The sequence below is a fragment of the Diospyros lotus genome, chromosome 12 (assembly GCF_014633365.1).
Source record: "Diospyros lotus cultivar Yz01 chromosome 12, ASM1463336v1, whole genome shotgun sequence".
In the NCBI taxonomy this organism is placed as follows: Eukaryota; Viridiplantae; Streptophyta; class Magnoliopsida; order Ericales; family Ebenaceae; genus Diospyros; species Diospyros lotus.
The window spans coordinates 20,280,372-20,406,736 of NC_068349.1; the positions used below are offsets into that span (position 1 = coordinate 20,280,372).

General features: G+C 38.0%; 2 protein-coding genes across 2 annotated transcripts; one reads left to right on the plus strand and one right to left on the minus strand.

The window, feature by feature from the left end:
- Window positions 1-3,903: 3,903 nt before the first annotated feature.
- Window positions 3,904-96,762, minus strand: LOC127787346 (TATA-binding protein-associated factor BTAF1). The gene is made up of 29 exons (XM_052315340.1): window positions 96,481-96,762; window positions 96,024-96,121; window positions 95,790-95,884; window positions 94,691-94,908; window positions 94,449-94,503; window positions 86,325-86,406; window positions 78,781-79,118; window positions 68,554-68,662; window positions 67,846-68,434; window positions 67,505-67,637; window positions 67,325-67,393; window positions 57,600-57,811; window positions 38,043-38,283; window positions 37,565-37,735; window positions 36,951-37,376; window positions 36,386-36,829; window positions 36,018-36,137; window positions 35,458-35,940; window positions 33,168-33,706; window positions 29,621-30,110; window positions 29,471-29,539; window positions 21,685-21,789; window positions 21,339-21,563; window positions 21,004-21,267; window positions 20,864-20,913; window positions 11,047-11,156; window positions 10,894-10,976; window positions 4,687-4,896; window positions 3,904-4,317 (listed from the first exon to the last, which is right to left on the minus strand). Exons 2-29 carry the CDS (start codon window positions 96,070-96,072, stop codon window positions 4,147-4,149), a joined length of 6,150 nt encoding a protein of 2,049 aa, XP_052171300.1. The 5' UTR covers window positions 96,073-96,121; window positions 96,481-96,762; the 3' UTR covers window positions 3,904-4,146.
- A 25,892-nt stretch (window positions 96,763-122,654) lies between these two features.
- LOC127787553 (uncharacterized) lies at window positions 122,655-123,675 on the plus strand. The gene is made up of 3 exons (XM_052315612.1): window positions 122,655-122,933; window positions 123,050-123,182; window positions 123,266-123,675. The coding sequence occupies exons 1-3, from the start codon at window positions 122,655-122,657 to the stop codon at window positions 123,673-123,675; spliced, it is 822 nt and encodes a 273-aa protein (XP_052171572.1).
- Window positions 123,676-126,365: the final 2,690 nt, after the last annotated feature.

Below are 126,365 nucleotides of genomic sequence, written 5' to 3' on the forward strand. Positions count from 1 at the left end.
TTGCTCTAATAACTCATCCTATTTTTTTAAAGGTTGATTCAAGCATTCAAAGAAAACCCTTCAAGCATTTGAAATCCTTTAGTATCTCATCCTCTATTTTGAAGGTTGATTCCAATGTGTTGTATCATATTTTTTGAAATATAAGAAAAAGGGTTTGATGAAAAATCATGCAAAATTTTTTATGTTAATCTTATATTTCAAAATAAACATTCTTAATTTCGAAACATGCATGACAAGTTTTGGCGCGAATGTTCAAATGCTTGAAAAATCTCAAATTCATGCATTATGTTTCAAAACCTATGTTCTATGTTTCGAAACCTTGGTTATCAATGTATTTATACATGTTTCAAAACACCCCTTTTATAAGGTTTCAAAGTTTTCTAAGTATGCATCATGTATTTTGAAACCTCTATGAGATTTAAGCCTATGTTTCAAAACCTACATGGTATATTTTGAAACCTCTGACATTTTTGTCAGCAGAACATTCAAAAATCAAGATGCATGTGTGTTGTATATTTATTTTATCTAAAAAGCTTCTTAAAACATTTTTTAATGTATTCTCCAATCATTTGAGAATTCAAAATTCAAATTTTGAATGAGTGGTTTTAAAATACTCTTACTGCCCATGAGATTCTATTAGAGTATGTCTCTCACTCAATGCTGTCTCTTAGTGCAAGTCCAGTTATAAAGGTTGGATGTTTCGAAACATGTGATGTATGTTTCGAAACCTTGGTGTAAAATTGTATTGTTTTGAAAGCAATAAGTTATGTTTCAAAACCTTTTTGTAAATCTCGTCTCTAACGGCTATAAGATAGTCAAATTTCTATCTCTTAATATAAATAACAGGTGTTTGAAGATAAGAAGATACACACATCACAAGATACACATACAAGCACAAGTGAAGAAAAGTATTTTCAAGTGAGCTCTCAAATAAGATCCATACATACAATCCTTGTTGTGCTATGAACGTGTAAAGGATAGGCAAGTTGAAAACAAAAAGTATTATATTGTTCAAGCTCTCCTCACCTCAAGTTAAGAGGTTTGTACAACCATTGGTAAGGCATTTCATTGTTGTAATTTCATTTGGCTGTAAAGATAAATTTTATTTATCTTGTTGATCGTTGTAAGGTTTGAGTTGAGTCTTAAAATTAGTGTGTCAAGGTTCGAGTTGAGTCATAAAACTCATTGTGTACAAGGTTTTAGGGTGAACCGTGATAAAACACTTGTTATTGATTACTAGTGAAAGTGATTGGATTTGAAAATCTTTCAAGTGGGAAGACTTGAAGGTAGTGGACTAGGCAGGGTGTCAAACCACTATAAATCTTGTGTGCACTCTATTTATTGGTTTGCTTGTTTACTACTCACTACTTATCGACAGTGAAAATTGGTCGACTGTGATTCGTCTTGCCTTTACTGAGAAAATAAATACGAAAGAGAGGAAGAGAAAGCACACAAGAGGATATTTACGTGGTTCGGCTAGAACGATACCTACTCCACGACTGTTCTCTGGTTATTGCTGTAGAGTCACAGTATATTATTGATTGCTCTTCATACAATGGCTCTTGACCCCTATTTATAGAGTGGGGTGTTTACAATTTGAATGAATTCTAAATATAAAAGGATAATATCTTGAGGATAGTATTTCCTTATCGACTCCACACAATCAGGCACGAATCCCATGTTTTTAAGGATTTGGTTTGTTCTTGATAAGGTGGGTGAATATCGCCTCTGATTATTTCGTGGTCTTTTGTTACACAAGCTGAAAGGTCGGCCAGTGAGCTATAAGCCTCGCTGGGAGCTCGCTTGGATAGCCGGCGAGCTAGGAGGCATTGCTGTGAGCTCGATCTGGGATTTGCCTTGGGCCCGCTAGGCTTCGGGAGTTTGGTCCGGCCTTCTGGTTCGAGTCGAGCTCATTTAATTTTATCCGAAAAATACCCATAACACTACTCAAACTTTCAAAAGAATCGTTTTTCAAAAGCTAAAACAAACTTTCTTTGAAACTTTAGTATATGTAAACCTATCTTTGATCTTAAGCATCCTTGGCAAACCCTTTCTTGAAGAAATTATCTTTGCCAAAATTATTTCTTTGAAATACTAGCTAAAAGTTTTGAAACAAGTTAAAATAAAAAGGTATATTTCGAAACATATATAATAGATTTCAAAACTTAACCCACTTAACAGATGAGTTTATTTTGAAATATACAACCCTATATTTCGAAACATAGTTCTTTGCCATAAATTGGTGTTTAAGTTACCAAAAAATTTATACGAATCCCAATTCACCCCCTTGGGATATATTTGCCTTTATTTGGAACTAACACAATGTCCTAAGAGAAACCCTTAAATGTCTTAAATCCTTTAGTAACTCATCCTCATTTTTAAAGCTGGCTGATTCAAATGCCCAAAGAGAACCCCTAAAATGTCAGAATCCTTATAGTAAAATTAGAGGCACCGAAAGAGTAAAACCCAAACACCACAAGACTAAAATAAGAGCATAGCATGACAAAAAAGGAAGAATCGCAAAAATAAAACAAGAGGATTTGCAAGACTAAAATGGTAGCACTACAATAATAAAATGGGAGCACTACAAGAGTAAAATGGGAGCACCACAAGGATAGAATAGGAGCATTGCAGGACTAAAATGAGAGCACAACATGACTAAAATTACACCATGACCAAATCAAAAATATCGTACGAGTCCTCCAAAATAGAAGCATCACGAGACTAAAATGGAAGCATAACAAAACAAAAGCAAGAACATGGCAAGGCTAACATGGGACCACCACAAATCAAAAACAAGAGCCTTGCAAGGTTAACATAGGATTACCATTAAGTCAAAAATAAAAGCACCGTAAGAGTACGTAAAATGAGATCAACATAAATAAAAAAACAAGAATATTACAAAAGTAAAATGGGAGCACCACAAACTAAAATGGAAGCATTGTAAAATGAAAATGAGCTCATTGCAAGACTAATATGAGAGCACAGCAAAGAAAAAACCAGAATACTGAAGAGTACCAAAAAGGAGTACTAGTACTACAAAATCGTAAAAGATATTATAAAGTATTTTATAAATTCTTTGGTTTAAGGTATCACACGTGCAAACAAAAATCTTTGAGAATTTTTAATGAAATATCATAACTACTTAAGTAATATATAGTATAATAATTTATCCCACAATAGGATTAAACTAGTTATCTTAAAATTGCATTTAGATAATTTTGTTTATTAAAATAGTGATATATCCCTTTCAATAATTTTAATTATTCTAACAGCTTCTAAACTCTTGTTTTACCAAATTCAATGAAAAATTAAAGAAAGCCGGCGATTTGTTGGGGTTGAGAGAGCAGAGAGTTTTCTATGGTTAATTCCTTGAGCTCAAAGATCGAACACCGCGTGACCTTGGTGACCTAGAATAGCTAAAACGACGTCGGTGGCTGATCCAAGTCCATCTCCTTGCAGAAAGCAAAGAGAGTTGTGTGAAATTCATGAAGAACTCCAAAAACACTCGGAAATTTCAAGAAGACCCTGCGAAAATTTACCTGTGGTTGCAACAAATCAAAGGCCGAGATTGATCAAATCTGATCCTACGGTTAATTACCCAAGGGAACCATTATGGTTGTCCCCCCCCCCCCCCCCCCCCCCCCCACCCCCACCCCCAAAAGCAACATAACAAAAACAACCACCTTAACCACAGAATTGCTACCTCAAGATTCACGAACTTTACTCCCAAAAAAGAAAAGAAAAAAAAAAAAAAAAAAAGTTAGGATAAGCGGATAGGTGGGCAACAGTTTGAAATGAAAAGATTGACCTTTACTCAAATAGAAGCTGAATGTATATACACCATTTGAGATTTACAATTTTCTTTTCCTCCCCCCTCCTAACACATTTCTGCTCCCCCCCCCCCCCCCCCCCCCCAGCTCTCTCATGTCCTCTAACCAACTGCGCAAAGTAATCCCTTTTCTGTTACCTCCAAAAATAGAAAAAAAAAAAAAAAAACTTTATATGGAAGAAAAGGTATGGCCGAAATAGAACTAAACTGCTTAGCAAAATCTTAGGCTCTGAGACTCGAAAAAATATACATTTTCTACACACTGCGTAGCAACGTACTGTTATTGGTTGAAATGGCTTTCCCTCCATGGCTGGTCATCCGTTTAGCTTGGCTAAGAACTGGTTCAGATTATATTCTTCAGTGTACTGCGATTGATCCCAAAGCTCCTCCAGTCCACCAAGGATGGCTTTTAAACCCTTCCCAGTACCCACATATTTCGAGTCCACATCATCAGAACCCTTTGACGCAGCAGCAGCTACAGCTCCCTGGAACCAAAGAGTTATAGGATGAAAAGTACAGACGTCAATGATAACGTAACCTTCTGAGTGGAAATATTATATTATGGAAGTTTTAAAAGAAAGCAGATTAATACTAAAACCAAACCTTCAAGTGTGTGCTACAAAGGACTGAAAAGTAAGTTAGGAAAAAGCATTTGCACACATTTGAAATGTACTAAAAGTGAACTTATCAGACCCTAATTATCAGTAAGTCTAGTTTGAATTTAGCGCAATTTTATGTTACTAATATTCGCCTAATTATTTACCAAGTACCAAAAATAACATATCAGAAACATGTTTGATATGTCACATTAAAACTACACGCCATTGCTTCAACAGACAAACTGGAGTCAATACCTTTTTGGTTTCTGCTGATGTGAACAAGTCAAGCAACTGGTCTGTGTTCATTGTTTTCAAGCTTGCATTTTCTGCATTGATGACAGCATTGGCCACTGACAATTTGAACCTCTGGAGGCTCATTACTTTCTCCTCCAAGGTTCCTCGCATAATGAGACGATGTACATTCACTACTTTGCGTTGACCTAGCCTGTGTGCTCTGTCCATTGCCTGCAAACATGTAAGAAACAATGAAAAGATTCTCTTCACCCCCTTTGAAAAGGAAATAAGAATAGCAAGAAGTTTCAACCGTTCATTTGGGCGTATGTACAAGGAAAAAAGTATTTCATTTGTTCCAATAGAATCATCCAAATCATTTCCATTTCTCAAGTACCAATATCAAACAAGTGGAATTAAGAAAACTAAATTGTTTCATTTCATTTTTATTATACTAGAATACATATTACGAATGAAAGTACAACACCAAATGAAACCATATAAATGTATCTACATATATTTAAAATTCCTTCTATATGCTCCCATAAGTTTTTAGGAAAAATAAATAAATAAAACCAACATATTATTGCAGTAAGAAAAAAGCAATAAGACGGCAATGCTATTATTTCCTATTAAGTTAATTTCTACAGCTTATTCTTGGGGATTACACACTTTAAATCCACCTACATAATAATAATTAGGCATTACTAAATCAATTGGGGCAAGTCATAATAGTTGTACAATGTTATGGTATTCCGATAGGCCCCCGATGCAGCGGACATACCAGAGACACACCAGACCTACTAGAGACGCATCAAGCACCAAGGGTAGAATAGTAATACAGCATGTGCTTCTGTAACAATCAGCATGTGCACCAAGGGTAGAATAGTAATATAGCTGTGATTGTGCAACAATCAGCATGTGCACAACTGGATTCTGTTATAGAGAGTAGAAAAGGGATAGGAACAACATATAAATAGGAGGAAGAGGAGAGAGAGAGAGGCAGAAATTGAGAGAATCAAGGAGAGTTCAGGCCTCCCGAATGCCCTTTTTCTTTTGTTCATTTTCATTGAATTTGTAGTTCTCATATCAATACACAAGTAGTGTTCATCTTTACCTATTCAATGGTCTTATCATTTTGGTATCGGAGCCCATTGATCCCAATGGTGAATCTAACGGATAGAGTTGGGGAATTGGAGGGGAAGATGGAGGGTATGCAGAAAGGATTTGAAGCCATAAGATGGAGGGTATGCAGTCTCTCTCTCTCTCTCTCAAACCTGCATCCGCGGACCACTGTCGCCCACCTCACCAACGCCGCTCAGACCACCGTCGCCCCCACCCGACCAGCTACAGACACCCGCCGCCACGAGAGAGAAATCAAAGAGATGATTGGCGGCGACGGCGACAGTGATGAGAAATCGAGGCCAAGAGAAAATACCGAACACAAATCCAAACACACAAATCGGAGCCAAGAGAAAAATCAAGGCCAAGGTAAGTTTGTAAGTCTTCGAAAATCAGGCGACCCAGGCTGCTAGGCATCGATTGGGCCCGATTGATCGCGCTCGACGCCTAGGATGCCGATTTGCCTGTATTCGCGGTGGCCGCCTAGGTCGCCTTTTAGAACACTGCAAAATGTATTAGAGACTGCACAAGGAAGTGTTGTCGGAAGTTTTGTGTAGCCTAAGACTTTGATGAGGAATAGCTTCGCCATGCCTCTATTGTTGAAAGTTATTGTTTGGTCCACCAAGGAAGTTTTGGAATTGTTGAGTCAAGATTGTAAGCATTGCTTCCATATTCTGTAATCTTCCTTCATGTGCATCTACTGATTCCTTTGTCGCAAACCTTTGGTTGATTTCTTCACCTGACATTATTTTTCTCTTTTTCTTTCTCTTATTTTTTTTCTAAGTAAGAAACAAACTCTCCCAAACAATAAGAAAAAAATTGACACTTTTTTTTTTTACTAGGGAAAGGCCAAGAAGACTACAAAGTATATGTATGATTTTGTTTGGGCTTGAGATATGATCTGGTAATGTAGTTGTTGGGCTTGGATAGTAAAGGCTAGAATTGAAATGTTTGTAAAGGTTAGTGGCAGAGAGTTTGGTTTCAAGATGGGAATATTAGATATAGTAGAAGAAAATGGGGGCTTTTTTTTTTCTTTTCTTTTCTTTTTGGAGATAGTGGTGATTTCTAAAGATGTTGAAAATGGAAATAAGGTGATGGGGTTGCTCATGGAAATACCTTGGTGGTGTTGAAGTAGTAACCAGGAAAGCTCCACCTAGTATAGAGGAAGGCTCTGATACCAATTGACGCAACAACTTGCATTCTCACAAAGAGGAAAGCTCCACCTAGATTTTGCTCCAACTTGCATTCTCACAAAGAGAAAAGAAAAATGCTAAGAATACAAATGTATTTTGATTCAAGATTGGATGCCTTACAAGTGCAACCAAATGAGCTATTTATAGCTTACAAAATGTATTAGAGACCACACATTTAAAAAAACTAGGAAATTAGGTACAACTACCCACTCAATACTTAAATAATGGAAGCACTAAACCCACTCAATACTCAAATAATGGAACACACACCTAACTTAAGAAGCTTCCACAAGTTAGGCTTCATTTGGTCTTCTTTGGTTGATGCTAATTGGGACTTGGGCCTTTTTTTGTGTTTTTAAAATATTTGGGCTGCATCATTGTGCTACTTGTTAAGAAGGATGGGGGGTAGCGATTTTATGTGGACTACAAGGCCTTGAACAAGATGACAGTCCCCAACAAATTTCCACTTCCAGTAATCGAGGAGCTACTGGATGAATTACACGAGGCCACGATTTTCTCCGAACTCAATCTTAAATCGGGTCATCATCAGATTTGAGTCAAAGCAGAAGATGTTTCAAAAATGACTTTCAGAACACATGAGGGCTACTACGAATTTCTCATCACGCCCTTCGGATTGACGAACGCACCAACCATTTTCCAATCTCAGATGAATTGACATATTTAGAGAACAATTGAGGCGCTTTGTGTTGGTGTTCTTTGATGACATCTTTGTGTTCAACGGAGATTTTGAACAGCATGCACAACACTTGCGTTGTGTTCTAAAAGTTTTGGCAGAAAATCAGTTGTTCACTAACAGGAAGAAGTGCTTATTTGACCAGTTCAAAGTTGAATATTTGGGCCACATCAAATCCCAGCATGGTGTGTCCGTTGATCGCAACAAATTGCAAGCAATGTTAGATTGGCCAACCCCTACAACATTGAAGGAATTGAGAGAATTTCTAGGGCTCAAGGGGTAATTATCAAATATCTGTGAAGGACTATGGTAAATTGGTATGGCCCCTCACAGAGAGACTACGGAAAAATAACTTCTTCTGGGACGAGGTAGCAGAACAAGCCTTCCAACATCTTACGGTTGCAATGGTGTCTTTACTAGTTTTAACTTTACACGACTTTGGCAAGCCCTTTGTGGTGGAATCAGATGCGTCAGGGCAAGGCTTGGTAGCGGTATTAATGTAGGATCACAAGCCTATTGCATATTTCAGCCATGCTCTAAATCAATTGGGAAGAAGAAAATCCGTTTATGAAAGAGAGCTTATGGCTAACGAATTTGTGGTACAAAAATGGAGGCATTACCTTTTGGGTAGGAAATTTGGTTTCAAACCGATCAAAAGAGTATCAAATTTCTGATGGAGCAACGGTTAGTGAGCCTTAAATATCAAAGATGGATGCTGAAGTTAATGGGGTTTTAATTTGAGATCCAATATCGTCTTGGATTGGAAAATAAAGCGACGGATGGCCTTTCTAGAATCAATCATTTCAAAGCCTTGTTCATCATAACAATTCGTAAAGTAATTCAACTAGACCAACTAGACCGCAAAGTAGAAAAGACAACAATCTACAAAGCGTTATCCAAGACCTCCAACGTGACCCTTCTTCCCGACCAAACTTCCAAATGGTGGACAACCAACTCATTTATAGAGAGTGACTGTTCTTACCAAATGGTTCTTCTCAAATCCCTCTACTACTTCATGATGGCCACGATGGGAATATGGGAGGGCACTCTGGATTTTTGAAAACATGTAAAGAGGATTGCAACTAATGTCTATTGGCCTAGAATGAAACGTGATATTCATCAATATGTGAGTAATTGTGCCATCTGTCAACAAAACAAGTACTTGGCCTTAACACCAGGAGGACTTTTATAGCCCCTTCCTATCCCAAATCAAATTTGGGACGACATTACCATGGATTTCTTCAAGGGCTTACTGAGGTCAGGCAATATGGACTTAATCTTGGTGGTGGTGGACAAACTCGGTAAGTATGAACATTTTATTGGCCTCAAACATCCTTTTACAGCAAGAGGGGTGGGAGGGGTTTTTATCAAAGAAGTTGTGAGGCTTCACGGCATGCCTCGCTCCATTGTCTCAGATAGGGATAAGAATTTCATGAGCAGATTCTGGGAAGAAATGTTTTGCCTCCAAGGCACTAAACTCAATCGCAGCACTGCATACCACCGACAAACAGATGGCCAAACGAAGGTCCTTAATAGAACCTTGGAAACATACCTACGTTGTTTTGCTTCATTCAAACCTAAAGCATGATATATGTGGCTGCCTTGGGCTGAATTGTGGTACAAAACTTCATACCACACAGCTTCGAGGCTAACTCCATTCCAAGCAGTATATGGGTGAGAACCACCAGGTATATTGAGGTTTGAAAGGGGATCTACTCCTGTTTCTGCAATTGAACATCAATTGGTTGAAAGAGATCAAATTCTAGAAGAACTTAAAACACAATTGTTAAGTGCACAAGCTGTTATGAAGAAAGGGGCAAACAAGAAAAGAAGAGATGTGAAGTTCGAGGTTGGGGAGTTTGTCTATCTAAAGTTAAGGCCTTATCGCCGAAAAACATTGGCTACTCGTCCGAACGAGAAATTGGCTCCTAGATTCTATGGACCATTCGCCATTGAACAAAAGATCAAACCAGTAGCCTACAAGTTAACACTACCATCACATTGCAATATCCACCCCGTTTTCCATGTGTCACAGCTACGTGAAGCAAAAAGGGGGTTGAAAGCTAGTGTGGAAATTCCCAGTCAACTTAGTGAAGGCCTGGAGATGCTAGTTGAACCAGTGGTTGTGTTGGGAGTTCGACCGAGAACAGGTAATAACTTGCGTGGTTTGGATGTTTTAATTCAATGGAGAGGTTTACCCCCGTTAGCGACTTGGGAACCCTACAACATGATTCAACAGCAATTTCCCACTTTTCACCTTGAGGACAAGGTGAAAGTTCGGGAGAGGAGTAATGATAGGCCCCTTAGCGCAATGGGCTACCAAAGATGCACCGGACCTACCAAAGACGCATCAAGCACCAAGGGTAGAATAGTAATATAGCATGTGCTTGTGTAACAATCAGCATGTGCACCAAGGGTAGAATAGTAATACAGCTGTGCTTGTGTAACAATCAGCATGTGCACAACCGCATTCTGTTATAGAGAGTAGAAAAGGGATAGGAACAACATATAAATAGGAGGAAGAGGAGAGAGAAAGATAGGTAGAAATTGAGAGATAATCAAGGAGAGTTTAGGGCCTCTTGAATGCCCTTTTTCTTTTGTTCATTTTCATTGAATTTGTAGTTCTCAGATCAATACACAAGCAGTGTTCATCTTTACCTATTCAGTGGTCTTATCATATTCTAATTGTAAGATGAGTTTAGAAAGCAGAATGTGATCAGTCAAAAGGATATAAGGTTGTCATTTAAATACGTCAATAGAATAGGACTAAATTACTAATATATAAAATGAAACAAGAACAGAATACAATAACCAGTTCACAAGCTGGTCAAAACTGGTATACAGAAGCAATTAAATGTCCTTAAAGCCAAACAGCTGGTCCAAACTGGTAGAGAGGCTATTTTAAGAGCACACCAACATAACCTACAACCTTACTGATTTCCAGAAAAGAGCTAAAGCAAATCACTTCCAGTGACACTAGTGAAATCCAGAAGAACTTGGATATTTTCAGTGGCATTCAATCCAGAAATTGATTTAAAAATTTTTAAAAGACCACTTCCTCAAAGCTCCAAGCGAGATCAAGACATGGAAAAAGAATGGTGATACCACAGAAGCTTCTTCAGAGTTAATAAAATGGCACTTCTTAAAACACGGTACAACATTTCTTAGTCACAACATTGCTTGACATAGAGCAAAATAGTGGCATGAGCTTATTGTAAAAACCTGATGATCTCGCATCGGATTCCAATCATGCTCCATAAAAATGAGGGTGTCAGCTGATGTTAGGTTCAGACCAAGACCACCAACTGCAGGAAAAGGTTGCGGATGAATGGAGTTCCTCACACAAGACTGTATCTGTAGACTATGAAAACTTACCATGTGTAGTCAGCAAAAGTGCATCTATAGTAGGGTCTGAATTGAAAGACTTTACAATATCAAAACGCTTATCTGGCTCAACTGATCCATCCAGTCGCAAATAAGTGACACTGCTTTAAGAAATCACAACACTATTAGAATAATGAAACATGTAAAGTTAGAGCATGAGATTTTAGTTTTACAAGAACAGGATTTACAGAAAAACTCTTCTTTTAGATAAAAATAGAAATTCCAATTCTGCATGCAAATTCCTATTTAGTGCTGGTACCACATCTGAATAAAGGAGGGTTAGGTAATCAACAGCCAGTGTAAAACTCATTGGATAAACATGAATTCTAGACTAATATAGAAACTATTCTAGCCACTGGATACAGAAGTTGCAGTAATTCAATAAGGCCCATGGGTATCAATTAGTTAAATACAAAAGGGTAAAATACACTGACCTCCCCTGAGGTTAGGCCAAATTCATGAGACCTCTCAATTGTGAAAATTACACAGAACCCCTGAGTCTAAACCTACAAATTTTTGATCTTATAGTTGTATAAGGATCCATGAATCGGTAACTATATATATATATATATATGTAAATTTAAACATGAATTCATTTTATATTTAAAATTTACATTATATTGAATTAATATTTTTTTAAAAATTATAACAGTTACATATATTCTCATCTAAATTATATAGAGAATATATAATATATTATTTTTTTTATTTAGCCTACTTGCCTTTAAGAGCCCTAAAGAAAAATCCACTATCTTAACAAAAAAGGAGGGCCACTTTGTGAGAAAATAAGAAGTCCTGCCCTCCCACTTATTTCATTTTTATTCCCGTGAGATTAGAATATGGCCTCAGTTAGGGTTTTGACTGTTCAAAAACAGAGTAGAGGTGGCAGTGAGAAGCTTGCCAAGAAGACGTTGCAGACTCGCAAGTCAGAAGTAGTCATTGAGAATTCGTCACAGGCCGTATGTAGTTGCCAACAACATTGTTGAATGTGTTCGTCACAAGTGAAGATCTCGTTGGGAGCAAGACAGTCACACTTTGATCCAACCAGGTATGTTGTTCACACAACCAAATCCAGGTTGTGTGAACCCAGATCCAGATTTTTCTTCGACATTGACAGATGGAGCTGCATCCAATGGCAGATGGTCAGCTCTGATGCAGATTCCATACCAGTATCATGTCATGTCGTGTCGACACTGGTACAGCACCAGCAAGTGCAGTGTCCATGTAACATAGGGTTCTGTTAGAATTATTAATATAATTGTATATATTGTAATTATTGCATGTGTGTGTTTTATTTGTAATTACATTAAGCCCATAAGTTAAACTCGTAGGTGTTTTAAAGCCCGTTATGCCTATTATAAATAATAAGGTAAGAGAGACTAATCTTTTATCTTTTTTTATCATAATTATTTTCTCACAAGGTATCAGAGCCACCGGTGAGAAAAACCCTAGCCGTTGTTGTATATTTTTTTTCCAGTGACCTTCAAACCCTAGTTGTCACCGTCACTGCCCATGCCAGAACACCATTGTTCGGCCACCACTTACTAACACTGCCACCACCCTAGGGTTCGCCGCCATCAGATGGGTCAACCACCAAAGACTCGCCGCCGACGGACCACCCACGCGCCCCAACGTGTCGGCCACCATGCGATGCCTCCGCCTCCATGTGCCGACGCATGATTGTGGGTACGCCGCTCACTTCTCTCCGACTTCTCCAGATCTGATCTCCAACAACCCCTCAAGCTATTTCCGATGTCAAAGTCCTCGCCATGTCTGATCTCAATGATGACGTTTCTGATGGTGCTACTCCCGCTCCGGCATCTATTGCTCTTGCTGCCTCTTAATCCTTCACTGTCTCTAATCTTGGGACAGCAAATATTACCACTGTCAAGTTGATAAGGTCTGTCAATTATCTCTCATGGGCAGCCTTTGTCAAAATGTGGTTCAAAGGGCAAGGTTAAGCAGATCATCTTACCACAAAAGCTGAAAGTGTGCCAAAAGCTAATCGGGCTAGATGGGAACAAGTTGATGCCCAATTATGTAGCCTTCTATGGCAGTCTATTGATCAATCCATCATGCAGCTCTTTCGCCCCTTTGAAACTTGTGTTGATGTGTGGAAGGAAGCTGAAGAGTTTATACAAATGACATCCAACATTTGTACAATGTGGTCTCTAATATCAAAAATCTAAAGCAGGAGTTATCCATGGAATCTTATGGGGTAGGTTCAGGCTCTCATGCAAGAATTTGATGCTCTTCTTCCCCTTACTACGACCCGCACTTAACAGATTGCTCAACGAGAGAAATTTTTTATGGTTATTGCTCTCTCCGGCTTGAAACCATAGTTTGACCCCATCATGCATCAAATAGTGACCAGCTCTGCTAGTCCTACCATGAATGACTCTTTTAAAAGATTGTTGAATGTGACAGGCGCGCATGGTATGTCCTCTTCTTCTCATGTTGTTCCTCTAGACAAATCTTCAGCTCCTGTGTCTCAAGCTTCCATTGTAAGTGCAAATAGAGGATGCAATAATAGTCCCCACGTCTACAGTATACCTTTTGTAAGAAACTAGGTCATCTTAAGGACAAATACTAGAAGAAACATAGTTGGGCAACTGCTCCACCTGCATCATCTACCAGTGCAACTCATGTATTTCAGAGCGATCCTAGTCCTACTCAATTTCCACCAGGTTCGCAATTGGTACCTATGTCTGCAGCTGAGTATGATGCCTTCCTGAAGTTTCAGGCCACGCAACAGTCTCATCTTGGTAAGCCCTTTCCTTGTGTTGCTCAAGGCTCATCAATTGGTTCTTGGATTATAGATTCTAGTGCCACTAACCATATGTGTGGTAATGAACTTCTTTTCTCCTCACTTACCTATTTTGGTAACTTGTCTATTGTTACCCTGGCTGATGGTATCAAAACTGCAGTTAAAGAAATCGGCCAAATTACACCCACCTCGTCTTTCTCATTAATTTTTGTTTTATATGTTCCTGATAGTCCTTTTAATTTGATTTTAATTAGCCAACTCCCTTAACTGTTATGTTATCTTTACTCCTATCTCTATTTGTGTTCAGGACCAGGGTACAGGGTAGACGATTAGCGTTGGGCGTGAGTCACAAGGTCACTATCATCTTGCTATGCCTAGTTTGCCAATAGCTTGCACCAGTGCCACATCCCCAAATCTTCTCCACTATTGTCTCAGTCATCCCAACCTCTTCAAACTGAAGAAATTAGTTGATAGTTTGTCGTCACTGTCCATGTTTAACTGTGAGTCGTGTCAATGTGATAAACACGTTCGTAATTCTTTTTCTCATCGAGTCAATAATAGGGTTGACCCTTTTTCCCTTGTGCACTATGATGTATGGGGTCCCAGTCGCGTCAATTCTACTCTTAGTTTTTCATATTTTATTACTTTCATTGATAACTTTTCTCGTTGCATCTGGTTGTTTTGGGGTTTCTATACTTGCCTTACATAGTAATAATGCCCCCGAGTATTTTTCTTTCCAATTTACTACCTTTATGACTGCTAATGGCATCCTGCATCAATCCTCTTGTCCTTACACACCTTAACAAAATGATGTTACCGAGCGTAAAAATCACCATCTTATTGAGATTGCACGGACGCTCATTTTACATGCCACTTTTCCCACAAAATTCTGGGGAGATGCTGTTCTAACTGCATGTTATCTAATCAATTGCATGCCATCTTCAGTGTTACAAGACCAAATTCCTCATTCCCTTTTGTTCCCTACACAGCCGTTTTATTTCGTTCCTCTTCGAGTTTTTGGATATATCTATTTTTGGATGTATCTATTTTGTGCATTCTTTTTCACCTGGACAGGATAAGCTTGCTATAAAATCTCTAAAGTGTATCTTCCTCGGCTATTCCCGGTTGTAGAAAGGCTATAAGTGTTACTCTCCAGAACTGAACCGCTATCTTTTGTCTGCTAATGTCACATTCTTTGAACAATCTTTGCTTTGGGTTGCTCAACCTGATTCACAGAGCCTTCACCAAGTTTTGCATGTTCCTTTTTCTTTTCTTCTGTTGTCCTCATCGAGTCTGTCTGTCTCATCCTCTGTGGGGCCTACCCTACTTTTCCGATACACCTTCCACGGCTCCACTTCTTACATATGATAATCGTCCTCATCCTGCTACCGATGCCGGCATTCCTCCTGCCCAGGACTCTCTTGACTCGCTCTCTCCGTCTATAGTCCCTCCTGCCCCAGATCTTGAGCTCGACAATCTCCCTGTTGCTCTTTGCAAAGGTACGCGGTTTATTCGTAATCTCCATCCTATTTATAACTTTTTATGCTATGACCGTTTGTCTCCTTATAGTGTCTTTGTTTTGAGTCTTTCCTCTATTTCTATTCCTAAGATCACAAGTGAAGCTCTGTCCCATCCTGGTTGGCACCAAGCTATGTTAGATGAGATTTACGCCTTACATTCGAATGGTACTTGGGATTTTGTGTCGTTACCACCAAGAAAGACTCTCGTTGGTTGCAGGTGGGTATTCACTCCCAAAGTGGGTCCGAATGGACAGGTGGAACGTCTTAAGGGCTACTTAGTTGCCAAAGACTTTACACAGATCTATGGGCTACATTACAGTGATAACTTCTCTCTTGTTGCGAAAATGGCCTCTGTTCGCCTCTTTTTCTCTCTAGCTGTCACGCGTCATTGGCCACTCTATTAGCTCGATATTAAAAAATGTCTTTCTTCATGGCAATTTGCAGGAAGAGGTATATATGGAGCAACCACTTAGTTTTGTTGCTCAGGAGGAATCCAATATAGTCTGCAAACTCAATAAGTCTCTCTATGGTCTGAAACAATCTCCACAAGCGTGGTTTGTCAGGTTCAGCATTATGGTTCAAGTCTTTGGTCTCACTCGAAGTGAAGCTGATCATTCGATTTTCTATCACCATTCTTCTTCCTTATGTATCTACCTTGTTGTTTATGTAGATGACATTGTTATCACAGGAAGTGATCAGGTTGGAATATAGAAGCTTAAGGAACATCTACATCAGCACTTTCAGACCAAAGACCTAAGTTGACTTTGGTATTTCTTAGGTATTGAGGTTACTCAATCAGGAGATGGTATCTCAATTTCTCAGAGGAAGTATGCACTTGACATCTTAGAAAAAAGTGATATGGTGAACTGCAAATCAGTTGACACCCCAATGGATCCGAATGTCCACCTCTTACCAGGAAAGGGGGAGCTTTATTCAAATCCTAGAAGATATAGGAGACTGGTAGGCAAGTTGAACTATCTCACAGTCACTCATCCCAACATTGTTTTTGTTGTGAGTTTAGTTAGTCAGTTCCCCAGTTCTCCATGTGATTCTCACTGGAATGCTATTATCCGAATTCTAAGATATATCAAAAGAGCGCCAGGTAAAGGGTTACTCTATGAGGATAAGGGACACACAGTTATTTGTTATTATGCAGATTGGGCAAGATCTCTTTTTGATCGTCGGTCAACCTCTGGATATTGTGTTCTTATAGGAGAAAATATGGTTTCTTGGAAAAGTAAGAAACACAATGTAGTAGCTAGATCTAGTGCAGAGGCAGAGTATCGAGTTATGGCTAATGCAACTTGTGAGCTCATCTAGTTTAAACAACTTTTGCAGGAACTCAAGTTTTGTGAAGTGTCCCCTATGAAGCTTGTTTGTGATAATCAAGTTGTCTTACATATTGCTTCCAATCCAGTGTCCCATGAGCGAACTAAGCATATTAAAATCGACTGTCACTTTATTAGAGAAAAACTGGTTAAAAGTGTTATTGTTAACTCCAATGATCAACTTGCAGATGTTTTTACCAAGCCTCTAAAGGGTCCTCGAGTGGAATATATTTGTAACAAGTTTGGTACATATGATATCTATGCTCCAGCTCGAAGGAGAGTGTTAGAATTATTAGTATAATTGTATATATTGTAATTATTGTGTGTGTGTGTTTTATTTATAATTAGATTAAGCCCATAAGTGTTTTAAGGCCCATTATGCCTATTATAAATAACAAGTTAAAAGAGACTAATCTCTTAGGTTTTTCTCTCTCATAATTATTTTCTGACAAGTTCAATCAAAATCAGCATCGTTGGGTCCAAAATCCACCTACAATGTTAGATATATATTTTCCTAACTTCTCTATAATTAAAGACATGAGAAGGAGAGGAGGGGGGGGGCGAAAGGAGAGAGAAAATCAGGGGTAGAATGGTTAGTTTACCTCATATTTAATGGCAGGGCAGGTCTTCGTAATTTATCAAAATGGAGAAGATGTTCCCTGAATTTAGTTTTAAATTTTAATGGAGAGGAGGTCATTGTAATTCACCTATTATAAAATATGACCTGAGGTTAAGCAAAGAAGCCTCAACCAATTTTAGTTGCGATTGGAGTAATGTCGTCCTATAACAACACAATTGTCCATACTGGCCAAACCTATGGCATAGGTCACAGCTAGGGATGTAAATGGGGCCCCAATTACCCCCATTTACATTCTTATTTTGATAAATTTTCAAATGAGCCTTATACCTATACCTCATTTTTATACTTGTTTTCACTTTAAATGGGGTTAATTGGACCCATTTACATTCCTAGTCACAACCTCTTAGTTTCAAGCTGAAAATATTGAGATCCAGTTGACAACCAGAACCACATTGGAACACATAAAAAGGGTCCCCAGTGCATGAGGCTCCCCACTTTGTGAGGGTCCGGAGAGGGTTGTCTTTGCCCGCAGCCTTACCCTTGCTTTGCAAAGAGGCTGCTTGCACAACTAAAGCCCAACATCGTCATGGCTTAAAATTCATGTGAGAGAACTGGTTGATACTTAAAAAATAGAGCGAATGGTTAACCATGGTTCTAGTGGAACCGAAGGATCATGGACTTTCATTAGTCAATTGATGACCAGGATTTATTAACCATACCATTTTCTATTTGCATGTGACTCCTGAGAAAATCTGAAGGACCACTCAAAATGTATAGATTCCGGAAAACATTTTATGAATGTCCTCATACACCTTATTATGCACCTATGAGGCATCATTTCAATCCCTCTTGCACCCTCTTAACTTTGGTTTGTTTTCTGCAGCATGACATTCTGTAAAATAAAACTAAAGCCCTACTGCTCCTTCATGGTTAAATAAAAAAACTCCTTGCCCCTTCTGACTTTGGCTAATACTTCATTTAGCAAATTAGATTGTTTAATTTTTTTTCCTTTCCTAAGCTGGACCCTGACAGCTCCTTGTTTCTAAACCAACCCCTATATGGATCTTGATATATTCTCAGTTCCTACCAAAAGCCCAAAGATTCTTCAAAATCCTCACCACAAGCATCCAAGCAGTTATAAGAACCTTTGAAGCTTTACATAGCATATAGAAAATAACTTCTCTCCAAATGACAAACTTGAACCCTCTCCTCCAAGAGGGGGCATCTCAATGTTGTACCCCTACCCTAGAAAAGAGTAACATCAGTAGTCCACAAAACTGCCCATAGCCCACACCATAAATGGGATTCAAAACCCAAAATATTCCCACTAAGGTTTTTACCAGAAATGAAACAATAATGGAAACACCAGGCACATTGAAACTTGCCCCAATCCGATCCTGCACAAACTCCAACATCTCCAGCTCACTCAACATTAAAGCCATCTGGTCACTGGTCAGTCATTCTCAACATTTCTTCTTGGCAGGTAAATTCATTTTCAATGGGTGTACTGAAAAAAGATATCATTTAAATTTTTTTCTCCATTACATATAGACATTGGGGATAGAAATGCCACAAGAAGATGACATTTAAGAGTCGAAAGAGATTGAAGTATGTGCAACACAAAGCAGGTGGCAAGTAGGCATAATCCTTTTCAATTCATCTCCAGGGGAACTTATAAAAAGGAAGCAAACAAAAAGTATTTACCATAGGTCTGCCCAAACATCCTTAAATTTCTGAGCTCCCCCTTCCCCCAAGAATCGAATCATGACAAAACATGGCTCTAGGCTGCTACTGACAATCACCTAGTTGTACCATTCTCTATCACATCTTATATGTGAAGTACCAACTTCATTTCAGAATGACTTAAATTTTTCAATGTGATTTCCATGGGTAATCCTCACAGGGTGAGCAATTAAATTCGAGGTTTAGTGTTCTAAAAGGCACTGGGCGCTAGGCGCTAGTCGGGCGTCAGGCTGGGGCCTGGCGCCTAGGCAAGGCCTAGGAAAACTACTATTTTTTTTTTTTAACTTCCTGATGTAATTTGATGTTATTTTCAATTAAATCAAGGTTGAAAAGCATCAATAATGCAATATAAACCAATAATATAACAATAATGGAATGACAAGTGAAATATAGAATTAAGCATGAGAAAACAATTGTTGTAGATCAATTCTAGGTTCAGACAAAAGCAACAAATATTAAATTTTTTAAAACATTAATAATAATAATTAATAAATATTTGAATAACAAATAATCAAATATTAACATAAATACTAAATTAAATAACAAAAAAACAAAAAGAAAGCAAAAGAGGCAAATGAGGCGGAGGGTGAGTTGCTGCTACTGCTGCTTGCTTAATACTAAATTAATAAGCAAGCGTTACTGCTGCTTGCTTATTGCTGACCGAATGAGGCAGAGGGTGAGTGAGGAATATGAAGCTGCAAGAGACAACCAGAGTGTGGCGGTGTGTGAGCACGAGACGGTGGCGACGGCGACTCTACAACTGCAAGAGACAGTGGCGGTGGCGACTCTGCAACTGCAAGAGATCGAGGCGGCGACAACTCTGCAACTGCAAGAGACCGAGACGATGGCGGCATGTGAGCATGAGAGATGCGACGGCGATGGCGACTCTGCAATAGACTGTCGGTGGCGGTGCGCGCGAGAGAGAAGGGGTAACGAGTAAGGGGAAACAAAACCTTAATAAATTTATACTAAATCGATTCAGGCGGCCCAGGCAGCCGATTAGGCCATAATCGGCCAGGCAGTTCACACGGCTAGGCGTCTACCTTGGCCACCTAGGCGCCGCCCAGTACCGATTAGCTGGGCCGGCGCCTAAGGTGGCCGATTTGGCCATAATCGCGGGCTGGCCGCCGAGGCTGCATTTTAGTTCACTACCGAGGTTACTATAGAAAGATTGACCACAATCTTAACTCCAAATCCATCAGCCGAGCACTTCCATTCTCGAGTATTCTAACATAATCTACACTCAAGCCCAATCTTCATGGCCAGTGCACATGATCTAAGAGATGGGCCCCTAACATCATAATTTCAGATTTCAATCAAGACCATCCACATACCACCCAAATTGCCTAAATGGAGATTGCCCCTCCAATTGCTTGCTATCTAATGCTTAGACATCAGCCCACCCTTGTCTTCTTCAATACTTGATAAGATGTGAAAACCTTCCTGATTGATCACACATATTAATAATTCAATTCATCAATGCCTCGATTGGCATTCTCTATAATGGTATCTTGCATTCCTCAATTATTTTCACATTAGACTTAAGGTAATCAAATAACGCTGAGTATATACAAACAGCTCCAGATATCAAGCATCACCTTTTGTTGCCTACTGAAGAAATGCCAGATTCTGAAGAACATTGGGTTGAGGTTTAGAAAGAGTATATGCTAAATGGATCATGGATTTGACTCTATTAGAAAACCACTGGAAAAGATTACGTTCAGCAAGTTCCAAGCCTAAAATTTTCTTTCTTCCAACTTAACAAAATGGTATGCAAAAATTGAGTTGCGTTACTACAAGTATGATCTTAGGGATCATCTTATGACCCACAATTAGCTGTTCTTCTCTGGAAAATAAAGCTAGGGCTTACCTCTTCATATGGGTATGAAACAGATCCCTTTCAATTATGTCAAGAAAAGCCTGCAATCAATGCCACAGTTAATTTTGGACTACAAGAAAGAACCAAAAATTCACATATAAAGAAGTTTGTCATTGACAAACTAAGATTACCTTATGTTGTGCAAATATCAAAACTCTGTGCTGGCCTACACTAACAGAGCCTTCAGAACTTGAGTTCTCGACACCTATTCCACACTCTTCCAGAATCTCCTGAAGTGCAACTAATTTTGGAGAGTGATGGAGCTTATGAAGTTCTGAAACAATGTCAGAACTCCCAGGGAAAAGTTCCGACAACAGGCATGAGAATGCATTTGAAGCTTTTTCACCAATCACAAGCAAAGGATGACTACAAAGTTTCAACAAGTATTGAAGTGCCTGATAATGAACAAAGGTCAGACATCAATTACTGAAATGGACGAACTGACAAAGGGGAATAGTGTCTTTACCTGAAAAACATGAGAGGATGCTCTGGGTGAAGCACTTCCTTCTCCTGAATCTAGTTCATTTAGCTTTACCATGCCTGAAATCTCTTGTCGAACAGGTGAACCAGAAAATTGTTCATAAAGTTTTAGTTGCACCAGACTCAGGTCACAATATCTATCCTGAATTATTTTCTCTGGCAGATCAGACAGAACCTCATCTTTTGTTCGGCGGAGGAGAAAAGGCATCACCTAACGTTTACAAAATTCTTTCAGCCACATGTGGAATCATGGAACTATTTTGATTTTCTGAAACTCACTCCTTTTTAATTCTTTCGAGTTACCGAGAGAGAGAGAGAGAGAGAGAGAGTACCTGCTTGTGTAATGCTTCCATGGCAAGTGCTCCTGCTTCAGCATCCTTGGCTGAACATTTAGAATCCCTAGCTGCCAATAGTGGCTTACCATATGTGGCTTGGAACTGCCAAAGTGGCCCAGTAAATTGCACTTAGGCTAATTACACAACTTGGAAGTAAAATTTATGGAGCATAAAGATAAAATCACCGTACACATTATTTTCGTACATCTATATCTCAATATACAGCAAAGCCAGTAAAATCAAATATAAATACATAAATACATAGCATGAAGTATGGAAACTTCAAAACAGTCCCACACATCCATTTCCAATAGACTACACGTAAAAATGCCTCATATGCACCACATGTCATGTCAATGGATGACTGTTAGATGCATTAAAATAAAAGAGAATATCAAATAGCTTATCCAATGATGAATAGTAGCTACAGGTGGGTCATCCGTGGATGATGTTATGGTAGAATTGGAAGATCAATTCATACCAAGAAGACCAATTTAGGTATCTTGGAACAATCATCCAAAAACATGGAGAGATTAATGAGGATATTACTCAGAATTAAGGGGGCCCATTACATAAGGCAGCTATAAGACAGCTTTGTTGTACGACATGGAATATTGGGCAGTAAAGTATTAACATGTGCAAATTATGAGCTTCACCAAGAAGAGGATACTAAGATGGATACACGACAATACAAGAAAAGAAAAAATCAGAAATGACGTTATTCATAATAAAGTTGGAGTACTCATTGAAGATAAGATGTAGGAGACATGATTAAGATGGTGGGGTCATGCTCATGCAAGAAGACGACCAATAGGGGCTCTTGTGAGGAGTGTTGATGGTATAGAGAGTAAGCAGTTAGCAAAAGAGGTAAGAGGAAGAGAGAAAAAAAAAGGTTGGAGAGAGTTGTTGTGTCATTTGTATTAGATTAGATTAAATGTATTCATGTAATTTTTGTATTGCTGCATAATCTTTTCTGTTTTAGCGTTAGAATAAATTGCTCTTCTAGAAGGTTTGTTTCTAGAAGGGGGCAGCTATCTCTTGGGTTAGTTAAATCAATTAGGCAGTTGGTCAGTTAGTTAGTTTTGTTTCTTTCTTGTACTCCGCTCCCCTATATCCTATAAATAGGGGCCGTGGGATAGGAGTATTAGGAGAGGGTTTAGTGCGCCTATAGTTGTGAAGTATAGCTTCAGGTTTTCTGTCTTGATTTCAGGATTGAGTGCGAGAGTTAGGGAGTGGCTGGTTTGTAGCCTTGTATTCCCTAGTATCCCCATAGCTTTCAGTGTATATGGGCGGGAGGGGATTCTGGTCTTGCTGTATTTGTCCCAGAGGATTTTCAAGATAGTGGATTATTGTGGCACCTAACAGTCTGGATGTAGGCCTTGGATTTCAAGACCGAACTAGGATAACTCTTGTGTGTTCTTCATGTGTGTATGTTATGCTGTTGTTTCTCTCCTATATGTGTTGCCATTATCGTTGTGATCTTGAGAGATAGAAAGCTAATTGAGTTTGAGAGAATAGAATAGAGAGTAATGCAATTACTCTAACAAGAGTTTTGTATTAAGTATATGGGCTGGACTTTCATAAAGAAAAGGTAATTGATGGAATGAATTGAAATCTAGAAATCATGTAGCAACATAGAGGGAAAAAGGCATGATACAATTGATAATAAAATGTTGATTTGTGCCTAAAATTTCTAATGAGGTAGGCTACGACCTTTTTGACCAGTTTTATCTATTTTAATGTTCAATTAGCAGGAACCTTTTTGATTTTTAGGTATTATCTCTTATAATCATAAATAAAACATATAACATACAAATTCCTTATTATATCTTATCTACCATTTTTCGATCCACCTTCCACAGCTCCACTTCTTACATTTCACCGTTGTCCTCATCCCACTACCAGCACCAACATTCCTGCAACCCAGGACTCTCCCAACTCGCTCTATCAATCTGTGGTGATCTTGAGCCTGACAATCTCCCTATTGCTCTTCGCAAAAGTATACGATCTACCCATAATCCCCATCCTATTTATAACTTTTTATGCTATGATCGTTTGTCTCCTTCTTATAGTGCCTTTGTTTCCAGTCTTTCCCTTGTTTCTATTCCTAAAACCACAGTTGAACCTCAGTCCCATCTTGGTTGGTACCAACCTATGTTAGATGAGATTGACGCTTTACATTTGAATGATACTTGGGATTTGGTGCTTTTACCACCAAGAAAGACTCCCATAGGTTGTCAGTGGGTATTCACTCCCAAAGTGGGTCCTAATGGACAGGTGGAATGTCTTAAGACCCGCTTGGTTGCCAAAGGTTTTACACAGATATATGAACTGAATTACAGTGACACCTTCTCTCATGTTGTGAAAATGGCCTCTATTTGCCTCTTTCTCTCTGGTTGCCACACGTCATTAGCCACTCTATTAGCTCGATATTAAAAATGCCTTTATTCATGATGATTTGCAAGAAGAGATATATATGGAGCAATTACCCGGTTTTGTTGCTTAGGGGGGTCCGTAGTCTCCAAACTCAAGAAGTGTCTCTATGGTCTGAAACAATCTCCACGGGCATGGTTTGACAGGTTCAGCACTATGGTTTAAGCCTTTGGTCTCACTCGAAGTGAAGCTAATCATTCGGTTTTCTATCACCAACCTTCTTCCTTATGTATCTACCTTGTTGTTTATGTAGATGACATTATTATCACAAAGAGTGATCAGGTTGGAATACAAAAGCTGAAGAAACATCTACATCAGAACTTTCAGACCAAAGACCTAGACCGACTTCGATATTTCTTGGGTATTAAAGTTGTTCGATCAGGAGATGGTATCTCAATTTCTCAGAAGAAGTATGCCCTTGGCGTCTTAGAAGAAACTGGTATGGTGAACTGCAAACCAGTTGACACCCCAATGGATCCGAATGTTCGACTCTTGCCGAGACAGGAAGAGCTTTATTCAGATCATGGAAGGTATAAGAGACGCACGCTGAACTATCTCACAGTGACTACTTGTCCCGACATTGCTTTTGTTGTGTGTGTAATTAGTCAATTTCTCAATTCTCCATGTGATTTTCAATGGGATGTTATCCGGATTCTGAGATATATCAAAAGAACACCAAGTAAATGGCTACTCTATGAAGATAAGGGACACACAGATATTTGTGGTTATGCAAATGCAGATGCAGATTGAACATGATCTCGTTCTGATCGTCAGTCAACCTCTAGATATTGCCGAGAGAGGAAATCTGGTTTCTTAGAAAAGTAAGAAACACAATGTAATAGCTAGATCTAGTACAAAAGTAGAGTATCAAGTTATGGCTAATGAAACTTGTGAGCTCATCTGACTTAAACAACTCCTGCAGGAACTCAAGTTTTGTGAAGTGTCCCCTATGAAGCTTGTATGTGATAATCAGGCTACCTTACACATTGCTTCCAATCCAGTGTTCCATGAGCGAACTAAGCATATTGAAATCAACTGTCACTTTATTAGAGAAAAGCTAGTTAAAAGTGTTATTGTTACAGAGTTTCTTAACTCCAATTATCAACTTGTTATGTGTGTGTTTTATTTGTAATTAGATTAAGCTCATAGGTTAAGCTCGTAGGTGTTTAAGGCTCGTTATGCCTATTATAAAAAACAAATTAAGAGAGGTTAATCTCTTAAGTTTTTCTCTCATAATTATTTCCTCACACATACTTGGGATTACCGCCCTTATGTGGTCCCCCGCCGCTCGTGCCCTCAATTTCAATAGAGGAGGTAAATCGCAGGTGGAGGCTTTGTCTCACTGCGTAGGGCAAAGAATCGAACCCACGACCTACTGGTGTGAATCCCAGCTTATCATGACCCAACCACTTGAGCTGTGCCCTGAGAGCTATTTTCTAACACATACTTGTCCCAAGATTATGCAGACATACAATTATAAATATGAACATGCATGTCCTTTAAAGTTTGAGCTATTGCATAAGCAACTCAAACATTCCTATGAGGTGTTGTGATTATGTCACCATGTTAGAAATTGACACTCACCAGACTTCACAACTCATAACACACCATCCAAACATTTGCCATTATGTTGTAATTTTATTTCAATTTATTATTTTTCTTCATAGAATAGGCCACTCATCGTATATTTGGAGGCTAAATGTGTGCATCATTGGAATACATCCATCTATTGCTTGATACACACACATCAAACATAAAAAAAATAGACTTAAATTCACTGGGAGGGTTCAACTTTAATCATTAAGTTTAAAAAAAAAAATAACTTAGAAAATCTTAGTGGAACATCCAACCATATCGTGCAGCCATAGAAGCGCAAATGATTATGAGGATCCTACATGGCAATTGCATGGACCTAGTTCTAGACCATTCTAGATTTGTCCTCTACTTTCTTGAGTATTTATGAGCTAGATATTTTGACATATACAACATTTGTTTTGTACCACCAACACCCATTAAAGAGGTGGAAGGTTTATATATAGAGAACCTCTTCTTTTCATATGAGCAATACAAGTCAGTCTCTCCCACTCCCTCTCCATCTCTCTAGTCTTGTGTATATGCGCATGTGAACTAAAAGGATAACTTAGTCATGACCAAGAAACTGACTTCAATCTAAGTGTTAGCACAATGTCTTAGAAGAGCAAGGTATTGACAAATTGGTATTAGAGCAGGCTTCACGTGGGTGTGACTGCTGAAATACTATGTCAGCATGATAGAGGATGTTTGTGGGGAACTAAATGTGAGAGGAAGCAACCTTCAACCTCTAGTAAAGGGAAACAAGAAGGCTCGTGGCACAAGAAAGTCAAGGTAGAAGTTGACTCCTTAAACGAAATAATGGTGTTGCTAGAGAATATGCTAGAGACATGGGGGGGAAAAGATCGAAACCATAGAACGTGATATGAGCACACTTGAGTCCCATACATTGGGGCAACTAGACAGCTAGACCAAGACAGAGATGAGGACAGGTGCAGTCGTATTGATAATCTGGAGGACAAGTGTAGTGGTATTGATCATCTGGAGGCACGACTTATGAATGCCATTAGTGTTGAGTGTGCAACTCAAAAGCCTCCATGCGGCATATAAGGACAGTTGAGGAAGAGCAACATCTGGTGTAAGCTCAAGATTTTCCGAAGACTGACTTGCCCAAGTAGGAGTTCAAGGATGTGTGGGACACCAACAAGGTGCAAACCTTCCTTTGGCAACTCAAAAAGTACTTCAAAAGTGAGTATATTAGGCTAGGTTGGTGGTCGTGTAGGTGCCCTTAGATCAAGAATTGATTAATGGGTGTGCGGGACACCAATAGGGTGCAAAACTTCCTTTGGCAACTCAAAAAGTACTTCAAGAGTGCGTATATTGGCTAGGTTGGTGTTTGTGTAGGAACCCTTAGATCAAGACTTGATCAATGGCGAAGATATAATCAAGAGAGTGAATAAATAAAACCAAAAACCTAACTATTTCTCATATTTTAGTCTTGAAACTTTGAGAAGAGAGAGAGATCCTCCCACCCTTGGAGACAAAGCAAAAGGAACACACCTACCCTTGGAGGGGATTCAATCGAGGGGATCCTTGAGGAGAGGAGAAATCCTCTAGTTAATTTGTTCAAGTTTTGGTTAATTCTGCAAGGTAGGAGGTATGAGCCAGTTTCTTTGCTTAATGGACATATTTGTAGGGTTGCATGTGTTTATTTTGTTGAGAAATGTTTCAGAAATGGCATGCATGTGCTTGTTTATATTTAGGGGCAAAATTTTCTAGAAGAGATAGCTATGAGTGATACTGTTAGAACTTAGACTCATAGTCATGAATAATAGATTCATGATGTCGTTTGAGTTTTCCCATTGAATAAGCTTTGTGTTGAAAGTTTGAGAAGTTGAAGTTCAAAGCTGTTCAGTGCATTTGAATTGTTGAAATGCTATTACATGTCCAAAAATTTTGTTCAAGGTGTTATAGAGGGGTATAGCTCACCCCAAATGTGTTTTTCTTGTATGAAAATTATATGTAGGTAAAAGATGGAGGCTCCTCAATGGGCAAGGCCAAGGTGATCTCTCAAAAAGATTCCTTGTCGCATTTTTTGAGTTTTGGGATGCTTGAAGAAGCAAAACAATTGTTAAATTTCCCTTAAGTTTCAGCCAAGGGATGATTTTGTATGGTTCATTCTCTTAGGTGTTTCTTGCATAGAGGCTTGTTTATTGATGTGTTTAATTGAACGAAATGCCAAAAAATAACCCATATATGTGAAAACCCTAGGTTGGCAGTAACTTGTGAAGAACTTCGGGCACTTTACCTTGTTTATTTTGATGTTGTAAGCATGTTCAAAGACTTGTTTTTGATGATGTAAACAAGGTTATGAACTTGTATTTGAAGAGTGAACATGAAATTAGGTAACTGTGGAATTGAATAGGCTATGAATAGGCTACTAAACTTTTTGAAAGCTGCAGAAAGCTTATTTTGTAAAGGTTCATGCTCATAGTGCACGAGAAGGTTTATATCCATTTTGCAGATGTCTTATTATGGATATAAATTATGACTTTTAAGTGTGACTCATGAACTTGCAGTGCATGACTTGTCTAGTTTGGGGACCGATGTAGTAATTTGTTCATGATTAAGTTATTAATATTCATTGTTTTTGAAGGACACTCTTAGCATGGTTGGTTCAATTTGAAGGTATTCTAAGTTTGTAAGTAATTACCTTAAGCTTAAGGGTATATTTTGAAATATACCACGGTGGTTGTGTATTTTTATGATAATGACCATGCTTCATAAGATGGACAATATGGATTAACATGCATAGTAACATGTATCAACACATTCCTTCCAAGACTGTACATTAACGTGTATCAATCCATGTCTGGCTTGGCTTCGTGATTTTCTGGTTCTTGCCAATGGCTTTCCTTAACTGCATCATATATAGCACAATCTAGAAAATATGATCCTGCATGAAGGTGGCTATTTATACCCAAAATTACATGCAACAATACTTTGGTTTCAAGTTAGATATTGGCATGTTTTCCAACTGCACATAAGAATGTCAGAGCCAAATAGGACAGTAAGTCAGCAACGCACTGGATATATTTGTATTGAAATGAAACATATGAATCAACCATTTGTAGTAGTAATAGTAGTAGACTAATGGCAATAGGTCCAAGGGCATGCATAAAGGAATGAATTAAGTCAAACAAAATTCCTAATACTTTAATATTAAATAAAATAAATAGCACTTATAAGTATATCAAAGGATGTATAATTGGAAAGCATAGACACGTCAGCTGCAAGTTAATTTAGATACTTCTACCAAAGACATACTCAATCCAAATGAGGGAAACTCCATAGATGATAGCTTATATTCCAACAACCTTGTGGCAGCATTAAAAGATTAGTCATATGAACTATACAACATCCAAAAATCAATGTTGGATGGTTGTCCAGAAAAATAAGTCTTTTCACCATATTTACTGCTGTGCTAATTCGCTTGGATATTTAAAGCTTAGGTGAGATATCATAATGGAGATTTGGTAGTTCACTGTAGGCATAGTCCAAAACCCATGTGTATATAATTGAGGTGAAAATTCACATCATGTCCATTTGGTCCAAATTTTTCTTCCATGAAGACATTAAAACATCTTATTTACATTCTACATATTCCCACATTTTACACATTGCCTTAAAACATCTGGCATTATCTAAAATAATTTCTCAAGCAGCAATGGTAATAAGAAAAACTGCAAAAATGCATCTTCAATAAAAATTTACACCAGGAAAAGGAATTATAAACATAGTTCAGATGGGAAACACATGCCTGCCTCTCAGTTCCAAGAAATCCTGGCATTAGAAAGTCAAAAAGGGACCATAGATCCAAGACATTATTCTGCAACATGAAGGAAATGATGTGTAAGACCAACTGGAGAACTCAAAAACATTCACACAAAACATTTACACTGGTAATAACCTGTATTGGAGTTCCACTCAGTATGAGGCGATGTTGGGCCTTCAACTGTTTCACAGCACTTGTGATTTTAGACTTTGAGTTCTTGATGATGTGACCTTCATCTAAAATACAATAATTCCAGAAAAGCTGTCCGAGGTAATCAACATCCTTACGCACCATATCGTATGATGTTATAACGATATTATGCTTATCAAATTGACATCGAAGAGAAATTCGTTCTTGAGCAGAACCAACATATTGAAGAGTAGTTATTACAGGGATGCCAATAAACTTATCTATCTCATAGACCCAGTGCCCAACAAGTGTTGATGGACAAATAATTAATGATGGTGGAAGTTTACTGTCATCCATTGCACTGTGCTCAGCAACGTCAGAGGCCACAATTGATGATGCTTGAAGTGTTTTACCAAGACCCATATCATCACACAGGATCCCGTGAAGGTTAAAACGCTTCAGAAAAGCCAACCAGTTTATACCTTCCTGCTGGTACCTGAAGGAGCAAAGAAAAAATTATAGATTTCCAACAAGGTACTACATAAAAACTGAAAATGCTGACATCAGCTTTGGGCTGTCTTCAGACAATCTTATTGTTAAAAGAAAACTAAGTACACATAATAGATAAGACAGATACCAACAAAAATCAGGCACTGATACCAAGGAAAACCATTTGGAAAGGGTTAAGAATTGCAAAAAGGACAGTCATAAGAGTAATCCAGCATGGAACTTTCCCAACATATATTTGGCCCAATTCTAACAGAACAAAAAAGATTTTAAAGTAGACACATGAATATATATATACATATTGTATAATTGACACAATTTTCCACTAGAATATTAATTACACTGAATACAAGTGAAGCCTCAACAGATTTAAAGATGGGGAAACCTCAATGGAGCTAAATTAATGAGTGCAATATATAAATTATTGATTATTTTTCTAGACGGATAAGACAAAAGACAACATGAAAACCAGCTTGAATTATGGACAGACGCCTTAGAATCGAAGGTTTAAAGTCAAGCAGGTAATGAATGATATGGAAGTTTAGTACAAATAGAAATGTGGATGACAATGAGACATGAAGACCAAATTATGAATAAAAGATGGGGAGATTAATGAGGATATTACCCATAGAATTAAGATAGGATGATTAAAATGGAAAAGTGCCTGCAGCATTTTGTGACAGTAAGATTCCATTAAAGCTAAAAAATAAAATTTCGTAAGACAACTATAAGATTGCTTTGTTGGATGGCACAAAATGTTGGGCAATAAAGCACCAACTTGTGCAAAATATGAATGTAGTAGAGATGAGGATGCTAAGATGGATGTGTTTCCACACAAGAAAAGATAAAATTAGAAATAAGATTACTCATAAGATTGGAGTAGCTCCTATTAAAGATAAAATATTTCAAACACAATTGAGATAGTTTGATCACGTGAGAAGAAGACCAATAGTGATTCCTGCAAAGAGAGTGGATAGAATGGAACAAGCATCTAGCAAACAAGGTAGAAGAAGACAAAGAAAAATAAGGTGGGAGACACTTAGGCATGATATTAGTTATAAGGGCTATAGACCGAAAAAACTGAAAAGCTAGAATGCATGTAGCCAACGCCACACAGCGGGATAGAGGTTTAATATGTTGCATGCTGTTATCTCTAATCAATTGTTCAAAAAAGAAAAGATTATTAAGGATGTTAATCAGAAAATCAGATCCAACATTTTATCCGATTGTATATTCTCATCAAAACCAAAAGGAAAGTTTCACTGCATAGTTCTAAGACCATTTGTTTGTTGTGAGCATAACTGAGATGAAGCTGTTATGATAGATGTCTAACCTTGAAAGAAATGACTGAAGGTTGGCATTGTGCCTACTGAAAATAAAATGTGTTGAGGAGATTAAAATGGTTTAAACATGAGGGGACAAAAGCAATAGATGCAAATATGTGGTGAGTAGATGGAATACAAGAAGTTTGTAACGAATGAGATAGAGGAAGACCAGAGAGAACTTGGTCAAAAACTTTTAGGCATCACATGGAATAATTGACTACACCTAGCAGAATTAAGGCTTGTGATGATGGTGATGACGATGACTATTATAAATTATGGAAATGATCTCTAGCAGCAACCACTTTCTCTAGTTTATTTTTGCCAAAAAATAATTGAGAATGATAAAATTTAAAAAAAAAATCCTTGTTAAATTTCAAAGACACAATTAAAGGAAATATTTTTTCTAATTGTTTTCTTGGGACTGACTGAACAGAAAATTTGGGAATATAACTGTGCTAGAAAAGGAAAAGAAAGGAAAATGAGAAAGAAAATTAACACCCCCATCTTTTATTTAAAGAAATAGGAATAAAATAACATCCACTTAGTCTCCTTAAGGATTTTTCAGACTTTTGAAAAAAAAAACGGAAAGGAAAAAGAACAAGAAAAGTAAGATTGCGTTTTCTTTGTTGTTTTCAAGTCATTTTTAGTTTTCAATTTTCTAAAACAATGAAAATGCATTTATTTTGTCATTTTCAAAAATGCATTTTCGAAAACAAGAAAAAAATTTGTAAAGGAAATCCAAAACAACAAAATGTTGTTCTGGTTTGTTTTGATTGTTTTTAGCAAAAACAATCTCTAAGAGCAAAACATAGAAAACACAATTCATTTTCCTTGTTTTGGCTCTAAAAAAGAAAAGGAAAAAAAAAAAGAAAAGAAGGAAAAAAAGAAAAAAAAATATTCTTAAATTTAAAAAAATATATATATTTATTTAAAATTTAAAAAATATAGTATATCTATATTATAATTAAAAATATAGGTTAACATATAATATATTATTAAGTATATTACACATATTATGTATAATAATATTTAACACAAATTATCACTCAAGATGTCAGCAATTTATTAATCAAATTTATTATTTTATTTTAATAGTAAAAATTTATTAAAAATAATTAATTTTATTATTTAATAATCAAATTCATTGAATAAAATATCATAAATTATTTTTTTTCAAAATTCCAAAGTAAACGTTTTTTCTAATTTTCTATTTTAAGAAATAATTTTTTAAAATAATAAACAGAACACGTTTTTAATTTTCTAAAAACAAACTATTAAAACAGAAAACTGAAAATAAATTTAAAACTCAAAACTGAAAATTAAAAACACAAAGAGAACACAGCCTAATTTTCCCATCTCTGATTTCAAAGAGGAAGAAAATAATTTCCACTTAGCCTCCCTCATGATCTCTACCCCTTCAAGCCTAGGAAGCAAACAGAGAAATAATGATCATTGTTTTACCTTCCATTTCATTTGTTTCCTAACATTCCAAACAAACAATGATGGTTTTAGGACATGGACTGAGTGTCATGTAGACAATGATTGCGATTATAGAAACAGGAAAAGAAATCCAATGCAGATGCATTTATCGCTCAAACTGGTAGAATTCTTGGTGTACAACTTCAAAACATAAAAGTGCAGCATTTCGGTAAAAGTTAATGAGCAGAATGCATGATTTCTGGAACATGCAGCAAAAAAAAAAAAAAAATTAGGGAAGTTACCTCCTTAGAGAAACTTTTAATTCAATAGAGAGCCTGTAATCATCAATATGAGAGTTGTCAACAAGTTGCTCAAGAAATTTAGCGTCTTCTTTACTTCTGGACAAACCATCACTTAATTCTATAGGGGGAGAAAGACCACGTGCCAATGGAAGAAGAGGCACAAGGGCAGCAAAACTATGAGTCACACTTTGTCTGACTGAGTGGTCACAATCACTCATACACCTCAAAAGTGGAACAACTAGCAAAGGAGCATAAGGGACCAGCACCACACCCAAGCCCTGAACAAGCAGATTAACAAGCATGCCAGCTCCTTGTCTGGCATAAACAGATGTCATGTCACCTAACATAGGAATGACATTTTCAATTAAAGCACCCATCACATTAATTGTCATTGATTTTGCCATTGATGTGACACATCTTGATGCAGCCAACCTAACAGCAATATGGGAATGGCAAATGCATTTGAAAATGCAAGGCAGAAGCGCTAGCAGTTTTGGTCTCAGTTTCTCATCTAGCAAAGGGGCAATAGAACGTACAACCTGCCCATCAAAAATGATACAGAAACATAAATACCAATAAGGAATAAAGGTTAAATTCAAGGGCAATTTAAGCATGCATATGAGAGGATTGCTGTCCTGATTGATTGTTCACTGTAGATTAAAGACAATACATATGTGCCCCTCCTTCCTGAATCAAACTTATTAACAGTAGAACATCATAAATTGTAATATTTCATAGAACATGCGTAAACTTCAGATATGCCTGTGATTCATTATGCAATTCAGGAATTAGATAGCTAACATGTTCAATGCTCTGCAAGCTCAATGTTCAAGAATCAGCTTCAGGCAGCATATAACCTCATCCAAAAGTTCACAGGCCCTATGTTTCAGAGTTGCCCTATTAAGAAAAATACTTTCATAACAGCAATTCAAGGCAAAAGGCAATGTCATTACAAAGTTCATACACCTTATGCTTCACAGTTCCCTTAATCAGAGAGATAGGCCCAGAAAAGCATTAGTGGTAGAAGTAGAATTCAAACCAGACACACAACACAGCTATTCAGTTTTCTTTCTATGTTCTATTCCCTTTCTTTTCTTTCCAACAACAGAAACAAAAACTGATGACATAGAGTGCAAAGAAAAGTAAAATCTGACTTCTTTAACTGTAAGTTATGAAGTTTCAATGGTAGATTCTCGATATTTCATTAATTTCGCTGATTGAACTCCAATCAGATTATTCAGATAGAGCATTTCATAGGATACCAAACACCAGACAGAATAGCTTAACTCATATGGTCACAATACCACTGCTTTGTCAAATAACGAAAGCATCAATGATATAATTCTACCAGATAATGCCCCAGTAACAAATGGGTCAACCTCAATGGCTTCACCATGACAGAATTCAGCAAAATATTATATATAAAAACAAAAAAACAAACAAAGCACACTTTCACATAATGACAAGAATATCCAATTACTGCTAGGCAATCAGTAAAGTAAAATAATCTTTTCCTAGACTAACTGTGAAGCTGACAAAGGTTTCCACTCCCTCATGGGCACACCCCTCCTAAGTTATTAAAATATATTATACAAATTGTGTTAACAGTCTGAATATTAAATTCAAAACATGTCCTAAGGGAATATAGAAAGAGTTCCAAAAAAAAGAAAAATATTTCATGTTACTGAATTAGCAGATTAGCAGCACTTGACCCCATTAAGACTAACCAGAAAATGAGTTGTATACAAACAATCAAACTTCTAATCAACTATGGAATAGATCTATCCAAAGGGAAAATGTCATTTAGAGTTCATCGTCGGGCTGGACTTGCATCAAATAAACAGAACTCTTAAAAACAATAAATGATATGATATAGGGTTAGTCACAATTGAAGTTCATTATCAAAATTCACAAATTTATTTCTCACGTAATTTTATCTGGATAGTAGTTCGCATGTGATGAAAACCTGTGACCTTTGATTCTAAAAAAAGAACAATTTGAAACCAATATCAAGGAAAATTCCAAGGTTCAAAGAGATAAAAAGGGATGCATCCACACACAATTCCCCAGCTGATGCATATAAAGGGAAATACAATAATGCTACATTTCTCATTAAACATGACACTTCAAAAAGATCCAAACTAAAAACAAGCTTCAAGGAAGCAAGAAAACTTTAGGATGATTGCAGAAACAATGACAATTGACACAGTAATATCAATAAAATGTTCAACCACCATGACAAAAACACGGAGATTTTCAAGCATAACAAAAGTGTGTAGATGATGACAACCTGGATATTATTTATCAAGATCTGAGGGTCCTCAATGGATTCAATAGCTAAAGTAATATGCTTTTCATCTTCAAGAGTCAGACCCTTAATATTGCCAGGTTTGAGGACTTCAGTAAGGCAATCCCACAGCTTAGGAAGCATATCGAACAATGAAGCACCAAACTTCTCACAAAGATGTTTCAACGCAAGTTCAGAACCACGTCTGCTAATAAATCCCTCAACCCTTGATCGGTCCTCACCAGAGGGTAGCATATGAACCTTTGACTTCTGCTTACTAGTACCGCTACCAAAGGATAAGAGATTGTGATCTTCAATAATCTCCACAGAACTCAACACTGCAGCTTGAGGAGTCTCACGAGGATCCATGCACAACAAACTACAAAGGTTTTTAATTAGCTTGTCATTTGGACTAGGCTTCCGAGCAATACAATGAGAAATAAGTTCCGCAAGTGCCTCAGCTGCCTTATTTTGCAGAATTTCCTCCTTCACAGAGAATAAAAGATAGTTTAGAAATAAAAGAATGGTTAAGTGATCGAAATAATATACGCTTATAATGCTACCTGCTCTTTTTTAATAGAAGCCATTAAAGGCAATATAACTGGATTAAGCTTTGCAGGAAGCTCTGACATCCAAACAACAGCACCAGCAACTAAAGAAGAGACAGTAATATGCAAATTACTCTGTCAATTGTCAAATAAGAAATAGGAAGTTAATTCAGAGAACTCAAGAGGAATTAAGAAAGGAACCATTTGACCAAAAGTATGATCACATTATAGAATAAAATAAACAAAAATAAGCACATAAAACATTGCAAAAACAAATTTGAATTGAAGTACTGAAAAATAGAAAGAAAAGTTGACGTGCACAAAAACATGCAAGAATTAGAAGAGCATATATCCAAATGCACTATCACATGTCTAAACCATACCTGAACACATTTTAAATAGCCTGCAGTTGTCAAAAGTCTTTGTTTCAATGACTCTAATTCATCAACAACATTTCTTTCTACAGTTTCCTTGGCAGCAGCATCATTACCTAGGAATGGAAGTCTCGATGCAAAACTAATTGCATCATCAGCACTCAAGCTTTCCAGGTTAGTTTCAGGAGATGGCAACTTATTATTAGAGATCCCAGATAACTCAATAACACGAAACAATTGGCTAGCCTCATTTCGCATCTTAGCATATGTCCTAGAAAGTTCAGCATAAGGAAGAAGGGAATCTTTAGTAGGGAATGCAGGATCTGTGCATCCTAACAAATCTAACAACCAATTCTTTAAATTGTTGGAAAACTCAAGGATAAAAGTTGTAGTTCCACTGAGATTTCTGCTTTTGATCTCCTTGAACCAAGAAATAAGAACCATGGAGGCCACCTGGTACAAGGAGCAATTAGTCCAGAATAATCAAAGGGGTAGAAAAATGAAATAGGAGGCGGAGAAGGGGAAGGGGAGTGACTTATGAACTTTCTAATACATTAGAAGGAATAACTAATACCTGCCGCTGAACTCCAGATAAAGAGGTAAGGGCCCTCCACAATGGATCAACTACATACTGCATACAACCCTCATGCAATTTAGATACAAAAAGTCCCAATGCGGTTGCTGTAACAACACGTGTATTTGTAACAGACATTTCCACATCAGCACCAACAATAATCTTGGTAGGGTTGGCGGATGGATCTCCATTACTATCCTGTGAAATAGTAGCTTTTTCCGAGTCCAAGGCAACATTAATGCAAGAATCATTCTCAATTTTCACCACTTTCAACTTGGCTGCGGCTTTAAAATGACTTTTACGAGGAAGGGCTACAGCCCAGAACATTTTTGTTGCATCCAGTGGAGAACCATATGGAGTAGTTGCTAGCTCTATCCAAGAAGAAAAATACAGCTTCGCAGCAGCTTCCAGGTCTTCCACCAAGCACTAATATCAAAGGAGGAGCAAGATTTACAACAAGAATAAAGGAAATCTAAAAGAAACACCATTCAAGCATTAAGCAAATTTAGCTAGAGAGAGCAAAACAAAGCATGTGACTTCACCCCAAAAGGGGGTGGGTTAGTAGGTGAGATTTGATAATTGAATTGTAGCAAAATCATGCATTCCATTCAAACCTGAAGGAGGAGCCTCCAGACCCTCTCTGAACATTGCAATATATCCTCATTTGATTCCAGAAGCAAGTTTTGAAAAACTATCCTAAGTGTATCACCCAAAATGAAAGAAGGCCACAAAGAAGAAGAGGGCTCAGAGATTTTCCTTTTATATCCAGCTTCAAGCAGCCTTTCCTGCAAAATAATTCATGGTGCCGTTAGGAAGGGTAATATATGTATCATCTAGAAAGAGTATGGATGAGACAGAAAAAATTGAACAGCACTATCTAAAAACCAATGGACACTACCATCTAAACTGATAAAAAAGAAATTCCATGTAAACTAGCTATGGACAAATAAAGATGGAAAGAAAACCAATGGACACTACCATCAAGTTGGTCATCGGCAAAGATAAAACAGAGAAATTAACCAATCAACAGCAGGCACAAGCCTCTAGAGCAATGAAAGAGAACACAAAAGAAAAGAAAAAAACAAGGCTTACCAAAGTGCGAATAGCTGAATAACGGACTGAACTGATACTATGCCTCATAAATGGCCACAACCGTGGTGCCAATGATGATAGCATATATGGGTTTTCCTGAACAGCCATTCCTTCCCCAGAATCATCCAGACCAACCATTTCATTTAAATCAAACTGTTGCTTTTCTTTTGACTCGGGTGTTACAGACATCTTAGGAATCATCTCTTCCTGAGAATATATTTCTGCCAACAAATTCATTACACTGCAAAACAATAGATAAACAATTACAAAAAAAAAAAATGCAAAAATGTTCATGATTACAATTGCCAACACAAAACTTTTTACATGCCCATTTCTGAAATGTCTGCCAATAATTCCAAAAATGATCTGATGTTTATCCAAAATTTATAACCGAGCAAACATCAAAAAGTGAGAGCATTATGCCTACTCCCAGAGGTCCTAAACCGTTACACCTTTATCAAACATGTCCAGAGATCAAAAAAACAAACTACTAAGACCTGTAACAGAATGACAATAAAATCATTATGCAACAGGACAAAATATGGGAACTCAAAGGTGTAAGCAAAACAGAGCATGAATATCTTGTGAAGATTAGTTTTTGATTGAAGAAATAGGTTGACTCCACTTGTACAAGAACTCATCCTTCCAGCCAGTAATTCAAATATCTGCAAAGCTAGCTTCTCCTTAGAAGTTTTAGGCAATAAAATATTATGCTATGCATGCTACGTCAATGAATTTAATGCATCTTTAGCCTTGGCCACAAGCTTGAGGACCCTTCAAAATTTTGTTGTAATAGATATAATCATCAATTGTTGGTTTTCAACAAAGAATTCCTAGTAAGCACAAGTCTTAGCTCATAAAACATGTCCATCCCTTTTAACTCATCACATATAGCTCCTACCAATTGAATTGTTTGATTAACCAATAAACAAAATCCAGCGATGGGTGCCCCAAGTGTCCAAACAGTAAGAAAATTAAAAAAAAAAAAACAAACATCTTTATCAGTGCCCAACATGCATCTAGAAATGTCCATCAAGTGTTTGTGTCCAACACGAGGTATAAACCTCATGGACGTATTCATGACTCGTAGGAAGATCCCAACAAACATGACAATAAGCCTTTGCACTATCCAACTTAAACAATTTACACTTGCACCAAAAATGTTAAACCTTAATATGGGAGTCCACATACTCATGGGCCACCAAAACAATACATGGATCTGGCAACCACCCACAAAGGCAATATGAGACCTGCACAATATCATTTGATGGCAATTCTAAATTTTTTACATAACACTGTCCCTAACATCTTGTATAAATACATCCCACAAAACAAATTGGACTAAAATCTTCAAGATCCATGACCCTTCCCTTCTTAGAAATAAAGAATCGACTGCAGCATTCAGGCTTTTTCTAAACTACACGAACAACAAAACTCCTACATGACAACACAAAACTCATTACCAACAAACTCCAAAATGGTTGAAAGGAAAATGTCATAAAACCATTTTGCCCAAGAGATTTATCCCAACCCTTGCTTTTCAAAGCACCTTCAACTTCCTGTTTTAGAAAAAAGCACCAATTGTGTTACCCCAGCATTAGGGTTTTAAAATCTGCCCTGGAATGGATTCCCATCAATTCTCATCTTTAGAGAAAGCGGTTTTGAAAGATCAACCACCCCTACAACCACATCATATACCTTAGCAACATTCATCCATTAATATTCAATTTTTACTGAAACAATTGAATCACTTGACGGTGCTAACACTTTTCACTTCCAACTAAACCTTCTTACATCAATAAATTTTTCACTTCTCTTTCCATCTCAATTATCCTCATCCTCTTTTTTTTTTTTTTTCACTGAGCTCAATTTTGAGATTCTTGTTATTCTTCACCCAAAAATATAATTGTATTTGTAGGATTTACCCCAAAGAAAGTTCTAAGACTATAAGGAATCCTGTTGTGAATTTCAGTGCATCCAACTCATGGACAAACATGTCCTATATATCTCAAAAACAAAAAATCGGGACACGATCATGCCATTAAAATGTAAGACACATCCCACCAACATATGTTCATTACATTATATACATTCTAATACATGCTGCAATGAACTTTTTAGACTACTACGGCACCATGGAAAATAAATATAGACCAGTATTATTAAAGGCCCAAGGCGCACTAAGGCGCACAAGGGTTTTGGAGCCTGAAGCGCAAGCTTGGAGCCTGAGGCGCAAGGCGAGGCGCGAGTCTGATAGAACTAGGCGCAAGTTAAGAAAATAAAATAAAATAAAAATATGTCATTCTTCCCTTTCTTTTTTTGACATATAATCTATAATTCCTCCCTTTCTTTTTTGGGGAGAGCCGAGAAGGGAAGGGCGAAAGGCTGTGTTGTCGCAGTTGTCCGAAGAGGGAGAGGAGAGCCGAGAAGGGTGGTTGTGCTATCTGTTTGAATAGGGAGAGGAGAGCCAAGCAAGAAGGGAAGGGATGTGCCATTGCAGCCGTCCATTTGAAGAGGGAGAGGAGAGCCGAGAAGGGAGAGGAGTCCTAGTCGTCTTGGAGCTGTGCCGTGACTGCCGCCCAAGGGAGAGGATAGCCGAGAATAGCCAAAAAGGGAGAAGAGAGATGCTGAACATGACAACTCTACAAACTTGACTTTTGGGGATTTCTTGTATCTTAAGTCTCTTTGTTTCAGTTTTCCAGAATATCTTGATTTCTTTTATTTAGGTATAATTTGAATTAGGATTAGATTTGATTAAAATATAGCAAGAAATCAATTCCAATTTAGTATTTTCTTAAAATCTGAAAAGTAATACACAAATTAAACTAAAACAAACCAGGCGCAGCCTTGGCATGCCTAAGCCCAAGGTTGTGCCTGAGAGCCTAGGTGCACCTAGGCTCACCATGGCAGATCTTGCCCGCCTGATTTGTTTCTTGGTACCAGGCTTGCACTTGGTATCAAGGCATGCCTTTAATAACACTAATATAAACACACAAGCATTATTTTTTTTAAAGAAATCAAAAAGAACTTACAAATCCTAGTGTCTTCACTCTAGATGAGATGTGATGTGTGTCTTTTAGCCCCATGATACATCCCTTACTACATAGTAAGGAGAGGTGTTAACGTTGTGCAGAAACAAAAGTGGTCTTGATCGGTGTCATAACCCTAGGGTTTGGCTCGAGTTTAGAAAGGGAATTGAGAGAGAGAGAGAGAGAGAGAGAGAGAGAATTGGAGGGAGAGACTAAGCAGAAATAGGGAGAATGGAGGAAAATAGAGGAGAACGAGAGAGAGAATGTAAGAGAGATCTAAATTCAATATATCATTTTCACTTACTTCTCTACATACTATAGCTTATTTATAGGTTGTTTAACTGAAAATAGATTCTAGAACAGCACCATGTGCACTTCAACAAAATTAATAACATCTCCTAATAAACAAATGTAACTAATTACAGTATTGTCCCTCTAATTCCCATTGGGTCGTGATAATTCCCCCTCCTTGAAAGGTTTCTTGTCCCCAAGAAACTTATTACCATGGCAATGAGATAACGCATCCGCAGCCACATTCTCTTTCCCCCTTCTATATTGTATCACGTAATCCAACCCCATCAATCTTGCCATACCCTTCTTTTGGAGATAAGAGTGGAGTTTCAGTTGTGAGAGAAACTTGAGACTCTCATGGTCAGTTTTAATAATGAACCTCCCTCCCTCCCTCCAAATAATGTCTGCACTTCTCCACTGCCATTAAAACCGCTAGGAGCTCCTTGTCATATATACTAAGCCCTTGGTGCCTAGGGCTCAAGGCTTGGCTAAGAAAAGCCAAGAGTCTACCCTCCCGAGAAAGGATTGCCCCTATGCCCACCCCACTGGCATCTGTCTCTAGGGTGAAAAGCTTGTTAAAATCCAGTAGCCCAAGTACTGGAACTTTACTCATGGCCCTCTTAAGTTGTTTAAACGCTTCCTCAGCCCTCCAGTCTCAATTAAACCCATCCTTCCTCAACTGATCAGTGAGTAGTTTACACTAATCAACCCATAGTCCTTCACGAATTTCCAGTAGTACCCTGTAAGCCCTAGAAACCCCCTCAAGGCTCAGATATTACTAGACTTAGGCCAGGCAGTAATGGCCTCAATCTTCTTATGGTCAATCCCAACACCTGCTTTAGATGTAACATGCCCCAAATACTCAATTTGTGCTTGTGCAAAAGCACACTTAGACCTTTTCAGGTACAACTGGTTAAATCGCAAAACCTGAAAAGTAGTTCTAAGATGCTCTAGGTGTTGGTCAAAAGAAGACCAGTATATCGAGATGTCATCAAAGAATACTAAGATAAATTTTTTGAAATAGGGTTCAAAAATTCGGTTCATTAAGGCTAGGAAAGTAGCAAGGGCATTAGTAAGGTAAAATGGCATCACAATAAATTCATAGTGCCCATGATGAGTTTTGAAAGCAATCTTGGGGATATCCGATGGATTCATTCTTATTTGGTGGTAACCTGAGCATAGGTAGAGTTTGGAAAAAGTAGAGGCGTGTTTGAGCTCATCATGTAGGTCATCAATGATGGGAATTAGGAATTTATCTTTGATAGTAATAGCGTTTAGTTGTCTATAATTGACACAAAAACATCATATCCCATCTTTCTTTCAGACCAAGAGGACAGGAGAGGCAAAAGTGGTCTAATAATTGATTGGGAAAGCATGTCCCTAACCAACTTTTCAATTTTTGTTTTCAGTTTGGGAGGGTATCGATAAAATCTTATGTCGACAAGTTCAGCATTTGGCTTTAGGGGAATGGAATGGTCTAGAGGTCGTTTAGGTGGTAGAGACTTAGGCTCTACAAACAAGTCATGACATTTAACCAATAATAACTCAAGTGAGGTCAGATAAGATGCATGCCATATCGCATGTGGCTGATTTGGGCCATTTCCTGAGTGATTTCCCTCTGTCTCCTCATTGTCTTCCCCTTCTTCTTGGGCCTCGATCAAGAACAAATGTGCCACTTGGGACATTTTCTTTTGAATAAGCTGATGCAACTTCTTCCCCCTTTATCATTCTGCAAGACCCGATCTCCACGTTGCCTCAGAGGACCACCCTTCTCCTTTCCTTTTCTAAAGAAACTTACAACTTATTGAAATCGAAACTAATTGGACTCACCCCTTCATCCAATCCAACCTAGAACTATGTGACAAACTCCCAACTTCAACAATCTCAAATCAGCCTCAAATGCTTCACCGTGCATCTACCAGCAAATCCCAAGCAACCTAACATGCGATATGATGTTTTGCTTTTGATATGCTTTTGATGATGAAAAACAATTGTATTTTGATGATGAAATTATTTTATTAATAGTTAGTGCCCCAAATTATTTTTATATATTTTATTAAGTAACAAAATAAAAATTAATTTTATTAAGCAAATCTAATGCCAAAAGGTTGAGCCAACTTCCTCTATTTAATTAGTAATTAATTTTAAAAAATTAAAATAATATTTTGAATAAATATACAAATTGAAATAGCCTTTGTGAATAGTGTTTTGACCGTTATGTACAGTGTTTTTGATCGTTGTAAAATTTGACCGTTAAAATAGTGTCACCAAAAGCCTAAAAATACCCTCAAATTCATTTGGAAGAGAAGCAAGGTGTCCATTGTACATATCTAAAGCATCTACAAGCTCCCAAACACTCTTAAGTGAATTGTCAAGCATTCCAAAGCTCTCAAAGCTTCATCGTCCACTCATCAAAGAGCCACAAGGCAAAGGGAGAAAAGCATTTCAAGTCTATTTCGAATTTCTCCATTGAGGTCACAAATTTATATTTCATTGCCTTGAATATTTGTACTTAATTGTTTTATTTATTTCTCTCTCACAAAGGCTTTACATTCATAGCATATTAAATTGCTTTCAAGCCTCGTAATTATTTTGAGAGATTTTGTATCTCTTAGAATTTAAATTTTTGTATAATCTCTTATATTTCCTAACTTGTTGCTAGAGGGTCTACTTGTCATAGTAGGAGATTTGTAATTCCAAGCGGGTTTATGCTAGAGGGACTATCAGTTGTGATAAGAGGTTTTTAGTAAATTGCGTGAAAAATCCTTAGTGAGGAGTTAAGGTAATGGGTTAGGATTGGTTAAGCCACACCACTATAAATCCTTATGTCTACTTCTTTGCATTTACTTTTACTTCATTTATCTTGTTAACTTTATCACTTGCTTATTTTTCTAAAATCTCATTTATTTGCATCAAAATTTTATTTTCCGACAAAGAGGATTTCAAGTTCAATTAAATTTTTAAAATAACCCAATTCACCCCCCTTCTTAAGTTATAATGCCATTGTTATACAATTATAACACATAACACCTTATTTCCATTGGCCACAATCACAGAGAGTGGTTGGGTGCTGGCCACAGGACACTTCATTTTCTTTGCAGTAGACCCTAATATGTAGAGAAAGACATGGAATGAATGAAGTGGATTCTTATCTCCCCAATTCTTTCTCCCTCTCGTTTCCTCTCTAATCTCTCCCTCTCTTTCTCTTTTGATTTCTCTCTTCCTCTTTTAAGTCTATCATCTAGTTTCTCTCCCTAATTCCAATCACAACCCTAGGTAACAGTAGGGATGTGACACATTGATGCCCTACGAGGTACTTATCTCCACACTTGAAGCATAGCCCAGCCTGCTTACATTGTTCGATAAGTTTGTCCTTGGATTGTAAATTAGGCCTTGGGGGTGGTAATGCCTAATACCAAACCCCTGTTCCTCCCTTCAAGGGTTCCAGCCTTGTTAACTTACCCCCATATTGCATAACACTTGGCATACCACCTCCATTCTGCCCCCTTTGTTTCCTCATCAAAGCCTCAAACGTTGACTCTTGTAAGGAGGCTCCCTCTACTGCCTCTTGTACTATTTTGGGCTTCAATACCTTCATTGTCAATCTCAATTCATCATTCAATCCTCCCACAAAACTAGACACGAAATACTCCTCTATCAAGTAAGCGTTTCTACTCAACACTAGGGACTTCAGCTCTTCAAATTTCATTTGATATTCCATCACTGTTCCTTCCTGCCTTAGGCAATTAAACTCCTCCACTACGTTCATCAGGCCTCTTTCCTCAAACCTCTCACAAAGTCTTTTAGAGAACTCTTCCCAACTATAGGACTCCCTGACCTTGGACCACCCCTGGAACCAAATGTCCCCGTTAAGGCCACCCTCTGGTTCTCGGCCACTTGGAGGATCACAAACATCTTCTCACACCTCCTAATCCACCATTGAGGTTTTTGTCCCTCGAACACTGGCAATTCCAACCTCGGCACTAGAAATCCGAAGTGGTTCGACTGAGTAGTGCTTTCATGTCTACTCTTCCACACATTTTCTTCCTCTGTGGATAGATCCACTTCAACCTTTGATGGCCCAACATTCCGATTACTAGTGCCAATTCCCAATAGAATTGGTTTTGTACGTTCCTTAGGAGGGAAATTAGGTGAAATCCTTACCTAATGTTGGTCGGAGAACATTATCATAAATTGTTGCAGTTGATCACGCAGCACATTGCCTTGCTCGTGCATCCCCCGCATTTCCTCTCGAATTTGGTCTCTCATGTCTCCCTTGAACTTCTCTGCAATCCCCTCAATTTCCGATCCACCACCGAGCCTATCCTATCCTCCATTGTCTCCACCCGAGCTTCAACTTTCGCCATTGAAGCAGTCACCTACTGAAGCTACAACTCCATATGCCTCATCCTCATGCCATCAGCCATCGTTGTATCTGTTGCAAACGCCAACCAGGACAGTGCTCTAATACCAAGATGACAGATCCCTAATCTGACAAAGAGAATTCTCTCTGATTCGAGAGAGAATTCGCGTGAATGTGAGAGGGAATGTAGAATTAGAGGATTGAGGGAGAGAGATGAGAAAGAGAGAGAGAGAGAATTAAGAGGGAAAATTATGATTCCAATTATCAAATCATAGCCTTCACAATGAGTTGGGTCGATCTCTTATACGGCCTCAACATGGGATTGGTGCCAAAATAGTTGCCAACTCCCTTTTGGAATCAATACAAGTTGCCTAACGGTCAACATACAACCTGCATTACTGGAAGCTTCTACCAGCAAGCTAAATCCCTCCAAAATTACAATTATAGCTATGGATAGCAACAAAGTAAAAGAGGTTACAGCCCAGGTACGTGACACTAATCAGCCTCATACTTCTCATCAACTGCATGAACACCATATTTCTCATCCACTGCTACTTCATCAGCTTCCTACACTACTAGATCAGTAGCCTTAGAAGCTCCTTTGATAACATCAGTTTTGGTCCTTTCTCCAAACTAGGTACACAAGTCGCTTACAAACTTTGGCTAACTCCATTCCACCCTCCCTCTACACCAATTCTAGAACCAAGCATCAGCTACATCATTTAAATAGGCTGCAGCCATATTAACCTTATCTCCTTCTGCCACCCGATATTGATAGAGCACCCGCTCGCACCTCCTGATCCACCATCTAAGCCTATCTCTTTCAAATGCAGGAATGTCCATCCGCGGGCTCAAGGGTGTGGAGTGAGTTCCCCCAACTCCTCGTCCCAAGTTTCCTACCTCTGCATCATCCATTCCTAATCTTAGAGACACAACAGCCTTAAGAATACCTCCAATCTGTTGGCTGCTCTTAGTATAACCTTTAGGCTGTAGCCTATGCTTTTCATTGCAACTCTCATATACAATCTGAATTAAGAAAGCAAAATATTCCTTAGAAAAACATTCAGCTAGAATACTAATCTGAAATTTATATAAAAAAAGGATCAAAAAGTCATCAAACTGTCTACTAAGGTCCATGATTCCTTTTCTTGCTGTAGCACATAGTCCTTTAACCATCTCTTCCGTTTAATTCCTTTAAATATCACTGCTATAACAACCTATTGCTCAGCTTCTAAGAATCTCTTCGAAAATTTATTCTAGTTCTAAAATTCAAAAACCTTAAATTCACAGAAGGCTAGATCTAAGTCGACCTTTAGCTCTTGTTTAATGGCCTCCAAACCAATTTCCAAGTCACCCTCAAACAACCTGTTGGCTCTGAACAGTTTCAAAAGATAACTTGTTCTAAGCAGCTTCAAAAACCTACCATGCAACTTCTGAACCCAACACTTCTGCTTTGCAATTACTTCCTTAGCGTAACACTAAAACCAAAAGTTATGTTGCACAATTACTTCTGAAAATTTTTGTGTCACGACCCCAAGGAATCCCCATGAATATAATAGTCATATGAATTATAGGTTTCTTTTTTTGATTGTATTGTTGTTATAGTTGTTAGTATATCCAATTGTAAGCCTATAAATAGGCTTAAGTAGTTAGAGAATGGCAAGTTTACAACAATAACAACAACAAGATATCCAACATTTATCCCACTATGTGGGGTCGACTACATGAATTCTAGACTTCCATGTATTTCTATCTTTTGTCATATCTTCATTTAGACCAATACACTTCATATCAAACTTTAATGTCTCTTTCAAAGTTTTCTTCAGTCTGCCTCTACCTTTTTTTTCACTAATTGTTCTATTTCATCAACCTTCCTCACAAGAGCATCTCTTGGTCTTCTTCTCACATGACCAAACCATCTTAGTTTAGTCTCTCTCATCTTCTCCTCAATTGGCACTTGTTAGAGTAGTTTAGTTTGCATGTTGTGTTCTTCTCTCAGCTTTTACATATGTTGTTGTTTATTCTATTATTGTTTATTCTTTCAATTAGCGCTATGTAACAAGCGGTAGTTGTGTTTGTTATGAGTTGTCTATTTAAGCAACTCATTATTCAGAATCTAATAGAGACTTGATTTGTTTTTCTCTCTGCTAGAATTTCAGCTCGTATTCTTTCTGGTTTCATTTTGTGCCCTAGATTTTTCATTACATGGTATCAGAGCTTCTACTCTAAATCGATGGCCTCCAATCAAACTCTCAATTCTTCCTCGTCTCCTCCTCATTCTTCCTCCTCGTTATCAACTGCATCTCAATCAGATAACTCATCAGTTGCTAAGACGTTAAATTTCGTCCCGATTAAACTCAATTCTGGCAACTATATCTTTTGGAAGGCATAAGTCCTTGCTACGGTGCGTGCCTTTGATCTCGTGTCGTTTCTCAATAAAGTGACACCTCCTATGAAGTTTCTGGCTGCATCCGATGGTGAAGAAATAGAAGTTAATCTAGCATATTTGAGCTAGATTCGATCCGATCAACTTCTGTTGGGATGGTTGTTCTCAACAATCGATAAAGAGGTACTTGCATAGGTGATTCATAGTGAGTCATCGGCTGAGGTATGGAGTACTCTAGAAAATTTGTACTCTCACCAAACTATAGCTAAATCCTTTCAATTAAAACAACAATTGCGATCTATGAAAAAGGATTCTCTGTCTATAAATGATTTCATTCTTAAGATTAAAACAGTTGGACACGCTTTGGCGGCAATAGGTGAACCACTGAATGACAAAGAATAGTTACTTGCAATTTTTAATGGTCTAGATCAAGAGTATGAGACGGTCGTTAGCCTTATTACATATCAAATGGATGAGATATATTTGGAGAAGGTACAATACTTGTTGTTGATGCATAAGCAAAGACTTTCAATCAAAAATTCTGCAATAAATTTTGATTCGGTCTCTACTATGCATGTAAATGTGGCTTCAATACCTTCTGCTCAAAATTCTAATTTTGGTAGTACTCGAGGAGGATCCTCTCAGCGAGGCAATGGATATGGTAATAGAGGAGGAGGAAGAGGACAAGGTAGAAATCTAATAGAAGAATTTACTGTCAATTGTGCGGTAACCAGGCCATTTTGTGGATCGATGTTATCACCGATTTGATAAAAATTTCCAGTGGCCATCAAACGCAAGTTTTGGCAGATCTGATAGTAGTAATCCACCTAAGTTTGTTAATCAGCCTCAATTCATGAATCAGTATCCTTCTAAAGCTTACTTGGCCTCCTTTAGTGATTCTAATGGGGTCTACACTAATGACATGGCTTCAATGCAAGGCGCTCACTATGGTAGTCCTTCTAATTCTTTCACACCTGACAACTTTGCAACCTCTCTTTCTCTTCTAGATTCAAACTGGGTTGTTGACTCTAGAGCAACTAATCATATCACCTTCAACTTAAATAACCTTTCTTTGCATGCTCCCTATACTGGTGGCGACAAAGTTGTTGTTGGTAATGGTAAGCAACTTCCTATTACTCATGTTGGCACTAGTTATTTGCAATCCCAACCACATTTAGTTCTTCCCTTGCCTAATATTCTCCATGTTCCTAGTATGAAGAAGAATTTGATTAGTGTATCTCAGCTTACTCATGACTATAATGTTGTGGCTGAATTTGATTCAAATGTTTATTTGATTAAGGACAAAACTTCCAGACTAGTGCTGCTTCAGGGACACCTTAAGGATGGGTTTTATCAGTTGACTCCAGCCTCTCGTTCCGCTGGTGGCAGCATTCTTGCTTCATCCCTAGAAACTTCCTTTGCTCCTTCTGCGTTTCCTTCAAAAACATGTAATAAACTAGATACATGTACAAGGTCAAACTCATTTTGTCATGAGTCACCACATGTTGTAAATGTTGTTCAGCATACTCAAATTTGCCAACAGTGGCATGATAGATTGGGACATCCTTCTATAAATGTACTTAGGTCTATATTGAATAAAATGGGAATTTCTTGCTCCGTTTCAGATCTGTCATTTTGTGATTCTTATAGGATTGGAAAATTAAGTCAGCTTCCTTTTTCAAGTCATGATATCACTGCTGTTAAACCCTTGAAACTGATTTATTCTGATCTCTGGGGACCTGCCCCTGTTTTGTCTGTAGAAGACTATAGATACTATATTATTTTTGTTGATGCATACACTCGGTATACTTGGATCCACCCCCTAAAGCTTAAATTAGATGCCTTGTCTACCTTTACTATATTTCACAAGTTTGCTGAACTTCAATACAACACTAAGCTTAAGGCTTTGCAAACTGATAATAGGGGGGAATTTCGAGCTTTCCTACCTTACCTTCAAACTCATGGAATCCAATCTCGATGTATTTTCCCACATACTCATCAACAGAATGGTGTAGCCGAGCACAAGCACAGACACATCGCTGAGATGGGTTTAACATTGTTGTCTCATGCTCGTATGCCTCTTCGATTTTGGGTGGACTCTTTTCAAACAGCAATTCATCTTATTAACTTGCTTCCTTCTTCCTCTCAAGTCTTTAACACCATTTGAACTGTTGTATAACAAACAACCTAATTACTTCATTCTCCAACTTTTGGTTGTGCTTGCTTTCCTTTTCTTCGTCCATATAATTGACATAAGTCTGATTTTCACTCTGCCAAGTGTGTTTTTCTTGGCTATAGTCATACTCAAACCGGTTACAAGTGCTTGCATCCATCTGGAAGAGTGTGTGTGTCTCAGCATGTCCAATTTAATCCTAGTGATTTTCCTTGTTCTTCTTTGTTTTCTACTTCTTCAGTGCCTAAGTCATCCATCCCTCAAGGGTATTCTACTGCTCTTCTAGAACCTATTTTCACTCACTCTAATTCTTCATAGTGTTCCTCGGTTGCCCCAGTTCCGTTCTCCACACTGTTTGGTAATCAAAGAAATGTTTCCTCTCCATTTGCATAACACTTACAGGAGTTGCAATCTAATCCAACTTCTTCAGTTGTAGCTGTACCCCGTCCTATATCTAGTTCAGCACCTCAATCTCAACCTAAGCCATCTAAACATGTTCCTACCCCTTCCTTTCATCCTATGATCACAAGATCCAAGTCCAAACAGTTAGTTGCTCCTCCTCATGCCTTAGTGGGTTCCGTTGAGCCTAGTTCAGTTAGTGAGGCCCTTTTAGACTCACGATGGGTTTAGGCCATGAATGAAGAGTATACAGCCTTGCGGAAAAATCACACTTGGGATTTGGTTCCTCTGTCTAAGGATATGAATCTAGTTGGTTGTAAATGGGTGTTTAGGGTGAAATACAATGCTGATGGTTCTGTTCTTAAGTATAAAGCCAGGCTAGTTGCTAAAGGATTTCATCAAACTCCGGGTGTAGATTATGCTGAAACCTTTAGCCCGGTTGTTAAGGCTCCAACAATTCGAATTTTGTTTGCTTTGCCAACTACCTATGGTAGGGACATCCAACAAGTTGATGTAAATAATGTTTTTCTCAATGGAGACTTAACCGAAACAGTTTATATGGTCCAACCTTAGGGTTTTGTTAATACTCAGCTACCTACACATGTTTGCAAGTTAAAGAAGTCTTTGTATGGGCTGAAGCAGTCTCCTAGAGCTTGGTATATGAAGCTTAGAATAGCCTTACAGTCATGGGGTTTTGTTCGTGCTGTATCGGATGCGTCTTTGTTTATTAAGAAGACTACTGATTGTGTGCTTTATGTGTTGATCTATGTTGATGATATTCTACTCACCGGTTCTGATAATGATGCACTTAAGTCATGTATTAAAGCTTTGGACACTCATTTTGCTCTTAAAACTCTGGGTTCGGTAAACTATTTCTTGGGTTTTGAAGCTTACAGAGAGAACAGTGGTATTTACCTCACTCAAACTAAGTATGTACTTGACTTACTGAAAAAGGCTAATATGCACGATAGCAAGCCATGTGATACTCCTACGGCTGTTGGTGTTTCGCTAACAGATGAAGGAGAACTATTTTTCAATCCCTCTTTGTATAGAACACTCATTGGCTCACTGCCATACTTGACATATACCTGTCCGGACATCGCTTTTACAGTTAACAAACTGAGTCAATTTTTGTCTAGTCCCAAGGTGCAGCATTGGTTAGCTTGTAAGCGTCTTTTTCGATACCTAAAGGACCCAGCTAGCTTGGGCTTGATTTTCTCTCCCTCACGTATTGATTTGTCCTTACAAGTCTACACTGATGCAGACCATGCTGGTTGCAAGGTGACTCGTCTCTCTACCAATGGATTTTGTGTTTTTTTTTTGTCAGAATCTTATTGTTTAGGGATCCAAGAAACAGACTGTTGTTGCTAGATCTGTAGGAGAGGTCGAATATCGTGCTATTGCCTTGGGTATGACTGAATTAATGTAGCTGAAAACATTGTTTCAAGAGTTAGGCTATCCCTGTGTTGTCGTTCCTATTGTGTGGAGTGATAATTTAGCTGCCAAAAGCATGTCCGAGAATCTAGTTTTTCATTCTCAAACCAAACATATTGAAGTTGATGTTCATTTTGTTCGAGAGAAAGTGGAGAATGGTGAAGTGGAGGTTCGATATGTTCCTACAGCTAATCAAGTGGCTGATGTTCTTACAAAAGGGTTGCTTAGAGATCGCTTTAAGTTTTTGCGAACAAAACTTGGTTTGACATTATCTCTTGTGCATGTTGGCTTTATGGTTGCTGAAAGATTATCTACATCTGATCACTTAACCTCAATGGAGTCTGATTTGAGGGGAAGTGTTGGAGTAGTTTAGTTTGCATGTTGTGTTCTTCTCTCAGCTTTTACATATGTTGTTGTTTATTCTCAGAACCAGATGAAGCAATTTGCAGATAGGAGAAGGAGTGAAAGAGAATTTCAGGTGGGAGACTAGGTGTATTTGAAGCTTAAACTAGGTCACCTAAGGGCATTACTGCAAAACCCTAGCTCCAAGTTGAATCCAAGATACTATGGCCCATTTCCCATCACTGCAAAGGTGGGAAATGTAGCATACCAGTTGCAACTACCAGAAGGCTCTAACATCCACCTGGTATTCCATGTGGCACTCCTTAAAAAATCGGTAGGGACTCAACCAACAAGTCCTACCCTACCCAACCTTCCTAGTGCCAATGACAATATTAAAGAACCGGTAGTTGTGCTGGATAGGAGGGTGATCTACAAGCACGGGGTCCCTATTCCTCAAGTACTCATCAAGTGGTCTCATGTCCACTCGGATAGCAACACATGGGAATACCTTCCGGACATGCTTTGCCAATTTCCGAGAGTAGCCAGCCTCCTCCACATTTCTTGAGGACAAGAAAATTTTGAAGAGAGGGGTAATTGTCATGATCCACGTAGCAAGGAGGGGGAGATAGAGTAATTAAATGTAATAGGAAGGGAGGAATAGCTATTAGCAGAATAGGCAGTAGAGTATGCTGTAAGGGGGGTACATGTTTGTTGCTGCTTAGGCAGGTTGTACATTCCCTTAGCTGTAAGCGGTTAACCGCACATGGGCAAGGAATCCACCTATATATTCAGCTAATCCTTGCCAGGGATGGGTATGAAATATTCTAACAGAATTCTGACATTCTCTCTCTCATTCTCTCTCTCTCTGTTCTCTCTTCCTCCCTAATTTCTCCCCCTATCTTCATTCCTTCTCCTTTGAACAGTCCACTGGACGAAGGAATTCTAAGTCAGATCCTCGGGAGCTAACACCAGCCTTGAAATCGGAAATTCAAGTAAGAGGTTCATTTTCCCTCACTCCCCATCATGTCCCAATGCCTAGGGAAGGGAAGCCTAGGGGAAATGATCTTGCTGGAAATTTACATGACCGATTTGGGAAGAAGAAGAACATGACTAAGGTGACTGGAGAATTCAACAATTTACAGCAGGAGGGATCGGTGACAGATTATTGGTATAGATTTGAGGAGCAAATGCCCCTAATGTGGAGTGCTCAGCCAACCCTAACAGAACACTATTTTTGTATCAAGATTTGTTAGTGGTTTGAAGGACAAACTAAGGTTAATGGTCAAAATGATGATGCCTGCAACCACGAAAGAGGCGGCCAAGAAAGCAAGGTTGTAGGAACTCGCCTTGGAAACCAATTTTAGGAAGCATGAGCTAGAGCCTAACAATTCTCCTAAAAGCAACCAACTGATTGAAGGAGCTTCTAAAGTCATGCCGAGCATGAATCTGAGAAAAAATTGGAGTTGAACCGGCCAATTATAACGAAAGACTTTGGCAAGGAAGAGAGATCGGACAAGGATATCAATAGGGATCGCTGTTCATATTTGCCGGAGGATTGCGATGGTGATCGCATCCTTGCAGCTGAGGAAGAGTATGAGGCTGATAAGGTCCTCAGTATAAGGATGGTAGGTACAAAGAATGAGGAAAAACTTGAATTGGATCAGGCAACTCAGGCTGCCAAGGAAGTAATGGTAATTGCCAAAAAAGCTATCAAGGTTCCACTAGAGGAAAAATCTGCTGAAAGTGGGCTTTTGGTGTACACTAGCAATTGGGAAATAAAAGATACTCCAATTGAGGATACCTCTACTAAAGATGAGAAAGGAAAAAATGTCAGGAAAAAGGTGGAAGAATTTTTTGTGGAAGGAAACGAGATTCTTGCTGCTTTGCTTGTTCACATTTTCGTTGGAAAGCAACAGCATTGAATCAAGTTTTGGCCTGTAGAGCAGTTGGAATTACTCTCTATTGTTGGAGAGGATGTGGCGAAAGGCGTGATAGGTCAACTGGAATTAATTTTGAGAGCAACAAGGAATGAGTGTATGGCTGAAATAGGTGTTCCAACAAATCATTGTACTGATGTTTTTGAAGAAAAAAACACAGAAAGGCAAAAGAAAAGGAAGATAAGAGATAAGAACAAGAAAAGTCGAAGAAGAAACCAATTTGTTAAGGCTGGAATTGGCTGAAGAATAGGGTGAACAGCTGTCAATTCTTGGGGTCAATTCTTGGGGTCAATAATTGTTTGAAGGGGAGAGGATTGTCACAACCCCAAAGAATCCTCAGGGATATAATAGTCATACGAATTATAGGTTTCTTATTTTGATTGTATTGTTGTTATAACTGTTAGTATATCCAATTGTAAGCCTATAAATAGGCCTAAGTAGTTAGAGAATGGCAGGCTTATGAATGATAATTGAATTCCACTTTCCCTCTCTAAATTTGCCTCCGTTCTCTCTCTCTCTTCTTCTCTGTAAATCTTCTCCAATACTTGTCTCTTCCTCTCTTTCAATCTGATCTCCCTCCATTTCTTCCAAATTCCCTTCCTAAACCCAAGCCAAACCCTAGGGTTGTAACACGCTAATTTGAACAGCTTCGATTAGTTTTCCAGAAATGGCAAGCTTCTACAATTCGTAGAGAATTTGTCACGCTCTCCGTAGCGAGGCCAGAAACCGCCTAACTCTGGTATTTCTGAAATCTAATAGCGACTGCAACGAGCTCCGATCGCCCAGATTCACTTCTCACCAATGTCAAGCTCTTTGCAAAGACTCACCACCTCTTGAGTTTGCTTCAAACTTAGCTCCAAAACATCCAACCTTACCTCAAAAGGGACCGATTGTGACCAGCAATCTCCCGTGGTCGCCTATATCTGAATCACACAATGCAGTAGCCTTGAAAACAGAGGTTCGATTAATAGCCTCCTAAGAAACAGAAAAGCGATTATTACTCTCAATTACAACCGAGAATCAACCGACTTCCTGAATCAATTGGTCTAGTTTGCCTTCAAATTCTAATCGAACTTGGATCTAATTTTCAGTAAACCTAATCCGCTTTTTTAATTGGCTTCCAAGAATTGCTTAGATCTAACTTTAACAATCCTAAATTAGCTACTAAAATTACCAAAATCGCTACCGCAAGTCAGCCGACTCCGTTGAATTCACCAAAATTACAAGAATCATTGCTCGATAAACGTCATCACTTGGTGTGGTTTGACAATCCACAATTCCGAGCTGCAACCTAAGTCACAATGCAGTAGCCGAGAATCGACTACTATGAATCCACCTTCTAAGAATCAGCTTCACCTACTAGATCTGATTCGCCTTCCTCAAAATCAAAATTCAATAGTCCTCAGTTCGCATCACTCAACTGCACATGACCGCCTATGTCTGCAATCACTATCAAAATCACCTTCCAATCAAAACTGCAGCACACAATCGCGTACTGGTCGGAGACTTCACCGGTTTGGGTCGAAATTGCCTTCCGGTCAAGGCAGGTAGCACCCCACGGTGTGCCGGTCGAAATCATCTTCCGCTTTGACCTCCCTGATCTAGGTCAGAATCACCTTCCAATTAGAGTGAAAAGCACATCGTCGAGCACCAGACGTATTCGCCTTCAAATCTAAGCCGCAACAAAAATACAACCGAGGATGGTTCAACTCTGATACCAAATGTCACGACCCTAGGGTTTGGCTTAGGTTTAGAAAGGGAATTGAGAAGAATGAGAGAGAGAGCAGAATTGGAGGGAGAGACTGAGCAAAGATAGGGAGAATGGAGGAAAACAGGGGAGACCGAGAGAGAGAATGTAAGAGAGATCTGAATTCAATATATCATTTCCACCTACTTCTCTACATACTATAGCCTATTTATAGGTTGTTTAACTGAAATAGATTCTAGAACAACACCCATATGCACTTCAAAAGAATTAATACCATCTCCAAACAAACAATTGTAACTAATTATAGTATTGCCCCTCTAATTCCCATTGGATCATGACAATGGGAAGTATCCTTATTCTTGTAATACATTGTTCATGCCAAGGAAGCAACCACACAATGGGAACTTGTAACAACATGAGAGGAGATAAATAGATCTCCATAATTTTTGGAACTACAAAATTACTACTGCACTCCGACTCCATTACAAAGTAGACATATTCTGTTACATTGACATGGCTTTGCATGGTTTCATCTTCCCACGTCTCATGGGCTGAACTAAGACTTACCCTTTATTCTAAGGCTTGTGATGGTAGTGAAGAGTTCTCACTTAATGAATAAAACTTACCCTTTATTTTACTCTTCTTTGTTAAGCAACATCATTGCGCTACAAGGACTGCGCATATTCGATCTTCTCTTTGTGGCCGTCTAATGTACCTATTTTACACTCCTTCAATCATGCTTTTTTTCTATATTATTTTGAATTCTCTATTAGCATTTTCTTTATTTTTGTTTTCCAAAAGATTAAAATTAAAAATTTGTGGGGCTTATGTCCCACCTCCCCCAAAGTAACACGTCTTGCTTTGTGCTATCACCTTTTAAAACACTGACACGAGTAGTGAATTATTTTGTGACAACTTGATTTAGAGTGTATTTTTGGAAGGAAAACAAATGTTATAGGCCTTCAAAAATGAAGCACAACAAATTGAGGTTCTGACCTTTTAAGAAATGAACTACCTTAAATGATTATTAAGTTCCAACCTTTTACATATTCTATTTAATGGTAATTAGTTTGACGCCTAGTCATTGTCTTTGGGAATGGTAAAGAAATAACTGATGCCCATAGAAAGTGGTAGATCGTTATGATTGAAAAAGAGAAGAATATGAGTTTTACCTAGCAAAATAAAATAAACAGAGAAGAATATTTTAAGAAATAGTATGGTGGTATGTGCACCATACACAACTGTATATTTGATAAATAGCCATCCAAATATACTCCTATAGAATGTCAAACTCTTTATGCTTGTGAACAAATACAAAAATATGTACCATATTTTCTTTCATTGCTCAGCTGCATTAACTGTACCATACAACAACAATCACAAGCCTTAATTCCACAAGGATTAATTTTACCACAAATGAAATACATACGGAAACAGGTTAAAATTAAACAAAGCACTGGAAGATTACAATATGGAACTCAACAAGCAAAAATACCTGCTAGTTGATGGACTCAAATCATCCAGGTCAAGCAAGATATCCCACAGTAGCATAATAATAAAGTGCAAAGTTTGACCTTTCAGAGAAACAACAGCAGCAGCAATGGGTATCAGGGCATCTGCAGCAACAGCTCTCACATCATCATCAGGGTCCTCCAGCCCTGCTTTACATGCAGGAAGAATATGGCCAAGCAAATCATGAAGCATCTCCTAGTGTCCAAAAGCATAGCAGAAACAACAAATGAGAATCAGAACCCATGGATTTGAAAAAGGCAAAAAGGAAAATAAAATTACATGCAAAAGAACCACAATAGAGAAACAAGAATTTTTTCAGGCAGTCACAACCAGCCAAAGAGTCAATTAAGTAGTTTAGCCTCCTAGATTCAGGTGGAACTTCCAAGAGTGGAAAATAGACGCTTTGTCAATTCTTTTATGCCCTCATTCATGATTTCTCTACAGCTGGACATGACATCCTTGGGAAGGGAGGGTCTTTGTTGTTCATTCTTCTTATGGAGCCCCTTTTTTGGCACACCAGTTCCCAATGGAAAGCAGTTCAGCATAGAGGTCCAATAATCCTGCCAGGGTGCTTCATTTGTGTGCTCAGTTGTGTGGTTGTGATCCATACTACTGCCAACTTGTGTTAAGGAGAATATTACTTCTATGTATGAAGGATAGAGGAAGTATAGAATAGAATAGAAGGAGGAGAGTTATACTGTTTCTTGGTTTGTAGACAGTTGATCTTCAGTTACATAGCTTATGTGGCATTCAGTTAGTTTGTTACAAACAGAAAACACTACCAATGTTCTGTTTGTTACTTACTGCTGGCATGTCTGTTAGGTTGTTGTACAACAGGGAGAGCAGTATATAAACTCACTGCACTTGCTGTAACAATCATTGATTCAATTAATCTCTACAGTTTGATTTTCTTCCCTACATTTCTTTTCTTTTCAATTGTAAACTGTTAGGACCCTTGTCCTAACTAATGTTTTCTTTGAAGGTAGAACTGGAATTTGAGGGAGAAATAGGAAGAAATAAGGGGGAGACAAACCAAAATGAGGGAGAATGACAGAAAATAGGGGGAAAACCGGGAGAAATGAGGGAGAAATCTGACAAAATTGAGGGGGAAATTAGAGAGAACAATAGGGGGAAATAAGAGACTTTAATAAATTCTTCATAATTCATACATTGACATCCTCGGCCATGAGGGTTATGGTTGTATATATAAACAGCCCACAATTCTATAGAGCAGTTACCACTACTCCACTACTAGTAACTGCTCCTAAATCACTCCACTACCTCCCCACTTTCCATAACTGTAAATTAATTGTAAATAATGCCCAATTACTCCTAGAACATAACTGTAAAAATACTACAACTGCCCCTAATTAACTAGCAGGTCATGACATAAACTTCTCTCTAGCTCTTAAAGTTACAAAGGAAACACAAGCAAGTAGGCCTAGATTGGTGCAAGAACAATTGTCAGTAGGTCGAGCATTGTTTTTATGATTATGGATATTCATTGGGTCATATGATGGAGAATCAGATGGAATGTTGGAACTTTGATAGGAAAATCTATGGAAGTGATGGATGTAATTATTAGGAAAGGAATTCACATTATTTGCCTTCAAGATGAAATGCCTTAGCTAGAAAGTTAAAATGTTAACTGAACCTAGAGTTTACTTTAGTACTTGGGTGGACCTTAAAAAAATGAAGTATGGATTATTAAGGGTAAGACTTTAAAAGATGAGATTGTGGATGTGTGTGAAAAGGTAATAAGATAGGATTATTGTTCAAGGAGAAGTGAGTTGAAGTTGGGAGAACATATAAAGAGAATTTAGAAGGATCGTTGCGAGAAATACCTAGATGATCAACCATTAAAGGGGTGACTTAAACAATGATGTTGGCAGAGAAGCAAATGGGTATAGAAATGTGCATGAAGGTTAGGACATTGGAGAAAGAAATAATGAAATAAAAGCTATTTTGAATTTTTCCACAACATAAGATCCCATCATAACTAATACCATGTTCAATAAGTAGGGTAAACACTTGGTCACATCTAAAATGGGTTATCAACTAATCAAATAAAGTACCAAAACAACAATCCCAAACCTTAATCCCACTAGGTGCGATAGGCTACATAAATTCTAAACCTCCATGCATCTCTATCCATGGCCATACCCTCTATGAGGGTATTATAACCAATGACATATCTAAGAATTTTCCACTATGTTTTCTTAGGACCCATTTGATAGCCACTTTTTTCCTAGGAAAAGAGGTTTTTTCCACCCAATTTTCCATTTGTGCAATGTTTGACAGCCAATTTTTTCCAAGGAATTCATTTTCCCATTTCTTATCACGTGATAGCATTTTCCTTCAAATCAAGGAAACCAATTCCTTGGGGGGGAGGAGCTCCGATTTTCCAAGCAATTGAAACAGCAACCCACTGTGCTCCCATCTTCATCCCTTTCAACTTCCATGGAAGCAAATCTGCAGCGAGAGGGACAGAGAGCGAACGAGAGGGAGGGCGGGCAAGCGAGAGAGAGAGAGGCAGCGAGAGAGAGGGCGAGCGAGCGAGTGGGTCAGCAACGATGAGCGGCAACGGGTGGGTGAGGTAGCAGATCTGTATGTATGTGTGCGTATATATATATATATGTGTGTGTGTGTGTGTATCTATGTGCGTGTGTGTGTATCTGTGTACGAACGAGAGGAAGGGCAAGCGAGCGAGAGAGAGAGGCAGTGAGAGAGGGCCTCTCTGTGTGAGTATATATATACATGTATGTATGTATGTATGTATGTATGTGTGCATATATATATATATGTGTGTGTATCTGTGTGTATATATATATATTTATGTATATATATGTCTGTGTATGTAGAGATGAAGAATTTCCAATGTTGGTTTGGATATATATGTGTGTGTATCTGTGTGTGTGTGTGTGTATATATATGTATCTGTGTGTGTATATATATATTTATGTATATATGTATGTCTGTATAGGGATTCAATATATTTCAATACATTTTCACCATTGAATTCCATAAAAAATGTGTCATTTTCCACAAAAAAATAATACCTATCAAACACGAAATGTCAAGAAAATGATCAAATTCTATGAAAAATATTACCAATCAAACATCAAAAGACGGAAAATAACATCATTTTTCAGGTAAAAAATTATACCAATCAAACAGGTTAAACTTCTAATTTCCAAAAATTCATTTTCCCAGGAATTCAATTCCCTGTAATTCATTTTCTTTCCACCCAAATTCAACCCTTGCAATCAAATGCACCCTTAGGTCTTCCTATCCCTCTTTTCTTTATAATTCCCCCTATTTCATTTACTCATCGCTCAAGAGCTTCTACAGTTTTTCTCACATGCCCAAACCATCTTAGGAGGTGTTTGGCTTATAGCTTTTTTTTCATAACTTTTAAGCTATTTAGCTTTTAAGTTAAAAGTTGAGTAGCATTTAAGCTGATAATGTGTTTGGATAAATGTATTTTTAAGCTATCAATTAATAGTTATGTGTTTGGTTTGAAAGAGCTAATAAGCTATCAAAACTTGACAAAAATACCAAAATAAACATGGTGTGGAATGATGTAAAATTTTACCCTTAGATGATAAATTATACATAATTATTAAAAATATATTAATACAATATTACTATATGTAATATATATGTTATATATAACAATAATATATATTATTAAGTGTTATATATATACATATAATATATTGTTATGTGTATATATATTATGTTGTTTTATATATATATACACATAGCGGGGAGAAGCACAGCGGCCAATGGCTAAGGGTGGCGGCCAAAAGAGCTAGGGCAACAAGCGACGGGAGACAGAGGTTGAAATGGAACCCAACGACAGCTTGCGGCGATAGCGCGACCCACCAACCCGACGACGGCTTGCAGAGGCCCAGCTGGACGACAGCAACGGCCCTAGTTATCAAAGGCGCACCTAGGCACAAGGCGCCAGTTTGGCACCTCGCCTGGGCCGAGGCAAGGCGATTTTAGCGAGGCCCTTGCCTTGAGCGCCTAGGCGCTGGGGTGTGAGGCGCGCCTCATCAAACTTAGGTCTTTTAATTAAAACTGGCAACACAATAACTCCTCACTTCTCCCGAATCCAGCATCAGCATCCAGCCACGCCCTCATCCTCTCCAGCTCGCCCGATCTTCCTCTTCCTCTCCTTCACCTCTCCAACCCCAGCCGCGCCCGCCTCCTCTCTTCCTCACCTCTCCAGCTCGCCCGATCTTCTTCTTCCTCTCATCTCCAGCCACGCCCACATCCTATCTTCCTCGCTAGCTCAGCCAGAACTTCTTCTTCCTCTCCTCTCCAGCCGCGACCCCCTTCTCTCTTCCTCTCCTCTCCAGCTCGGCCCGATCTTCCTCTTCCTATCTTCTCCAGCCACGACTGCCTCCTATCTTCCTCTCCTCTCCAGCCACGCCCACCCCCTATCTTGTTAATTTCCTCTCCAGCCGCGCCCTCTTCCTCTATTGTCTTCTGCTCAAGCTCTTCTCCTCTCTTCCTCACCTCTCTTCTCATCTGCTCTTCAAGTTCAAGCTGTTAAGAAGCAGCTCACTGCCCACCGAAAGTAGCTGCCAATCTCAGTTCCATTCCAACCTCCCATCTTCTTGGCTCCAGCCTGCTCTTGTGAGTTCTTTACTTGTTTTTTATTTGATTATTTCTTGCATTCTTGCTTAATTTCTCTTGTTGGTTGCTGATATTTCTAGTTTAGAGTTTGAGACTTTATTTGATTAGTTTTTCAATTTCTCTTGCTGGTTGAGTTTGAGACTTAAGTTTGAACTTTGATGATATTTCTAGTTTAGAATTTGCATGATGAATGAATCAATTTTGATGTTGTTAGTTTAGAATTTGAAGATAATGAATCATGAATGATATGAATGTGTTATTATTGATAATTTAATAGTTGTTTATGATTTTATAATATTTTGAGTTTTTTTTCTAAAAAGTGCGCCTCGCTTCGCAAAGTCGCGCCTCGCCTCGTGCGCCTCATGCCTCAGGCTCCAGGACTCTTTGCGCTTCGCTGCGCCTCTCGCCTTTCAGAACTATGGCAACAGTAGATCTGGAGGAGGGGTGACGGCGGCAGCAGCGGTAATGGCAGAAGCGAAGGGAAGATGGGAGAAGAAAGCAATGGAGAAGAAGAGGTAGCAGGGACAAGGGGCGTAAATATTGAAAATGTTTTGAGGGCAAAATAATAAATTAGTCGGTCAACGCAATAAGCTGGTGATAGCGTTTTTGCAAAATATGGGGGGCACAAGCTTTTTTCAAAAGCTATTGTAGTAGCCTTTAAGCTATATAACTTTTAAGCTAATTGGTGTTGCCAAACACTTACAAAAAAAAACACTGCATAACTTATAAGCTGCTTATGCAGCTTATAAGCAATCAAACCACTTAGCCAAACACCCTCTGAATCTAGTACATCTTATCTTCAAGATGCATAATTTCATCTTTATCACATATGACCTCATTCATTATTTTATCTTTTCTTGTATGCTTGCATATCCACTGTAAATTTATCATATCAACTATATATATTTTGCACATGTAGCACTTAATTGCCCAACATTATGAGTCATCCAACAAAAAATGGTCTTATAGTCATCCAATAAAACTTTCCATTTATCTTTAAAAGGAATTTTACAATCACATAAAATGTTGAATGTTGTTCTCCACTTTAACCACCCTGCCTTATTACCATGAGTAACTAGTGTAGTAAAGAGTGTGCTCAAGCGCAAAGCACAATTCTAGTGCTTTTTCTTGTCAAGGCAAAGTGCAAATGGTAAAATACGGCTTCAGCACTAAAAGAAAATGTTTTTTTGTTAAGCACAATGCATGCTAAAGAGCGCTAATTTTAATTTTTTTTATCTTTTACCGTTTTACCATTTAAAAAGAAAAAAGTTATATGTACCCTAATACACCAAAACACCCCTATCTATTATATAAATATTTTGGAGTGTTGTAGATGAGAATGACTTAGTATTTGGTCATGATTTTTTGGCATGGCGTGGTGTTCCTATGTACCTAACATTGAAGAATCTGGATTTAATATTAGAAGCAAAGGAAGCAATCCAAAAACTGGAACACCAGTTTCAACTTCTAGTTCACAACCAGTTTTGGTTGACTAAGTCAATTAGATGGCACTAATGAGGAAGATGATGAGAACCATAATGACGAAGATGACCTAACCTCGACTAAATCATTTAAAATTAATGCAATTTAAAATACCCTCTTTTGTTATCTTTTAGCATGAATTTTTGTCTTGGCATTATTATCTAATAATTTAGTCGCAAATATAATATTCGCTCTTTTTTTTCTAACATTTGCACTTTGTTTCAATTGAGCCCAAAGCAATAGGCTTTAGAAGGCCTTTGTGCTTGAGTGCACTTAAAACCTTTAAAAATGTTGTGGGTAACAACCTCCATAATCCCATTCTTTTTGAACAATTGACTCAAGAGATCCAAACTATCATTTTTTGGAATAACTTGATCCCAACTTCCACAATAACATAACACTTCTATTTTTATTGACTCATTCCACATAAGGTGTGTTATAGTTCGAGTTTATCATTAACGCATTCCTCTATCCCAACCATCAAAGCAATATTGTTTGCAAATAAGATACAACAAAGCATTTCTTGGATGTGCTTTGTGAGTTCATCCATCACAAGAGTAAAGAGATAGGGGCACAGTATGGATTGTAGGTGTAATCCAATTATAATTGGGCCTCAATATCTACTCTACAAATCCCAACACATTTTTTTACTAGATGATACATGTTCTCGATAGCTTATATATAAGCAATTGTAACGTTTTTAGGGTTTTCCAAGGATGTAGAATCAAATTATGGAAGAATTTGGGAGTGAGAATAGGGAAGGAGGGAGCAAACAAAAGAAAGAGGGGAAAATTCAAAAGAATGGAGGGGGAAATTCAGAAGAATTAAGAGGGGGAAACATAATTCAAATTCATTCATCAGCTCGCATTCTCTATTTCTTCAGCCTACTTATAGCCTGTTACATCCCTTCAGTTAGTAACTGTAGGTACAACACCATAACAGCCTAAGGTACAACAAAGAAAAATACATGTAACAAAAGAATTACTCTTACGCCCTTGGGGTCTTGACATTTCCCCCTTTCTTGAGAGATTTCTTGTCCCCAAGAAACTTATTACAACTATGCCTCCTTTGTCACAAAATTCCCGTTGGTTCTTCTTCTTCATTTCCATCCTCTACCCCTTCCATGTTCAGTAATTGTTTTTAGTATTGGTGTCCGAGACTGAATTTATCTCCACACTTATAACATAATCTTAACTTTCTTCTCTGCTCCATAGTAGATGATTTTGCTACATCAGGGTTTGGCTAAACCTTAGAATTCACATTTACTTGATCCTCTTCCAATGGTTGATAGAACAAAGGCTGAATTTCTGTTACGATCGTATACTTATTGGAAATCGTTTCCAATGTAAACTCCTGTAGCTTTGCCTTCTCAACAACCTATCTCACCGTAGCAAGCATCGTCATCTTGACCATGGACCTTAGTTCATCCTTGAGACCACTGATAAAGCTTAACACAAAATATTGTTCCATGAGATATGGTTAGGAGCTCCACATTAGAGTCCCTAGCTCCTCAAACTTCTCCTAATAGTCAATCACCGATCCCTCCTTCTTCAACTTGTTAAATTCCTCAATTACATTTGCCATAATCCTTTCTCCAAAACGTTTACACAATTCCTCAACAAAGTCAATCCACCTAGTTTCAGTCCCTCTAGACGTGGTCCACACTAAGTACCAAGAATCAACTGTATCATTCAGATAGGCTATTGCCAAGTTAATCCTCTGATCTTCAACCACATTGTAATATTGGAAAAATCACTTGCATTTGCAAATCCACCATCTTGGTTTGGATCCTTCAAAATCGGTATCTCCAACCTTGGCATGGTAGTATAATGGGTGGTTTGAGAAAAACCTTTTACCCAGACTGCCAGCTCTTCAATTGGTAATCCCTCAACTCTAGCTCGAGAAGGAATCTCATCACCATGCAATATTAGATCAGACGCAGATCTCGGCAAAAACTCCAACTCAAAAACTCAAGAAAGAAGTCTTATCACCAAGCAGGATTGGATCGGGAACCAACCTCGGCAAGAAAACTACTGAGGAACTAAATTAAGGCAATAATGTCGATAACATGTTGAACACCCTGTCTATCCTCTAACCATATTGATCCATCATCTCCCGATGCCTCTCTAATTCCCTTTGCATACTCTCTCGACATGTAGTGAGATCCTCTCGCACGTTCTCCCTTATGGTCAAGATGTCTAAGATGTCCTCCCTGTTACGGGTCATGGCATCCTAAGTCCGTAACATCCCCCTTTCCAGTGCCTCCATCCTCGACTCAAGATGTTTCATCCTCGTGCCTTCCGCCATTTTACTTCCTCCAAAGAATTGTTTTTTGATCTACTTCTAAATTCTAAATGAACCTCAAAATTCTTTGTCGATCTATTTCAAAGGATTGCCCGAGAATAAACACTATTGTTATCTTCCGAAATGAGAATCAATCGTCGCACCAACCAGCAACGTAGGATCGGTTGCTCCAGATGAATCACTTCTGGTTGCTTGGATCACAATTCCCTATGACTCTGCTTCCCAATTCGTGATTGGCTACTCTGGATCGACCTCCTATGTTGGTCGATTCTAATGCAGCCAATAAAATCCACCATAATCAAGTTAGAAATCGCCAGGAACTCACCTCTCACTCAACTTCCAGAGAATCGAGTGGATCTGCTTCATGGGGATTACTTCTAATTAGCAATTCGCTGATGTTCAGTAATCACACGAGAATTTGTTTCCCGCAATCACCTTCCTGATTTGCTTCAACAGTCGAGGACCGCCTAACTCACAAGCCGAAATTCGCCTTCAAATTCCGCACCTAACGGCTACGGGTTTGCTAGAGTCACAACCAAGGATTGATCGACTCTAATCCCAAATGTAAAGTTCCTACGATTTTCTAAGCATGTAGAATGGAATTGTGGAACAATTTGGGAGTGAGAGAATAGAAAGTGAGGGAGAAAACAGAAGAAATAGGGGAAATTCAAAAGAATGGATGGAGAATTAAAAGAATTAAGAGAGGGAAACATAATTCAAATTCATTCATCAGCTCACATTCTCTACTTCTTCAACCTATTTATAGGTTGTTACATCCCTTCAGTTAGTAACTAACTGTAGGTACAACACCATAACAGTCTAAGATACAACAAAGAAAAATACATGTAACAGAATAATTACTCCTATGCCCTTGGGGTCGTGACAGCAATCCAAACTCATTTCGTCTCCCATGCCCTCTATAAGACTTCTCTAGGGACTCTTACCATAGGCTTTTTCCAATTCTATAAATACCATATGTAAATCCTTTTGCTTATCTCTAGACCTTTCCAACAACCATCTCAATAATGAAATAGTTTCCATTTTTTACCTACCAGATATAAGACAAATTTGTTAGTTTCTCTCCTTGCACCTTTTCTCAATTACCATGCCCAAAGATTTATAGCATGGCACTTTGGCTTGATCTAAACAACCCAAAAACAAATAAACAAGTAAAACCAATCTAAGGTGCATAAAGAATGTACAAGTGCATTAAAGACGGCAACTACAGGAGCATCTAAATGGGCAACAAAAAGATAAGTTAAAACTGAGTTCAACCTGTCGCACAGCAACCAAATATTTGATACCCAAAAGACTCCCATGTCGAATTTCCCATTCTGGTCTATGCTGAAAGAAACAGAGGAAATATTTTAAGTGTTATTAACAGTCGAGCAATTCCTACAAACCTAGATCTCTAATCACAGGGGAAACAGGGACAGTCTTTTAGACAGTAGTTACCTGCATCTGAAGCAGAATGTTTAATGTTTCATGAACTTGTGTGGGATTCATATACTTAAGCACGGCACCCAATGCCTGGGCACAAGTTTCTCGTACTGGAGCGACAACCTGATCAGAGACGTAGTCTCCAAAACTGCAAAAAAGAAATGAAAAGGGGAAAAAGCACAAAGTTCATTTGCAAGGACCTCCAATAAGAGTGTTTCCAGCTATCATTGAAAATTTTAAGAGATATTACACCATGAAGCAATAACTTACTTGATAGTAGAAGAAATTAACTCTTAACAAATTCAACAAGAAACTAAATTCCAAGGCTGGAACACAATAGAAAAACAAATTCATACCTGTCTAGAGACAATACGCACAAGAAACGAATCGCACAATCTTGAAGAAATTCACAATTTTTCATCCATGAACGCCTAGCCAATTTTACCAAGTTCATCAGCTCACAACTTTCAGGAAGATTTTTCAAAAAATCCATATTCCCCATGGAACGCTTATTTTCACAAGAATCCTTTTCCTCCAGCACATCCAGATCTTTATGATCATCAACGCAAGATTGGGGCTCTATCTGAACAGAAGTGACACCAAACTCACCATTGCCCTGTGCAGCAGAAAAACACCTTTCACTTTCTTCAACCTTTGCATGGGTATCCAAGATATCATCCTTGCCACTGGAGATAACTGTATCCACCAATTGAGATGATGAATTTTCAATCTTTGGCTTCTTCACATTCGGTTTGGTGTCATCTTCAAGCAAGTGCATATTCAAATCAATATCTCTTTCTCTCTTAATTGAAGTCCCGTTACCTTTATCTTTGGTTTCAGAAAATAATGGAGAATTTAGGTCAGGCATAAAAACTCCAGCAGAAGCACCTTGATATGTTAAAATTTCTCTTAGAGCCATAACACTACCATGCCGAACCTCCCAAACTGAAAATATATCATCGGAGAAACTCTCATTCAGTGCAAAAAAATAATATCAATAAAAATAACTAAGTGAATAAATAACTATAAATTTCAAGAAGGCATAAAATAATGCTTGAGCTTACCAGGATCAAACATGTCAACAATTAATTGTTCAACGAAACTATGGAAAGGCCAAGTTCCATCTCCATCATGCTCAAAGCTATCTTCATCCACAATAGGATCTGAAAATGGCTGCATTAAAAGGGAAATTCAAATTTGTAACTAAAATCCATAAAGGAAGGTAGAACACAAACTAACACTTGATGATCTTTTACTTTATATTTTCCCTACATTGGTCACTAACAGCACAATTCAGTCAATAATTTCCATCCATGCAGCACAGACCAAGATTCCAATGGGGGAGGTAGACAGCAACAAATAAGTATTATTACTAATATAAAGAATAAAATATTCTGTAAAGAGAACTGGCCAAAATGTTCTCAGTTGTAAATTGAAATTGGTTCTTCATATCATTAACTGGTCAAGACATTTAGACAGCACAGGAACAATAAGTGCACTACCAGAAAAACATATATGTGCATCAATCTTTTGTACAAATTTTTGAAAACCTAGAGTAACAGGTAAACTTTTAGTGAAAAATAGAAAAACATAATAATGCATCAAAATCAATAAGAAACATGATTCTTCTCCACTCAACACAACAAATTCTAATCACAACTACTTGGCTAAGAATCACAGGCACCACAATGGACTACCCCCCAACCACAAACAGTGCAGGGTTACAGATAAATATAAAAACATCACCATGAGACAGTATGGACACATCAATAGATAAATGTATTATACAAAACTGCCCTCAAAAGGAAGACAAAAAAAATTTTGAAACCACTCCATAACCACCACTTAGAAATGAAATAGCAACTATTTTCTTTTATTTCATTTTCTTTAAACAACACAAGCATACTTATAATTTATTATTTCAAAATAGGCGGAAAAGAGTTTGCATATTCTACATATAATGAAATAAGTGTCAGCAGAAGTGTTTTCTAATATCTGCTTTAGAAAGATTTTTTTATGAATAAATTAAAATTTTGGGTTTCAGAATTCTTGAAATCATAAATCAGTAGGATGGAAAACTACGATATACATTAAAAGAAACTTTTGCTTGCACTTCATTCATTATACGTAAAATGTGAGATACACGTGGGGTTTAGTGAAGTTTACCATGGGTGCTAATGTGGATTATGAAACTGTATGCAATATCTTGCCAATAGATGCTAGACATATCTTTTTGGAAGACCACAATTATATGATCATGATATGCAATTTCACACCAAGCATAACACATAGTCCGTCTACAAGGACAACAAGAAGTATATGTTGAATCCTCTTAGAGAAGAAATTAAGGGAAAAACTACTTATACTTCTACAAGCAGAAAGGTCAATGGGTTTCTATCCTCTAAAAATATGAAGCCATAGTAGAGTATGCTATGCTTTGCGTGAACAACAAGCATTTTGGAGATTCACAACCACCTCCTGAAATCCAACAATTGTTGAAAGAGTTTAGAGAGTTGTTTAGTGATGATTTGCCAAGGAGTTTGGCGTCCTTGAGAAGCACCCAACATGCCATTGATCAGGCCCATGTGCGCCTTTACCAACGAGCCAGCTAGCCTATAGAATGTCAGCTAAACAGCAAGCTGAAATGCAAAAACAGGTTGATGAGTTGTTTGCCAAAGGCCTAGCGCAAGAAAACAAAAGCACTTGTGCTTTTCCAGCATTATTTGCTCCCAAGAAAGATGGCCCTTTGAGGATGTGTATGGATAGTCCTGCCATCAACAAAATTATAGTCAAGTACAGATTTTCCCATCCTCTGCCTAGAAGACATCCTTGATCAATTGTTTGGATTATGAATGGATGACAGCCTTCAACACCCTGGATGTACTGATGCCTTTTAGAGTTTCAAATGTGCCAAGCACATTTATGACAGTTATGACTAAGGTACTAAAACCTTTCTGGACATCATTTGTTATGGTTTATCCTGAAAATGGGATTCACAATAAAACCAAGGAGAAGTGAGTCATTTCCATCAAGTTTTTAAACTTGAAAAGATGTAACCCTCTGCCCCCAAGAACCTGTGCTCCTTAGCTTCACAGTTTAAAAATGTGGATTAAAACCAGTGTTAGAATTATTTGTATAATTGTATATATTGTAATTATTTTATGTGTATGTTTTATTTGTAATTATTCGTAATTAAATTAAGCTCATATGTGTTTGAGGCCCATTATGCCTATTATAAATAACAAACTAAGAGAGGCTAATCTCTTAACTTTTTCTCTCATAATTATTTTCTTACATGATATCAGAACCACTTGTGAGAAAAACTCTAACCGTCATTGTGTATCTTTTTCTAACAACTTTCAAACCCTAGCCGTCACCGTCATTGCCCATGCCAGAACACCACTATCCAACAACCACTTGCTAACACCACCACCACCCTACGATTCGCCGCCATTAGATCGGTTGACCGCCGATAGACCACCCACGCGCTGCCTCCACCTCCACGCGCCGACACATGACAACACATTCGTTGATCACTTCTCTCCGACATCTGTTGCCCCTACTGCCTCTCAATCCTTTAATGTCTCCAATCTTGGGACAATCAATATTACCACTGTCAAGTTAATAGGGTCTGTCAATTATCTCTCATGGGCAGCCTCTGTCAAAATGTGGTTCAAAGGGCAAGGCCAAGCGGATCATCTTACCACGAAAGCTAAAAGTGTCCCAGAAGCTAATCAAGCTAGATGGGAACAAGTTGATGCCCAGTTATGTAGCCTCCTATGACAGTCTATTGATCCGTCCATCATATAGTTCTTTCACCCCTTTGAAACTTATGTTGCTATGTGGAAGGAATCTGAAGAGTGTTATACAAACGACATCCAACATTTGTACACTATGATCTCTAATATCAAAAATCTTGAGCAAGAGTCATCCATAAAATCTTATCTAGGGCAAGTTCGGGCTCTTATGTAAGAATTTGATGCTTTTCTTTCTCCTACTACAACACGCATCGAATAGATTACTGAACGAGAGAAATTTTTTATGGTTGCTCTCTCTAGCCTGAAACCAGAGTTCGATGCCATCAGCCATCAAATCTTAACCAGCTCCGCTAATCCTACCATGAAGGACTCTTTTAAAAGGTTGTTGAATATGACAGGTGCGCATAGTATGTCCTCTTCTTCTCATGTTATTCCTCCAGCCGAATCTTCAGCTCTTGCGTCTCAGGCTTCCACCTTAGGAGCAAATAGAGGATACAATAATAATCGCTCACGTCCACAGTCTACCTTTTGTAAGAAACTGGGTCATCTTGAGAACAAATGCTAGAGGAAATATGGTTGGCTAGCTGCTCCACCTGCATCATCTACCAATGTAGCTTATGTATTTCATAGCAATCCTAGTCCTACTCAATCTCCACCAGGTTTGTAACTGGTACCTATGTCTGCAGCTGAGTATGATGCCTTCCTAAAGTTCCAGGTCACCGAGCAATCTCATCCTGGTAATCCTGTTGCTTGTGTTGTTCAAGACTCATCTGTTGATCCTTGGATTGTAGATTCTGGCACCACTAACCATATGTGTGGTAATGAACTTCTTTTCTCCTCACTTACCTATTCTAATACCTTGCCTACTGTTACCCTGGCTGATGGTACCAAAACTGCAATTAAAGGAATCGGCCAAATCACACTCACCTCGTCTTTCTCATTAAATTTTGTTTTATATGTTCTTGATAGTCCTTTTAATTTGATTTATGTTAACCAACTCACCAAAACTCTTAACTGCTATGTTATCTTTACTCTTATCTCTGTTTGTATTCAGGACTAGGGTACGGGGTGGACGATTGGCGTCAGGCATGAGTCACAAGTTCACTATCATCTTGCTATGCTTAGTTCACCAATGTCGCTTCCCCAAATCTTCTCCACTATCGTCTCGGTCACAGCCTCACTATCGTCTCGGGCATGAGTCTCGGTTAGTAGTGATTCGTTTGATTGTTTCAAAATCATAGGTCTCAAAAACATGGAAATTGGGCGTCATATGGTCAGTAGCTCCTAAATCCAAGATCCATGTGTTATTCCTATCAGTATTGAAGGCCAAAAAAGGAGTAAAATACACTTGTTTACCTTGTTGTGCAATAGAGCAGGATACACCTCCATCTTGGATGGTCTTTAGGAACTCCTTCAACCTATTTATCTCCTCTCTATCGAGCTGATTGAGATCTGCTCCAGACTTCCTTTTCTGATTCTCTCTCTTGCACCCTATTTGAAGGATAGCTTTGGGGACAGTTTTGCGGATTACCTTGAGTCCTCATATTCAAAAACCCATCAATTCGACTGAGAACCGCCTCTTTCTCATGTAACTTGAAGCACATCTCTCTGGTGTGCCGGGGCATGTTGCAGTAAGTGCACCACTGTCCTTCACGTCCGGAAGCCTTGGTTCGAGTTGCTGGTGGTTTCCATGTTTTTCCTCCTACTCCTTCCTTAGTATTGGATAAGAGTGTTGACCCTTCCATGTTAGATCAACTAAGCATAGCTCCTCTCCTATTTTCTTCACTCCTCACAATAGCAAACACCTCATTTAAATTAGGCAGATTATCTTTATCAACAACTTGTATACGAACCTGAACAAACTCGGGATTTAGTCCTGCTAGGAACTCCACTATCCAGTCTCTTTCAAGAATCCGGTTGAGGGTCGCAGTGTCTTCTTTGCATACCATCTTAATAGTTTGATATTTGTCAAGCTCTAACCATAGGCCTCTCATTAGGTTGTAATGCTCGGTGATAGACAATTGGCCTTGTTTTGCAGCATTAATCTTTGTTTTAACATCAAAGATCACTAAGGCATCTTTGACCTTTAAGTAAGTTTGTTGAATAGTCTCCCAAATCTCTCGGGCACTGTTGAGGAACATAAAGTTCTGGCTGATTTCAGCTGCATTACACTCCATAGCCATGACATGATGTGTGAATCTTCGACATCCCAAGCGTTAAAGATGGGATCTTCTTCTGCAGGGGAATTGTCGGCAGTGTTCTAAAACGCGCTAGGCGCTAGTCGGGCGCCAGGGTGCATAAAAAAATTATTTAAATAAAATTTATATTATCTCAAATACACATATATACATATATATAAACAAATTATATAGAGAGAGGTTATATATATATAAATTTATCTCTATTTATATATATATAAAGTTATAAATACATATATATGATAGCCTGCCTCCACCTCCAAGCGTCCTTAGGTAGTCTGTGTGTTGTCAAGGAGAGATAGGGATTACCCTGCAAAGCCATGGATGCAGTAGGCTGATGTGTAGAAGGACTAGTAGAGCTAGTACCTTGATTTAGCAATCGATGGAGGGCCTGAATTTGTTCTTCTGATAGATTTAAATCTGTCCTACTTCCACTCTCCCTAGGTGCCTCGGCAACATAAGCTAATCGAGTATTGTCTCTCTTATTTTTAAGCTTCTAGTTCGCAGGTTTACCATGGATCTTCCAACAGGTATCATTTGTATGATACAGCCCTTTACAGTGGTCACACCACTATTTTTCCCTTCCTACTCCTTTCGAGAAATTTTCCCTTGGTTTAACAGTTGCAAGAGCATAAGTTTGTTGGTTTATACTTAGATCATTGAGTTGATGAACCATTACCTTTCATCGACTTTCTAGTCTTCTCACCTCGACAATGACCTCCCTGAAAGATGGCAGGGGTTTTGTGCCTAAAATCCTGCCTCTTACTTCATCTAAATCAGTATTAAGTCCATGAAGGAAATCAAATATCTTATCTTTTTCAATCATCTTGTAACACCTCTTGCTATCAATAGTACACTCCCAATTTATAGTATGGAATAAATCCATCTCATGCCAACTTGTCAAGCCCTTGAATTAGGGCTGACAATTTCAGTAACTATAGAATGTAAGAATGAGGGAGAGAGATAGAAATGGAGAGAGAAGGAAGGAAAGAAAGAAGAAAGAAAGAGAGAATCAATACAGAGAGAGAGACTTTGATTATTCTTTTCCTAGATATCCCTCTCAAAGTGTCATAGGTCTATCTTTTATAGGACCTCTAGCTACCTCAACTACCTTCTAACTACCCAACGACTTCAATTAGCAGTATTTCTACTACTTTATTTCCTCGTTTAGACCCTAACATTTTACAATATTACACACTACTCCCTAGGGTCGTGACAATCCCCACCCCTTCAAACAATTCTTCTCCCCAAGAATTGAGAACGAAGGCTATGGTTCAACCAATCCCTACCTTCAATACTTGTTGTCTCCGTCTATTCTCTTTACTGTTTTGCTTTTTCCCTTTGAGTAGTAGAAGTGTAGAAGCATCCGCCTCTAATTGTTCTGCTGCTACTTCAGCATTTCCTTCAAACACTTCAGCCTATATAGAATTCAGTTGTGATTCCTCTCCGATGATCACCATGCACTCCCCTATTTCTGCCTAGGAAATATCTTCTTCTTTTTCCTTTTCCCAATCATAACTTTCCATATTCATCAGTTGTCTTTTGCACTGATGACCAGGACTATATTTGTCTCCACTTGAAACATACCCCAAATTGCCTTCCATGTTCCATCCAACCTCCTTTATCGCCATTATTATTTGCTCCTATCTTTACTACTAGTTGATCAGGCCCTGTAAGCAAGGCCCCCGAACTCCCTTCCTCATACTATCCAACTAACAGACTTGGCTCGTAAGGCACATTATGCCTCTTAAAAATGGCTCCAAGGTCATTTCGTGTAGCCTCGCTCCAGCCCTACCTTCTTGGGTGTCATCATCTTGACCATGGGTCATAAATCCTCCTTCAACCCGCTAACAAAACTTGATACCAAGTACTGTTCAGTGAGCCCTGGTTGTATGGAACATACCATGGATCTTAGCTCCTCAAATCTGGCTTGGTACTCCATTACAATACCTTCTTGTTTCAACTTGCTGAAATCTTCAATAACATCCGTCATTTTCTTCTCCCCGAAACGCTCACAGAGCCCTTTCCGAAAAAACTCTCCAACCCCCTTGTAGCCCTTCATTTTGGACCCACCCTTGGTACCAAGAATCTGCCACTTCATTCAAATAAGCCGCCACTAGTCACATTTTGATCCTAGAAAATCCAGTAGAATTGAAAGAACCTTTCGCACCTCCTTAGCCACCACCTTGGGTTTTTTCCCTCGAACATGGTAGTTTTGGCATGGGCTCATGGTTGTGCACCAACTGTTGCAAGTTTCTTCTCGAATTTTCATGAACTATCTGTTGTTCCACTTCTTCCAAAACTCTGACCGTTCCTGATTGATTGCCCTGATGTGGCAAGATTGGCTCTGACGCCTACCTTGGCGGAAATTTCGACGATAACCGTAATTGAGGCAGAGAGGCCAACATATTTAACATATTGTTGATCCTCTTCCCCTGTTGCTCTATCATTTCTTGACACCTTTGAACCGATTCTTGGCATCTTCCAACCACTTCTTGTTGCTTTTCCGATGTCGCTTGCATGGCTTCCTTCCACTCAACTAGTTCTACCCGCTTTTGGCACATGGCATCTTGGGTATGGGTAATACCGAATTCCAAGGCTTCGAACCTAACCTCCAATTGCTTCAATCTTGTGCCTTCTACCATCTACCCAAACTTCAATTCACGCTTTACACCACATCAAGATTTGACCCGTGCCATGCCTTCACTCTCACCTACCCCAGTCGTGGCCCACTTGATGTGTTGTTGCATAGAACGTAGGAATCTCTGCCAAGACTTGCACCACTTCAAGATTTAACCAAGAGCCGTTGTCCATGCGCGCCTACCCAAGCCCAAGCTCCTCGCTTCCGAATTTCAGTCCAGATTGTTTGCGTCTGTAAACCCAATATGTCTTGCTTTTGTCCTTCAGGTCTGTCTCATTTGAGTTGTTTTCGCATCCATTAGTTTCGCCTCCTCTTGGGTCACGTCTTGCCAAGGGTCGTGAGTCTGACTACCCCTTTGATCGCTTACGACTACCACTTCGCCTTAAACTACCGTGACTGCGCTGGAGTTGATATTGCTAGCAAGTTCCGATGCCAACCCTCACCATGATGGCTTCCGCGGATTACCCCGCAACTAGTTCGTCCAACTCTGATATCACTTTGTCAAGCCCATGAATTAGGGCTGGCAATTTCAGTAACTATAGAATGTAAGACCGAGGGGGAGAGAGAGAAAAATAAGGAAAGAAAGAGGAAGGAAAAAGATAATCAATATAGAAAGAGACTTTGATTATTCGTTTCCCAAATATCCCTCAAAGTGCCGTAGGTCTATCTTTTATAGGACCTCTAGCTACCTCAACTACCTTCTAACCACCCAACGGCTTCAATTAGCTGCTTACAGCATTTCTATTACTTTATTTCCTCATAACTCAACCAATATATTAAAGTAATTTGTAACACTCATGTTACCTTGTCTTGTTGTCCAAATGACTGACCGTATTTCAAAGCTTCGAGAGGAGTTCTCCAGGTCGGAATACATCTCCTAGACAGAATCTCAAATCTCCTTGGCGATTTTGTGAAATAGGTAAGTCCTCCCTAGTCTTGGCTCTATCGAGTTGATCAATCATGCCATTATGGTTGAATTTTCTGCTTCCCAAGTGCCATAGATGGCAAAATCGATCAGAAGAGCAAGAATATCACCCATGAGATAGCCGGATTTTCCTTTCCCTTTGATCACCAATAAAACAGACTGAAACCATTCCCTAAAATTACTACCATTTAACTTGTGGTGAGTAATTTGTATGGGATGGTTATTGATAGAGTTGGTTGGTAGATTCTGGTGAATATCGGCCATGGTCTTTGAGAGAAAGAAGAAGAACAATGAATAGTTTTAATGCTGTTTGTCGAGCCTTAACTCTGAAACTATGAAACAAGCAAAAACAGAATGGTTGATTAATTAATTCTAGAGAAATAGGAAAGAATATATACACAAGGGTCCCTTATTTTATCTCCTATATTTTAGGCAAAGATTTAGGATTCTTTTATCTCCAAAAAACTAGGAACAAACCAAACTTAAAATACAAACTTGAAATACAAATTTACAACAACTATTCTACAAGGATAATGACTTATCCTTATCTTATCAATATCCTATTTTGACTTTCTAATCTACTTGATCCAGTCCAACAATTATATTGGGGTGTCCGCCTCTTATTCTATAAACAACGGGCAAGGGTTGTTCGCTTGGGATTATGAAACATTTTGAGCAAGTGCATTCTGTATTTTTCTTTCTGAGAGAAAAGGCTAGAGATAGATAGTCCTTTGTAATCTTGGGAGAGAAATCAATATTGTACTTGGGTAGAAGGAAGGTTGTTGTACTGATCATTTCAAATAAAGAAAGAACTGCTCTCGGAGAGTGTTTCAAGGCTGGATGTAGGGTCATTCTTATGGAATGATTCAAACCAGAATAAAAGAACTGTCTCATCTGTGGTTTACTTTACTTTTCTGTTTTGTTTTTCATTTCTGTTTGATTCTTTAATCTGTTCTTTCAATTTCATCTGTGAGTGTGTGCGATTGAGAGTGGCCTAAATCCCACCAAAGTCAGCTAATTCTAGCGAACCCTAGTTAACAAAAATCAAACCAGTTTTCAATTTTAGTGTTTTCACCTTTGAGGATAATGCTCAACATATTTATTTCAAAGTCCCAAGTATAACTCTAGAATTAGTATTTCATTCAAGATTACAAATTTAAAGTGACATTCAACACAATCAGTTAAAGCCTATGTATGCTATATGTCGTGTATTTTATTGTAAACAAATTCGAGCTAAAAAATAAAGTCAAGAGCTCATGAAAATAAAGTATGGATGAACCACATGTTCCTTAACGAGTGCCAAACCAAACTGAACCAGACAGCAAAAGAGGTGACAAGAAAATAAAATATAACCACCTCCAAAATTCGCCAACTATGCAAGGAACTTCATTGGTTGCAACAATGACCTCATACACTAACAGCTCTAGTGAAATCCAATATTCCCACCAAAATATTCAGAACAATAACACTACTAGAACTCAACATAATCACAAGGACATGCAAGTGCCAATACTTCCAAATCACAAAATTGGGTTATTAAAACATGGTATCTCATAACGTAAATAAGAAAGGACCACAGGTACCAGGATCCATGTTCTCTAATCAACATTATTTAGAATGAAGAAAATAGATTCACTTTCATTGCAATATTTTGTCCCATTTAGCCACAAAATGAAAAATGGATACTACAAATAATAGAACAAAAGAACAAGAAATAAGTGAAACAATAAAATACCATGCAACAGCAGGATTCACAAACATTCAGATACCTTACTAGAGCTTGATGAATCAGCAGAAAGGCTTTTGGGTGACACCATATCTTGAGAATATGTTGCCTCCATATCTCCCTCCTTAGCCCAACCTTTTGCTTGGTCTTTCGAACTTATTTTTGCTTTTCTTTTTAAAAGATTCAGTTCCCTTGCACTAGGCCTTCTGGTCTTATAACCAGGTACCGCATTTGCCACTAGTTGCCGAACATTATGTATAGAATGTTGTGTAAAAAGTTGATGCGATGCCCCATTCCCATGGGGCTCAAATTTGGGCACAATAAGGTCTTCATCTCTTATCATGTCATTGACATCCATGAACTGCTCACACATATCCAAACCTGCTCTAGTTGGGTGTTGAAGTGTTAGTAATAAAGTATATGCATACATGCCATATCATGACTCACGTACATCACTTGAATAGTTACGGTGAAGCAGGACAATTGACAGAAAAAAAAAATGGTTAGAATTATGTATGCCAGCTCCTAGAATACTTATCGTGAAGGCAATCTCAAATAGAGAAAAAGGAGGATGGATAAGATAATCAGAATTTGTTGATATGGAAGACTAAATGAGCAATAATAAAGACATTCACATAGCACATATGAATTAATCAGAACTTGTTGGTATGGGAAACGAAATAAACAATAATAAAGACATCCAAATAGAAAAAACGAAATAATCAGAACAGGGTGACAAGCAAGACTAAATGAACAATAATAAAGCCATCCACATGGCAAATGCAGTAACCATCTGAAACTAGAGATTAGCCAAACATCGCAATAGCCTAGATGGAGAAGAATAGCCAACCAATAAGATCTAACCAACTCTATTGATCATTAACAAGACTTCACTACTGCAAGGAAAAGAAAGAAAGAGGAAGCAAAGGAGAAAATATTGAGGGGGCATTAAGTCTGCATGCACAGCTTTAGTAGTCAAAATGCCTCAATCTTGCATAATACTCAACAAAATGCCTCATTCTTGCATAATACTCACCTCCAACTGTTGACTGCACCAAACAGACCCATCTAACTGTAAGGGCTCACTAACTGAGTTTTCCTCATTTTGTTCAGAATGTTTAGCACTCATCAGTAGATTTCTAAATAATAAAATTTAGAGCATAGTGCTAAATTGGCGACAATACTTTAAAAATGGCCAAATAAACCATTGACTTTCAGGCTCGAGCCCCACATTAGCCATTATGGTAGGAGTCATCTTAATGTTGCTACCAAGTTTACCCTTGCTTTACAAAGAGGGTATTTCAATAACTCAAGCCTGTGACCGTCTGGCCATAAAGGAGCAACCTTACCAATACTACCAAGGCTCACCCTCTCTATAACAAATTGATTGTAAGAAATAGACTGGTAAGACCCTGAATAGGTAAAGATGAACACTGCTTGTGTATTGATCTAAGAACTACAAATTCAATGAAAAATGAACGAAAGAAAAGGGCATTCGAGAGGCTCTGAACACTCCTTGACTATCTCTCAATTTCTCCCTCACTTTTTTCTCTCCTTTTCCACCTATTTATATGTTGTTCCTATCCCTCTGCTGCTCTCTATGACAGAATATGGTTGTGCACATGCTGATTGTTACACAAGCACATGCTATCTTACTATTACTATTCTACCCTTGGTGCTTGATGCATCTCTAGTAGGTCCGCTGCACCAAGGGTCTATCATTACTCCCCCCTCGAACTTTAACCTTGTCCTCAAGGTGAAAAGTGGGAAATTGTTGTCAAATCATGATCTAGGGCTCCCAAGTCGCTTCCAACGGGGGTAAACTCTCCATTGAATTAAAACATCCAAACCACGTAAGTTATTTCCCGCTCTTGGCCGACCTCCCAACACAACAGTTCAACTAGCATCTCAAGCTGCACTAAGTTGACTGGGAATTTCCAAACTGGCTTTCAATGCCCCTTTTGCCTCCCGTAACTACGACACATGGAAAACAAGGTGGATATTGCAATGAGACGACAGTGCTAACTTGTAGGCTATTGGTCCAATGGTTAGTAGAATCTAGGAGCCAATTTCTCGTTTGGACGCGTAGCCAATGTCTTTCGGCGATAAGGGCTTAACTACAAATAGACTAAGTCCCCAACCTCGAACTTCACATCTCTTCTTTGCTTGTCTGCCCCCTCCTTCATAACAGCTTGTGCACTTAACAACTGTGTTTAAGTTCTTCCACAATTTGATCTCTTTCAACCAATTGATGTTCAACCACAGAAACAAGAGTATATCCCTTTTCAAACCTCAATATACCAGGTGGTTCTTGCCCAAATACTGCTTGGAATGGAGTTAGCCTCAAAGCTATGTGGTATGAAGTGTTGCACCACAATTCAGCCCAAGGCAGCCACACATACCATGCTTTAGGTTTGGATAAAGCAAAATTGGGTAGGTATGTTTCTAGGATTCTATTAAAGACCTCCGTTTGGCCATCCGTCTACGAGTGGTACGCAATGTTGCGATTAGTGCATTGGAGGCAAAACATTTCCTCCCAGAATCTGCTCATGAAATTCTTATCCCGAGACAATGGAGCGAGGCATGCAGTGAAGCCTCACAACTTCTTCGCTAAAAACCCCTCCCACCCCTCCTGTTGTACAAGGTTGTGTTCGAGGCCAATAAAATGTCCATACCTGCTGAGTTTGTCCACCACCACCACCAAGATTGAGTCCATATTACCTGACCTCGATAAGCCCTCAATGAAATCCATGGTAATGTCATCCCAAATTTGATTTGGGATAGGAAGGGACTGTAAAAGTCCACCTGGTGTTAGGGCCAGGTACTTGTTTTGTTGACAGACAACACAATTACTCACATACTAATGAATATCATGTTTCATTCCAGGCCAATAGACATTAGCTGCAATCCTCTTATATGCTTTCAAAAATCCAAAAATGCCCTCCCACATGGCCATCATGAAGTAGTAGAGGGATTAGAGAAGAACCTTTTGGTAAGAACAGCCGCCCTCTATAAATGAGTTGGTTGTCCACCATTTGGAAGTCTGGTCGAGAAGAAGGGTCACGCTGGAGGTCCCGGATAACCCTTTGCAAATTGTCGTCTTTTCTACTTCGTGGGCCAGTTGGTCTAGTTGAATTACTTTAGGAATTGTTATAGCGAACAGGGCTGCAGAATGACTGATTTTAAAAAGGCCATCCGCCACTTTATTTTCCAATCCAGGATAATATTGGATCTCAAACTGAAACAATCCAACTTCAACATCCATCTCTGATATTCAGAGCTCACTAATAGTTGCCCCATTAGAAATTTGAGACTCTCTTGATCGATTCAAATCACAAATTTCCTACCCAAAACGTAATGCCTCCATTTTTGTACCGCAAAAACGATAGCCATCAACTCTCTTTCATAAACAGATTTTTTTCTTCCTGACTGATTAAGAGCATGGCTGAAACATGCAATAGGCCATAGATCATGCATTAAGACTGCTCATAAATCTTGCCCCAATGCATCTGATTCCACCACAAAGGGCTTGCCAGTGTCAGGTAAAGCTAAACATGGTAAAGACACCATCGCAGCCTTAAGATGTTGGAAGGCTTGTTCTGTTACCTCGTCCTAGAAGAAGTTATTTTTCGGTAGTCTCTCTGTGAGGGGCCACGCCAATTTACCATAGTCCTTCACAAATCTTCTATAATACCCCGTGAGGGCTAGAAACCCTCTCAATTCCTTCAGTGTTGTAGGGGTTGGCCAATCTAACATTGTATGCACTTTGTTGTGGTTAGCAGACGCACCATGCTAGGAAATGATGTGGCTCAAATATTCAACTTCCAACTGTCCAAATAAGCACTTCTTCCTGTTAGCGAACAACTGATTTTCTACCAACACAACGCAGGTGTTGTGTATGTTGTTCAAAATCTCTACTGAATACCAAGATGCTGTCAAAGAACACCAAAACAAAGTGCCTCAATTGCTCTCTGAGTATCTCATTCATCAAAGATTGGAAAGTGGCTGGTGTGTTCGTCCACCCAAAGGGCATGACAAGAAATTCGTAGTGGCCCCCATCCGTTCTGAAAGCCATTTTAGTATCATCTTCTGCTTTGACCCAAATCTAATGATAACCCGATTTTAGATCTAGTTTGGAGAAAACAGTCGCCCCGTGTAATTCATCTAGCAACTCCTCGATTATTGGAATTCGGAATTTATCAAGGACTGTCACCTTGTTCAAGGCCCTGTAGTCCACACAAAAACGCCACCCCCCATCCTTCTTAACGAGCAACACAGGACTAGAGAAAGGGTTAGAGCTCGATTGTATAATCCCTGTTGCTAACAATTCACGTACCATCTTCTCAATTTCATTTTTTAGAAGGTAAGCGTAACAATAGGGCCGAACACTGACCGGACCAGTGCCTGGCAGCAAGTTGATGGCATGGTCTTTTTTCTTGGGAGGAGGTAGTCCCTTCGAATTTGCAAACACCCCCACAAATTCAAGCAACACCTCCCCAACGAATAATGGAGTTCCTACCTGGAGCTCATTGAATTCTACAGCAAACATGCCGAATTCCAAAAGAACTCCCTCTCCATTTTCCCTAAAGGCCTTCATCATCGCCTTCAAAGAGACCATAGTCTTACTCAAGCTGAGTTCTTATCTTCAATATGCCGTGTCATCGTTATAATCTACTCCAAGCCTTTGGGCTGTAGCGCACAGATCTCGGCCCATATCACTGGCTTGAGCCTGTTAATGAAATGGCCTTCCAAAAATGCATCAGAAACTTCGACAATTGGCTTGGGCAATGTCTCAAACAGTATGCAGTACTCACTGAGGAACCCTTCTTACCGGAGAGCCAAGAACGCTCCTCCAACGTTCCTTCTTGGGTGGAACGAAATCTGCTCTATATCCCTTGTTTGAGTTCTTCACCTGACTCCCTTTCGCCATGTCTCCCACTGGAACCACACAAGTGCACCGACTTCAAAACACAAGGCAGCAATCTCAACCTTCTCCTTTTCCGTAAGTTGATTTACTGTAAAATACCATTCAGCTCGAAAAATCCAATCATCTAGATTCTCCCCCTCAATGATCGACATCTCCAGCCTTCTACATCGAATCTTTGGCCACCAATTCCCACATGATCCTCCCCCAAACTCCCTGGTCACTTTAATTCCAGGCGATACCTCAAAATCCTGGGTGAATTCCAAGGGTTTCTCCTCCTCCCTCCCTTTATCCCTCCTCCCCTTTTCATGTTCCTCCCATTTAGTTCTATGTATGCAAACAAATCCAACATAATCGCCACATTTTTCTCCATCGATTGCACCTCCCCTCTCATGGCCTCAAATCCTTTCGACATACCCTCCATCTTCACCTCCAATTCCCCAACTCTATCTGTTAGATTCACCATTAGGATCAATGGGCTCTAATACCAAAAATGGTAAGACCGTGAATAGGTAAAGATGAACACTACTTGTGTATTGATTTGAGAACTACAAATTAATGAGAAATGAACAAAAGAAAAGGGCATTCGAGAGGCCCTGAACTCTCCTTGACTATCTCTTAATTTCTCCCCCACTTTTCTCTCTCCTTTTCCTCTTATTTATATGTTGTTCCTATCCCTCTTCTGCTCTCTATAACAGAAAACGATTGTGCACATGTTGATTGTTACACAAGCACATGCTATCTTACTATTACTATTCTACCCTTGGTGCTTGATGCGTCTTTAGTAGGTTCGCTGCATCGGGGACCTATCAGAGACCTTTCTATTTCTCATCCAAAACTAACTAGAAACACTTACCTTTAAGAAAAACGTGGTAAATTTATCTCTTATGTCAATCAACAGGGGAAAAACAAAAAATAAATAACTTGTTCAAAACTCTATCCAGCAATGCTTTCTTATAATAAGTAATCTTCCAATCTTCAAAGACCTCTGACTCATGGCAACAATGCAAACTTCTCCAACATCAAGCATTAAGCAAAATGAGTGCTTCAAGTTGGGAGCCATACAAACACCACAAAAAAGATTTTTTTTTTTTTTGTTAAGTAAAAATAGTCCAAGATGATCACCAAGGGTGGTGTGCAAGTGGAAATGCACGGAAACATCAAAGCTCCCCATCTCTCACAGTCATAACCACTAGGAGCAGCGAAGTGATGCTAATCTAGCCGCCCCTCCCTGCCCCTTTACTTAGCCAAAAAAAGGGGAGAAAAAAATGTTATTCAAAGTTTTGCAATGAGTAGAAGATCTCGAGCATATCAATGTGAATACCCGGCAGTGGCAAATTAGGAATAATAGGGCTAATTGCGTGTATTTTAAGTGAGGGGTAGTTAGGGTACTGTTCCCGATTATTTTTCCCCCCCTTGTATCTAACGCCTCTTATTTCTATAAATAAGAGGCGATAGGCAATATGTTGGGTACCTGTATTTTTTATCGATCTCATTGAGGCTTGAGTGTTGAACTGCTAGATAAAAGTGATATAATTCTTTGTAATCTGTAGTGAGATTTCTTGAGGGATTCATTGAGTGTTGTGGGGTGTGCGAGAGTGAATACTTGTATTGTTCTTCATCAAGATTTATAGTGGATTGCTCTCTCTAAAGGCTGGATGTAGGGCTAGTGAAAACCGGTTTGAACCAAGATAAATTCTCGGTGTTCTTTTTTGGTTTGACTGTTCTATCTCTTCTTTTATCAATTCTTTTACTTACTGTTCATGTTGCATGTTTAATCAATGAGATAGAGAGTGGACGAGTGAATTCTTTCTTGGTTTATTGGGTGTTTTAGTGGACCGACAATGCTCCCAATTGTAACAAAAAAAAAAAAACTAAGATCAATTCTGTTTTAGCAAAGGAAGTGAACAGAATAGCAAAAGAATGTTGGGAATCTAGTCCTTTCTATATGATGTCAAGTCTCCGGCAAAAATGAAATAAGAGGGCTTCCGAGCACATGGAGAGCTCTTGGTTGTTTCAAAGGAAACCATCTTCATTACCCTTTCATAGCTGAGAGAGAACCCTTATTTTTGTTTTTCTTCTTTTATTTTCTGAATGATTTGTACTTGCATGTAGATACCTAGCTTTTCTGCTCTATTTTGTTTGTAGTTTATTTCTGTAAGGTTACCAATACCACCTTTGTTGCATCATTTAATACCCTTTATTACATACTGAAAAGAAAGATGCTATTCAAGAAGATTGCCAGCAACCAACTTACTACCAAAGCTAAGAAGCTTAAAGAAAAAATTATATCAAAATGATCAATAATTTAACAGATGCCGTGACCAAGAACCATTCTGCCAGAAATTTCAAAAGATCAAAAAGATACGTAAGAAGAACTAAATCCACCAAGAAACACTTTATTACAAGGATCCAGGAGCTTATATAGATAAAAATATTTGAGGAGTGACCAACAGAGAAAACACTAAAGAATCATATTAGTTGCCAACTCAAATTTCTACTTCATGAGCCAGAAAATGTAAAGCTTATCAACACATGTAAAGCTTATGAACGCCAACATCTAAAGAAGTCCAGCTCGACACAGGCTTTTAAACATATTAAAAATAGATGAAACCCAATCAAACTTAGACAATGGCTATAAATATAACAAAGGAATAACTTACCCAGTCGGCGTTGAAGATTTTGTTTTTGCCTAGCCAATCTCTCCCTTGGGTTCTTTACATTGTCAGTCACAATATCATACTCCTGAAAGTGTAAGTTGAACATACAAAAGCAGATAATTATTCAATGCATGGTTAAAGGAGCGAGTGCAACCAACAGTCATAAAATTAAGGAAACAATCAGACATTGTATAAGACAAAAAAAAATTACCAACAATGTGCCATATTAAACCATAAATTTAAGTCAGACTTTAAATTCCTTTAACTTAGATTTCAATTTGGTACTCACCTAAATTCTTTTTTCCTTATTGAAAAAATACATTTAGTTTGCTTTTGCATAAATAATCATTATCAAAGTTAAACTCAGAACAGATCAGATAAATGCCTAAAAAGTAAAAATTATGCAACAAAATCCTAGTGGTACCATACAGAAGTTCCAATAAAGAGACTGTCTCTGCAATCTCTTCCTTCTGATTTTGGAAGCCCTTCAATGAAATCCATAGATATGCTCTCCCAAGGTCCTCCTAGAATTTCCAAAGGCTAAAATAACCCTGGATATGCTACATTCTCTGACTTGCACCTCCCGCAAGTATCACACCACCCCAACACAAATTCCATGACATACTTCTTTAGCCCCGGCCAATGGAAGAGCTGCTTGACCTTAGTCGTAGGTGTTCACAATACCCGAATGTCCCCCAAGGGGAGAATTATGTAAGGCTTCTATTATCTTTCTCCTTAGTCATTATCATCCCCTATGACCAGCTACCCTTGATATTTGATCAAGCCATTGGTTAGTGTATACCCTGGCCTTGAAGTCAAATCTACCACCAATTGTTGCATAAGCTCCTTAGTTTTCCCATCTGTTTCATAACTTGAAACTATTTCTTGGCACCAATCCAGGATTACTATCGTTATTGCAGCTGAACTGCCCTCTTCATAACATCTGGACAGGGCATCTGCTGCGAGATTTTCCTTTCCCCTCCTATACTATATTGTGTAATCCAACGCCATCAACTATGTCATCCCCTTCTGTTGCAATTGAGCATGCAACCTTTGTTGTAACAAGAATTTCAGACTTTCATGGTCTGTTTTAATCACAAACTTACCTCCCTCCAAGTAATGTCGTCATTTACACAGCCATCAACAAGGCCAACAGTTCCTTTTTGTATATGCTCAATCCCAAATGCTTGGGGGCCAGTCCTTGGCTAAGAAGAGCCAAGGGTCTGCCCTTCTGAACTAACACAACTCCAATTCCATTAGCACTTGCATCCATCTCAAGTATAAATGGCTTATTGAAGTCTCGTAGTCCTAGGGTTGGTACCTCACTCATAGCCTTCTTGAGCTTGCAAAAAGACTCCTCTGCCTCCAAATCCCAATGGAACCCATCTTTCTTCAACAATTCCGTTAGGGGCCAGCAGATAATGCCATAATTCTTAACAAACCGGCAGTAGTAACCGGTTAGTCCCAAGAATCCCCTAAGACCTTTGACATTTTGAGGTCTTGGCCACCTTACCATAGTTGCCACCTAGATAGGGTCAGTACTTACCCCTACATTAGATATAATGTGGCCCAAGTACCCCATTTGTCCTTGTGCAAAGGCATATTTTGACTCCTTAATATACAATTGATTGAGCCTAAGGACCTCAAAAGTGGTTTTTAGGTGGTCAAGATACTTGGCAAAGGATGGGTTGTGGATTAGAATATTATCAAAAAAACACTAAGATAAATTGCCGCAAATAGGGTTCAAAAATCCAATTCATCAACGCCTGAAAGATAGCTAGGGCGTTGGTGAGACCAAAAGACATAACTAGGAATTCATAGTGCCCTTGGTGGGTTTTAAAGGCTGTTTTGTGAATGTCTTCAAGCCTCATTCGAATCTGTTGATAGCCTAACCTAAGGTCTAATTTGGCAAAAACAATAGCACACTTAAGCTCATCAAGCAAGTCTTCCACAATAGGTATTGGGAACCTGTCTTTGATGGTTATGGCATTTAGTTGACAATAGTCAACACAAAACCTCCATGAACCATCTTTCTTTTTGACAAGTAATACGGGTGAGGCAAAAGGGTTGCGACTTGGTTGGATAATCGACTTGTGCAACATGTCTTTAATGAGTCTTTCAATTTTAGTTTTTTGACTTAGTGGGTAATGGTAGAACCTTACATTGACAAGCTCTGTATTTGGCTTCAAATTAATAGTGTGAACAAAAGGTCTCTCAGGTTGTAGGGAGTTAGGTTCCATAAAGAGGTCCTTAAACTCAATTAAATGCATATTAAGAGAGTCAGTCTCTTGTACCTTTCTTTGGGCATGAGAGTGGTTACTCACAATAACTGCTATCTCTCTTTCTTGTTATGTACTGTCCCTTGTAAGCTTCATGGCTTGAATGGAGAATAGTTGTGCTACTTTGGAGAATTTATTCTTGAACATTCTTTGCAACTTCTTCGCCGAAATCATCTTACAAACCCCAACTTCATGATTACCCGTTAAGGTCTTCCTTCTTCCATCTTTCTCAAAAGTTACCTCCATTTTATTAAAATCAAAGCTAATTGGGCTTACCCCCTTCATCTAATCAACATCAAGCACCATATCACAACCCCCTAACTTGAGCAACCTCACGTCAACTGTGAAATCCTCTCCATTTATCTCCCAACAGAATCCCTTGCACGAGGATTGAATTAAAACTCTGCTGCCATTTGTTAAAAGTTGTCTCGAGTATAGGATAAGAAGATCAGTTATAGTAGTGTATTTTGAGGGCCAATGAAGCATTAAATACAAGTTTATATCCCAACCATGTAATTAGTGATAGTTAGGGGGTTAAACTATAAATATCTAATAGTCTTCATTGGGATATCCACCCATTATTATAAATAGAGGGCAAAGGGTAGTCGAGTGAGGTGTGTTCTCATTTTTCTGTTTGTAACGAGTATTGATCATTCTGAGAGAGAGGCTAGAGTTTGATAGCTTTGTAATCTTGGGGGCTAAGGATTGATGTACTCAAGAAATAGAAGGAAGAACCAACTGTACACTAATCATTATGTGAATAAAAGAAGGCTGCTCAAGGAGGTTCAAAACTGGATGTAGGGTTGTCCTAAAAGGCAATCCGAAACAGGATAAAATCTGGTGTTTATGGTTTGCGTTTTTTGTTTGTTGTTTGTTTCATTTTGTTCTGTTTTGATTACATTTATTATTTCTATTGAATTCATTAAATCTGTTCTTAAGATCAAATCTGTGAGTGTGTGTGATTGAGTGTGGCAGAATTCCTATTCAAAAACACTGGTCCAATGCCCCTGGGTATAACACCATTAGTGACTATTACTGATAGGGGATGAGATTGAGTGACCTCACACCCTAGTCTCTTTGCCATAGCTTCATCCAAGAAGCTATGGTTCTGTTGTCAATGAGTACCATTATGGGAGGCAATTCTTTGCTCTTCCCTCCACCTTGATAATCTTGCTGTTGGCCACTCCCTTTAAGGCATGCAATGACATTTCTCCCCTATCTTCACCATCAATCTCAGAAAGCTCCTCTCCTTCCTCTACTTCATCATCTTCTCCTTCCAACAATAACAATTGCCTTTTGCACCTATGCCCTAGGAAGTACTTGTCCCCACATCTATAGCATAGCCCAGCTTGATGCCTTTGTTCCATCAATTTCTCTCCAATTGTAGGAATAGGGGTGGTAAAGGGCAAGGCAGAACTGAGCTAATACCCTTACCACAGTGCCCCATATCCCTTGCTAACACTCTGTTCCCAGCCTGCCAGCCCACTGTGATTACCCCCTTCGCTTGACCCCTCTACTTTTTCATCAAAGCCTCAATGGTCAATTCTTGTAGCCACGCACTCTCAACAACTTGCCTAACTGTCTGAGGCTGCATCATCTTCACCATTAGCCTCACTTCATCCCCTAAGCCACTAATAAAACTCGATACAAAATACTCCTCAGACAATTAGGGATTGTGCACTATCATTAAGGACCTTAGTTCTTCAAACTTGAGTTGGAGTTGATAGGCCTGCACTGTTCCATCTTGCTTGAGTTTGTTAAACTCCTCAATTACATCCCTCATACTCCTATCCCTAAATCTCTCACAGAGATCATCAGCAAATACATTCCATGAACTACCTTCCTTCATTACAATCCAACCTTGAAACCATGCGTCTCCCATATCGTTTAGGTAAGCAGAAGCCAGGGTGATCTTTTGTTATTCCTATAATTGATATAGGGAGAACATCCTTTCACATCTCCTTATCCAACATCTCGAATTCTCCCTGTCAAAAAGTGGAATCTCCAATTTCAGCACAGGAAGCTCGACTGATTACAATTAGCCTAGCTCCTAGCCTCCTCTCCCGTATATTCTCTCCTACCATTTCTGGTTCAAACTCAAACTTCAACGACCCTACTGGTCGGTGCTCCATTCCCACTCCGAGAAGGATGGGCTCTAACCTCTCCCTAGGAGGAAACTCAGGTGAGAGTCTTACCGGTTGTTAGGATACAAACATCCTCATGAACTGGTGCATCTACTCCATCACTTGTTCCTGTAGCAAAGCACTTTGTTCCTGATTCTCTTCACGCCACCTCTCCATTGCCAGATCAATCCTAGTATCCACCCCTATTCCAACAGAGGATTCCAAAGTCCCCATCCTTGTTTGCATCTCCGACATCGTTGTTGTAACCTGCTGCAACTGGGACTCCATTTATTTCATCCTTGTTCCATTGGCCATAGTAATGAGTTATCAGTAACTCGATCCATGACCAAGAGCATTGCTCTGATACCAAATGTCAACTCCCTAAGGATCTGACGAGTAGTTCTCGGTTAGTAGATTGATCGAGAGAGAGAAACAGAGAAATCGATAGAGAATTTGGGGGAAAAGAATGCAGAAGCGAGAGAGAGAGCGAAAATTGGGAGAGAGAAATTTAGAATTACTAGATAAATTTCATAATCATATGAGAAAGGAGGTCAACAATTTTTATAGTTGATCTTAACCTCCCCCATGTGCGCCATGTGCGGGTAACCGTCTACATGCGTTGGGAATGTACCAGTTGTTAATGCAGCAACAAACTTGGTACAACCCCCTTACAACATACAGCATATACTACTTTTCCCTTCTATTACATTTTAATTATAGTTACCTTCCCCTTACATGTTAGTACATGACACCATCCTCTTATCTCCTAGCATTTTCATTCACATCAAACTTATCAGAAAAATGTTCAAAAAGCAAGAATGAGCAAAAAAAAAAAGGCTCAATATGTCCACATGCAGCACAAAAAAGTGGATGGATCCAAACTCATTGAGGCCTCCACCTCAACCATTCAACCAAAACCAAACCTCTCAAGATGGAATCCCATGGTTTTCTTATCTTGGAGCCAAACCACATCCACAAACTCTAAAGCTTTAGCCCGTCCATGTGTATTCTCACCTTAGACAGCATGTGCATGACCTACAATCCCCATAGTGCACAGCATATATACAATAAACATGTATCCAAACAAAAATCATCAATGCCATGCCTTTACCATGCTATACCCATGAAAATAAAAGGTGGTACTCACAATGAAGATAAAGGTAAAATCTAAGACCTCCAAAAAAGTACAAAATTTTCCCTACACAAGGATTAAAATCCCAAACAACATCAAGATCAGCCTTTAAACTTGTAAGTTTATTCTTAGTCCAAAACTCGAGAATTTTTCCATTCCAACCTTTCTTGAATCTGTTCAAACCAGCAATGACCAGTCACAAAACCTTCAAGAACAGAGAAAACTCTAGCTCAAACCCTCTCTACCACTCAGCCAAGGAAAAATGGTGAGAAGCAAATAGTTCCTTGCATGTATTTGTGGCCCCAATGACATTTGTACCCTTTATTTTGGTCTCCCAAATCCTTTTGGCATATTCATCATTTGTCAAAGTAGCTCTCGTTCCAGATTTGTCCCCTTCTTTTGCATCCATATCTCCTCTTTTTGCATGATATTTCTACCTCTTCTCAAGTTGGGTAGCCTCCTCGCACACCAAGACTTCAGCACCTTCTTAACTCATCATTAATTCTCACTTCAATTAACATTCTAACCATCAAATGGTCAAATCTTTTCAGTCACATCCAAAATATGGGTAATAATATACTAAAACCATGTTTAAAGTCTCATAATCATTCGCCCAAAATGGATATTTAATTTCATCCCAAACCGAAAGTTTGGAATTCTGTTTTCAATTTCAGTAGCTTGCATTTCAAAACCATCAATATAGATTTTAAAACTTGGCCGCCCCTTCAGGGAGCTAGGTTCTGAAACCTAGATTGAAAAGTTTTGAAACTTGGTCCCTGCTCCCCAGATTTTGCCTCATCAGGTTTTGGAATCTGCATTCCTAGGTTCCAAAAACCTGGTACCCTTTTATAGATTTCAGAACCTCTAAACCCATGCTTCCAAACCTTGCACCATGGCTTAAAATTATTAACTCTCCAATGCTAACATTCATCAAGCATTCACTTGTAAATGCTACAAAATAAGGGAATAAAAGTACAAGTTGTTACACTAAACTTCAATAGTTGAAACCCCCTTCACTAAACTTCAATAAAGGAAACATAAGAAGGATTTGCCAAAAGACCACACCAAACCAAGACTATCTAGCATAAAATACCAACAAACACCCCTAGAAAATAAATATAAACATAACAACCATTAATCCAAATTTTTCCATCTCTAACAACCACATCCTAGCACTATTAGATTTCCTTTCCTTCAATAGTCAAACTGAAATCTTTCAGTAGTCATTAGCTCCAGGTATAATTGGCTAACTTTTATTAAATCTGCTGTTATTGATCACAACTATAATGCTCTGAGACATGTTTTATGATGATCCCAATCACTCCACAACTGAACTACAAGAACTCCTTAACAAGCAGGAAAAAATCTTATAGGAGATAAAAAAACACATCCCACACTTGCAAGTGCAACTAGAAAGGGGGGGTGGGGGTGAAAGAAAGGTGAAGAGAAGAAGACAAAATAAGAGTGGTTTCTTCCAGTTACATTGCCAAGTTATCTTATTAAGGCTCCCCCTTATTCTGCTAAACTAACTAAGCTTGTTATGATAAAGATAACAATTGCAAATAAAAAGGTCACATATTTGAGCAACATTGCACTGATCATTGCCTCCTCTTCATTCTCGATTTCAAGAGCTCAATTTCTTTAATCACATTTTTCAAATCAGATCTAAATGGTTTGGAATCCAAAAGGTCAAGAAGGTTATTTCTCAATCAGGTTGCATACAAAGTTCAACTAAGGACAGGATATACATATACAGATAGGATCTAGTCTTTACACAATTTTCAATAATTGTATTCACATCTAAAAGATTCTTCTTCCTCATAAGACTAAATTTATTGTCAGCAAAGAGTTCATTTTTATGAGTGGAGAATTAGTTAAAAACTACAAGTCAATAGCATAGATACCATCACACTAGAAGCTGGTCACTTTAAAAAGGAAAGAGATCCATTACATTAACATAGCCATGCACTAAAACGGTGCAGTATAGTCTCATTGTGTAACACCCTGAACCGGTTCAGCTGTGCAAGAAACACAAACTATTTGTATATTCTCTTTCTTGCTCTCTTAAGGCCGTAAAATAAACACATTTTAGAGAAGTGGCCAATTCCAGAAGTAGGTTTAAAACTTGCAAATTGTTTCATTGAATGCCAATTATCATTATATGGATCTAAATGAGGATATGACAAAAGACAGAAATACATGGAAGTCTAGAATTCATGTAGCCGACCCCACATAGTGGGATAAAGGCTGGATATGTTGTTGTTGTTGTTGTTGAATGCCAATTATCAATTGTTGCATCAAACCAATAAGATTCATAACTATAGTGGCTTTTTTATATATAATAGGTCAGTCATAGACTCACAGGTGGCTTTTCTTTCCCTTAATCAACAGACCACCCCCCTTTAAAACCTCAGCAACCATAAAAGGGAATAGTTATCAAAAAAACTTCCATCTCCAATAAACATGTTCAGCCAAAACAAGTAAATCAACTAGAAACACAACAAAGCAATGCAATTAACCCAGAGCAGCTGCAAGACCATCCAAGAGCAATTAAAAACAACAAATCTATAATTTTCCAAATCAGGTGGCATACCTGTCCCCCAGATGCCAATAAAGCACCAAACTCCAAAACTTTGCTAATATCAAAACTGTTTCAGGTAGCAACAGAAGTTAGTGAGCAGAATAGACAAAAAGCTAATTCACTACCAATTCTCAACATAGAAATCAATCTGCAAACATCAAAAGCATTGCCTATGAATCAATTGCAAGAAAAAAAAAAATAGGGACTATAACCATTAAATGCAAGGATAGAGGCAGAAAAGAGCCAGGAACAACCTTCTAAACGAAATGCTTGCTAGAATTTTAGGATCAAAGCTAGGCCATACCACCACATCTTCTGCAACACCACAAATCCCAGCCTCTGACATCTTTGTTTCAACACAATGATAAAGTTCAGTCAGGGATGTATGCTTAACATTCCCTGCTATAGCACCAATGGCATGTGCTGCAGCAACCCTTGTATCCCAATTTTTACTATGGAGATACTGAGAAACCTAAATTCACAACAGACTAGCATCAAAAAGAAAAACCTAAAAGAGAAGGAAAACAATCAATGGCATGTGTACATTCTAGACCAAAAGAAACCAATGAGATGATAAGCAAAAACAGTACAAATTCACTTAATCAGTAACTAATAACTAATAACCAAGTAAATGTTTCATATGAAAATTAAAATGAAAAATTCACTAAATAACTCAGTGGGAAGTCCTTGAACATGACACGGAGTATAATGGCCTCGCATAAAGTACGACCATGGCCAAATACAGTTGGACAAATAGAATTCATGCAGCCAAACCCCACCTAGTAGGATTAAAGCATGTGATTGTCATTGTTGAAGTGTTAACAGTCTAAAATACATATTCTCAAGTAATTTTATTCAAACTCCTACTTTTAATTGTGCATAACCACAAAAATTTGACATATAAAAATCAAAAAGTTAATGCAATATATTTGATCATATTACATGTGCATCTACCTTTCTCTAACACATGTTACAGCATGGCCAGATGAAGATGGCACCTTACAATATCTAGCTTCTTAACCATGCATGGCTTTAAATGATGAATTCCACAGGGCAGTAACAGCCTTTAACAATGCATAAAATAAGACAAAGTAAAATGAAATCTCCAAAAATACACAATTTCTAGGAACCATGACGTCAAAAGAAATACTTAAGTTTACCATTAGGCCATTCATGAAAACAGGCAAATGGCACCTGAACAACATCATGTTAGGTTGATGATAAGTTTGCAAACAAATACAAGTGGCAGTATTTATGCTACGGAAACATAGACATAAGAAAAAAAAAACATGAAACAACATAAAATTCAACCAGTGGCAAGGAGTGCAGGTCCTGATGATGTAATGAGCATACTTTACTCAACAGGGAGTGCAGGTCCTGAGGATGTAATTTGGCAATATCCCCTATCTGCCGTGCTGCTGTAAATCTTGTAGTTTGGGTGGAACCAGCTTAGAATGGGTTAAAGAATAGACCTTCAAACACCACAAGCTGACACACACAAAAACTACTTATAAAAATTAACATACCACATCACGTAAGAATGCCACCTTATTAATGAAAAGCCAATTCATTGCAAAACAAGGATACTGTCCAGCAGAGTAAGGAGTCGATTAAGCCGAGATGACTGCTGAGCCATGATGCGCTATCCAATGATACAGTAGCAGATGGAGGACCAGCAACAGCCTCTCCCAACGCGACATGCCAATCAAAATAACCAATTTAATACGTAATCATAATTAGAAAGCAGGAAGTTATTTAAAGTGATTGAATGCCACTAAGCGGGGGTGGTAACTGGGCGTCTGTTAACGCTCCCCTTTCCTAATTCCACAAGAAGCAATCCACACCCGGCCCACCCTGCACTGGCCACCGGATCAATATATTTTCTACGCAAGTAATCACATTAGAAACAGCAGATAAAAACGCGATCTTTTCTACGCCTCCTGCGGTTACAGCAAAATCCCAGCATATTTTCATATATCTTTGTATAATTTAACGCCCTTAGTCATTTTCTCACAGAAGTAGATTAAACAAGGCAACTAGGTACCTTGGTTGAGGGTTCCAGCCACATCCCTGTAGCTATGCGGGGGGTGGAGTGCGAGTCGTCGCCATCTTCGTGCAGCGCCAATGTCCACTGATATTCGACGACACGGAGAATTGCTTCGACGTCATTGAACGATGATATCTGAAATTGTTCGAAATCTTCAAGTTAACAGGTGATCACCGCTATAGTGCGCCATTGTCGTATGGCAGAGAAGACAAATAAAAACCCTAGTGATGGACGAGAGAGAGAGAGATTGGGAAAGGAAGAATAGGAGAGAGAGAGAAATGTGAGAACCCTAAAACTAACAGCTTTTAATTTTTATAGGGAAAGTTACAGCTTTTAATTTTATTATATTTTATATTTTATATTTTATATCTTGGGCGAAGGATTGACACAACCGGGTCGGCAACCCGCCCGCCCGCCGACCCTAACTCGGGTTGTCTTTTAAAAAACCAAATTCAAATCGTTGATTCCATATGTTATTGTTGTTTTCTGATATTCAAAACTAAGAGCTTTTTTAGTTGAAAACTACAAATAACAGCTGAAAATAATATAATATGTTCCAAACAACGTTGTATTACTAAATATTATTATTTTTTAAGAATATTATTAGATAAATAATTATAAAGTTAAATTACACCTACAGTAGTTCATTTATTTTTAGCCTTAAATGTCTCTTAGTATTTACATGAGAGAAGTCTTATGAGATCTTATGTCGGATTGTAGTAAGAGAAGTCCTTGGTAAACACATGAATGATTTAGAAGGAGTTTTGAATGAGTCATCTCAAATCACACCAAATAAGATTTATGACACTGAATCGAGTTAGTGAGCTTAATCGATCCATAAGCTTTAGGAAGTTAATAATGAAAGGATTCAATTGTACGGTAACTGTCAACGAAATAGGTTCACTTGATAATGACTTTATTGCCATTTAAATTGTCTTGATATGTTGCTAGACACCAATCAAGACCTTTAGGGTGCTTTGAAAATATGGAGAGATTCAAAACAAATCAAAAGGTTCAATTAATGTCAAAATAGTTTGATGTTGTTAGCTTTGTGCAAGTATGGAACCATACACCTAAAAGGGGGGTGAATTAGGCGTTGATGATTTTTAAAATTTTATAGAGTTTTTAAGAAAAGTATCAAAATAGTGAAATATAAACAATAGAGTATAAAACACAATATGCTAGAGAGATGAGAGTTTTAGAATGGTTCAATTAAACCCAGCCTACTCTAACTCTCCACTAGAGATCTCACAATCTACTAAATTCTCCTACTTTACTAAGTAGGCCTTCTAGCATAAATGACTTGTAAATAAAATCTCCTACTTATACATAAGTAGGACCTTTAACACAATCACTAGGAATTATAATAATGAACACAAAGATAAGATCTGAGAGTTGACATTCTTTATTATAAAGAATTTCAAACAAATACACAAAGGCTTAAACAAGATTTTACAAATGATATGTAGCCTTTTTGTAAGAAAAAATCAAAGCATAGGCTCTAATGAGAAGAATGAATACAATAGTGAGCTCTTAGCCATTTATTTCCATTCATTAGCCTTTATACTGCATTATTGGCTAGTTATTTATAGGCTTTTCTCGTGCTTTTAAAAAACTAGTTATTTAGAGTCGTTAGGGAAATAAAGAGCCTACAAAAACTAGCCGTTAAGGAATGTCAATGAAAGATACGATCGACAATTTCTTTTTTCTTTTCTTTTTTTAGAAATTTGAAGCAATGGCTTTGGACAAATGGTTGACTCTTTTATAAAGAGGTCAACTTCTTTTACAAAAGGTCGACAATTTAAAAGAACAAGTTGATAGATTTGAGAGAAAGTCGACACTATACAATCAATGTTGATAGAATTTGAACTTAGAAGAAAAGAACAGAGACTATAAATTTGCCCTATCGACAGTTCAAGAGAACGGTCAATTATTTTTGCTGAAAGGCTTAAAATAATCGACAGCTTTAACAAACCGGTCACACAAAGCTAACAAATGTTTTCTAATTACTATTTGATAATGAACCTAGAAAGTCACACACCCTAAAGTGAAGCAACAAAATAAATTAATTAGATTGAGCTTGTATCATGTTCTTAAGTGTCATTAAGAGTTAATGGATAACTTACGTAAATTGAGGCATGTCATATGGCATAAAAGATATCCATTAAAGGTTTGTTTGAATAAAATGCAAAACGATCGACTATTTTTTAAGACTTGTAAACATTGTCAATTGTTTTTTTAAAAATAGAATAAACTGTCAACTACTTATGGAAAACAGTAAGCAGTTTTAGATTGGTAGATTATAGAAAATAATCTGGAGTTAATGGAAGCTCCACTGACTCCCCATGATTCTAGGTGTCAATCTGCCATACTTCATGAATTATAAGTGGATTTTCATGTTTTGCCAATAAGTGAATATAATGGAATAAAAGGGTTTTCTTTCATGCTTATGCCTTGCTTACACACACACACACAAGAAGGAATCAAAGGCATCTCCTCTTGGGCTATCTCAATTTTCTCTTATCTTGATACTTATATGCTAAGCTTCTTACACTAAGGAACAAGTTGAATTAAGCTCACCATTCCCTTGGTGAATTTCAACTAGTGCAAGGAAGAGCCAAAGGAATTTTTGTTGGTAACTTGTTATAGACAATCTTGAACCTCATCATTTGAGGAGGATTTTCTCAAAGAGTGGAAAACAAACTCAAAGGGTTGCATTTCAATAGGTAAACTGCATCCCATCTTGAATTAATATTAAAAAAGAATGCATATTACATAAACACTAAGTCATATGGGATTAGGGTTTGTCGCGAATCAAGGGTTTGATTATATGTGATTAATCAATATTCTATATATTTAAAACTGTAATTAGAATGTGATTTTGTCTATATTTCTATAAATAAAATATTGCTCAATTAGGGTATTTGTTTCTATATCTGGGTAAGCAACTTCTGTGTGTGTATATATGTGTCTACCAATTCAACGAAAGAAATTACCATAATTTTTCATAGGGTTTAATCTGCTACACATCTATGCTTGTTTGCATGTTTTAAAAATCACACAAATCTCATATGTGATTCCCTCATCCTCCAACACTAGAAACCATCGCTACAATTTGCCTTCTCTATCACATAATTGGCCAAAACACCACGATCTACTTTCCTCTAATATGTTGAGATCAAATAGAATCATCTGTATCCTTTGTCACAAATCCAAATGAAACCACTGTAACCCACTCTTCTCCTTTGTTATTGGAAACCATCGAGACCATCTAGCTCCTCGGTCGGAGATACGATAAAAGACACTACGACTCAATCCTCTCTTCAACCGTTAAAAACCATTGTGACCACCTATCTCTTCCCCTCTTGAGCCACCACAATCGACCGCCATTTGTTGTGGCAAATTTGATTGAACTAAATTAAAGTAAATCATACATGTTCCTTAGTCAATTAAATTCAATAATTACTAAAGTTAAATCAATAAATTTAATAATTACCAAAGCTGTTGAATATAATTATAATAATGTTTTTAGCAATTAAAAATGTAAAAAAATAATTTATAAGTTGTATTCTATAATACAGTTAGTGCTCGAATGTTAGATTTAGATAACATCTAGTATGTAATAGGGATATATGTACGATATTCTTGCAATAAATAAAATGACCATTTCTTCATTCATTGCTCTCCAAATGTGTGTGAATAAGCCCCTAGATTTCTTGATGGTCATATTTTTAAGTTGTTAAGAATATGTGACAAGAATCTATATCACATGATTTCATAAAGGTATTTATAGTCATTAGATTTATCAGATGGGGACTATGATTAATCGATTGTAGACTAGCACTTAGGCTACTATTTTTTATTAATATGAGATACTAATGATAAAGGTGTTAATGTTGTGTGCCCTAATGGTAGATTTGAATAACATCTAACAGATGTGTAACTGGTCAGGTTTATTGTATCTTTGTATATATTTATAAAATGCAAGTTTCTTCATTCATAAGCTTTCCAGTTTAACACATCAATGAGTCCCAAAATTTTCTTTTTGGGATTCTTATTCTCAAGGAGTTGAGATTGTGTGACAGGATTATCTAATAATAGGATGTCTTAAACTATTCCTACTGCTTTGATTCTTCGGATGGGGGACTCCGATTAATCGAGTATAGACTAACATAGGGGTTACTGCCTCGTTCAATATGAGATACTGATTGGATGGTGATGTGTCTCACGCCATGCGGTAAGAGATGTCACTAGCAGACCTGTGGGTGGTTGTCAGGGAACAATCAACTAAATGTGACACCAATGAAAGACCACATGGCTTGGTGGATAATATTCTTGTCATCAAGACGCGATGGTGTGTTGATGCTTAGACGTAAACTAGTACGGTTGTTCTGCATATTGGTGCACAAAATTTGCTAGTGAGTCGAACCATCCATTTGGGAGGTGGAGAGGTTCATTTGAGGGATTATGTATTGCTGGTATATGGAGACAGGTCTTGGGGATAAAATCTGTCACCCTCATCGATAGTTAATGTGGTAAATGTCTTACGTGATCTACTGTTACTAGAACAGGACAATCCCTAGTCAAGACAGATTGAAAATCGAGAAAATGAATCATATAGTCACATACGAGGTCAGACACAGTTATTGAGGTTGTGAGTTTATCACTCCATAGCTCTCGCTCAGTCAGGACGTTCAGTGATTGAAGTATTTTAGCACACGATAATCGTTAACCATAATAGGTTCACTTGAAGTGAGACTTCTTTTCTACCTATACTATCCTAAACCGCTACTAGGCGCTATTCATGAACTCTCATATCATAATCGAGATATGAAGAGATTCCGGTGATGGGTCAAAGGGTTGATTGGTACCGAAATGAGTTTTGGTGCTATTTGATTGCTAACAGGTAGTGAACCTAAAAAGTCACACACCATATAATATAGCGTCGGATATCAATATCTTGTACTCAAAATGTCTTAGGGATTGGTTGGTCAAAAGTTGACCGGGAGGCCCAAAGAGTCGAGTCTTGCTCAAGAGAGTCGACTAGGTCGCCTTGTTGCTACTCCAATGGGTTGGCACGTGTTCGCCGATTAGAGGGGGCGTGGGTGACGCGATGGGTAATCTGGGGTAGATTATTTTAGAGGAAGAAGCATAATTTATTGCTTATATGCATCTTCTTCTACTTCTGCTCCCTTTGTAAATTCTGTAACTGGTAGAGATTAAACATGCGTAGTAGTTACACATGAAAAAATTTGAGATGCGGGTACAAGTGATAAAGGGAATTATGTGTCTACCTCAGGAAGACAAAATTAGAACGATACCAAACAGTGTATTAGGTGTTGATAGACTAGGACCACCACAATATGAAGTGGAGCGGTTTTAGTTCAAAACTAGTTTTTCTACCAATCCTACTTTGGGCTACAAGTATGAGTCTATTTATATTCATATGATGAATATGTGTGTTACTTTAGGCTACAGGTACCTTACTAGATGCGCATGGGAATCAACTCATTGTTCTCATTTTTTATAATAGTGACTCTAGATCTCTTTGGTACTACATGTGTCGGGCTAACCCATTTAGAATCAAATATAGGGTAGATGATGCCAGCATCTAAGAGCTTCAACACCTCCCTAACCACTTCCTTCATGTTTTGGTTTAACCTTCTCTGCATCTGTATCATTGGCTTTGCATCTTCTTCCAAGAAAATTATGTGGGTGCAAATTAAGGGACTAATGCCATGCAAATCAGCTATATTCCAATCTAAAACTTTCTTGTGTGCTTTTAACAGATTCAGCAATTGCTCCTCCTATTGAGGATTCAGACTTGATGAGATCACCATCGACAAAGATTCTCCATCACGAAAGAATGTATACTTAAGGGTGTTTGGCAATAGTTTCCTTTCAGGTGCGGGTGAGCAACTTGATGATGGCAGAGGTTTACTTAGTAAAAATCCGAGAGGTTCTGGTTTGTGTTACCATAGGCTATGGATAAGACAGATTCAATTTTCTCTCGAGAGTAATTTTGCTGCTCCACAAATTTTTTCAACTCAAAATTTTCCTGACCAAATTCACACTTAATGTACTATTCACTTAATGTATGTATCAAATCAACTATTTCAGTCTTATTCTCCATGTCAGGTTGTTTGGAAACCCTAAAAATGTTTGTTTCCAAAGTCATGTTTCCAAATGACAATTTCAAGATTCCATTTCTACAGTTTATGATGACATTTGATGTGGCAAGGAATGGTCGACCTAAGATGACTAGCATAGGAGGTTGAGGTCCCTTATGCGGCTGGGTGTCCAAAACGATGAAGTCCACCAGAAAGTAGAACTTATCGATTTATACTAGAACATACTCCATAATTCCTCGTGGAACTTTGACTGATCGATCAACCAGATGAAGGGTCACTCTAGTGGGTTTGAGCTTACCTAATCCCAACTGTTGATACACACTTTATGGCAACAAATTGACATATACTCCTAAATCCAAGAGTGGCCGATCAATCTTTTGACTTCTTATGATTCATGTAATGGTTTGACAGCCTGGGTCTTTGTATTTGGGAGGAGTTTTCAATTGGAGAATGGAGCTGACTTGTTCGGTCGGGAATGTCTTTTCATGCACATTTATTTTTCTTTTGATAGTGCACAGATCTTTCAAAAATTTTGCATATGAAGGTGTTTGTTTGATTGCATCCAACAACGACATGTTAATTCTCACTTGTTTAAACACTTCATATATGTCTGCATTTTGTTGATCCTTCTTTGCACTGATCAATCTTTGAGGGAAATGATGTTTGAGCTTGAATTGAGTTCACTCTACAACATTTTTGCCTTTGTCCTCCTTTTTGCTTGGTGCTTGCTCTTTCTCCAATGTTGTTTTGATAACCGAATCACTGTGATTAGCTATTTCTTCTTCTTGCATGGTAGGATATGACATCCTAGGGTCTTTAGGTTTCTCAATTATTTTTACACTCCTCAAGACAGTTACTACTTGCACTTGCTCGTGACTTTTATTTTCACTGGAAGAGGCTTTTACCTGATGGGTTTGACCTACGAAATTCGGATTGGGTAGGGAAGGAAATCGTTCGGGTTTTCTTACACTCAATGTCTGGGTCAACTTGATCAATTGGCTTCTAATATCTTCCATGGCTCTATTGGTTTATTCTTGGAGTTTGGCCACTTGTGCATTCGTTCGCATTTGGCCTTGCATGAATTGATTGACGGTGACTTCTAAGGATCTCCTATGAGGAGGTTGGTATGTGTTGGTTGTGGACCCCTGATTAGCTTGAAATTGTGGAGGTTGTGAATAGAATGACAGCTGTACTACAGAATCATTTCTTCATGAGAAGTTAGGATAATGGCGGAGGTTGGGATGATAAGAATTGAAGTTCGTATGGTAACCCCCGAAATAAAAATTCCCCCCTTGATTCTGGTTTGAATATTGCCTTCCTTCATTGTTGTGTGAGTGTGTGTTTCCAGTTTAACCATACTATACCTCCTTAAAAGCAGGTAATGTAGGATAATCATCTGTCTTGTGGTTTGAAGTCTCACACACGACACACCTAACCTCACTGCCTGGGCTTTCTTTATCTCTAAAGTTTCAATCTTCTGGGTTAATGCAGCTAACCTGACATTCAAATCATCACTCTCATTCAACTGATGTTTACCCTTGGGCTATGGATAATCTCTTGAATCATTGGTTGATAGTGGTTAAACTTCCCAATTTCTAGTATTTTCTGCTAAAGTGTCAAAGAAATTAATTGCCTCATCAGGCGATTTGTCGAAGAATTCCCCATTGCACAAGGTTGACACTATCATATTAAGATTGGGAGACAAAGCATCATAAAAGAAGCTAACCACCCTCCACTACTCGAAAGCGTGATGTGGACAGGCATTGAGAAGGTTCTTGAATCGTTCCCATGCTTGAGCAAAATTTTCATTGGGTTTGCAGGAAAAATTCATCATTTTCCTTCGGAGATTTGCGGTTCTATTTGCTGAAAAGTATTTTTTCAAAAACGTGGTTTGCATTTCTCTCCACGTTCCAATAGATTGAGGAGCAAGCGTGTTTAACCACATCTTCGCCTTATCTTTTAATGAGAACGGAAAAAGCTTTAATCTAACCACATCCTCATTGATAGTTTGTTCCATACAAGTTCTACAAACTTCCTTAAACTCTTTCATGTGAGTGTAAGAATTTTCAGAGTTCATCCCATGAAAAGTGGGCAACAATTGGATAGTGCCAAGTTTAAGATGGAATCTATGATGATTAACCAGAAACATTATGCAAGATGGTGTAGCTTGCCCAAGAGGGTGGAGATATTTCCTGAGAGGCCTACATGTATCAGGTTCAAAAGAATCTTGATCACCATGATCACTTCCAAGTACAGGTGGCGTGTTCTCGTTGTGTTGAGACATGAGTGATTGTATCAGTGATAGTTCATTGGTAGATAAAGAGTCAACAGAACTATATAGCGGATTTTGATATTCTACAATTCTACTTGACCTAAGTATCATACACCATGCACAAACAAAAATAAAGTTAACAAAAAAAAAAAAAAAACAGAGTTACTGGATTTATCAAAAGATGCTTATTATTATTTTTTTCCTTTTTATTTTTGCCTTAATCTCCCCAGCAACGGCGCCCAAATTTGGTTGCACTCCCACCCTGCAATTAAAACACAACAAAATTTATATTAGATTTTTTTTCTTTTATTTTGGTGAAAGGTTTATGCTCACTAGTGTACAAGTGCAGTTGTAGTACAAATTTAATTTCTTTTCTGATTAAGTCCAGATCGTCCACTAAAAGATTTATTTATGGCAAAAGAAAAAAAATATCACGCACACACACATGCATCTGGAAGAATTGGTATCACGATTTCTTTTTTTTTATGTATTTCAGATAACGAATGCTAGGAAATAAAGCAAAGTACAAATTAAAATAAACACTAAATTTGATAATATAGAATTGGATAACACTTGGCTTAAAATAATTTCAGCATCAACCCGCTGATCCCCAATTTTTAGCAGAAAAGATTAGCAACATCAATTTAATTTTAGATATGAGCGTCTGTTATTAAATGCAATTAGAGATAATTATAGTTCTAGATTAAGCAATCCTTATACATGATATGCGGGATTCTAGTTTAAGCAACTACCATAAATCTAATTGCAATTAATACACAAAATAACTAAATTAATCATCCGAATTTGGGTATAATAGCGTTCCAGTTCTAGTAACTCTCATACGTGGCATGAAAGCTCTAAGTTAGGCTTACGCTCCAATCCAAATCTAGTGATTTCTCAATAATTAATACACATTCATACTAATATTTAAATTAATGTCACCCATTTAAAGCACAACTTTCTTTGAGAATCATTGGCATTGAATACTGTCCTTGCATTAACCCAAGATTGGATTTAGCTTATCATCTTCATTTGAAAGTTAATTGACAGGAATTTAAATGGCGTAATTTAAATGATAGAAATTAAAACAACATAAATTAATTGGTCATTTAGGCGATAGATAATAAAAAGACGTAAATTAAAATTACAGAAATTTAAAGGCAGAAATTAACTGACTATATTCAGGCTGTGGATAATTAAATAATAATAAATGACATAAGAATTCAAGAGAAGAAAGAAAAGAAGTAAGATCACAAGAGAAGAAAAAAGTGAAATGAAGAGAGAACAAGAGCAATTTTCAAAGAGAAACTCTAAGAATACAACTAAGGTTTGATTCAAGAATAATAATCCTTTACAAGTGCAAACAAATGAGGTATTTATAGCCCACAAGAAGCAATAAAAACTACATAATTTAAATTATACAACTAAACATAATTATATCTAATGGGCACTCACACACCTAAAGTTAAATGGATTTTAGCTAAAAAAACACACCTAAAGTTAAATGAATTTTAGCTAAAAGACAAACCTAAAGAACCACTCATAAAACAAATATTTAAAAATAAAAATAAAAATAGATTTTTATAAGTTGGGTTTTGGTCCTCTTTATGTTGGGTTTGGGTCTTCCTTGGAATTAAAATGCTTGGGCCTTCATTAGGATTAAAATGCTTGGGCCTTCTTTGGAATTAAAATGATTGGGCCTTCTTTGGTTGGACTCCAGTTAATAGTTGGCCTAATTGCACTAGATTTTGAGTAGTAACGTTGGCCATCCGATTGACTCTTTAACATATTCAATTACGCAATAAATGTCAATTTCTTCATATCATCATGACAATAGTACATAATGTGCATAATTATTCAAATCAAACATTAATATAAGATAAAAATAGGGATATAATTCACTAAGATTTAGAAAAATTAATTCCTCATCAGTTACTGAACTGTTAAGATTGATACATGTAGATATATGTGAGCCTATAAATGTTACGGTCCAGGACAATTATGTCTACTTTGTAACATTTACTGATGATCTGTCACGATATGGTTTCATGTACTTAATGAAGTACGACTCTGAAGTCTTTGAAAAGTTCAAAGAATACATGAAAGAAGTAGAAAACCAAACAGGAAAGTGTATCAAGATTCTTCAATCAGATCGACTCTTCGGTTGATTGGAATTGTGGATAGTTTTACGGAGTGAAATTTGATCTCACATGCTTTTCTTCCATCATTTCAATCAACAAAGAATTAAATGCTCTATTGAATGCCATGATGCATCTAGGATGCAATTAATGAAAAGGGAGAGAGAAGAGATAATGAGACACCTTTTGATGAACACCTTTGTTCTTCTATTTTCTCTCGATTTTGAATAAACAACTCGACCTTCATTCTTTGTTTCTATTCATATTCTTCATGTTCCATCACCTTTTCCTCTCTCCTTACTCCTTATTTTTTGTTATTCCTAAGGTAGTGAGACAATTAGTCTCATTCATTTAAGGTGAGCTAAGCACCACTTGGAGTCACCTTCATTCTCAGTTGGTCTTGTACGACTATGGATGTTAGTTTAGTCAACCAAATAAGGAGGCATTGGAACGGACCGGCTTGGGAGAAGTTGTTGGAGGGATCTTGCTCATGATCGAAGGAGTTCAGGTCCATGTGCATCACAGGCTTAACTGGTGGGTTCTTAATGAAGTGAGGTAATGGTTACTTCAGTTATTCATTTTGATACTTCCATTTTGCATATGCCTATCTATACTAAGTCTTTCAAGGGTCGTTTTTCTATCATTTCTGCTGCGAGTATATGTTTTCGAAAAGGTTTTAAAAATCATAGTAACTCTCTTGCATGATATACTAAGCATTGGTGCATTTCTTTCAATGGTATCAGAGCCTTAGCTCATTATTTCCAGCCCATGCAGTGTAATTGTGTGATGTATTGCTTATTTTGAACATGGATTTGCTGCTTGTTTTGTGAGACTGCAAAAGAGTTTTGACTAATTGTCTAAACTATCAACCGTTTTTAGTGTATGCCCTAAGAAACAGTCAACCATTTTTTAAATCAGTAAACAGTTTTGGGAAGCCCAAAAAAAGAGTTGACTTTTGCTGGAAACTATAGATTGATCTCGGCAAATCCACTAAAAACAGTCGATAGTTTTCTAAGGATAATCGATTGTTTGGATGGCAATGGGAGAACTGTCGACCATTTTCAGTGTAAAAATAATCGAGGAAGTCAAGGTTTTTAATAAAAAACCAATAAGTGTTACTTCTGTAATGAAGTAATATCTCATATTAAGTCAGAATGTTGGTTCTCTTAATCGAGTAAAAGATCTTATGTAATCAAATAATTATGTGAACAATTACTTGTATTCGAGTAAAAATCGGTCATACTCTCCCTTATTAAGAAAAGCCTTAAGATTAATTCAAAGTTGGCATGTTATTTTAATTGAGTATACCCTGTCTGTAATCATGTAGACATAAGCTATATAATAAATAATCGATCACAAATCTTAGTGTATTCGAGGAAAGATCTGTTGTTGTCAAATTACAACAATTAAATTTATTTATCTTGGGATAAGCTAAAGTAGAGTTCTTCTCAGCATCAAAGGGTTTGAGTTGCTGCAGGCAAGGTCAACCGAGTCTGTATCGGATTCACAACTCGAGAAGGCGGAGGCTTCAGGAGCCTCGATGAGGTTTTCGAGGATCACAGGTTTTAGGCTGGCTCGAAAGGGGTCTCCGGGGTAGGCCTAGAACAAGTCTTCAAGGATCAGAAGCTTGGTTGAGTCTACCACCACAAAGGATGACAGAATGGCACACGGACCCTCTCATGCCTAATTTAGACAAATGTCCAAGATGTATGTACAAAAGTATGATGATGTACGTTTGAGGTATTCTAGTGTCTCAAAGGATAAGGTAGGAGTTTTCCATATGAGTCTTAGAGAGTGAAATACACGAGTTTGAATAGTCATTCGATGTCCGAAAAAGTGATACTTTTACCTTAGAATAAGCACATATTTATAGACATTAGGTGGGGCCCATAATATAGTCCTTAGATTCTTCTAGGGAACGCATCGGGTGAGATCGAAGGGCCTGAGATGTCTTCGAGGTTAAAGCACCTTGATGAGCATCTCCGAATGGGCCAAATAGATCTTTGGAGCCACTGGGAATCCTTCGTCCGAGAGACTCATAAGGAGTCCTCGAACTTATGTAAATGAGGTCCAACCACCTTGGGGGACCTCCTAGAGGGCCCGGAGTACTGTCCAAGAGACTCTCCAGGTTCTTTAGATTTATTGGGCAACTTGCTTATGAATTCAGTAATTTTTATGGCATCCCACAACAATAACTCATCACTCTTGCATTGGGTTGAAATGTGAAGGGAAGAATATAAAAAATGTGGGTAGCAAATATGAATCATCGGGGGAGAGTCTCTAGGGAAGTGGTGATGCTTGGTCTGTCGAGGACTTGTATTATAAATATGAGGTGGTCCCTACTGGGCCATATTTCCCCAAAGAGCCAAAGTTATCTAGAGCTCCTAAAGACTCTCATCGTAATATCTCAAAATTTGAAAATAAATTAATATAGTGATTTTTGGGAATTTCGGGGTAGAAGTGTAATAAGAGGAAATGGAAGTTTGGGTGTATGTGTAATTAATGGAGAATAAGGGTGTTGAAATGTGAATTATGGAAAATGGCTGAGATTATCTTTAAATTTAATTAGAGTGTTATAATGGTTGAAGGTGTACCCAGATCGTGCGGTCACGCGCGCGCACGAGGGAGCTAGAGGTTGCGGGTTCGAGTGACCGAGGATGTGCGCGAGGCTGGGAGGAAATTTGTGATTTTTACACCAAGGAGACGCCCAAAACGGCGTCGTTTAAGGTTGAGGCGGTGGGCTGTGCTGGCTGCCACGCGGCAGCACCTGATGCTCCAATTTCCTTTCCTTTTTAAGGCCAAGAACGGGCTGTAATTGAGAGGATTTTAATAGCAAGCAATGGAAAAATTACAGTGAAGATGGAGCATCGCGTGAAGGCTGAAAATGGGGGAAAATCCAAGAGAAATAGTGGAAAATTCTATATAATTGAGGTTTAATTATCTAGGTAAGCGCTGTAAATTGTATAAATAAATTTGTACGGTTTGGAATTTAATTTTGGGTGCGATTACGTTAATTTTAGGAATATATATCATATTTTGCAGCGCGTAATAATTTAGCGGTGTATGAGCGTATAAGTACTGAGAACAGTTAATTTAAGGCAAGCTCTCTACTCCCTTTGTGATTCTCATTCGATTTATGAATTCTATATCCTCCCTCAACCTGATATGGTTATAGAAATTAATTGTGGACGTTGGAGTGAATTATTATGTGAATTTTATTAAATTAAATTAAATAAGAAACTGCCGGGGTTTAATTCTGTAAATGCTTGTCGGGGTTTGTATCGCCCCCACTCTTTTTGGGAATCATGCTGAACCAGCCTGGGGACTAGGTTCCTAGACGTGCGGGTTTATTTCTGGTTTTCTTGGATTTATTTATGGTTCGGTTAGAGCTATCGAGCAGTAGGGCAGGGGTCGGCTTGTTGGTGACGATGGGGTAGACTATTGTACGGCCCTGATGTGGACCGTCAGGTGGACACTGCTGACTAGCTCTACCAGTTTGTGATTTTCTGCTCATTTAGATTCATTATATTACTGTTCATGATTTGATATGCACATGGGTACGAGTTGCATGTTGGGATATTGATTTATTGAGTATGCTTGGACACGGACATGCTAGTTTGGTTAGGTTGCATCTAGCACGGGCATATGCATCGCGTGTGGTTTACTATGTGGGCGGAGTATGGCCTGATGCTTGGATGTATGGGTGCCAGTGTATCACGTTGATGCTCACTACGCCATTGCATTTTTATGTGAATTGTATGGCTACTGGTAGTATATAGTTCTCGGACGGGAGTACCGTTCCGAGGGAGCCTATGGCTCAGGTGTCGGGAGTACCGACATGGATGGGTGACGGGAGTACCGACCCGGGACAGCGCGCCCAGGTTTGTTGGAGATGCATGTTGCCTCTCAGGGCAGCGGCAGGTTGGTATGGGACTTGGGTGCCATGTGTCTTGTGTGGGCTCCAAGAACCGGTATGTGCTTTTATTATGTTATGCTATTGTGTTGTAGCGTCTCATGGCTTGTGTGTACCTGAGGGTTTATTATGGGGAGAGTTTTCTGGTTATGTCCAGCCTCTAACTTTTCTTTTTTTTATGCTTGCTGAGTCTCTTGACTCACTTTGCTTTCCATCATTCCAGATAGTGGCAACGTGGGTCATGGCAAGGGAGTTAGCTTTTGGTGGCAGAGTCGGTATGGTGTACAGGCAGTCCCGTCAACCCCTGTCAATTCTGATGTCTGAGTAGGATTTACTCTATTATTTTGTACTGTGCTAGGTCTTTCCTCGAGTCTCGTGTATGTCGGCACAGGAGTTTGTGTTTATGTATTTATCATGTGACCGCTATGCTAGCGGGGTACCCGTAGTGCATGCATGTGTTTAGCTTCGCTTCCGCTGTTCTTATTTTTGTGTATGCATGCTAGGGTGGTTTTTGTCTTGTGTTTCATTCTTTTTCTCTTCCATAGGCGCTCCCGTTCGGGTAGTCTAGGTAGTTGGGATATTCGGGCGGGGATGCTTACACTCATTATCCTGACGACTCGTTGTTGCTCTTGGCCTGGAGATTTTGGTTCTTTTGAAGATTCCTGCTTAACGAAAGATTAACTCTTATAGTTTAAATGGTTTCTTTGCAACCCCCTACCGAAGTTACTATCTCCCCACGAATGAAACCCTCAGTTTTAAGAGGCAAAATTGTTGAAAATTTCTTGCGATCTTACCGCATTCCACAATTATAGGAGTAGGGAGCTTACAACTACTGCTGAAGGAGAGGGTAGTGATACATTTAGATAGCTTACAAGTGGGCCTTAGGATTCCATTGCACCCTTTCGGGATGAAATTTTTGAATGAGAAAATGTTGGTGTCGGCCTAATTGCATCCAAATGGTTGGATCGTGCTAATTGGTTTTTTTTTATTTTGTGCAAGGAACATGGGTGGAACCCTCCACATCCTTATTGTGCTGCTTTGTCACATCCGAACCATAAGAGGCGAGAAAGAAGTCGTGTCCCTCCAAAGAACGCCCATTGAGGTTAGGTTGTTTAGAAGTAGACCCCAAAAGATAGATGATTTTAAGACTAGGTGGCTAGTAGTCACATCGCCCGCAAGGTGTTGGAGGTCGTCGTGATTTTGGCGCATTAAAGAAATGAGAAGTGTGAGGCGCTAGTAGCTGGACGTTGATTCGGTAGTAAGGGAACAACAAGATAAGATTAATAATCTAACCCATGTGGGTTTAGTGGCTTTGATTGATTTAATAAACGATAAACGCCTTATTGTGGCTGGATGGATGGTTATTGAAAGGAGCAATGATGATGGTCCTTCAGAACCAATTGAATCCCAAGCAGTCGCATCCCTATCGTAGTCATTATTAAATGATAGTGAAGTAGAAAGTAAGGAAGAGGAATGGAGCAAAGAGGAGACAGACCCTTGACGTGCTCACCCTAATCCTTATTTTTTTACTGTGCATTTTGCTACTTTTGTTGTCAATATTTTGATAATTGCTGATAATTTATTATTTTAGGGTATGCATAGATGAGGTAATTCCAAATGATAACATTGGATAGGCAGGAGGAATTGATGCAACAAGGACAAGGGGCCCACTAGGGGACACAACCAATAGCTACCCCCAACCTTCCTATTTCTGAAGGGATTAAAAAAGGAGAGATTTTACTGGCCTAGAGGAACACAAGAGCCGAAATAGATGGCGAGGGGCCAAGCACAGTAAGGAGTACTATGGACCCATTTTCGGATGATTTTTTCGATTTTCTCTTATCAGATCTCTTGTCATCTCCCCCACCTTCAGACGAGTATATTGAAGAAAGAGAGATACTACCTTCGACGTTGCCTTTAAGCCCTGGGGCTCAAGCTGCAATAGGGGCTAGTAACGTCGACTGGGAAGTGAGAAGAGGTTGAGGCTCAAGTTGAATTGGAATGGCATCGCTGCTGAAATCAGGCCATTACTAACTTACCTTTTCCCAGCTGATAAAACGGCCTAAGCGAAGGGAGTTGGACATGGAGTCCAGCGAACACTTGCCTTTATTTTCAGATTTGGGACCTATTCACCAGTAAATGGTGCTCACGGGGCATCAAGACCGCAAAGGAAGCAAATTTTTGGCTCGCCTAAGGCTCATAGACACAGACACTATTGTGGAGTTAGGCATTGTGGCAAGGTTGATGTTTGCCACAATAATGCCTTATGATGAACTGAGGTATGCAGGGTCACTCAAAGTCAACTGGACATAACTGAGCAGTACCTGGCTAAGGGATGCAACACTAGCCATTGGTAATGGCTAATGCTAGGGCTGATTTGGCTAAAGTTAAAGTGAATAAAGCTAGGATGATTTGTAACTTCTTCTACCAAAGAGACGAGCCGAGTCATCTAGAGCAGGAGGTTAGGGACTTTAGGGATCAGGCCTGAGGAAAAGAAGAGGTGTGGAGAAAAAGGATAACGCACACATCTAATTTCAGGAGGCAAATTGATGAGCTGTCTAATCAGCTCCAGGGGGCTAATATTGACGTCGTCCCAGCAGAGGCGATGAAATAATATCGGTCGTCTCAAATATGCTACGATGAAAAGGAGAGGTATGCCTTGGGCTTCGCTAAATACGGATATTATTTGGTTTTGGGGTATCTAAGAGAACACGCCAAGAAGCCGATTATTTTGACGTCATTTTTATGATAGAGAAGATTGGAGAGGGAATTCGTGATTAACAAGAATATGGGGATCCCTATCTTAGAACACCGAAAGAGTACAATAATATCGAGGTGAGGGATCTCCTTAACCCAGCAAGTGTGTGGAACCGGTATATAACAAAGCCAAATTCAAATCCCCTGATGCCAACCGACCATGGAGCTCCCCCAGGAACAAAGGCAATTGACGCCTTGGCTAATATTGAGTTTACCGATTTAGATTTTACAGAAGAGGTCTCCACTCTGAATGATGGATTTCCAAGGGCTCTGATTTAGAATGTGCTTATTTCTACCCCCTTTTTGATTGTTTTGGCTCATTATGTCTTTTTTATTTTTGAGAACTAAACAGACATTAATAGAATGAACATTCTTTTAAAGGATGAAATTGTGCTTGGTTAACTAGGGGTAGGTTTAACACATGCATGAAATTCATGAATGTAGGTAGCATAAATAGGAATGAACCAAAATGTAAAGTGATTAAACATATGATTACTGGTAGAGGTGTGCCTTGGCTTCAAGCAGGGGTTGAATTTTTCATAAGTACTTGCGTCCTTGCATATTCATGGGGACTCCAAAAGAATCCAGCTTTCCAGGAATATCGGGATGCTAGCCTCCTGCACACTCGTGGACGGTAAGGCAATTGTATATATGAACCTAAAGAAAGAGTTAAGTGATTTCAAGGATATTGGTGTACATGTTAGGGTATTATGAAATATCTACCCTAATATGCGTAACATAAGATTCTAATTTAGAGAACCAAGACTAAAGAATGAAATATCCTGCATTTGACATCAACTAGGAGTACCGCTGTCGCCACTTGGAATTAAGGGTGAGACACATGCCCTGAGTCCCTCGACCGCCTTAAGCACGTTGGTCTTGTCTATAACCGGAATGTTGCCATTGTGCCCCGAGACCATGTAGGAAGGAGGACACCAACCCATAAAGTCCTTTTGTTCCATTTGTGGAAAGGTCTGGCTGTGAAGAGCAATACACAATCCTATGCGCCCTAGTGCTGTGGAAGGGGTGAGTACCAGTGGACCTGCATGAAAGAATATTTCCTAGACTTTGTTCCTTCCGCCAATTAGTGCATAAATGTGCAGGGCAAGAAAAGCAGCCGTTTAAGGGAGCAACCTTGTTGTTTGCGTCCAAAAATAATGGAACTGTCTCGCAAAGGGATATCCTAAGCCCAAATGAGAGAGAATTCTAGGTAGAGAGGATAGAGGCCATAATGGCACGAAGCGTACCTAAAGGGACTTCATTTTGTTGACACGGGTCGATAATCTACGTCCACTGATCTATTTTGTTTCACTAGTTCGATGGGCTAGTGTTTTGCCTACATTCACAATCATAAGATATTTTGTCAAAGCAATTTGGCGGGGTGCCTACTTTCACAATCATAAGATATTTTGTCGAAGCAGTTCGGTAGAGTGCCTACTTTCGTAATCACAAGATATTTTGTTGAAGCAGTTCGATGGGGGTTCCTACTTCCACTTTTTAAAGTTATCCCCACAACATGATTCTTTATTATATCTTTATATTAGAGTACCAGATAATTTGTGTTTCTTACTGGAACACTTCCATTTGAAATCTCGTTTATTCATAACTATCCAACTTTGAATTCAACATTATAAGAGACCAATGTGGGTTAACATTAAGAGTTCCCATCCCATTAGCTCCTTAGTGAGGACTGTGTTAGATTCCCACTTTTCCCTGAATCACTGCAAAAGAGAACACATATATACATTACCATATACTTTCTTTTTACATCACAAAGGCATTTTGTTTGCGCGGTTCGATGAAAACACCTACATCTGCGATTTATAAGAAGTTAGTTTTAAATTAAAAATGTTTTCGCTTTGCAGCTTTTGCTTGGAAATTGACACCTTTTGATCTGCAATTCGAAACAACTTTGTTTCGCATTTTCGGGTATAGCATTCCTAAAGCGACTAATATAAAGCTGCAAGCGGATGCATTAATCTCTTGCATTTGAAATACCCATGGTCGGGGTAACGAGGAACTCTCGTCGAAGCTAATCGCATGGCTTTAGTGAGCCAGTATGGAACACCAATCATCTTCCAACAGATAGGGCCAAAGCTAAGACATGAGTGGTTGCAAAAAAAAAAATATAGTTGCATAGAGTTGTCTTCTTAAATCGATAGATCAAATGTTGTACAGTTAGTTGCAACAAATAGTGCTGATAATTAATATTCCTTGGTTAGCATCTCACACAACTCCCCAAGTCTTGCCTCTACTTGAGTTAGTAAACCATCCTTTGCTTTTTAATTCTCTCAGGCTTGGAGAAGGTATATATGAGAAAGCTAGGAAACCCAAGGCATTTCCTCATGGGTTCATAGAACGCTCTTGCAGGCACATCCCAAGAGGACTTTTCCCCGAGAAAGAGGCCTCCACCATTTCAATCTTTGGGGCAACACTTTTCCCACAGGGGTCGGTATTGCTAAAGAGTATAACCTTATCATAAAATACAAGTTCGACAAGCGACAAACTCCCGAACTTAGTCTTCATCAATAGGGGGCCCAATCTCCTCACTCCCACTTTCCTGAGTTGGTTCTTTGCTTTGAAAAAATAACATGGATACCTAGCCTGGATACAGGGTGGGGAGGTGTACTTTTCTCTTGAGGGCCGGTATAGTAGCGGGAGAAACGCCTTGGAAGGCTCATAATAGCAGGAGAAAAGCCTCGCAAAAAGCTCATCAGTGCCTCCAAGAGGATTTAGGGCATGATTCATTGGGGATTGGAATGGAAGTGCTGAGGCAGCATCTTCATGTAAATGACCCTCACAACGATTGCCAAGGGAAACGACTTTTTGTTGGTTTCCCACAGATGACGCCAAATTATTATTGCCAAACTATAACAATTAAGTTTATTTATCTTGGGATCAACCAAAGTATTGTCCTTTACAACAGGAGAGGGTCTGAGATGTCGCAAGCAAGATCAATTGAGTCTAGATCGGATTCATAGCTCGAGAAGGTAGAGGCTTCAGGAGCCCCGATGGGGTCCTCGGGGTTTTCAGGGTTAATGGCCCATAAGGGTCTTCGAGGATTAGATATTTTAGGTTGGTTCGGAAGGGGTCTCTAGGGAAAGCCTAGAACAAGTCTTCGATGATCAAAAGTTTGGTCGAGTCTGCAACCACAAGGGACGTTAGAAAGGCACTAGGGAGACTCCCCCATGCGGGCCCTCCAATGCCTAAGTCAGACAAAAGTCTGAGATATATGTGGAAAACTTTGATGATGTATTTCTTTGGATCTATTCTAGTGTCCCGAAAGATAATGTAGGGGTCTTCCGAATGAGTCTTAAACAGAGAAATAGTATAGCCTGAGCAGTCCTTCGAGATTTGAAAAATACATCATTTTTCCTTAGAAAAGGCACATATTTATAGACACTATGTGTGGCCCATGGTTGAGTCCTCAGACTCTTTCAGATGAGGCCAGGGGGCCTGAAGATGTCTTCGGGGCAAGTAGCATATAAGTATCTCCAAATAAGCCAAAGAGATATTATGAGCCATCAGGAATCCTTCATCCGGGAGACTTTGAGGGAGTTCTCGGACTTATGCAAATAAGGTCTGACCATCCCTGGAGACCTTTTAAAAGGCCCAGGTGAGTGTTGTCTCGGAGACTTTTCGGGCTCTTTAGATTCATAGTGAGATTTGCTTATGACCTAGGTAATTTTTAGGGCACCCAACAACAAGATCAAATATACTTGACTAAATAGGCCTTTGTATTCGAGTAGATAATACTAGTTGTTGGCAATTAAAAATTAATCGAGTATTTAGTTTTTATAATTGAGTAATGATTCATTTGTACTCAAGTAAATATTTTATGTAATCGAGTATATATTGTCCAGAAATTTGTCAAGTCTTTGGATCATTTTTGTAATCGAGTACTTGACATGTTAATCATGTAATGAATCAAGAGTACTCGAGTAAATCTTTCTTTTAATCGAGCAGATATCTATCAGTAAGATGCCAAGTTTCTAGACCATTAATATAATCGAGTACTAAAATGGTTAATCGAGTGGATATCATAATACACTTGAGTAAATATAGCTTTCTAATAGAGTATGTATTGAATTTTCTGTTTCAAAAATTTAATCGGACATTTTGTAATCAAGTAAGTCATAAAAATAGTTAATTGCAAAACATTTGTACTCGAGTAAAGATTAAACTTATTCGATTAAATACCACATTGTATTCAAGTAGTACTTGACAGAATTTGAAAAATATAGTTGTTGTAAAGCATTAAATGCGATATGTTTTTAATTTTCAAAACATTAAGGTTGCGTTCTCTTTGTTTTTTAATTTTCAATTTTGAGTTTTGAATTCATTTTCAGTTTTCTATTTTGGTAATTTGTTTTTAGAAATTTGAAAACACGTTCTCTGTCATTTTGAAAATAATTTTATAATGATATTTTATTCAATAAATTTGATTATTTAGTAAATTATAAATATTTAATGTTAATATATTATTAAAAAAATATACATTTTAAAGTTAATGAATTTTGTAATATTTTTTTCATTACAATAATAAAATATGAATAAATAAATAAATAAATGTGTTTTAAATTTAGAGTTTGTTTTTTATGAAAACACTCAAACAACTTTTTGTTGTTTTGAATTTTTTTTTACAATTTTTTTTTGTTTTTAAAAATACATTTTTAAAAATAACAAAGAGAACGTATTTTCATTATTTTAGAAAATTGAAAACAAAAAATGAATTAAAAACAACAAAGAAAATGCAACCTAAATATTTCTCAGACAAATTGTACATGGATTTTGATATTTCTAATTAAATTTGGAGATGTTATAGAGACAAAAAGTGATAGATAAGATACAGGGAACATTTTCTCACCTTTATTGATAGTTCAGGAGAAGCATTAAGGGCCTGTTTGATTGCACTTCTTTTCCATGGAAAATGAGTATTTTCCACCTAAATTCCATCTTTTGTAGTGTTTGATTGCATTTTTTTCCCAGAGAACTTAAGTTCTCATTTTCGGTCACGTGACCCTATTTTCTAGCTTTTGATGGAAATAGTTTTCCAGGGGGGGGTTGTTTTACATTTCCAGGGAATTCCTGCGCAAAGCCGACTACTCGATTTCTCTAGGGTTTCCTATCCTATTTGAGCCTTCGAGCCGGCTTCGATCCCTTCCTCTTCATCGCCATCCACCGCCGAAGTCGAGCCCCTACTTGGGCTTCGTCGCCATCTTCAACTTCCTGTGAGTCGCTATCCATCGCCGAAGAAGACCATCTCCGACTTCCTGTGACTCGCCATCCATCTTCGACTTAGGCTTCGTCGCCATCTCCACAAAAGACCAGCTCTCACTTCGTTTTCGTCACCATCTCCGCAGAAGACCATCTTCGATTTCGAGTTTCACACCACCAGCGCATCTTCATCTTCTTCCACGGTAAGGTTTCCGTTCTCATTCTGTTCTTATTTCTGTAGATCCGGCGAGCAATCTTGGTATTTGTCCATCGATCTTGGTTTTTCTCTCTATTTCAGTGAACGATCTTGGTCTTCGACCATCGATCTGGAGTCTTCGTCCACCGGAAGAGATCTTGTTCTCTGTTTCAGCGAGCGATCTTCCTGTTCGCCATCTCCGCCGAAGTCGACCTCGGATTCCGACTTGCAGACCGCTGTTCATCCTTGTCGCGATCTTCGTCCACGGTTAGCTTTCGTGTTTGCCATCTTCCCCATCTTGGGCATTTTTTGTTCTAAAAATTTATAATACAAAAAACTTCTCAACATTATAAATTTAATATTCTGATATATGTCCATATTTGTGTGGAATAAAGGAAAAAAGAAACCAAAGTAGCTTTAGTTTTTGTCACTTCTGCATATTGTGATATATACTTCTGGGTCCACTCGTGTAGAATCAAATGAAAATATTGTTAAATGAGGTATATTCTGATATATGTCCATATTTGTATGCCAAAATTGGCATATAGTGGTGCTTAATTAATTAAACTTTGCCAAACTAGTGGACCGCAAGTTTCTTTGAACTAATTAATGGTTAGGAAGTTAGCTAGCCCGCTTCTAATATATATATATATCAACTTCGTGCGTGTAGGAAGGAGTTCTTAAACTTAATTAGAACTCCCTAATTAAATTTGTTTGGTGCCGCAGATTTTTCAGGCTCCTAAAGTTATTTCAGGGTTTAATTATTAGTATTCTAATAATTAATTAATTTACCATAACCTTTAACAACTAATTAATAATAATTTAATTAGAAATTAAGAGAGATTCTGGAGGTGTGGGGTGGGGAAGAAGCAAGGTGGTCCATTACTTTGGCTTTGGCTCAAGGATTCTATTTCCATGCGTGTGGATAGATAAATAGATAGACATAAAGGGAAATGAAAAAGGTGCATATTATTGGATTGGATTGGACTGGAGTGCAAGGAATCATTGGTGCTCAGTTTTCTTAATTTGTATACTTCATTTCCTTCTAATTTGCCTAATTAAATAAGCAAATTAATTAATGATACAATCTTACATATCTAATATATATGATGAACCACAAAGAAGAACAAACAAACTGCACAAGCCCTAGTGTTGTCTCTGTTCATAGACATTACACATTCTTCTACAACATTAATTAATGATACAATTACCAAATGAAATAAACGAATTATTTCAAGCTTTGATCGAGTTAGTAACTGGGGATTCTCATGCTTATAATAATTGGGTTTTTCAATTAATGTTCATGAACCCTAATAATATTTGGGGTTTTCATTAATTAATGTTCATGAACCCTAATATTGAGTCTCCTAAGCCAGATAGAATGAAGAATCATATGGAACACATCAAACCTCTTTGGAGGCGAATTAACCTCAAAATGCCTCCTCATTTGCAGTCCCCTCCTTTGCATCTTCAAATACTGGGTTGAAGAAATACCCATCAGAATTCTCTTCAAGTTTGGGATATCCTCCACTGTAATTAATCTCATGTAATTAATCTCTATAAAAGAACGATCCAAATAGATTTATATAATTAAGAATCTAAGATAATAGTAAATTTAATGAAAATCAAATACTTTGCTATGAACCTTAGCTAGGACTGTGTAATTACCTCTTATTAACTTAATACTATAATAATATTATATTGCATACTCTAAAGAACTTTATTTTATCCATTTTAAGGCATACTATTGTAGTTTAATTTGTCATCTTTTTTTATATGTTGATTTTATTGAATTTTTATTTTATACATGGTAGTGAGTAACATGCCTTCAACAAGGAATCAACGTCGACGGCAACAACAACATTTGGGTTTATTTTGGACGATGGTCATGCAAGCGATTGTGATATATAATTATATTAGGTGTCGCAACCGACATCTCCCAAGGGCTCCTCATATAAATTGGGATTCTGAAAGACAAATGACCCTTACACGAATGTTTGGAATGAGTGATAGAATTTGTCATAACCTACTTAGGATGAAAATAGAGTCGTTTCGTAGATTTTGTGCTCAGTTACGAACTTATGGATTGGTTGATAGTAGATATGTCCTTGTTGAGGAACAAGTGGCTATTTTCCTAAACACGGTCGGGCATGACGAACGTAATCGAGCTGGAAGTTTTACTTTCTTTAGATATGGACAAACAGTGAGTCATTACTTCCATAGGGTCTTGCACGCTTGTCTCAGACTATATAGAGATGTTGTCAGTAACGCCACTGTTCACAACTCACCATACGAGAAAGAAAATGTCAAGCCTTGGTTCACATATTTTCAGGTTAGGAGTCGAAATTATTTCATTATATATTTTGTAAAGGTTCAATATTCTAAAGTAATTTTCTTATTAAAAGTTCTTTTTTTTTTGTTAAAGGATGCTGTAGGGGCAATAGATGGTGCACATATTCCTGCGAATGTCCCCTTAGAAGAACAAGCTAGGTATCGCAATAGAAAGCAAGAGATTTCTCAAAATGTTTTAGTAGCTTGCACATTTGATATGAAATTTGCATATGTGCTTGCTGGTTGGGAGGGATCTGCACATGACGGTCGATTGTTAAGGAGTGTAATATTACGACAAGGACATAAGCTGACAGTTCCTTTGGGTAAGTTGTACCACTAGTTTGATATCATTTTTTTTCACAAGGTTACCAATTATTTAATAATGATAATGTAACAAACAATTCTTTGATAGGTAAATATTATCTCTGTGATGCTGGCTTCCCATTGGTTCCGGGATTTCTTGCACCATACCGCAGGACTCGTTATCATCGTAGAGACATTGAGGGTCAACGTCCTGAAAGTAGTAAGGAGTTGTTCAATTTTCGTCATTCATCTCTACGTAATGTTGTTGAGAGGACAATTGGTTTGCTTAAGAGAAGATTTGCATATTTGAGACATCAACCTTACCACGACATTGAAACACAAGCAAAGATAGTCCTTGCTTGTTGTGCCGTCCACAACTTCTTAAGGAATGATGATATAGAAGATGTTTGTGATGAGGACGTAGATACTAGCGATGATGAGGATAACCCTACACATGTTGTCAATGTATCTGAAGACGAGACTCCAAATGCTCACATATCTTTCACAGCTGATGCAGCATGGTCTAATAATAGGAATACAATTGCTGATTTAATGTGGGCTGATTATCGTCCCAACCATGATGCAGGAGTTGATTTTGATTAAATTTGAATTTTTAATTGTCATTTATGTCCTTATGTAATGGTTGACATAAACTTGCTTATATAACATTGTTGACCATGGTATTATGTAATGGTTGATTTCGGTTATTATTTTTTGTACATGGTATTATGTAATGGTTGATTTCAGTTATTATTTTTTGTACATGGTATTATGTAATGGTTGACCATAACTTTTTTAATTTTGAAAGACAGATTTTATGGCACATAATCAAAAAAACCCTATGGGAGAGGAAAATAGTTCAAGCCAAATGGATCCTACATCTAAGAATCGTCACATACATTGGAATGATGTAATGGATAACTGTATGATTAGCGCATTATATCATCAAGCGTTGACCGGTCACAAAAGAAGTGACAATGGTGTTACATCATCTCAAGTGTCAAAGGTAATTGAGAGTGTAAATAATGTGTGTGGAGTTGTTGTGTCAGAAAAAAATGTAAGGGGGCGTTTGAAGACTATTAAGAAAGAATATGTTGAACTTCGTCAATTATTAAGTATGAGTGGTTTTGGGTTGGAACCTAACACTGGACGTGTCACAGCCGATGCATTGGCTTGGGAGGAGTTTCTTAAGGTATAATGCTTTATCGACCATTCAACTTTTTTGTCATTACACATTAGTAGTATAGTTTCTTTTGGGCATTGACAAGTCATGAAAATATTTGCCTTTGTTTCTAAAATTATTTTTAGGGGAAACCAGAATTTGGAAAGTGGAAGAACAAACTTTGTCCTCGGTATGATGAGTTGGAGGTTATCCTTGGAAATGATGTTGCTACAGGACAGCGCTCAATAGCCGGCAATGACGATATCTCTCCCATCCATGGTATTTATACAAGTAAATAATAAATATATATTATTTATAATATGCCTTATGTAATAGATTTTAATAAGTTGTCTTTTTTTTAGTAGTAGATGAAAGTGTAAATGAGATTGATAGTCAAAGTGAAGCTACAAATTCAAGCAAAAGAAATGATTCCAAGCGTAGCGCCGAAGGAGGATCTAACAGAAGCCGGCGTAGACGTACCCAACCCGATGACAGTATTATTGCCCTATCGAGTATTGCCGAATCATCAAAAAGAATTGCCAATGCTATGGAGATTCAAGCGACATTAGATACCAAAAAACATATAAATTGGCAATTAGTTTTAGAAAAATTACAAGGCATGAAGATAGATAGGCATGATATAATGCAAATCATGAAGATATTTCAATCGGATGAAAGTTTTGTGAGAATCTTTATGAGTTTGACTGATGAAACATTTATGCGGGATTGGGTTTTTGAGAAACTTGGCCGTGATCCACCTCCGATTAATTAGTAGATGATGTTTGGTATGTTTGTGACAAATACTATTTAATTTGTAAGGCAGAACGAAACTGCATATTTTTATATATTTTGTAATAGATACATTGTTTGCATGGTTTGTTTGAATGAGACCAGTGGGTATGTATGGTCTTGCTGGAATTGCTGTTTGCGTAAGATTGCTATATAAATTATTATGAAATATTAAACTTTTGATCTTGCATGCTCTATGTTTTCATTGCCCCTTTATATCAAATATAAATTATCTGTTCAGTGTTTTGATTTAGTAGTTCTATTATTTGTTTTTTCTGTTGGCTACCTGATGATGGTAGTTGTGGGGACATATTTTTTGATGATGATGGTACAGCAGATTTAGGCAGTGTGGGGTGGCCAGAATTATAGGATTTTGTTCAGTCTTTTTGTCCTCAATGAAAACATAGAGCATGAAACTCTTATCAGCACAAGATTTCTGTTAAGAGTTTTTTTTTTTTTAAATATGAATAGTGTACATAAAATTTATATTTGCAAAAGCATTATTGGTTGATGGTTTTACGTATTGAAATTGCTGAGTGGCTTCAGCAAGTGGAAGAGCCTTTGGAAAACAATGTTGCTTTAATAAGATTTGCTTGACAGCTATCCACATCCATGGCTTTTTTCTTTTTTTCCATGAAATTGCTGAGTGGCTTCAAGGTTTTATGGTCATGCTTGGACAACTGGACAGTCCATTTTTAAATTTTAGTAATCAGCTAAATTGCCTTTTCAAGAGTAATTATTATAATTATTATTACTCCAGCAATGATTAATGAATGTGGAATCCGTGGGCATCCCCATGGTCATGGGTGGATTATCCATCCGTAGCCCCGTATGGTTAGTAGCAAGCAATCATACGCTTGTTAATTGAGACTTTTGCAGCCAAAAAATAAGTACTCTATTTGTAGTTTCTTTTTGGAACTGGTTTGGTATGGATGGATAATAAGGATATAGTTAACTCAATTAGGTAGGTTCTCTGGTGGCAAAGGATGTTTTGACTTTTATTATTATTATTATTATTTTCTTTTAATAAGAAAGAAGTTGTCTTTTTGGTTTTTTTTTTTTAAATTTGAAATGGATGAATAGTTGAAATGGATCTTCATGTATGGTTTTGGTGAACCAAGTGACAGCTGGGGATTATGATTGTCCAAGAAAGGTGTTAAAGTTCTTAAGAGAGATCTTCATGCATGTATTCTTCACGGATGGATCAAGTCAAATTAGAAGATAGTGTGCATTATTATACACATATATTAGGCTTTGTAATTTTATTATGTATGGTTTTGTTAGAATTACAGGTGTATTATGTTTATGGCTTTATGTTGTTGGCAATGTTGTTGTTTGAGTTACAATTGTGGGGGCATATTTTTTGTTGTTGTTTGCGTTACAGGTGTATTATTGTTGTTATTTACATTACAGGTGTATTATGTTGATTTTTATTGATTTTTTGTTAAATGTCGAGAATTATAGCAATGATGGTCTTCGATCCATGTTGTTTAATTGAGTAGCTTTCACATTCGTTGCCTTTTTTTCAAAAAAAGAAATTTATTAAATTGGTCGATTCATTTTAATAGGAATTGCAAAATTGAATTTTGACTTTGAATTAGCTTTCATATTCATAATGGTGATTTTGAATTTGTTTTGAATTTCAAGGTAAAAAAGGTACTTTTTCTATGGAAAATGTTCATTTTCTAAGGAAAATAATGGCAATCAAACACCATAAGTTAGAAAAAATGATTATTTCCATGGAAAATAATAGCAATCAAACACCAAAAGTTGGAAAAATAAAACAATTTCTAGGTAGAAAATTAAGTCAATCAAACGCTGTAAATTGATATTTTCCCTAGAATTTAATTCTTGGTAATTTAATTCCCTATAATTCATTTTCTTTCTACCTAAATTCTACCTTTGCAATCAAACACACCCTAAGTGATAAAGCACTATATAGAAACTAAAGCCTGAAGAACAATAGAATGCTATGAACCTGAAATCTCGAGCATTTAAAAGCTCTCAAGATGCGCCCTAATGTACATATTCATCAAAAAAAAAAAAAAGAGATTGAGCATACTCTTTCACATTCTTTCATCTATTTGAAAACACAAGAGAAGAGTTTGTAAATTCTATTCATTTTATACATTGTATTGTATATTTTATTCACAATTTGTTGTGATGTTGTAAAGATTAAGCCTAATGCTAGTAAAAGGCATTGATGGTAGCTAATTGTAATTAAAAAACCATTGATCGTAAAGGTTTGTAAATGATTCTATTTGAAAAGCTACCTAATTAAGTTAGTTAGACAAGACAAAATCCTCAGTGAAAAGCCAATGCAGTCAAATATGCATAACCAAACTATTATATATCATGTGTGTTATATTATTTCAGTTTGTGTTTTACTTTATGCTTCAAGTTATTTATTTTTTTAAGAGTGAAAAAACTTAATTCACCCTATCTTAAACTAATAAAGTTTTACATATTTTATCTCTTTCGTAGATAAATTCACTTATTTTGATCTTATCTACTTGATTTATCATAAATTAGAAGGTTTAGAATGCTTAAGATAATATTTAATTTTAGTTAAGAATCAATTGGATAAAAGGATTAAAATGTTAATAATTGATTTGTCCAAGCAATTTAATTATTATGTGCTGAAAATGGAATTGATAGATAACTAACCGATTT

Excerpts from the sequence above, each read along its gene's own strand:
- LOC127787346 (XM_052315340.1), bottom strand. The coding sequence starts at position 96,072 with ATGGCTCAGCAGTCATCTCGGCTTAATCGACTCCTTACTCTGCTGGAC. Across the intron at positions 57,812-67,324 it reads ATTTGGTTGCTGTGCGACAG|GAGATGCTTCATGATTTGCT; the intron begins GTTGAACTCAGT and ends TTTGGACACTAG. Across the intron at positions 21,564-21,684 it reads TGGAAGCATTACACAAGCAG|GTGATGCCTTTTCTCCTCCG; the intron begins GTACTCTCTCTC and ends TGTAAACGTTAG.
- LOC127787553 (XM_052315612.1), top strand. The coding sequence starts at position 122,655 with ATGGATAACTGTATGATTAGCGCATTATATCATCAAGCGTTGACCGGT. Across the intron at positions 122,934-123,049 it reads CTTGGGAGGAGTTTCTTAAG|GGGAAACCAGAATTTGGAAA; the intron begins GTATAATGCTTT and ends AATTATTTTTAG. Across the intron at positions 123,183-123,265 it reads CGATATCTCTCCCATCCATG|TAGTAGATGAAAGTGTAAAT; the intron begins GTATTTATACAA and ends TCTTTTTTTTAG.